The sequence below is a fragment of the Bos javanicus genome, chromosome X (genome assembly GCF_032452875.1).
Source record: "Bos javanicus breed banteng chromosome X, ARS-OSU_banteng_1.0, whole genome shotgun sequence".
In the NCBI taxonomy this organism is placed as follows: Eukaryota; Metazoa; Chordata; class Mammalia; order Artiodactyla; family Bovidae; genus Bos; species Bos javanicus.
This window is the reverse complement of record NC_083897.1, coordinates 36,496,190-36,640,368: the sequence shown is the minus strand read 5'-3', so window position 1 is coordinate 36,640,368 and position 144,179 is coordinate 36,496,190. Positions and strand designations below refer to the sequence as shown.

General features: G+C 45.1%; 2 protein-coding genes and 2 pseudogenes across 3 annotated transcripts; 2 read left to right on the top strand and 2 right to left on the bottom strand.

The window, feature by feature from the left end:
* The first annotated feature begins 29,874 nt into the window (after positions 1-29,874).
* Positions 29,875-44,313, top strand: LOC133242550 (melanoma-associated antigen 9-like; annotated as a pseudogene).
* Positions 44,314-48,725: 4,412 nt separating this feature from the next.
* LOC133242750 (heat shock transcription factor, X-linked member 3-like) lies at positions 48,726-50,403 on the top strand. The gene is made up of 2 exons (XM_061408893.1): positions 48,726-49,298; positions 49,693-50,403. Exons 1-2 carry the CDS (start codon positions 48,816-48,818, stop codon positions 50,287-50,289), a joined length of 1,080 nt encoding a protein of 359 aa, XP_061264877.1. The 5' UTR covers positions 48,726-48,815; the 3' UTR covers positions 50,290-50,403.
* A 90-nt stretch (positions 50,404-50,493) lies between these two features.
* Positions 50,494-101,165, bottom strand: LOC133242751 (uncharacterized). Of its 2 annotated transcripts, none has more exons than XM_061408894.1 (3): positions 100,240-101,165; positions 54,896-55,019; positions 50,494-51,670 (listed from the first exon to the last, which is right to left on the bottom strand). In XM_061408894.1, exons 1-3 carry the CDS (start codon positions 100,594-100,596, stop codon positions 51,231-51,233), a joined length of 921 nt encoding a protein of 306 aa, XP_061264878.1. In that variant the 5' UTR covers positions 100,597-101,165; the 3' UTR covers positions 50,494-51,230. The 2 variants fall into 2 exon arrangements, with proteins under 2 accessions (XP_061264878.1, XP_061264879.1); XM_061408895.1 differs by having other exon boundaries at positions 51,582-52,675; positions 100,240-101,119.
* A 15,708-nt stretch (positions 101,166-116,873) lies between these two features.
* Positions 116,874-118,130, bottom strand: LOC133242752 (14-3-3 protein theta-like; annotated as a pseudogene).
* Between the last annotated feature and the right edge of the window lie 26,049 nt (positions 118,131-144,179).

The following is a 144,179-nucleotide window of genomic DNA, read 5'->3' as shown; positions in this document are numbered from 1 at the left end:
GTTTGCTGGGAAGGAGGCTTGAGCTGGAATGCCCAGCACCAGGGCACGTGGTGGCTTAGTAGTATTTGTTCCCAAGTCCCTGGAGGCGTGGATCCCACTGGGGAGTCTGGTCCAAGCCAGAACAAAGCAGACAGTAAACGTTTAAAAGGGTTCAATGCTGGGCACCATGCTAGGCTCTCTCAAGCCCACCCCAAGCCTGGTTAGGCTCCAGGGATGGGGTAGCAGCCCCAGTCAGGGAGGTTGTGGGGAATAAAGTAGGCACTGGTTTTCTTTCCTTCTCTGTGCTATATCATGCCTGTGCTATGTTGTAGTGTAGTCTATTTGCAATGCTGTGACTGTTGTCAGCATACAGCTGCCTGATTCAGGTATGATGATCTATGGGAGATATATACCTTTTGTTAGATTTTTGACCCTAGAAGTCAAACAGATAGCTGAGTATGAGGTCCTTGTGGATTGTGCACGTGAGGTTCAGGTTTTGCGTGTATAGTGAAAACGTTCCTAGAGTTATACGTTTCTGGGTTAGAGATACAGATTTCTGTATTTATGTGGAAGGAAGGAAGAAAGGGTCCTTGGAAGTTCACTGTGGGCATCCTGGAGGTACAGCAGAAGGCAGGCCTCAGGAACCTCATCCTGGAGCTCAAGGTGTAGGCACTGGCCACTGCCGTTTAGAAGGAGGAGGTACAGTTTAGCGAGGTGCTGGTGGCCTCGTCTGGGCCCCCTGGCCCTGACCCTCGTGGCCTGAAAGCTGGAGGTAGGTCTTGAGGGCTGTGGTTGGGGCTCCATCCCTCCAGTGCAGACCCTCATTCAGCCTTGGGGAGGGGAAGTCGTGGTTTCCTGGCCGTGGTCTCTTGGCTCCGGTGTGTTCAAGGTCTCCCCAGCCCCTCCCTGGCCTTCCAGCCGTCCTAGCCCGAGTCCACTGCCTGCTGCAGCTTGGCCTCTTAGCTGAGGCCACGGCTGCCATCTGCCTGGACACTAAGATGAGCTGGAAGAGGCCACTTATAGGAGAGGCAGGGCCACGGTGGCCTGTTGCAGGTACTAGGAAGGCTTCCCTGAGTGGCACTTCTTGGCTCAGACTTAGCATCTGTTCCCTGGAGCATCTGTGGTGGTCTGCGGTATTCCCCTGGGCTGGACTGTCCTGGTCACTGGGCGCTGCTGGGAAGGGACAGACAAGGCCTCGGTGCCCAGGAGCTGGAAGGCCAGACCTCACCTGGCAGAGACCCTGCCCAGAGCTGGGCCTTGTTCCTCTGCCCCCTGACCTGGGAGATGTCACAGAAATAGTGGGTGATGTGGACAGGGGTCCTTGGTGTGGCCAGGCCTGGCTCTGGGGTCCTGGCCAGTGGGGTGACCTGAGGAAGCCAGCCCCAAGGCTAGGTCCCCTCAGGGTCTGAGGGTGGACACACACCGGGGTCCCGCACTGAGGCTTTCTCATGGCAGTCCCTCCTGTGTGGATGTCCTCACAGTGGAGCCAGGCCACACTTCCCTGACACCTTCCTCTCCTCGGACATTCTGGAATCAAGAACAGTACCATCAAGGATGTGCAGTATGAGCTGGCCTGGGTCTGCAAAATGTCGGGACCCCCCACCCTGACCTCACCCAGGAGCCCCCTGATCTTGACATCTGGGTACTGATGCAATTTGAGGCTGTCTGTGCCCACCTGGGGTCACTGGGCCTGCGTGTGGCCTGGACTCCCTGCTTCAGCCTTCTGGGGCATGTCCTGCCTGGTGTCATGGGTGAGCCCTTGTTCTGGCAGCATGCTACTAGCCTGGCCTCTGGGGTGGTTGTTGGGGGTGTGGGGTCCTCTCTGCTCCCTCAGGTGAATGTCCATGTCCTCCAAGTAGGGGCAGTTGGCTCTGGCCTTTCTCAACCACTCACAGAGACTTCCTGTGCAGTGCTCTGACCCTGGTACCGTCTGTGTCCTGCACCGAGCACCCCCAGCTCCCCGGCCGAGCCCAAAGCTCTGTCAGAGCTTGGCCTGTGGGAACACAGCTGCAGTGCTTCCTGCAGAGAGCAGACACCCCACAAGTGTGACTCAGACACGAGCCCTGGGTCTTGGAGCCCCAGGTTAAGGCCATGCTGTCATGGGCTCTCGCTCTCTGGTGTCCAAATCCCCCAGCCTTCTCTGCCCATCGGGCACTCCCTGGTGCTCTGAGAACCCCCATATGTCCTCACACAAAATTAGGGCCATGCATTAGGTGTGTGTGGCTCTCGGGAGAACTTCCATAACCCACATCTGATGGTCAGGAGGGCTGAACCCCAGAGAAGGAGGAGGGCCGGGGCCCAGCCCCTGAATTCTCCTGGAGCCCAGCCCTCACTCACTCTTCCCTCTCTTTGGGAAGCTCCCAGCACTTTGTCTTGACTGTGTTGCAGACAAGGGGTCCCTCTGAGCTTTCTTCCTGAGTCAGGCCAAGCTCTCAGCATGGAACATGCTCTGCGTTTGAAAGCTTTACTACCACCTTGTGAAATGTGCCCTTTGAAAAAGAGTAGGGGGACAGAGATCCTGCCTGCACAGGTCCTGCCAGCACTGTTGCCCAGGTCTCACCTTTTCTCAGAAGGGGGAATGGAATAGATGGCGACAGACATGGTGGAGAGGGTGGTCCCCAGGAAGGCAGGGACGGTAAGCCTGAGTGACAAATGCCTGAGGGGACCAGGAACTCTGAGTGCACCCCTCTTCAGCTTCTGCAGCCATGAATCAGGGATGCTACCTGAGGTCCCACACATGAAGTGGTTGGGTAGCCCCCTGTGAAGTCCTTAGACTCAGGCCAAGGTTATTCTGGACAGTAGGGAAGCCCCTGGCTACCATCCAGCTGAGTTGGGGGGTGTCTGTCACCCGCTCACCTGGAACTGCACTCCTGGGGGTGGACACTCATTGATTTCGATCCACTTGGCTTCAAAGGGTGGCTCCTTCCACGGGGTCTTTCTTTGATGGATTTGGTCTTTCGGACACCAATCACTGGGGTGTGTCCCGCTTACTTTAATTATCCCCTGGTGTGTCATGTGCTCTGAAAAGATCTACATGCCTGTTCGCACCACTAAACGCTGGGCAAACGCTCTCCTTAAGGCTGGGACATTAAGAAGATGACTGGATGAGGTTTGTGGTCACTTTGACCTTTAACAGACCTCTCAGAGGCCATCAACTGGGTGAGTGCAGAGTCATGGTCACTTTGGTCTGTCATAGACCTCTCAGAGGCTGTCTGCTGGGTGAATGCAAGCTTGTGGCCACTCTGGCCTGTCACAGACCTCTCAGAGGACATGCACTGGGTGAGGGCAGGCTTGTGGTCACTCTGGTCTGTCATAGACCTCTCAGAGGCTGTCTGCTGGCTGAATGCATGCTTGTGGTCACTCTGGTCTGTCACAGACCTCTCAGAGGCCATCTGCTGGGTGAATGTGGGCTCGTGGTCACTATGCTGCACAGTCTCCCCAGGGCTGTTGAGAGGCACTGTGTGACTGCCCCAGCTTGGGACCACTTATTGCACTCTTGCTGCCCTTAAGCTAGGTCTGGAGAAGGCTAATCCCAATGAGAAGCTACTTTCAGACTTTAGATCACATCCCAGGAACTAGTCTTCCAGCCTAAGCAGGTCACAGCTCCCAGCCTTAGAGAGTTTGCCTGATCTGGGGACACATGTTCTCTGCTACTAAAAGTGACATTAGACTGTGCTCCCAGGGATGGACCACAAGAGATCATGGGAAAACTTCTGCCCTACTTGCTTGGAGGCACTCTGCCCCCAGCCCCTGACTTCTCCCCACTCAGGTATGGAATGTGGAAGAGCAAGAGGGGGAACTTGGGTGCCCAGTGAGACCCTCTCAGCAAAGCTGGGCCTTGGTTTGGCTTGGAGGATGTGGCTGGACATCCTCCAAGTTTCCTGGACAGGATGCCACATTTAGAGGGCCTCCTGCAGTGTAGGTTTCAGGGCTGCATAGCAACTAAGTGCAGAGCATGGTGGCTGAGCTGATGGCTGTGGATCTTGCATGTTGAACACTGAACTTGAACGTTGGGATAGTGTCTGGAGTCACAGGAGGTGCTTGCTGTCTCTGCTGAGATGATCTCAGTGGGGACCCAGGTTCCCCCTCCTACTCTCTAGAAGCCATTAGACTGAAGCCACTCCCCACAGTAAACCCTGAGGAAACTCAGGAAGGAAAAGAATGCCTGCTTTCTAGCAGCCATCAAAGGGCAGCCACTCCCCACTGTAAGCCCTAAGGAAACTCCGGAAGTAGAAGAATACCTGCTCTCTAGCAGCCATCAGATTGTAGCCACTCCCCATGGTGATCCCTGAGAAAACTCAGGAAGGAGAAGACAGTATACTGGTCCCAGGTGGTAAGATGTGTATCAAAGGGAATGATTTTGGTGAGATGGCAGGTGCATCTTCCCATATATAGAAAAGTGATAAATTTCTTAACTTTTGATGCTGCCTCCTGGTTTTGAAATCCTAACAGATTCTTACTGAATAAAACATAAAGTGTCAACACCTCAGTCAGTTCAGTTCAGTCACTCAGTCGTGTCCGACTCTTTGCGACCCCATGAATCGCAGCACGCCAGGCCTCCCTGTCCATCATCAACTCCCGGAGTTCACTCAAATTCACGTCCATCGAGTCCGTGATGCCATCCAGTCATCTCATCCTCTGTTGTCCCCTTCTCCTCCTGCCCCCAATCCCTCCCAGCATCAGAGACTTTTCCAATGAGTCAACTCTTCGCATGAGGTGGCCAAAGTACTGGAGTTTCGGCTTTAGCATCATTCCTTCCAAAGAACACCCAGGGCTGATCTTCTTCAGAATGGACTGGTTGGATCTCCTTGCAGTCCAAGGGACTCTCAAGAGTCTTCTCCAACACCACAGTTCAAAAGCATCAATTCTTTGGCACTCAGCTTTCTTCACAGTCCGACTCTCACATCCATACATGACCACTGGAAAAACCATAGCCTTGACTAGACAGACCTTTGTTGGCAAACTAATGTCTATGCTTTTCAATATGCTATCTAGGTTGGTCATAACTTTCCTTGCAAGGAGTAAGCGTCTTTTAATTTCATGGCTGCAATCACCATCTGCAGTGATTTTGGAGCCCCCCCCCCAAAAAAAATACAGTCTGACACTGTTTCCCCATCTATTTCCCATGAAGTGATGGGACCAGATGCCATGATCTTAGTTTTCTGAATGTTGAACTTTAAGCCAACTTTTCCACTCTCCTCTTTGACTTTTATCAAGAGGCTTTTTAGTTCCTCTTCACTTTCTGCCATAAGGGTGGTGTCATCTGCATATCTGAGGTTATTGATATTTCTCCTGACAATCTTGATTCCAGCTTGTGCTTCTTACAGCCCAGTGTTTCTCATGATGTACTCTGCATATAAGTTAAATAAGCAGGGTGACAATATACAGCCTTGACGTACTCCTTTTCCTATTGGAACCAGTCTGTTGTTCCATGTCCAGTTCTAACTGTTGCTTCCTGACCTGCATAGAGGTTTCTCAAGAGGCAGATCAGGTGGTCTGCCTGTATTCCCATCTCTTGAAGAATTTTCCACAGTTTATTGTGATCCACACAGTCAAAGGCTTTGGCATAGTCAATAAAGCTGAGATAGATGTTTTTTTGGAACTCTCTTGCTTTTTCAATGATCCAGCGGATGTTGGCAACTTGATCTCTGGTTCTTCTGCCTTTTCTAAAACCAGCTTGAACATCTGGAAGTTCACGGTTCATGTATCGCTGAAGCCTGGCTTGGAGAATTTTGAGCATTACTTTAATAGCGTGTGAGATGAGTGCAATTGTCTGGTAGTTTGATCATTCTTTGGCATTGCCTTTCTTTGGGATTGGAATGAAAACTGACCTTTTCCAGAACTTTATAGCAGTACAAACCTACCTCAAGAAATTACCTAATTATCTAATCTTATACCTAAAGCAACTAGAAGAAGCTGCAGTACATATGCACAATGGAATATTACTCAGCCATAAAAAGAAACACATTCAAGTCACTGCTAATGAGGTAGATGAACATAGAGGCTACTACACAAAGTGAAGCAAATCATAAAGAGAAAGACAAATATTGTATATTAGCATATATATAGGGAATCTAGAAAGATGGTATTGATGAACCTACTAGCAGGGCAGCAATGGAGATGCAGACATAGAGATACAGAGATGCAGACACAGTGCAGAAAGGACAGGGTGGGATGAACTGAGACATTAGCATGGAAACATATACACTATGACATGTAAAGCAGATAGCCAGTGGGAATTTCTGTATGACACAGGAACCCCAATCTGTGATACTGGAGGGGTGGGATGTGGAGGTAGATGGGAGGGAGGTTTTTAAGAGGGAGGGGACATGTGTATACCTATGGCTGATTCATGTTGATGTACAGAAAACCATCAAAATATTGTGAAGTAATTATCCTCCAAGTAAAAATGAAATAAAACTCTGTTAAACAAAAAAGGGACAGGTATAGAGTACGTTCCACTTACTGATTTCTGGATCTGTTCCAAGCTACACTGTATCAACTGCTAGGAGAATAAGAAATCTCAAGAGAACATCTCATAATGGTTTTGCAAAGTGCACATTAGAGTAAATGAACAGACCAGTACATGGCACTAATGCAGTGTCAGCACTGAACTCCACAGGCTTTCCCAAGGACTTGCCAGGCAGACCCACTAAACCTCCCTGAAAGAGGAGCAAGGTGTGGAGCTCCCTGGGGCTAATGCAAGTCACTGCAAAAATAATTTTGATGCTATCAGTTTAAGAAAATGAGAGTCAGAGCGACCCCCTGCTAATTAATACTCACTTCACACACACATAAAGCTGGTCTCTCATTTACAAAGGGCAAGAGGTCAACCAAAAAAATCAAACCCACCCCTGATAGCTTTTGGTGAATGATGTCGGATTCATGATCTCTGAAGAAGAAGATTTAGCTTCAGGACCAGGGACCAGTCTTGATCACTCAAGAGTTTTGTGTAGCAGAGTTTTATTAAAGTAAGAAAAGGGAGAGAGAAAGCTTCTGACATAGACATCAGAAGGGGGAAGGAGAATGCCCCCCTTTCTAGTGTTAGCAAGGGAGTTATATACTTTTTAAATTAGTTTTACAATAAATCAAAAGAATGTCTCATGGCTGTAAAGATTTTACTAGATCCACTCCCATAATTTACATTTTAAGATAACAGGATTAGCCAGAAAGTTTTCAGGAAGAAGAAACTGTCCGCAAGTAGGACACATTGTTGTTAAATAATCCCTAGTACAGAGTTTCGGAGAAGGCAATGGCACCCCACTCCAGTACTCTTGCCTGGAAAATCCCATGGACAGAGGAGCCTGGTAGGCTGTAGTCCATGGGGTCGCTAAGAGTCAGACGCGACTGAGCGACTTCACTTTCACTTTTCACTTTCATGCATTGGAGAAGGAAATGGCAACCCACTCCAGTGTTCTTGCCTAGAGAATCCCAGGGACAGGGGAGCCTGGTGGGCTGCCATCTATGGGGTTGCACAGAGTCAGACACGACTGAAGCGACCTAGCAGCAGCAGCAGCAGCATTACAGAGTTTAAACTAAATTGTTTGTTGTGTATCATCAGTACCAGGCTTAAAGAAAAAAAAAAGTTTTATGTGTCAAAGACTAAGGAATGTAGAGGGAAAAAAAAAGTTTGTCCTTTCCTCCTCCTTGAGAACTCCAGTCCCATATCTGTGCCTTGAAAGCCCCAGACCACTTTCTCCTCTTCAGGGTACCCGGACTTCTTATCAAGAGAGAATTGACTCTCTACCACCAAGTATATTCCTCCTTCCTGAATGATCATCAATCTGCTCACCCACCTACCAGCCAAGCACAGCTCAACTCTGTCACTTAGGAACACACACATTGATCCCGCCCTAGCTCCTAACATGCCAGGTGAGCACACAGAATACTCAGTTCCATCCTTGTCAGGTCACCACTGAGACCACCCCACATGAATCCATGCCAAGTCAGCACACCAAACACTCCACATGAATCCATGCCAGGTCAGCACACAGACCACCCACCTTCATCCATGCCATGTCATCACAAAGACCACCCCACCTCCATCCATGCCAGGTCACCACACAGACAACACCAACTCCATCCATACCAGGTCAGCACACAGACCAACACACCTCCATCCATGTAGGGCAGCAGATAGACCACCACAGGGCCCTCCATGCCAATAAAGCACACAGACCACCCTAACTCCATCCATTCCATTTCAGTACACAGACCAACCCACCTCCATTCTTGTCAGGTCACACACAGACCACCGCACCTCCATTCATGCCATATGAGCACACAAACCACACAACCTCCACAGATGCCAGGTCAGTACACAGAACACCCAGCTCCACCCATGCAAGGTCAGCACACATCCACCCCACCTCCATCCCGCCAGGGCAGCACACAGACCACCCCACCTCCATCCAGCAAGATCAGCTCACAGACCACCTCACCTCTATCCCTCTGACTGATAAAGATAAGAGGCTTATGGAAGCTTCCTCATGGGAGAGACTGATTGTGGGGAAAACAGGGTCTTGTTCTGATGGGGGGGGGGCATGCTTAGTAAATCTTTAATGCAAAGTGACAAAATGGTGGAGTAGAAGGACATGTGCTCAACTTCTCCTGTGAGAACTCCAAAATATAACTCACTGCTGAACAACCATGGACAGGAGAATGTTGGATCCCACCAAAAAAAGATACCCCACATCCATAGATAAAGGAGAAGCCCCAGCAAGACGGTAGGAGGGGCAAAATCATGTTAGAATCAAGCCCCATACCTGCCAGAGACATTCAGAGGGCTCGAATAAAACCGTGTGCGACCAGGAGACCCCACAGAAACTGACCAGACATGCCTTTGAGTGTTTGAGCATCTCCTGTGGAGGTACAGGTCAGCAGTGGCCTGCTGCAGGGGCAGGGGCTCTGGGTGTAGCAGTCCTGGGTGTGGCATAAGCCCTCTTGGAGGAAGTCACCATTAACCCCACCATAGAGACACTGAGCAGATGACCCACAAACTGCAGAACAATTATACCAAAGAAATTCTAGCACTGTGAAGAAAGTTCTAGGACCCACAACAGATTTCCCAACCTGGGGATCTGGCAAAGGGACTGAGAAACCCCAGGGAATTTGACTTTGGAGGCCAGTGGGATTTGATTACAGAACTGCCACAGAACTGGGGAAACAGACTCTTGGAGGGCACAAACAGAACCTTGTGTGCACCAGGAGATAGGAGAAAGGAGCAATGTTCCCAAAAGAGACTGACCCAGGCTTGCCTGTGAGTGTCCAGGAGTCTCTGACAGAGGTGTGAGTTGGGGGTGGCCTGCTGAAGGGTTGGGTGCACTGAGTGCAGCAGTGCGGGAACAGGATCTTTTGAAGGAGGTTGCCATTGTCTTCATTACCTCCACCATAGTTTGGTCTCAGGTGAAACAACAGGGAGAGCCATAGCCCTGCCCATCAACAGAAAGCCATGTTGAGGGGCATTCAACATTCACAAGGTCCAAGGGTTTCTAAGTAAACAACTGATCTCCTGGAGTCTCCTGGGGGGTGTCATCAAAAAGAATTCATAACTGGGTAGACTGCCACAAAGCTAATTTTAACAGGTACCTTTAACTCACACATTAAAAAAAAAAAAAGTCACATGAAAAGATATCAACTTTGCTAAATATTAAGGAAGGGCATTCAGTCTCACCTCACACCACCAATCAGAATGGTGACTGTCAAGCAGTCAACGAAGGTTAAATCTGCCAGATGCCATGAAGAAAAGGGAACCCTCCACCTCCATTGCTGAAAATGAAAATAGTGAAAGCCACTATGGAGGAGAGTGTGGACATACATCAACAATGAAAATGAGAGTGAAATCAGAATATCCCTCAAACTATACACAAAAATTAACTTTAAAGAAGATAAAGATCTAAATATAGGATGGATACTATGCAAATTTGAGGACAATATGGGGGGGCATGCTGTAATATCAATTCCACCAAGTGTGCCTAGAATAATGAGAAACAAACCAAAACTAAGAAGACAGGACTGAATTAACCTTAAAAGCATTTGCACAGCAAACGAAACCCTAAATGAAAGAGAAAGACAGCCCTCAGAATGGGAAAAAACACCTGCAAACAAAGATGTCCTTAAGAAATAAAGAAGATGGGGTACAAAGACATGATGAATTATCACTCGGCCACAATAAGCAAGAAAGAATGCCATGGGCGGCCTCAGGGAATAAAGTAGACATGATCATATCAAGTGAGGTGAGAGGGACAAGGAGGGATATTAGCTTAAGATATCACTTGTAGCTGGGATCCAAATATGTATACAGAGGATCTTCTTAACCAAAGAGAAAACACTCTCACAGACTCAGAAAAGAATCAGTGGTCCCCAGAAAGAATAAAAACAAAACAAAACAAAACAAAAAACTGGAACAGGGAGTAATGAACTGATTCAGTCCAACATAGGGAGTCTAATATTATTAAAAAAAGACTCCACCAGGAACCACTGTGTAACACAGGAATCCTATCCAACACTCTGTAATATCCTATACTGGAAAAGAACTTGGAAGAGAAGATATATACATCTACGTACAAGTGAATCAAGTTGGTATCAGTACAAAAGGAAAAACACAGACACACACACACACGCACACACACAACCTTGTCATTTAACTACATATGCCAATTCAAATTAGGGAATAAAAGTACAAAAAAGGAATCAGAAAGGCTGACTCTACTGACCTCAGGCCATGGTGACTCAGATGGTGTCACACCCCTGGAGAATAAGCTGGTTTCCAAGACTGGAGAGTCTCACTGCAGACAAATCTTGTGGCAGGAAATGTGACCTCACGATGGACCTTGGATGCCTCCTGCCCTCCACATGAGCACCCAATCTCCAGAGGCAGGTGAGCCCTCCTGCTGAGAAACCAAGCCTACCTCATCCAATAATTGGTGGAGCCTCTGAGCTGCAACAGGTTTGCAAGGTCCCCTGGCCACTGTATGTCCTCTAGGCTGGGCTTCCTACCTCCAGCCTCCATCCTTAGGGTCACCCCACCTACAGATGACAGCACCCTCTGCAGAATGGTGTTCCAAAAAACTGGGATATGTTCTGGGGACACTGGGTAAGGGGGAAGGAGAAGAGACACAAGCCTTGGGTGTTTCTTCTGGCACATTCCACTCTAGCTGACAATCCATGAACAGTTTTCCTTGGGACTCAATGCCTGAGGACCAGAGTGGGGCAGGAAACAATGATATTTCCTTAGGGCCGTCTTCCAGAACAACGACTTTAAACATAGTGCTGTTGGGCTCTTCATATTCACAAGGCCTGCAGGACTGTAAATGACACCTCCCATCCAGTCATGTCCCAGGTAAATTATCAGACAGGAATTCAAACAAGGCCACCTTTCAAGAAGACAATTTGAAGAGGTAAACTGTAGTCACACTGTACAATATCGAAAAGCACCTGGAAAGTTCCTCCAGCTCAATATGTATTCAGTTCAGTCGCTCAGTTGTATCCTACTATTTGCAATAGCATGGACATCAGCACACCACTGTATATTAAATCCACACAAATCAAAACTCCCATGAAAAATCCCCTCCCACAGGTCAGAATGGCCTCTGTCTAAAACATCTACAGAGAATATGGACTGCAGAGGATGGAGGCAAATGGGAATTCTCCTACACTCTTGGTGGGGTTGTAAATGGGTGCAGGAACTATCAAAAACAGCAAGGAGGTTCCTTATCAGATAAACATCCAGAAACCACATGGCTCGACAATCCCAGGTCTGGACTCAGAGCCAGAAAAATATCAGAATTCACAGTGACCCATGCACCCTTGTTTTCAGGGCAGCTCTACTGACAATGGCCAAACTAGAATTCTTGCAGGCCAAAAACTTTGCTTTCTTGGCTGAGTGAAGCCAATAAAAAATACAGAGACAGAGTTTGAAGGAAATAGGAAGGTGGCTTTTATTCTCAAGCCAGCAGAGATGGGAACACAGTAGGGTCATGCCTCAAACACTGTGCCCTCCACCCTGCCTATGAAGAGTCTAGGGGCTTATATAAGGCAAGGGCTCACAGTCAGGAGTCAGTGATGAGGAACAAAGGGTATACGATCTTGATTTCTTCCTCGTGCATTTTTTCAAAGATGGTCATAGGCTTAAGTCAGTAACCCAGTAACTGACCCTGGCAGTTAGGGTGGCTCTGCGGCCTTCTTTCTGATATGTAAGTACAAGGGGAAGAGTGTTGTAAGGGTAAACACCAGGTAGGGGATATATTTAGCATAGAGTCCAAAGAAAAATTGTTAACCATAGTTCCTGCAGAGTTAAGGGGCAGAGAAGCAAACTTAGTTATAGACATTCAGATTTAGGAGCAGTTAAAGTGGAAAAAAAATATATATATATATATAGGAATGTTCAGACCTGCTCCCTGTTCTCTTTATCCCCTTTGTTCTCAAAAAAAGGAAAGAATAAAAAACTCATTCCTCTTTTTTTTTTCCTTTGCATGCATTCTCAGTTGCTTCAATCATGTCCAACACTTTGTGACCCCATGGACTGTACCCCACCAGGCTCCTCTGTCCCTGGGATTCCCCAGGCAAGAAGACTGGAGTGGGTTGCCTTTCTCTTCTCCAGGGTATCTTCCCCACTCAGGTATTGAATCCATGTCTCCTGCATTGGCAGGCAGATTCTTTATTGGCTGAGCCACCAGAGAAGCCCTTTTTATTCCTTCTCCTTGCAACAAATTCAACCAAGTTATCCATAGACAGGAAAAAAAAACAGAATGGTGCACCTCTACACTGCAAAGCTACCCAGCCCTGAATCAAAACAGAATAATGCCAGTGACAACAGCATGGATGGATAGAGTGATTACAATATTAAGTAGAGGAAGGCTGAGAGATAAAGACACATGTCACAAGGTATCACTGACAGGTATCTTCTTAAAACTAATGTAAATGTAGGATATTACACAGTAGAAACAAATTCACAAACTTAGAAAACCAACTTCTGATTATTAAAAAAAGGGATGTGGGATAAATGAAGAGTTTGCAAGGAACAAACAGACATTAATATACATCAAACAGGGCATCAGGAAAAAAAAAAAAAACTGTTGAATAGCAAAGGGCAACGTACTGGAGACACTGAAACCCACTATCTAGGGAAAAAGAACCCCAAAATAATTGATAAACGTCTGTGTATCACTGAATCAAGCTCCCATACCCCTGAAACAAACACAGCATCTGAAATCAACCCTACTCCAAAATAAAACAACAAAGAATGCGCAGAAAAAAGAAATAAAAAGTGGAACATGAAGAAATGCTGACGCCTTGTGGCCATATTTTGTAGCAGTAACTCTACAGCTGTGTTCAGAAGAGAAAGTGAGGAGATGAGAATTCTTGATGGAGAAGCAGGGGCTTTTCAATCTCAACCTAAGAGTCTGAGTTAGGATCCAGTGAAAGGAAGGACCACCAGGACTTGGCCTCACTGGCCTTGTCACTTGGTGTGGGGACTGGAGACACCCAAACTTCCCTGGCCACTTTCAGAAAAATAAAGAGGGTGGGAGAACACCATGGGAGCCACATTGGAAAAGGTCACTGCTTTGAAATAAGATGCACTTTTCAAGAAAGTGAAGGATGGTCTCTTGGTTCTCAAAGCCTTGCAAAGACTCTGTGTTTTTCTGGAGGCATATTGAAGCCTCCAGTCTTTGAGGGCAGTGATGAGAAGGAACCGGGCTCAAAACCATCCAGCACTCTCTCCTTGAGGGTGCTGAGGATGATCAGTGTCCAGCTCAAAGGTCTTGTGGGGCCTGAAACCCCCTTATCACCTGGAACAGGAGAGGCCTCACGGGCACCCCACTGGACCAGTGGAGTCTTGGCTTGTAGGCTATAGACCTTTATCAGGTACATGATCTGCAAACGTCTTGTGCCATTTTGTATGGCAAATCTTTTTCCTTACTCCTTTTGTGCACAACAATTTTTGTTTTGGAAAGTCTAATTTGTCTCTTTTGTCTTTTGTTGTTTGTGCTTTTGGTAACAGATCTAAGAAATCATAGCCAAATTCAAGGTCATGAGGCTTTTCTCTCATGTTTTCTTCTATGGGGTGTGTAATTTTGGTTCTTACATTTAGGCCTTTGATCCATTTTGAGTTGATTTTGTATAACAAGGGAAGTATGGGTCCAACTTTGTTCTTTTGCATGTGGGATCTGGTTATCCCAGCACCTGTGTAGTTTTTTGGGGAAAATATTTGCAAATGATGCCACCAAAAAGGCCTTATTTCCAAAATACACAAAGAACTCGTGCATCTCAAAAAATAATAATAATAATAATCAAATAATGGGCAGGTCTAAATAGACATTTCTCCAAAGAAGACATACAGATGATCAACAGGCACAGGAAAAGACACTCCACACTGATAATTATTAGAGCAATGCAAATCAAAACCACAGTGAGCTGTCATCTCATAGTCATCAGAATGGCACCAATAAAATATCTACAAATAACAAATGCTGGTGAGGCAGTGGAGAAAATGAAATCTCCTACACTGTTGGTGGGAATTGGTGCAGCCACTGTGGTAAACAGTATGGAGGAGCCTCAAAAGACTAAAAAGTTGCCATATGAATGAGCAATCCCACTCCTGGGCATATATCCAGACAAAGCTATATTTCAAAAAGATACATTCACCACTATATTCATAGCAGCACTATTCACATCAGCAAATATGTGAAAGCAATCTACCTGTCCACCAACTGGTAAATGGATGAAGATGTGTATGTGTGTGTGACTGTGGTGTGTTTATAGATAGATAGATATAGATAAATGTGAGTATCAACCATGTACACATGAGGTACACACATTATTTAACTCATTTGTACAACTATGTGAAAGTAATTAATATCACAAAACTGCATACTTAAAATGAAGTAAATGGTTAATGCTGTGTTTTGTATTTTGAATGGAAATGGGAAAAAAGTGTAGTGGTCATAATTGTTACAACATAGATGAATATTAAAAATGTCCTTAGTGAGAAAAGCCATACCATAAAAGGCGACCTAGATCCCATACTCAACTTGTCTGGTTTAAATCCATCAAGGCTGTCCAAATGATGGGAAAACTCAGCAGTGGTTCCAGGAAAAGAAAACTGGATCAGGATGGAAAAAGATATGTTCATGCAGTTGGGACAGTAGGTGAAAGTGCAAGTGGGCCTGTGTATTAAATTATAACACAGAATTCATGATTTCCTCATGGGGGTGGGGGCTAGGTGTTGATTACTTAAGACAGTGTCACTGTTTTGGGTAAAACACACTGAACATTTTGTGTGAATTGGCAAATATGAGTACTTTTTGCCATTATTAAAAGCTTTCTGTACATTTTAAACTAGTGGAAAGTCAGTTACTTTTCAAAACAATCATGACAATACCATTCAAGAAATCAGGTAAGACAAGCATCAAACTTTGTTATAGATGCCAAGATTTACCACAGCAAGTGAAGTTGTGACACTTATTTCCCTTGTAGGAGTCCATATGGTATTAGTATTAAGAGGCATTGTGGGAAGAGGGCGTTAGTAGCCACTAAGTCTTGGGTCCTGTGGATGATCTGGATTGCAGGAGAAACCGTGAGGTTTTAGCTTCACAATCTTTTACATTACTTCAAAAAATATGTGAAAAGGTAAGTTCAGCAAAGTTGCAAAATGGAATACACACAAATCAATTTTGTTTCTATACCTGAATAACAAACCATCAAAAAGAATAAGAAAACAACCCCCCTAACAATTCAAGAAAAAAAAAAAACTATCTGGAATAAATTTAACCAAAGACATAAAATACTTATAATCAGAAAACTATAGGGCATTGATAAAGAAATTGAAAACAGAAAAGAAAAATATCCTATACGCATGCATCAGGAAAACTCTTTTTAAAATATTTTCTACTGGGCCTGAGAGCCTAGAAACCCATGTTTCACAGCAAGAGAGGCCAATTCCAAGAGAAGCCAACATACTGTAACAAGGAGTAGCCCCACAACCTCAAGTAGACAAAGCCTGTACACAACAAAGACCCACTGCAGCCAAAAATAAAAATATAACAAAAAATAACTTTTAACAAAAGAGTCTATCAACAAAATAAAAAATAATGTGGACTTTATAAAAATAAAAGTTTCTACTCAATGGAAGACTTTATTCAGAAAACCAAAAGACAAAGCACATACTGCATGCATGCTCAGTTGCTTCAGTCAGGCCATACTCTTTGTGACCCTATGGACTGTAGCCCGCCAGGCTCCTCTGTCCATGGCATTCTCCAGGCAAGAATACTGGAGTGGGTTGCCACACCCTCCTCCAGGACATCCTCCCAGGCCAGGGGTCAAACCCACAACTCCTATGTCTCCTGCATTTGCAAGCGGGTTCTTCACTACTGTGCCATTTCCAAAACGTGTATCTGAAAAAGGATCTGACTCAAATTACACCAAACGACCTTTTTAAAATTTGGTAAAGATTGAAATACACTCCTGGCCAAAGAAGTTAAAGAGATAGTAAAGAAGCATACAGGAGAACACTCAAGATGTTGGTGGAATGCACTGACAGTCAACGTTGGAAGACAGTTTGGCACTTTTTTACAAATCTAAACAGTCTTACCTTAGGATCCAAGAAGTGTACCTCTTGTATTTAGACAACTGCTTTGCAAAACTGTGAAATAAAAACTAGCATAAAGTAATGTAAGACAGCTCTATTCATAATACTTAAAAACTTAAAGATATCAGGATGTCCTTCCATAGATGCATTCATAAGTAAATAAGGACACAGACATGTCAAGAGGAGCACAATATAGCACACCCAAAATATGCCCATTTGACAAAAGGATTATTTTGGACTGATTAATTTTAAAAAAACAGCAGCACCAGGAGAATCTTGGAAAAGCAAGTAGAAATGCCATTTTATGAAGCAGATTAACATTTATTAAGGATATCTCCATCTGTAAGTGTATGTCCCTCTCTGGTTCAGGAATTGGATGATGACTAAGTATCAAGAAAAGCTTGTCTAAGGAATGGACCTGGATGTTAATCTGCAAAACCACCACACCCTTATTTACTGCATCACCTAATAATCTCCCTTAAATGGCTTCTTCCATTCCCTAACCTCCTCCTTTTATTGTTAGTTGATGATAGCATTTAAAGTAAAGTCTTGGACCATTTCTTGAACCAGTCTTGGAATGCAAAAGTCAAGAGATACCTGGAGTAACAGGCAAACTTGGCCTTGGAGTACAAAATGAATCAGGGGAAAGGCTAACAGAGTTTTGCCAAGAGAACACACTGGACATAGCGAACACCCACTTCCAACAACACAAGAGAAGACTCTACACAGGGACATCATTAGATAGTCAATAACAAAATGAGATTGATTATATTCTTTGCAGCCAAAGATGGAGAAGCTCTATACAGTCAGCAAAAACAAAAATGGGAGCTGACTGGAGCCCAAATCATGAACTCTTTACTGCAAAATTCAGACTTAAATTGAAAAAGTAGGGAAAATCACTAGACCATTCAGGTATGACCTACATCAAATCCCTTATGATTATTCAGTGTAAGTGAGAAATAGATTCAACGGATCAGATCTGATAGACAGAGTGCCCGCAGATCTAAGAATGGAGGTTCTTGACATTTTACAGGAGGCAATGATCAAGACAACCCCCAAGAAGAAGAAATGCAGAAAATGCAAAATGGTTGTCTGAGGAGGTCTTACAAATAGCTGAGGAAAGCAGAGAAGCTAAAGGCAAAAGAGAAAGGAAAGATATACCCATTTGAATGCAGAGTTCCAAGCAATAGAAGGAGAGATAAGAAAGTCAACCTCAGTAATCAATGCAAAGAAATAGAGGAAAATAACAGAGTGGGAAAGGCTAGAGATCTATTCAAGAAAATAAGAGATACCAAGGGAACATTTCATGCAAAGATGGGCACAATAAAGGACAGAAATGGTATAGACCTAAGAGAAGCAGAAAATATTAAGAAGAGGTGGCTAGAATACACAGAAAAACTATACCAAAAAAATCTTCATGACCCAGATAACCACGATGGTGAGCTCACTCACCTAGAGCCAGACATCCTGTAATGCAAAGTAAAGTGGGCCTTAGGAAGCATCATTACAAACAAAGCTAGTGGAGGTGATGCAATTCCAGGTGAGTTATTTCAAATCCTTAAAGATGATGCTGTGAAAGTGCTGCATTCAATAGGCCAGCAAATTTGGAAAACTCAACAGTGGCCACAGGACTGGAAAAGGTCAGTTTTCAATCCATTCCCAAAGAAAGGAAATGCCAAAAAATCTTCAAACTACAACACAACTGCACTCATATCACAACCTAGCAAAGTAATATTCAAAATTCTCCAAGCAAGGCTTAAACAGTATGTGAACCATGAATGTCCAGATGTTCAATCTGGATTTAGAAAAGGCAGAGGAACCAGAGATCAAATTGCCAACATCTGTTGGATCATCAAAAAAGCAAGAAAGTTACAGAAAATCATCTACTTCTGCTTTATTGACTACGCCAAAACCTTACGCCAATTGATGCTTTTGAACTGTGGTGTTGGAGAAGACACTTGAGAGTCCCTTGGACTGCTAGGAGATCAAACCAGTCCATCTTAAAGGAAATCAGTCTTGAAGATTCTTTGGAAGGACTAATGCTGAAGCTGAAACTTTCCAAGACTTTGGCCACCTGATGCAAAGAACTGACTCATTGGAACTCAGAAAATGGGTGTAAAATTCAGTTTGTTGCAGTCAATCCTGAGATTCCTTCTTTTCTTTTGGAAACTATGTTTTTTAAATGGCATTTTTATATAAATTTTACTTGAGCAGGTATTTTCTGCATAAGAACTGAACTCAGGATTGGGGAAGGGGGGCTCTGAATAAAATATATTTCCTGTCACTGAAAAAAAAAAATCTCAGCTGTACAACTGTAAAGATGAATTCTGCTCTGTGAGAGACAGGTCAGGACTTGTCATTATTCTAGTTCCTTGTTCCACCCAGAGAGCGACACTTCATCCTTTATCAGCAGTTCTGTTCTCAGCCCAGTGCTATCCTGTCTCATCTTCCCCTTTCTGTCCTGGAGCCCCGCTGAGGTGGCCGCTGTCCGTGCTGCTGGAGTGGCATGTGGTCTGCTGCGTGGAGGCATCTGGGTCTCTGACATGTATGACTCGTGTTCCAGTGCTGTTTTAACACTTTGTTTCTGTAACTGTTTGCACTTCTACCTGCTTTAGTTTAGTTCTGTTCAGTCGCTTAGTCATGTCCAACTCTTTGCAACCCCATTAAGTAGGCCAGGCCTCCCTGTCCATCACCAACTCCCGGAGTTCACCCAAACTCATGTCCATTGTGTCAGTGATGCCATCCAACCATCTCATCCTCTGTCGTCCCCTTCTCCTCCTGCCCTCAATCTTTCCCATCATCAGGGTCTTTTCAAATGAATCAACTCTCCACATCAAGTGGCCAAAGTATTGGAGTTTCAGCTTCAACATCAGTCCCTCCAATGAACACTCAGGACTGATCTCCTTTAGGATGGACAGGTTGGATCTCCTTGCAGCCCAAGGGACTCTCAAGAGTTTTCTCTAACACCACAGTTCAAAAGCATCAATTCTTCAGCACTCAGCTTTTTTTATAGTCCAACTCTCACATCCACACATGACTACTGGAAAAACCATAGCCTTGACTAGATGGCTACACAGAAGCAATCATTCTGTTCTCAAGGCAGCCCACCCTTCATGATTTAGATGGACCAGTAACTGCCTAAAACGAGTGAGCTTGCTTGGCCTGGGTTCCGTAAAATGCTCAGCTTGGATATGTCCTCCTTGTCAGCCGAGAGCACCAGCTTAGCCTCTAGGTGCTCACCCGTGCATGCTTTGTCCATGACCGTGTCAACCCCTTCCCATGTCATTGCCCAGATGAGTTTTTATAACCTGTGTGTTTTCGTTCACTTTTGTCTTAAGAAGGTATGTGACTAATGAAAGCATAACAAGCATCCTTTGTAGGACACAACTGATCATTCCCAGGACAGCATTCTATCCAACTAACTACTTTTTGCTTTTTGTCTGTTAGGAGTTTCTTAAAAATCCTACTATAAACATCGTCCTCCATTTAGAAAGTATTTCCAAAGGAGCAAACATGTTTCCTCCTTGGTTGAGGGTGCCAGTAGGCAGTCCTCATGGGGAGAAATGGATCAGGAAGAATAGGAAACTTTCTCACAATTGTTCAGAGATCCACACAGTGGGAGATAATGCCAATTCCTGTATGTAGTCACATTTGGTCAAACAGAATGAATCTGTCCACATGCTACATGCCCAATTGACATGAAAGTTAGCATATAGTCAACCATTGTTTATAAAATAATATTATGCAGTAGATTACATTACCTTGGGAGACCTTAACTTGTTTGGCTTGAGAAAGATTACTCTGGGTTTATGCTTTCTCATTAAATCCCACAACAAAAAGTATAATCATGCATAGAAACCACTTGCTTAAAATTCAAAACTCTTCTTTGAAAAGTCAATAGGAGCACAGAATTACAATCTGTATTGTGCTTATCTTGACACCAAACAACCACCAAAATAACCCAATCTGAAACTAAGGGCAGTGTTGGCAAGTCAGCAGTGTTAGGTCCTTGTCACCAGCAGATATGTACATATATACATTCAGAGCTGCAGGAGGCTGGAGCCAGGTGTTTCGGGGAATGCCATGGCCATTTCAGATGTCCTCTGGTGGGCACATGCTATGCCATTCCAATCTGCTGATTCCTGAACATACCAGGATTCACCTGAATCCCTTTGGGGCCAGACCTCATCACAAACCATAGAGAGCATGCCTGTGGTAGGTTATGGTCCCTCTGGAAGTTAGAACCAGGTGTGGGGCTGGCTCCAGTGATTTGAAAACTGTGTAACCAGTCAGTTTCATGGCCATGTCTAATCAAGGTAAGTCTCAGCCAAAAAACATCGTCTTGGCATTCCGAGAGCTTAATGTGCTGTGCACATGTAGGGCCAAAGCCTTGGGGCCACTGAACACCCCCAAATTAGGATCAAGAGTTCATGCAAGTCTGGCTCTTCAGTCTCAGGGCTCAGCCAGATGCTTTCATTCATTCACATGTGTGCACCAGTGTCCATGACAAGAGGAATGGGTACAGACTGCACCTTTGAGCATCTCAGTGATATGACCCCAACTACTCCCACATGCCATTCAGGGAGCAGCACCTTCTCAGATGATCACTTCTCAGCCTAACAGATGACCACTGCACACACTGTACACTTGTCATCTCCAAGTGACTTTCCCCCCTCTTTTTGGCCCCAGGTGTGTTGAGGTACACAGCACAGCAGATGGGCCTTGATCTGATGACTGTGGCTGCTGTACTTTCGTTTCCAGTGTTTCTTGCATGAACCTGTCAGGGAGAGTTAGAAGGAGAGGAGAGATGCATAAGGGAAGACAGAACACAGAAGTAGAGTGAAGACCAGGGCAGAAGGGCTCCTGGAAAATGAAGCTGGAAGAGGAGCTGGTAGTGCAACACCACTGGGAGGAGAGAGTGGGAGGGCAGTCAGAGGGGAGAGTGGGGGCAGCCCCAGGAGAGACCCTGGGGCAGAGAGTGGTGGGTGGGGCTTCCATGTGCCAGGTGGTGGGGAGCCAGGAAAAGGATGAGGGTGAGCGTCCACAGGTGTCAGAGGCACCAGTGAGAAAAGGCACAGGATGGAAGTGCAGGGAGGAGACAGCATGAAGAACAAAGCAGGCTTTATCTTGCCAACAGTCAACCATTCTGGGCCTCCTCTTAAGGGCTGGGGTCTGTTGACAGTAGAGTGAATCTCAGCCAAGACCTGTGGACCCAGCCAGTTGTGATATCTCCTTTTCCTCAGCATCTTTCCTTATAATCTGTGCTCTGGGAGGTGAGCTGTGCTCACTCTGTCTTGACCAGAAATAAACAGTGGGCCCCGTGCCTAAGAACACTGATGGGACTGAAAAGCTATGCATGGGAGGGTTTGGTGCTCTGGGACCTGCCACCCACACCCTTCCCCTGTCTCTGCACCCAGACATGATTATCCAGAAGGAGCAAAGCAGATGGAACGTGGGGAGTGAAGGGACTTTCCCCCAACATGCCTGGGTGTTTGGTGGGTGCCATGGGAGGCTCGGGGGTTGCTGAGGCCAGGCGGCACCCTCCATGTCTCCCAACAGCGAGCCCAAACTGTCCACGATGCTGTAGTTGTGCCAGGGGACCATAGAGACCATCGAGGAGGTGGAGGCTGAGCAGGACGAGGAGGCACCCAAGCAGGCCCAGGAAGCTGAGTCCCCACAGGATCCAAAGAGGATGGCGACATGGAGGCCCTGCTGTCCTACAGCAAGGCCATCAGCTTTAAACGCCTGTCCTTCCACCTATCCAGGATGACACAGCAGGCCAGACCCACATGGAGGGCAGCTCAGATGACAGCCACTCAGACTGGCTGGAGGCCAGCATCTTGCCACCCCTGACTCAAGAGTGGACAACCAGCAAGCTGCTGATGATCAAATAAGAACTGTGGCCACAGCAATGGAGCTGAGAGTGACCCTTAGTGTCCACTGGGCTGCTGGGTGCAAAGACCACATGGAAAAGGTCTCCTCCACATTTAGAACCACATGCGTGCTCATGTCTGTCTGTAACATGATAGGAGGTTGACAGCACAGGACACCTGGGGACTCAGGCAGCAAGGAGGGGCGGGCAGGGTCTTGCCACGTGGAACCAGTGCCCAGGAGGAACTGAGGCCAGTATTCTGGCAGGATGTTCCATGATGACGAGCTGGAGGAGTCGGAGAAGTTCTATGTGGGGCAGTCATGCTTCCTGCTGCTCTTCTATGCGCTGTACAACATGCTGGTGGCCCGTTCCAAGATGGTGTGCTACTTTCTCATCATCCTCAACCACATGGTCTCCGTCTCCATGATCACCCTCGTGCTGCCCATCCTCATCTTCCTCTGATCCATGCTGTCCATCCCCTGGCCCAGCAGGCACTTCTGGATGATGGCCATCATCTACACGGAGGTAGGCTTCCCTTTAGTGCACCTGCCTGACCCCTGCTTCATGTAAATAGTCAATTAGAGGGATTGTCTTAGGTCAGCACGTGATTATAGCCAGCAGTTGTTGGTGCTGAGAACTCTAGCTATCTTTTCACATCTCACACCTCACACAACATAGGAGGTAATATCATTGTGTATAACAGGAACAAGGAACAACCTTTATGAGATTAAATAATTGGCTCAAAGTGGGCTTCCATGGTGTCTCAGATGTTAAAGAATCTGCCTGCAATACACGAGACCCAGGTTTGATCCCTGGTTCAGGAAGATTGCCTGGAGAAGGAAATGGCTACCCCCTCCAATATTCTTACCTGGAGAATCCCATGGACAGAGGAGACTGGAGGGCCACAGTCCATGGGGCTGCAAAGAGTCAAACACAACTGAGTGACTAACACTTTCACTTTCCCCAGCTGGTGAGTGGTGGGGGAGGCTTTTTGAGGTCTGGTGTCTGCCCTGTGATATTGACCAGCAAGACAGTAAGTGTGAGGCAGACACAAACATGGTGCCAGGGCCAGTGCATGGTCACTGAGTGGACATTGGGTCAAACAATACAGTAAGCACTTGAAACACAGTTGGATGCAATTAACCCTAATGATGAAAACATTGGAGGGGTGTTTCAACATCAATCTCTACAAACATCTCCACGTTTACACCCTGAGCTGGCAAAGTTTTGTTTCATTTGCTTTTATTTCTTCTTGAGGAGAACTTACAGTGAGCAATAAAATGCTGAGAAGAAAGAGGCCAGAATAAAGTGAAAATTGTCTATAGTGCCTGTGCAGTTTGCTCCTAAAGATTATGAACTAAAGTCATATTTGCAGAATGAAGATCCTCCTGTTCACATTGGTCCTAATGACCTCATTTAATAGCTGAATATTTGTATAAGTATCTAATTGAATCAGCCCAAACTAGCCCTTGCATGCATGCTAAGTCACTTCAGTCATGTCTGACTCTTCGCAGCCTCATGGACTGTAACCCTCCAGGCTCCTCTGTCCATGGAATTCTCCAGGCAAGAATACTGAAGTGGCTTGCCAATCCCTTCTCTAGGAGACCTTCCAGACCAAGGGATCAAACCCACATCTCTTATATCTCCTGCATTGACAAGTAGGTTCTTTACCACTGGTGTCACCTAGGAAGCCCAGAAACTAGCCCACTCCCTGACAATAGCAGAAGTCATTTGAGCCGAGTCAGGGGTAACCTCCATGGCCCCAGTGTGTCTGCAGTCACAGACCCTGGAGATGTGGTTGTGGCCTTGTCCTGAAGTTGGTATCTGTGGAAGGATAATTTGTTATTCCACATGCTCTGTGCATTCCCAGCACCAAAACTGAGACTTTCCCCCTTAATATTTGTATCACTGTTCCTCATTTAGAACTATTCTTAAAGGGAGTCATTTCTTCTAATTTCTCACATCTGTGCAGGTGGCCATTGTGGTCAAGTACTTCTTCCAGTTTGGGTTCTTCTCCTGGAACAAGAATGTGGAACTGAACAAGGACAAGCCTTACCACCCACCCAACATCATTGGGGTGGAGAAGAAGGATGCCTACGTGCTCTATGATCTCATCCAGGTGCTGGCACTCTTCTTCCACCACTCCAGCCTGAAGATACTGCCTGCCCATCGCCCCTGGCATGTTCCTGAGAACCGCGCAGTGGGATTGTGAGGGGCTGGGATGCCACAGGCAGGGTCTATCTGTGTGCTCTTGTTTTCTTTGTTAACGGTTTTGTTCATTTCATTCATTTCCTCCACATTGTGTACTCAGTATTGTAGTCTGTGATCAATCAGGGGAAATTTTCTCCTATTTCTACTCTGGGATGAATGCATGCATGCTAAGTCGCTTTGGACATGTCTGACTCTTTTGCGACCCTATGGCCTATAACCCACCAGGCTCCTCTGTCCATGGGATTCTCCAGGCAAGAATACTGGAGTGGGTTGCCATGCCCTCCTCCAGGGGATCTTGCTGACCCAAGGATCGAACGCACACCTCTTATGTCTCCTGTATTGGCAGATAGGTTCTTTACCACTAGCTCCACCTGTGAAGCCCATCCTGGGATGAAGGCACCCTGATTATCCCACATTTGTGGGAATTGCCCAAAGGGCATGTGGTTCTTACTGTTGGATTCACTAAGTCATGCCTGAGTTGAAGGCAGATCACTGGGGAGCTAGAATTTGGGGTCTTCTCTCCAGCCAGACCTTGACCCATCCCCTTCTAGGAGCATTGCTTTTCTCAAGGTTTTCTTGCTCTGAAACCACTGGTTTAGTGAGAGACTGTCCAATCCATGGGCCTGGGGATGCCAGACTGTGCTCCCAGAGAGGCCACTTCTGACAAAGCCATGCCTGTATTGCTCTGGGAAGACAGGTCTGCAGGGTAACCTTCTAAGGATCTGTACCTCCTGTCATCCTGCTGAGCACCTGAGGGGTTTCTCATCTCAGACACTGTGAAACATAAGCTGAACTTATGATATGCCACTTAACAACACATTAGAGATTGTCACACAGCAAGCTTTGGATGTATTGATGTGTTTATGGTCAGAATCTCACTTTCCTTCTCTTGTTTTAACTGTGTCTCCTTGTATTGATATAGCATATCTTACATTAATTTTGTCCAATAGTATCTTTGTTAGCTCCTTTTCAGAACAAGCTTGGCCTAAGTTAAGGCACACACATGCCACATCCAGCACAGCGGGTGAGAAAGACCTGAAATGGAGGCGAGCACATAATGAAAAGACAGACACATATAATTTGGCAAGCGGGGAGTCAGGGAGCCCTCTTGCTCTCCATGACAGGAAGACAAAATGGCTCCTTTCAGCCTGCACTTTTATTGGCAGAAGTCACATGAGATCATTAGGGAATAGCTACCCTGGGGAGCTTGATTAGCGAAGGCTCTGCTGTTGATCAGGAATATCTTGTTTTGTTTCCATGGGGACAGATGCAGGAGTATACAGTGAAGTGGAGCAGAGAGCACGTCCCTCCCCAAGAATGTCCATTCAGCATGCTTACTAGGGCAATCACGAGGATGCAGTTTGCCACACCCTCGAGTCATGGGGCAGGTTCTGGTCTCTGCTCCACCAGGCTGCAACACACACATACATGTACACACACATACATGTGAATGTGTGTTTGAACTCTATCTTACTTGGTGAGCTGTTTCACACAGGCTTTTATCTATGTGGACTGTGAACAAGACCTTTACTTTGCCTTCTGTCACCTTGCAAACTACCAGTCCCTAACCCTCCATTTGAGGGGGTCTTTCCTGTGTCATTGGTGTGTGGTGAGTTTGCAAAGCTACATATAGGTAGATAATAAGCTTTCATAGGATCCCTGACCTTGCTTTGGTTTTCTAGACTTTTTGTTTTTTTTAATTTCAGCTTTGTTGATGTATTGTTGTTCAGTTGCTAAGTCATGTCTAACTCTTTGTGACGCTGTGGACTACAGCATACTAAGCTCCCCTGTCTTTCACTATATCCTTGAGTTTGCTCAGATTCATGTCCATTGAGTCAGTGATGTCATTGAAACACCTCATTTGTCAACTTCTTTCCCAGCATCAGGGTCTTTTCTCATGAGTCAGCTCTTCCCATCAGGTGGCCAAAGTATTGGAGTTTCATCTTCAGCATCAATCCTTCCCATGAATATTCAGAGTTGATTTCCTTTAGGATTGACTCGTTTGATCTCCTTGCTGTCCATGGAACCCTCAAGAGTCTTCCAGCAATGCAGTTTGAAAATGTCAACTCTTTGACAGTCTTCTTAATGGTCCAACTGTCACATCCGTACATGACTACTGGAAAAACCATAACTTTAACTAAAGGATCCTTTGTTGATGTATAATTGGCCAGTGAAATTGTAAGGTGTCAGAAGTTTACACGTGGTGATTTGATAAGCATATATATGGTGAAAGGACCCCCGTCTGGTTAGTTAACACATCCACCACTTCCTCACCTGCCTATCGGTTGGTGTTTGGTGGGAACACTTAGGTTGTGCTCTCTGCAGTCTCCACTGTCCAGAAGTGTCATCAGCTGCAGTTGCCCTGTTTGACATGTGGTTTCCTATCCTGAGGGACATATCCTGGTGGCCAGGATGTCACTGGGCCAAGTCTCAGCTTCTGTCTGGACAGCAGGCTGAGCTGTTCCTTCCCTGCCTCCTCAGTGTCATGGCCTCTGGGATGCAGACAACATCATGGACAGTGGCTCAGAAAAAGTGGACTTGGGCAACGAGCTCTCCCTTAGCCATGGCAGGAGGGCCTCCTCCAACTTGCTCAAGTCCCTCAACCTGGCCATGTCCATGGATGCGGTGCACATGGCCTTCCCTGAGCACCCGGCCGCCGTCTGGAGGAAGTGCTCCAGCAGTGGCTCCCAAACATCACAGGGGTCTGGCTTTTCCTCAAATAGGTCTAAGAGAGGTATTGCCTCGTGGTGTCACTGCAAGGATCCCTGAGCAGAGTCACCCCCTGGTGCCAGAGGGTCAAGGGCAAGGGAGTTGGGTGCTGTTGAGGCAGCAGATATTGTGAAGTGAAACGAATGTACTTTGTAACCAGCCCAACTAAGTTCAAATCCTGGTTGAGCCATGGGTGCTCACAACCCTGTCTAGGGTATCTGTATGAATTCTCCAACCCCCACCTAGGACAAGGATTTCAGGTTTTGGTGAAAAGTGGCCAGCACACTGCCTCATACCTAGTGAGTGTCAGACACAGGGTACTTGTCAATCATACCCAGAGATTCTGCCAGGTGTGCCCAGAGTGACGTACATCACGATTTATTTTGAAAGTACACTTAGATTTAATCAATAGGAACTTTAAGCCAAACCACCTAGTGATTTCCTATGCTAGTTACTAATTTCTTACTAAACAGCCAGTAACAGGAAAGTACACGTGTGTTATGGTCACCCCTCTTGGGGTAACTGTGCTTTCGTGTTGACAGCGCTCCTGTCTGAAGCCCTCCTCCTCCTCCTACTACTAATTCATTTCAGTCCTGTCCGACTCTGTGCGACCCCATAGATGGCAGCCCACCAGGCTCCCCCGTCCCTGGGATTCTCCAGGCAAGAACACTGGAGTGGGTTGCCATTTCCTTCTTCAATGCATGAAAGTGAAAAGTGAAAGTGAAGCCGCTCTGCTGTGTCCGACCCTCAGTGACCCCATGGACTGCAGCCTTCCAGGCTCCTCCATCCATGGGATTTTCCAGGCAAGAGTACTGGAGTGGGGTGCCATTGCCTTCTCCGTGACGCCCTCCAGACCCTTTATATTCATCCGAAGAAGACATTTTTCTACCACTGGCAGGCCATCTCATATTGGTTTCACAGTTAGATAAATTTGGTCTTGAAAAAAGGCGTATTCCTGGACCCAGACTAGAAAACACACGACCAAAACCTGGGACCTCATCAAGCAGGAGAAAAACTGCTCCCCAGTCTAATTCTTCCTGGGACAGAGATCCCAAAGCCACCCAGGAAGGGGCCAGCAGTGGGTGTTAAAGCCCACGGATGCCTTTGGCTATAGAAGCAGAGTTGGGGCTGCAGATCCCAAGTTCTCCATCGCTGTTCTTACAGGCATCTGTGCATCTCACCCTCTAACCAGCCTCCAACTGTCCCTCTGTTGTGGGGGTGGTGGGCTTCTATGATAATTATGGCAACAAATTCACAACTCACAGTGCATTTAGGTTCCTTCTTGTCTCCAGGCAGCACAAGCACCCATAACAGCAGCCAGAAAGGAAGCAGTGTTGTGAGCATCAAGCAGAAGAGCAGACTGAAACTTTACATGGAGAAGCTGCAGGAACACTTAATCAAAGCAAAAGCCTTTACCATAAAGAAGTGAGTGAGTGCATGAGGATACCTGGAGGCTGGGAGCACTTCCTTAGCATCAGCCAAAGGTGACATGGGGAGAAGTGACCTCTCCCATCAAAAGTGTCAACAGCTTCGGGCAGAACAAAATGCCTCACCATGATATTGCTTTCAAAAACCGCTTTCCAATAGGATGATTCATTTTTATATCCGTTGCACTTCTAAACAAACTAGTTCATGGTATGTAATTCCAGGCACACGAATGAGTCCAACCATACAGGCAGTGAGGTCAAATTGGAAGGTTCTCAGAGATATGTTCACCCTGTAGAGGGAAGCCAAGGTGCACTCGAGAAGTGGCTTGTCCTTCGTGCAGCCCAAGGTCACCAGCCAAGGTCACAGGCCCCCCCCCCTCCCAGGTATCAGGGAGGCAGACTGGCAGCAGAAGAGAGTGAAAGCAGGCTCGTGCCTCAAGGCTGGCCCTGTGTCTTAGCTCTGAGACCGAGGGCCATGCTCACCTGGACATGGTCTTGATTGTGAACTGTGAAGAGGAGGGGTAGAGGCTGGGCATCCAGCCAGAGTGGAGGCACGAGGATGGAAGAAGCTAAGCTCTAGAGTCCAGGATGATGCCTGACCCCGGGGAGGAGGGTGGAAGGGGGAAGGGTGGGGCTACCTGGCATCTACCAGGGCCCAGCAGCACCAGGGGTTCTGTCACTCTCCCCACAGCCCAGGCCCTTGGGTTTCATTACGTAAACCTTTTACAGAAGTGGAGATGAAAGTACACAGGGCTCAGTAGCAGGATCCAAGTCTCACAGGTGGAGAGCAACTGAATCAGGGGACAAACCAGCCCCTCATTTCCATTATGCTTCAGGAGAGAAGCCATGAACTTGTGCAGAGTCTGTGTCAGAACAGGAGCCCCTGCCCCCAGCGGAGTGTCTTGAGGATGGAGGTGGGAGGCAGAGCTGTGGGGAGGGCAGCAGTGGGTAGAATGATGGGACTCTGGTGGGTCCTGCATTTCCACCCACCCTACACTGAGCATCTGTCCCATAGGACCCTGAAGCTCTATGTGCCCATCAGGCAGTTCTATGACCTCATCCACCCTGACTAGAGCACCGTCACCAACATGTATGTGCTTATGTTTCTGGCAGACACCATGGACTTCATCATCATTGTCTTTGGCTTCTGGGCCTTCGGGGTAGGTGGGGGACCGAGGCCACCACACCCCAGGGATGAGCGATGCTGTCCTTCACAGGCTCTAGGCACTTGGGCTTCAGTAGCTTCAGCTCATGGACTCTAGTGAAAGTTGCTCAGTCTTGTCCAACTCTTTGCGACCCCATGGGCTATACAGTCCATGGAATTCTCCAGGCCAGAATACTGGAGTGGGTAGCCTTTCCCTTTTCCAGGAGATCTTCCCAACCCAGGGATTGAACCCAGGTCTCCTTCATTGCAGACAGATTCTTTATTGGCTGAGCCACAAGGGAAGCCCAAGAATACTGGAGTGGGTAGCCTATCCATTTTCCAAAGGGCTCTAGGGCACAGGCTCAATAGTTGCAGCACATTGATTTAGTGGCTCTGAGGAATGTGAGATCTTCCTGGATCAGGGATCAAACCCATATCTCCTGCTTTAGCAGGTGGATTTTTTACCAGTGAGCCACCTGGGAAGACCAAGACTGTTTTATTTTTTTAAAGCACTTTTCCAAGGACACAAAAATAGAGAGATGGTACAGCGATTTTTCCATTTACTTCCTGGCTCCAAACAAACATAGCCTCACCTGTTATTAAGAACCCCACCAGACCGATACATTCATTATAACTGAGGAACTTACAGTGATATGTCATAATCACCCAGAGATTATAGTTTGTACTAGGATTCCCTCTTGGTGTTGTACATTCTATTTGTTTGGATAATTGTAAATGAAATTCCACTTTCTAGATATGCCAAAGTTTATCCTTACACTGACTCAACGATGTCTTGTTTACATCTATGTTTTGGCAATAATAAGTAAAGCCACTAATAGCATTCATGTGTAATGAGTTCTCAAGTCTTTTTGGTGAAGACCCATAGGGTTGCTGGATCATACAGTAAGAGCATGTTTAGTTTTATAAGAAATTGCCAGGCTGTCTTCCAACATGCTTGTGACGTTTTGTATTCTCACCAATAATGAATGGGAGTTCTCGATGGTCCAAATCCTCAACAGAGTGTGGTGTTGTCCCAGGAGCAGAGTTGAGCCATTCTAATAGATGTGTAGATATTCTTTGTGTGTTCCTGGATGTGTGACGTCATCAAGTGACTTCTTAGGTCGACTGATCACTAGGGATCAAGCTGGGAAAGACACAGCCAGACTAAAGTATTTTAGAGTCTTGCCTGAACCATCAGGAGGCAGCTTTGGGCACTATGTGAGCAGGTTCACTTCCTCTGGACATAATTCCTATTCTGACTGCTTTCCAGAAGGAAAAGCAGAAAACAAAATTGAAGATAGCAGCTAAAACAGCACTTTAAGACCGGGAATGGGTAACTCAAGAGTGTTTCACACCTTGAAAGACTTTATGTGAGGAAGACTGTTTTGAAGTAATGGGGTGGAGAGGAGACCCTCCAGTTCCAGGCTGCGCAGGGGATATTTGGAATAAGGTTCCACACCCAAGGAAACATGCACTTGGGAGAGGAGGCGATAGGTCCAAGGCAGACACATTCCCTAGACATTCAGTAGGTCCCACAGGAGGACCCTCTTTCTCAGAGCCTTGTGGAGGGGGTTTGGATCAGGAGAGTCCACGTGGAGGAGGTCTTTATGCTCCTCCCTCTGGCTGTTTCCCACAGCCCAGAGCATTTGCCCTTCCCTGGTCCAGCACCGTGACCAACACCCATGCTCGGTCTAGACCAGTTATGTCATATGTAACAGTTAAGACCTGTGAAATGTACCATTCTCCATAAAAGATTTTCGGGGAGAAAAGAAAAACTGCACCCATCAATGAACATGAGTTTCAGAAGATATGTACTGGTTAGGAAACTTTCCAATGTTGGGGAAGGTACATCTCAGACCCTCAGAACAATAGCTACATCCACTGACCAGGCTTTTTACAGATAGGTCACATCAAATGGAAACTCACACCAGTGCTTTCACCTTGTACGGTTACAAGGCTCATTTTACAGCTGGAGAAACCCAGACTTTGAGTGTCCATGATTTCACGGTTATCAGTAGCAGGATACGTATTCAAAGTGAGCTTCACCTGGGGGCAAAGCCCCATCCCCCCAGGGGCCTGACCTGTCTCCCTGACAGTCAAGGGAGGTCCAGCTGTCGTCCCACCTGATGCCTCAGGTCACATAATGGAAAAAACATAGGGAAGCCAAGCATCATTGTTCATGAGAGACTGACACAGGATTCCCCCATGTGGCCTCCCCAGGCCCATCGAGTCACCATCCCTCCTGAAAAGGACATGAGGGCCATGGAGGAGGGCAGGGTGTAGGAAGGAGGATGTGAGCATCGAGAAGGCTCCTGGATGTGGGGATCAGAGGCACAGCCTGCTGAAGATGGCTCTTATGTTCAGGCTACAGGCCTGCTCTCTCATTCCACTGTACTCTCTGTTCCCTTCTGTCCCAGCTTCTGGGGATTCCAAGCTCTCCTGCAGACTCACTGCCCCAAGTAGACTGAATGTCACGCAGGGGAAAGCCTGTCATTTAAAGCACATTGATCATGGGGCTGGTGGACTTTTACAGCATCCACAGGGGCGTGATATTCAATGATTTCCCTTGGAAATGAACAGAGATCATCCTGTTGTTTTTGAGATTGCATCCAAGTACTGCATTTCGGACCCTTTTGTTGACTATGAGAGTTACTCCATTTCTTCTAAGGGATTCTTGCCCACAATAGTAAGTATAATGGTCAACTGACTTAAATTCACCCATTCCAGTCCATTTTAGTTCTCTGATTCCTAAAATGTCAACGTTCACTCTTGCCATCTCCTGTTTGACCACTTCCAATTTTCCTTGATTCATGGACCTAACATTCCAGGTTCCTATGTAGTAATGCTCTTTACAGTATCGGACCTTGCTTCCATCACCAGTCACATCCACAGCTGGGTGTTGTTTTGCTTTGGCTCTGTCTCTTCATTCTTTCTGGAGTTGTTTCTCCACTGACCTCCAGTAGCATATTGGGCACCTACCAATCTGGGAAGTTCATCTTTCAGTATCTTAACTTTTTGCTTTTTCATACTGTTTCTGGGGTTGTCAAGGCAAGAATATTGAAGTGGTTTGCCATTCCCTTCTCCAGTGGACCACATTTTATCAGAATGTGGTCCACTGTTTGCATGCAGTCTCAAAAATGACAGAATGATCTCTGTTGATTTCCAAGGCAAACCATTCAATATCACGGAAATCCAAGTCTATGCCCCAACCAGTAATGCTGAAGAAGCTGAAGTTGAACGGTTCTATGAAGACCCACAAGACCTTCTAGAACTAACACCCAAAAAAGATGTCCTTTTCATTATAGGGGACTGGAATGTGAAAGTAGGACGTCAAGAAACACCTGGAGTTACAGGCAAATTTGCCCTTGGAGTACAGAATGAATCAGGGCAAAGGCTAATAGAGTTTTTCCAAGATAAGGCACTGGTCATAGCAAACACTGTCTTCCAACATCACAAGAGAAGACTCTGCACATGCACATCACCAGATGGTCATCGAAATCAGACTGATTATATTCTTTGCAGCCAAAGATGGAGAAGCTCTATACAGTCAGCAAAACCAAGATTGGGAGCTGACTGTGGATCAGATCATGAACTCCTTATTGCCAAATTTAGACTTAAATTGAAGAAAGTATGCAAAACCACTAGACCATCCAGGTATGACCTAAGTCAAATCCCTAATGATTATACAGTGGAAGTGAGAAATAGATTTAAGGGACTAGATCCGACAGACAGAGGGCCTGATGATCTATGGATGGAGGTTCGTGACACTGTACAGGAGACAGGGATCAAGACCTTCCCCAAGAAACAAAAATGCAGAAGAGCAAAATGGCTTTCCGAGGAGGTCTTACAAATAGCCAGGAAAAGAAGAGAAGTGAAAAGCAAAGGAGAAAAGGAAAGATAAACCCATTTTTATACAGAGTTCCAAAGAATAGCAAGGAGATATAAGAAAGCCTTCCTAAGTGATCAATGCAAAGAAACAGAGGAAAACAATAGAATGGGAAAGTCGAAAGATCTCTTCAAGAAATTTAGAGACACAAAGGGAACATTTCATGCAAAGATGGGCTCAATAAAGGAAAGAGATGATATGGACTTAACAGAAGCAGAAGATATTAAGAAGGGGTGACAAGTATACACAGAAGGACTGTACAAAAAAGATCTTCACGACCCAGAAAATCAAGATGGTGTGATCACTCACCTAGAGCCAGACATCCTGGAATGGGAATTCAATAGGCTCTTAGGAAGCATCACTATGAACAAAGCTAGTGGAGGTGATGGAATTCCAGTTGAACTATTTCAAATCCTAAAAGATGATGCTGTGAAAGGGCTGCACTCAATATGCCAGGAAATTTGGAAAACTCAGCAGTGGCCACAGGACTGGAAAAGGTCAGTTTTCATCCCAATCCTTAAGAAAGGCAATGCCAAAAATCCTCAAACTACTACACAGTTGCACTCATCTCACATGCTAGTAAAGTAATGTTCAAAATTCTCCAAGCCAGTCTTGAACATGATGTGAACCATGAACTTGCAGATGTTCAAGCTGGTTTTAGAAAAGGCAGAGGAACCAGAGATCAAATTGCCAACATCCGCTGGATCATAAAAAAAACAAAAAAAAAAAAAAAAAACAAGAAAGTTCCAGAGAAACACCTATTTCTGGTTTATTGACCATGCCGAAGCCTCTGATTGTGTGGATGACAATAAACTGTGGAAAATTCTGAAAGAGATGGGAATACCAGACCACCTGAACTGCCTCTTGAGAAATCTGTATGCAGGTCAGGAAGCAACAGTTAGAACTGTACATGGAACAACAAACTCCTTTTCTAAATAGGAAAAGGAGTATGTCAAGGCTTTATATTGCCACCATGCTTATTGCCACCATACTCTATGCAGAGTACATCATGAGAAACGTTGGGCTGGATGAAGCACAAGCTGGTATCAAGATTGCCGTGAGACATATCAATAACCTCAGACATGCACATGACACTATGCTTATGGTAGAAAGCATAGAAGAACTAAAGAGCCTCTTGATGAAAGTGAAAGAGGAGAGTGAAAAAGTTGGCTTAAAGCTCAACATTCAGAAAACAAAGATCATGGCATCTGGTCCCATCACTTCATGGCAAATAGACGGAGAAACAGTGGCAGTGGCAGGATTTACTTTTGGGGGCTCCAATATCACTGCAGATGGTGACTGCAGCCATGAAACAAAAAGACGCTTACTCCTTGGAAGGAAAGTTATGACCAACCTGGACAGCATATTTAAAAGCAGAGACATTTCTTTGCCAACAATGATCTGTCTAGTTAAGGGTATGATTTTTCTAGTAGTCATGTATGGATGTGAGAGTTAGACTATAAAGAAAGCTGAGTGCCGAAGAATTGATGCTTTTTATTTTATTTTATTTTTAAAATTTACATAATTGTATTAGTTTTGCCAAATATCGAAATGAATCCGCCACAGGTATACATGTGTTCCCCATCCTGAACCCTCCTCCCTCCTCCCTCCCCATACTATCCCTCTGGGTCGTCCCAGTGCACTAGCCCCAAGCATCCAGAATCGTGCATTGAACCTGGACTGGCAACTTGTTTCTTACATGATATTTTACATGTTTCAATGTCATTCTCCCAAATCTTCCCACCCTCTCCCTCTCCCACAGAGTCCATAAGACTGTTCTATACATCAGTGTCTCTTTTGCTGTCTCATACACCGGGTTATTGTTACCATCTTTCTAAATTCCATATATATGCGTTAGTATACTGTATTTATGTTTTTCCTTCTGGCTTACTTCACTCTGTATAATAGGCTCCAGTTTCATCCACCTCATTAGAACTGATTCAAATGTATTCTTTTTAATGGCTGAGTAATACTCCATTGTGTATATGTACCACAGCTTTCTTATCCATTCATCTGCTGATGGACATCTAGGTTGCTTCCATGTCCTGGCTATTATAAACAGTGCTGCGATGAACATTGGGGTACATGTGTCTCTTTCCCTTCTGGTTTCCTCAGTGTGTATGCCCAGCAGTGGGATTGCTGGATCATAAGGCAGTTCTATTTCCAGTTTTTTAAGGAATCTCCACACTGTTCTCCATAGTGGCTGTAATAGTTTGCATTCCCACCAACAGTGTAAGAGGGTTCCCTTTTCTCCACACCCTCTCCAGCATTTATTATTTGTAGACTTTTGGATCACAGCCATTCTGACTGGTGTGAAGTGGTACCTCATGGTGGTCTTGATTTGCATTTCTCTGATAATGAGTGATGTTGAGCATCTTTTCATGTGTTTGTTAGCCATCTGTATGTCTTCTTTGGAGAAATGTCTATTTAGTTCTTTGGCCCATTTTTTGATTGGGTCGTTTATTTTTCTGGAGTTGAGCTGTAGGAGTTGCTTGTACATTTTTGAGATTAGTTGTTTGTCAGTTGCTTCATTTGCTATTATTTTCTCCCATTCTGAAGGCTGTCTTTTCACCTTGCTAATAGTTTCCTTTGATGTGCAGAAGCTTTTAAGGTTAATTAGGTCCCATTTGTTTATTTTTGATTTTATTTCCAATATTCTGGGAGGTGGGTCATAGAGGATCCTGCTGTGATGTATGTCAGAGAGTGTTTTGCCTATGTTCTCCTCTAGGAGTTTTATAGTTTCTGGTCGTACGTTGAGATCTTTAATCCATTTTGAGTTTATTTTTGTGTATGGTGTTAAAAAGTGGTCTAGTTTCATTCTTTTACAAGTGGTTGACCAGATTTCCCAGGACCACTTGTTAAAGAGATTGTCTTTAATCCATTGTATATTCTTGCCTCCTTTGTCAAAGATAAGGTGTCCATATGTGTGTGGATTTATCTCTGGGCTTTCTATTTTATTCCATTGATCTATATTTCTGTCTTTGTGCCAGTACCATACTGTCTTGATAACTGTGGCTTTGTAGTAGAGCCTGAAGTCAGGTAGGTTGATTCCTCCTGTTGCATTCTTCTTTCTCAAGATCACTTTGGCTATTCGAGGTTTTTTGTATTTCCGTACAAATTGTGAAATTATTTGTTCTAGCTCTGTGAAGAATACTATTGGTAGCTTGATAGGGATTGCGTTGAATCTATAAATTGCTTTGGGTAGTATACTCATTTTCACTATATTGATTCTTCCAATCCATGAACATGGTATATTTCTCCATCTATTAGTGTCCTCTTTGATTTCTTTCACCAGTGTTTTATAGTTTTCTATATATATAGGTCTTTAGTTTCTTTAGGTAGATATATTCCTAAGTATTTTAATCTTTCCGTTGCAATGGTGAATGGAATTGTTTCCTTAATTTCTCTTTCTGTTTTCTCATTATTAGTGTATAGGAATGCAAGGGATTTCTGTGTGTTGATTTTATATCCTGCAACTTTACTATAGTCATTGATTATTTCTAGTAATTTTCTGGTGGAATCTTTAGGGTTTTCTATGTAGAGGATCATGTCATCTGCAAACAGTGAGAGTTTTACTTCTTCTTTTCCAATTTGGATTCCTTTTATTTCTTTTTCTGCTCTGAAAGTGAAGGGCTGGAAAAAGATTTTCCATGCAAATAGGGACCAAAAGAAAGCAGGAGTAGCAATACTCATATCAGATAAAATAGACTTTAAAACAAAGGCTGTGAAAAGAGACAAAGAAGGTCACTACATAATGATCAAAGGATCAATCCAAGAAGAGGATATAACAATTATAAATATATATGCACCCAACACGGGAGCACCACAGTACGTAAGACAAATGCTAACAAGTATGGAAGGAGAAATTAACAATAACACAGTAATAGTGGGACACTTTAATACCCCACTTACACCTATGGATAGATCAACTAAACAGAAAATTAACAAGGAAACACAAACTTTAAACGATACAATAGACCAGTTAGACCTAATTGATATCTATAGAACATTTCATCCTAAAACAATGAATTTCACCTTTTTCTCAAGCGCACATGGAACCTTCTCCAGGATAGATCACATCCTGGGCCATAAAGCTAGCCTTGGTAAATTCAAAAAAAATAGAAATCATTCCAAGCATTTTTTCTGACCACAATGCAGTAAGATTAGATCTCAATTACAGGAGAAAAACTATTAAAAACTCCAACATATGGAGGCTGAACAACACGCTGCTGAATAACCAACAAATCACAGAAGAAATCAAAAAAGAAATCAAAATTTGCATAGAAACGAATGAAAATGAAAACACAACAACCCAAAACCTGTGGGACACGGTAAAAGCAGTCCTAAGGGGAAAGTTCATAGCAATACAGGCACACCTCAAGAAACAAGAAAAAAAGTCAAATAAATAACCTAACTCTACACCTAAAGCAACTAGAAAAGGAAGAAATGAAGAACCCCAGGGTTAGTAGAAGGAAAGAAATCTTAAAAATTAGAGCAGAAATAAATGCAAAAGAAACAAAAGAGACCATAGCAAAAATCAACAAAACCAAAAGCTGGTTCTTTGAAAGCATAAATAAAATTGACAAACCATTAGCCAGACTCATCAAGAAACAAAGGGAGAAAAATCAAATCAACAAAATTAGAAACGAAAATGGAGAGATCACAACAGACAACACAGAAATACAAAGGATCATAAGAGACTACTATCAACAATTATATGCCAATAAAATGGACAACGTGGAAGAAATGGAGAAATTCTTAGAAAAGTACAACTTTCCAAAACTCGACCAGGAAGAAATAGAAAATCTTAACAGACCCATCACAAGCACGGAAATGGAAACTGTAATCAAAAATCTTCTAGCAAACAAAAGCCCCGGTCCAGACGGCTTCACAGCTGAATTCTACCAAAAATTTAGAGAAGAGCTAACACCTATCCTGCTCAAACTCTTCCAAAAAATTGCAGAGAAAGGTAAACTTCCAAACTCATTCTATGAGGCCACCATCACCCTAATACCAAAACCTGACAAAGATGCCACAAAAAAAGAAAACTACAGGCCAATATCACTGATGAACATAAATGCAAAAATCCTTAACAAAATTCTAGCAATCAGAATCCAACAACACATTAAAAAGATCATACATCATGACCAAGTGGGCTTTATCCCAGGGATGCAAGGATTCTTCAATATCCGCAAATCAATCAATGTAATACACCACATTAACAAATTGAAAAATAAAAACCATATGATTATCTCAATAGATGCAGAGAAAGCCTTTGACAAAATTCAACATCCATTTATGATAAAAACTCTCCAGAAAGCAGGAATAGAAGGAACATACCTCAACATAATAAAAGCTATATATGACAAGCCCACAGCAAACATTATCCTCAATGGTGAAAAATTGAAAGCATTTCCTCTAAAGTCAGGAACAAGACAAGGGTGCCCACTTTCACCATTACTATTCAACATAGTTTTGGAAGTTTTGGCCACAGAATTGATGCTTTTGAACTGTGGTGTTGAAGAAGACTCTTGAGAGTCCCTTGGAGTGCAAGGAAATTCAACCAGTCCATCCTAAAGGAAATCAGTCCTGAATATTCATTGGAAGAACTGGTGTTGAAGCTGAAACTACAAAACTTTGGCCACCTGATGAGAAGAGCTGACTCATTTGGAAAGACCCTGATGCTAGGAAAGATTGAAGGTGGAAGGAAAAGGGGACAACAGAGGATGAGATGGTTGGATGGCATCACCGACTCAATGGACGAGTTTGAATAAACTCTGGCCGTTGCTGCGGTTAACCCTCTTCAGCTAAAACATCTTTTCCACAAAAAGTTTCTGAAATCTGGTGCTTGTTGAGGGGCCCCCACGAGAAGATGTGTTGTTCCCTGTGTCCCCCACTGTCATGGATGCTGTAGCCCCCCCAACAAGCATCTGTGCCATCAGGCTGTTTTGGGACTGCAGCCTTCTCTAAAGGGTCATGGAGGCCCCCTCCAGTGGGAACAAGAGGATCCAGTCACCCCAGACAGAGGGTCCCATAGAATACAACTTCATGCCTACTGGGACTCCTGAGGACCCTGGGCCAGCCTGTCAAATTAACCCCCTCGCCTGGCGTCCTCAGTGAACACAGGGAGTCAGAGTCTTGGTCTATGGACAAGTCTCCTGTGGACAGAAGAAGGGGCCCACATCCTGCATTGACCCCAGGTGAGGCACAGAAGACTGAGGGTTCCTAGGGGATGCATGTGTGGCTCACCTGACAGCCCTGGGTGACCATGGGGTGTGACATCCAGCTGTGACATCGCTGATCTTGCTGGGAGGGGAGAAGTGAGAGTCACAGAGCTCGAGTTCAGGTCAGAAGTGTGAAGGAGCCCAGGTGTGCTAGGAGTCAAGGTAGACTGCTGAGGGGGACTCTGGGACCCTAGGACATACAGGCGGTCACTGCTTTTAGCCCTGGGAGACACCGGCAGGGTTGTGGGAACCAGCCCTGAACCCTGGTTTTCCTCTTGGGTGTCCTGGCTCGAGAGGGTCTGGGTCTCTAAGGGAAGCAAAATCAGGTGGGCAGAGGGCAATGCCCAGACTAGCTGAGAGTCAAGGTGAAGAACACAAGGAAGGCTGAGTGACTCCTGGGACATCATCTCAGCCCATGGCATCCTCAGTCACTAAGAAGCTTTGGGCTTGGAGCCATATTAGAATGTCCACAGCCTCCTCCAGGGGCCTCAGGGCAGTGAGGCCCTTGGTGTGAGGGTCTGGTCTCTGCCGAGGACTTCGGCATCCCAGGACCTGCCAGAGCTCAGGATGAGGACCCAGAGGGAAAACACAGGTGACCCCACAGTTCCACGCCTCTGCTGCCACCCTGGGCATCCCTGGCGGTGGGATGAGCACTTCACAGGGTGTCCTGACTTCTGCATCAGGGTCTCAGAGCGAGTGGGGACCTGGGATAAGGGGTGGAGTCTCATGTGGACAGAGGGGAGGGTGCAGGTCCTCCAAGAAGTCAAAGGGAATACACTGACAGAGGACTCAGGGGATCCTGGACCCCAATCTGAGGGGACCCCACAGGTCACTGCCCCTACCTTCAGCCCTGGGAGGTCTCGATGTGGAATTAGCACTCCAGGCTGGTCCTCACTTCCTGACATTCGGGTCTCAGAGAGACTGCCTACCTGGTAAGAGGGACGGGGCCAGATATTGGGAGAGGAGAGAATCCCAGGTCCTGCCTGGGGACAAGGTAATGTCCTGAGGGAGGACTGAGGGGACCCCAAGGGAGGACTGACGGGACTCAGAGATCCCCGCCCCTGTCGTCCACCGTGGGAGACCCTCGGGTGAGAAGAGCACACTGGGCCTTTCCTGACTTCCTGACATCCGGGTCTCAGAGAGACTGTGGCCCTGGCGGGATTAGCCAGGCCTCAGGTGTGGAGAGGACAGAGCCCAGGTCCTAGCGGGAGTCAAGGTGAGGACCCTGAGGGAGGACTATGGCCAGACCCCAGAACTCAGAGGACCCTGGTATTCCCCGGGCAGGACGACCTCGTGCAGCATTTCCTGACATCCGGGTCTCAGAGAGACTGCCTACCCAGTAAGAGGGACGGGGCCAGATATTGGGAGAGGAGAGAATCCCAGATCCTGCCTGGGGACAAGGTAATGTCCTGAGGGAGGACTGAACCCAAGGGAAGACCGACGAAACTCAGAGATCCCCAACCCTGTCGTCCACCCTGGGAGACCCTGGGGTGAGAAGAGCACACTGGGCCTTTCCTTACTTCCTGACATCCGGGCCTCAGAGAGACTGGGGACCTGGGATAAGGGGTGGAGTCTCATGTGGGCAGAGGGGAGGGTGCAGTTCCTCCAAGAAGTCAAAGGAGTACACTGTTGGAGCACTCAGGGGATCCTGGACCCCAATCTGAGGGGACCCCACAGGTCACTGCCCCTACCTTCAGCCCTGGGAGGCCTCGATGTGGAATTAGCTCTCTAGGCTGGTCCTCATTTCCTGACATCCGGGTCTCAGAGAGACTGCCTACCTGGTAAGAGGGACGGGGCCAGATATTGGGAGAGGAGAGAATCCCGGGTCCTGCCTGGGGACAAGGTAATGTCCTGAGGGAGGACTGAGAGGACCCCAAGGGAGGACTGACGGGACTCAGAGATCCCCGCTCCTCTCGTCCACCATGGGAGACCCTCGGGTGAGAAGAGCACATTGGGCTTTTCCTGACTTCCTGACATCCCGGTCTCAGAGAGACTGGGGGTCTGGCGTGATTAGCTGGGCCTCAGGTGTAGAGAGGACAGAGCCCAGGTCGTAGCGGGAGTCAAGGGAAGGACCCTGAGGGAGGACTGTGGGAACCAGACCCCAGAACACAGGGGACCCTGGTATTCCCCGGGCAGGACGACCTCGTGCAGCATTTCCTGACATCCGGGTCTGAGAGACTGGGGACCTCGTGAGAGTGGTAGGGCCTCAAAATGGTGAATGGGAGAATCCTGTGTCCTGCCTGGAGACCAGGCTCCATGTGAGGAAGGACTGAGGCTGTTAGACCCCAAGGCAGGGAGGCATCCTGGCCCTTGTGGTGGGTCTTGGAGGCCCCAGAGTGGGGTGAGCAGTTTATCAGCTCTGGCTTAGGAGCCTCGGGAGGTGAGGTGTTAGGGCGGAGGGTGGAGGCATCAGAGCCACAGAGGTTGGACTCCCGAGGCCCCGAGGCAGGACTGAGCAGACCCCCACCTCTGAGGGAAGTGTTAGGAGGCCAGGCCAGACATGAGGAGGAGGTGATGACCAAGCATTTCCCCAGCCTACGACCTGTGGGAGGCCCTGGGCAGGTGTGGCCACATTGGTGCCCCTCAGTGCTTTCTGTAAAGATGCAGGTTTTGTTCTGAGTTACCCTGCAAGTCCCCATAGGGGAGGGTCCAGGCCGTGCCAGGGGAAAGGGGGCACTACAAGAGAGCCCCAAGAGGACCACCTACCCTGTGGGTGGTGGCCTGTGGGGGCCTCACAGTGTCCACCCCTCCTACCAGCACAGAAGGCCCAAGTCTGTGCCACAATCTACTCCCGAGGTGTCCCTCCATTTCTCTCACAGGGGCTCCAGGAACCAGGAGGCAAAGGCAGATGTCTGAGGCCCGAGTCCATAGGTCAGAGAGCTGAGGAGGTCCAGGCAGTGCCAAGAGTCAAGGTGAGTTGGCTACCCTGAGTGTGCACCAGGGACTCCACATCCCAGAACAGTGGGGACCCCAAAAGGCCCTAATCCTCCCCACCATGTCAGCCCCACAACCTCAAGCTGTGCTGACTGCACACTGGTGAGCCACCTCACGTCCTCCTTCAGGTAGCCAGGGGTTAGGCCGCTTAGGAGGAGCTCCTCTATGAGGCCTGAGAGCACCCCTCAAGGGGAGACTTGTAAGTGGCCTGAGTCAGACCGCCCAGGGTGGGTTTCTCAGCCGAGGACGCTCACAACCACCCTCTCCCGCAGGCCCAGGATCCCCATCTGTCCCCCTGCCTCACTCCTGTCTGCACGTCAACCCTGGTCATCATGCAAGGGATGCATGAGCTCTACCAGCCTGAGAGAGTCTTTCAGGATCCAAGAAAGGAAGAGGGCCTGATGGAGGCACAGTTCATTTGGGGTGAGGAGAAGGAGGTGGAGGAGGAGGTGGAGGGGGAGGAGAATGAAGAGGAGCAGGAGGTAGAGAAGGAGGAGGAGGACCAGCAGCAGCAGCAGGTGGAGGGAGGAGGAGCAAGTAGAGGAAGGAGATGCAGCTACCTTCTCCTTCTCCCGGTCCGGGGTACCCTGGAGGAAGTGGCTGCTGCTGCAACACCCAGTCTCCCCCAGAGCCCTCTGGGTGTCTGGCCCTCTCCCAATGCCATGGCTGCCACTCTGGGGAGCCAATATGAAGAGAATGGCCTCAGCAGGCAAGATGAAGTGCTAAGCACCTCACGTGACCAGGAAGATGCCAGATCCTGGCTCTGAGATGCACTGCGGGTGAAGAAGAATGAGCTGGTGCAATTCCTCCTCAGCAGGTGTCTTGCCAAGGAGCCGATCACAAAGGCAGAAGTGCTGAACAGTGTGCTCAAAGATTACCAGGACCAGGTGGTCTTCGGTCAAGCCTCAGAGTATTTGCAGCTGGTCTTTAGCTTGGAGGTGAAGGAGGTGGACCCCAGTGAGCACACCTATATCCTGGTCCCCTCCCTGGGCCTCACCCTCAGTGAGATGCTGAGCGATGGGCAGAGGTTGCCCAAGGCCGGCCTCCTGGTGGTGATCCTGTGCCTGATCGCTGTGGAGGACGGCCACGCCCCTGAGGAGGAGATCTGGGGAGCACTCAGCAGGATGGGGGTGTGTCTCGGTAAGAACACTTCATCTATGGGGAGCCCAGGGAGCTGCTCACCCAAGTGTGGGTGCAGGAGGGGTACCTGGTGTACCGGCAGGTGCCTGATGATGACCCTGCTTGCTACGAGTTCCTGTGGGGTCCCCAGGGCTATGTGGAGACCAGCAAGTTTAAAGACCTGGAATATCTGGACAGAGTTGGTTGAAGGGGTCCCAGCTCCTTCCAACCCCTCTGCAAAGGCTGCGAGGGAGGAGGAAAGAGGACTCTGAGCCAGAGCAGCAGCCAGGCTCCTTCCGGGCCCATGTCCCACAGCTTGTCCTAGGGGGCAGGAAAGGAGGCTGATTCTTCCCTTTGTTATTGAAGAGGAAACAGTCAGCCTTCTCAGCAGTGAAGGTCCGGGCCCGTTGGGGGAACCCGGTGTGTGGCATCTTTGTGTTCCTGTTCTCTACAATGACATGGAGGCTCATCTCTGTTTTCTTTAGGAATTTTTCAAATGTTATTCCTTTTTATAGAAGACAATGCATTCCAGTATCTAACTATGTCAATGACGTTGATCATCACACTGTGTTTGTACTTAACCAGTTCAAGATGAAGAGTTTTCCTGTTCTATGAAAGAGAGTAGGAACACGTCCATTTTATTCTGTGGTCCTGCACAAGATAACATGGAATTAGAATTAGAATGATTTTGGAAATGTGAATTTATTTAGCAGTGATATAGTTGGTGGAAAAATTAGAAAATAAAAAATGATATTAGTGAATTCTTGCTTCTTATACCTTGTGTGTGTTCATTTTGTACAGCTAAGGGATCTCAGTTTATGTGGATTTTCCTGGGTTATCAAAAGAAGTAGCAATTTATCTGAGTCAAGCAGCCCCCTCCTCACTGGCACATTTATTGAAAAGACATTTATGGAGCCTCTGCTCCATGAAAGGCCCTGTGTTAGCAGTGGGGACACTGGGAGAAGCAGGACACTCCCATACCTAGAGCGATGGTCTGGGAGCCACAGTCATATGAGGTGCATCATGGGAGGGAGGGGAAATGGGACATTGCTGTAAGGTGTCCTTTTGGCTCTTGAATAAACCCCAGAGAGATCTCTTTTGGGGGCAGCATGGAAGGGGTCCTAGCTCTTGTCACTTTGCTGCTGACCACAAGGATGGCGCAGGTGTTTTCTACCCATTATCTGCTAGGAATCCTGAAGAACTCCCATCTCACTCCCTTGAAGTGATGCCCAGAAATCCATGGACTGACCCTCTCTTTCCTGGTCCTGGGGGCCCAGAACTCAAGGTGTTAACTAGCTTTCAATTATCTTCATTGTAATTGGGCATTGTAATCAAAGACTCAACATTTATTGGTGCTGCAATGACGGAAGGTAAGTATTTGGATGCAAGACCACCTGGGACACATGCAAAGAGTGGTTCCTGCTTCTGTTTCCTGGAGCTGCTTGGGTCCTGCTGGAACACTCCTCCACACCCAAATTTTACAGGTCCTCTAACTGGAAATAGGCCTTTCTGGGTAGCCCATACAATGAAGAATCTGCTTGCATTGTGGGAGTCCTGGGTTCAATCCCTGGGTCAGGAAGATCCCCCTGGAGAAGGGCATGGCAACTCACTCCACTATTCTTGTCTGGAGAATTCCATGGACAGAGGATCCTGGCAATCTATAGTCAATGGAGTTGTAGAATCAGATATGACTGAGCGACTAACACTATGGTCCACTACAGTCTAAGTAGAAAAGTTTCTTAGTTTTATTTATGAAACATCCTGTTTGGCTAATTAGGAATTCCACATCCTATTGAGGTGCATATTCTCTAACCTTCCCTGGACCACAAAGTAGCCAACCCCATCCAGTGGACAGTGGAGGATTTTCTGGGGGCAACAGTGTAAAAGATTCCTGCCCTGTTATCACAGGGTCAACTGTTGCCAGGCCCTGCGAGCTCTGTCTCATCCCTTATGTCCATCCTGCAACCCAACACACGGGGCTCCTCACACCCGCTCGCCTCCCAGATGAAGAACTGAGGCCACGGGGCTTGGCCATCTTCCCAGGATCACGTGCTAGTGAGGGCCGCGGTGGGCTCAGAGCCCTGTTCTCTATTCCTCTGGAGCCGCCACCCTTCCCGCCCACCCCAGGCCACGGCCTGACCTTGCGACTTCTCATACCTTCCTCTTCTCAGTGCTACACGATGCCTCTGAGGTGACAAAAATCAGGCCTGTGGAAGGAAGGGGACAAGGAGAATCAGAAGCCCTGTGGGGCTGCTCTGTGCTTTGCTGAGAACTGACTCTGCTCGGGGCCGGCATCTTTGTCCAGTCCCAGCGCCTCCAGCCTGAGGGTGGTGCCCTGTCCCTGCTGCTGCCATGGGGCCTCCTGCCCAACTGAACCTGCCAGGCTGACTAGCTCATCACTGAGCAGGAGGGAGGGAAAGCCTGACTGTATGGTCCCAGTTCCCACTGGGATAAGACCCTACAGGAGGCTCCTCCGATATGGGAGGGAAGGGAACACAGATGGATCCCTGAGGCTCCAGGTCTCCCAAGCTGCAGTGAGGGAGGGCAGCAGTTGGAGGGCCTTTGGGCTGGGGAAACCAGGGGGTGGACACTAAGCACAGGGGCAGAAGAGTGAGGCAGAGAAAGGCAGGCCTTGGACGTCATGAGAGCTTGTGTGTGCACAACACAAGTGTCCCGAGCCACGGCTGACAAAGACCCCCTTGGCGACACACAAACACACTGCCAGGGCCTGGGTGCTTCCTGGAGGAGGGGGACCAGAAAAGGCAGCTCCCTCAGGACCCAGGGGGTGAGGAGGGGCCCAAAGCGTGGAAGGGAGCAAGAAAGACCAGCTAGCCAGGCTGCCCACAGATACCAGGACCTTCTGTCGCCTTCAGAGGAGCCACCAGGGGCCCCCACCAACGTTTATAGCCTCCAGAGTCATGTCCCAGTCAGATGAACTGGCTGGAAGCAAAGCTTTGTCAACCTGCTTTTAAGCAGAAAGGCCATGAAGAAGCCCAAGTCGAAGCCTGAATCTCATCCATGCTGCCAGTCATTAGGCAGAAAGGCCTCTGGGAGAGCTTCTTCCACACCCTCTTAGCTCTCCCCTTTCAGATACCAGGCTGTGGTCTTCATACAGGGAAAATGACCCTGCTACTGGCAGAACTGGGAGACAATGCCCTAGGGTCCTCAAATACGGGCCTTTCCAAGGTGCCAGTCTGTTTCCTACACAGTGATTTTCAAGAACAGTGGCCCACAAATACCAGAGAACACGCATCTCCAAACCCACTGCTCTACTGCCCACATGCGGTAAAGACCGGTGACTCACTCAGGTTTCATCCAGTCTCACACCCGGATTCTCATACTTTTTCAAATACAGGTTGACGGGGGTTTCCTTTGGTCACATCTAGCTCAACAAGTTAGACATGTCCCTTGGAGTGAGTGTGTAAAGGAGGGCCCTTGAAAAGCACCTAACCCATAAAATCATTTGATGGGCCTGCCATCTGGGTAACAGAGAACAGGTCCACAGTGGTGGTGGGGACAGGGGCAGGGGTGGGGAAGATCAGAGCTGGCCTTGGAGAGGACCAGTGAAGTGGCTGTTTTCAACAGAACTGGCTGTACCTTGAGCCCCCAATCAAGTCCTTCAAAGGGAAGGTACCCAAAGTGACCCAAATTGGACATGGATTGCCAGGACCAGGGGTAGCAGAAGCCCAACCACCCCACTGAGGAAAGGAAACAGGGCTTTTGAAACAGCCTGCAGGGAGGCTGAATCTGAGGCTCTGGGAAGGGGATGGGAAAAGCACACGCAGGTGTTCCCAAAGTGAATACTCTAGGGCCACCAGAGTGGTGTTTATGGGAAAAATTGGAAACTGAAGACAACAGTCTATCATCTGCAGTGGGATGATACCTGTGGGTGGGCAGAGCTCGGGAGGCTGTGAGCTCAGCGGAGCACCTAGCTTTGCCCTCCCATACGACATCCTGGGGAATCTGTGTCTCAGGTGCTTGGGAACAGTCAAGTGGAATATGAGGTCGCTCCACTGTGCTCGAGCACAGCCCTACTATGGGGAGAGCTCGACCTGGGGGGCGGTGGGGGCAAGACAACAGGACTCTGACTTTGGGGCCAACTGAGCGGGACCAACCAACCAGCAGCACCAGCCAGAAGATAACAAAGCTAGAAGAGGGGGAAGGATGGGGGAGCCACCAACTCAGGTAAGGCAAATCAGCCTGCTACGGACCCCATCTTCTGGGAGGGACAGTCACTAGGGGCCCATCTGACTCCTGGGATCTCTCTTGGTGGTAGCAGACCTAGGACTCTCTAGGGCCTGGCTCTTCAGCAGAAGCCAGCCACAGGCCTGTGTGTTGTTAGTGAGGGGAGTGAAGTTAGGGACACATTTATCAACCCAGCCAGGGCCTGGCCCCTGAAACAATGTGCCTGGCAGCAGAAGGGAGCCCTTGTAGGCAACCTGAAAAATACTTTTCTGTACTTTCAGACAAGAGACAAGCTGGGGATCCCATCTCCATCCCCAGACTCCCTCCCCCACACAGGTCCAGGGCTGCCTCTCCACATCACCTCTGTGACATCATGAAAGTTAAGGAAGCTGACCACTTAATTGGCTGCCTGTCCCAAGACCCAGATTCTAGAATCTCCAGAGAGTATTTATGGGGCACCCCGACCATGGTCTGAGGCCCGTTTTCCCTGAGCACTCACTGCTTGGATAGATAATGCTCCTTAGCTAGACTGGCTCCATGGCTAGTCAGAGTTCCCATGAGGCACGGGCAGCCCTGCTGATCCTATCAACTGATGGGGAGCCTGCAGCAGGGGACACCCGTGATTCCTCCCCAGATCCAAACCTGGATTTAGGGGAGGCTTTGGAGAAGCAGGGTGACCAGCCCAAGAGCCCAGATCCAGGCCTCCATGACAATCCACTCCAACAGGGCCCAAACCCAGAAATGGCCAAAGAGGAAGAGAACAACGCCATCCTTGGGCTGTCCTTCCCCAGGAAGCTCTGGAGGATTGTGGAGGATGCAGCCTTCACCTCTGTGCACTGGAACGATGAGGGAGATACAGTGGTCATCGAGGCAGATCTCTTCCAGATAGAGGTACTCCAGCGCAGAGGCATGGACCAGATCTTCGAGACAGACAGCATCAAGAGCTTCATCCGTGAACTGAACCTGTACGGGTTCAGGAAAGTCCGCCCTTCGAGTCACTCTACAGGGAAGAAGCTCATGGTAACGTAAAAAGCCCTTTTGGGGAGACTAGACTAGATGAGCTGAGTGCTGGACGGGTTTCATTTCCCAGGAGAATGTTGCTCTCATGAGAGGGTGGTTAAGGAAAGAAGAGAAAGCAGGATCTGTTGTGTTCCACCACCCCTATTAGACAGGATCCATGGGGGTGACTCCAGACACTGAGGGGCCACTTGATGTCAGGGAGGGCCAGTAACACCTCAAGTGAAGACGGCCCTGGGGGAGCTCTAGGGAGTGACATGCTAGGGCCTCATAACCTGCCAGGAATGAAGAGACCTTGTCTTTATACTTAGGCACGGCCCGGACTGTTGTGGGGAGGAGGGTGGTGAGGAAGGGCTCTTCTCCCCTCTCATGCCTAAAGTGATTCATTTGCTTTCAGATCTATCGAAACTCCAATTTTCAGAGAGACAAGCCTCTCCTTCTGCAGAACATCCAGAGGAAAGGCAACCCCAGAACAACTTCTCAGCCTGCCACTGGCACAACAACTCCAAAGAGAAAGAAGCGAGTGGTGGCAACCAGACACTCTCCTCAATTCCACCACAACGAGTTCACCCAAAAGGCTGGCAACAAAGTCCAGAAGGGGATGCCAACTGCTCGCAGAACCCCCAGCCAGTGCTCATTTGTGTTCTCTGACCTGTCTGTGGGCAGTGTAGCCAGGCGGGCTGGGGAAAACCATCTCCCCAGTGAGCAGGGCAGCCCCAGCAGGGCGGCTGGAGAGGGCACATCCAGCAATGCCATATCTGTGCCCTCGGCTACTGCTGAAAGGGACAGCCCAGGGAAACTGCCCGAGAGCCCCCCGGTGTACCCAGATTACGAATCGGTGATGGCTTTGTACAACACCTGTTACTCCATCCTGATGGCGGGCCTTTTAGTCATGGCACCAGATGAGGCCCCTGAGGCGGAGGATGAGCAGGGAGAGTCCTCACATTATAAGTGTGCCCTCTGTGAGCAGCTCAAGAACAAGCCCAATCCCTGAGCTGCCAGATACCTAGGGACACTCAAAAGCACTCTCTTATAATTAAAAATAGATTTCTGGCTCTAATAAAGTCAAGCAAAACTCCATTGGAGTAAATAAACAATCAAACGAGAACTACGAGTCTGTGTTCTTTCTATCTGTCCATTGTATTCACACATGGCACAGGGTGAGCTAGAAGAGGCTGGAAGCCCATGCCCCAGGCAATCTTCAGTCTTGTCCCCATGGTCCATTTTCATCTGAAACAGCAGCATTTCACAGGCTCATCCAATGGTCTGATCCATGAGCCGAGTGCTGAGGCAAACCCAGGATGGACTGGTCCCTGGGCCTTGCCTGCTGCTCAGCAGATGGCTCAGCTGGGCTCCTGACCTTGGGTGTTTCACCTCCCATGAGTCATACACCCTGCAGCAGAAGGGGCTCCTCAAGGATCCCCCAGTGATGCCACAAGTTTCTGATCAGCAGCTGAGCATCCCAGCTCCCTATCCAGGGGCTTCCTCAAGAGGCTCCCTGGAAAGCAGGGTCACCCCAGCCACTAAGTGCCTTGCAAACACATTACCCCAAAGCCAAAGACAAGTACAAGGTTTCCACAAGGTGAACACCAGCCCTTGTCACTCTGCCCTCACGGCTGTATTTAGAAGCCTATCTTTGGATGTGAGGCGGCCAGGCACTGAGTCCAACACACATAATTTGAGAGCCAAGGAACACTTTACAGTAGGACAAGTGTCACGTGCAAGGACAAACCACGGCCTGTTTCTGGGCCTGCAGGCCTCTCTGCCTGCTTATGCTCAGCCCCACCCCCGGCCTTCCCCTATCACCCCGTGGACACTGTTCCAACATTAGGAATTTGGACCAGAACAGAGAGGGAAAAACACTAACTAGTTTCCTAACAACACATTTCTCTCAACCACCCAGACTCAGCAGGGCCAAAATGAGTGGCAACACCATCAATTCGTAGAGCTCAGAGTCCCGGAGTCTCTCGCTGAGTCCAGAGCAGCATCATGCAAGGGGAGTCCCTGTCCCCAGCCCCGCACCAACTGGGCACTGCAGTGCAGGGCCGATTCAGACACAACCAGATGGGCAAGTCCAGAGCATGGTGGTGACTGCATGGTATCACCATGTGCTGGTATCTTGGTCACTTTCCTCTCGAAAGCCCAGTCTGGACAGGCCTCCTGCCCAAAGAGGATCAGGTGCTGGGGGATGTCCACCTGGAAGATGTCCTTCCTGCCTCTTCCAGGGATGGGCTGCAGCAGCCAGCGGGGGTTGGCCAGCGCAGTCATGTACTTCTGTTGCAGGTCGGGTAGCAGGGGTTGATTCTCCAGCTCCTGCACCTGGTTGGGACCTAGGTTTTCTAGGCACAGCAAAGTGCCCCCAATGACCACAAGACCTGTGTGCAAAGACAGGACACAGAATGAGAACAAGGTCATTCAAAGTTGCACCTTCTTGAGACTAAGACTGTATCATGGAGGGAACCTGAGGTGAACTGGGTCCTCTGGCTGAGGGCTCACCTCGGCAAAGGGAACTTGGGGCGAGACCAAGCGAGGGAGGGAGTGAAATGAAAGGGAGAGGCCTGGTGCTCCAGGAACCCACCAGGACATGGGCAGCTTTCAGTCTGCCCACTGCAGGCCACAGGGACAGAGCATGAGGGCCCCAGCGGGGGCCAGCAGACATCAGGTCCCCAAGGGATTTACCAGCAGACAGGTGTTGCTGTGGGGCCTCACCCCTGGGGAGTCAGGGGACTTGCTCAGGCCCAGCTTCAGGCAATGTGGGTATGGAACCCAGGCTGGGTGCTTTACTGCTTCTCATGGTCTCTTCCAGGCACACAGACACACATGTGGGGACACACACATACACACAGACAAGTGCCATGTGCAGTCCTAGACACACCTCTGCCTCAAGCACAAAAGGGGACTGAGGCCCAGAGTGGTGATCAGGCACCTTGTGCCACCAGTTCCCAGCCCATGGACCCTTGCTGTCCCTCTGAAGAAACCTCAGCCCCCACGCCCAACCCCACCAACTAGTTCAACAGAAAACAAACAAGTACAACCCAGCTGAGATTCAGGGCAATGCCAGGGCCCATGTGGGCATCAGGGGGCAGGGTGTCACTTAACCCACGATCACTCCATGGCCGAACTTTTCCCCGGCAAGGCCTGGATCTGGGTGGGCTCATTCTGAGCCTCCGCTCCAGCAGCTCCCACTAGACCGAGTCTTTCCAGTCCTGGTACACCATGTGGATGGCCAGGGTACAGTGCCGGTGACCGTGTAGCATGGGCCACCATGGCATCTCCAGGTTCTTGACACTGTTTAAAACGAAACCCGCATAAGGTTTCGGAAGAACAGATAGCCGAACTTCATCTCCCAGGGCTCCTAGGGCTCCCAGGGCCTCATGTGGCTGCAGAAACACAAAACCACAAAGGTCAGGAGTGTGATTCAGTGGCCTGCAAGCTCACAGCCCTGGGCTGGACCTCAGCCCCACGAGCCCGAGCATCCTCCAAATCTGCTGACACAGAACGCAGGGGTCAGAGAGAGCTGGCTCATTCCATTCGTCTTCACACAGTCCACCGATGGGGGGGGGGGTGACCCAGAGGACCCATCCATTACATGCAGTCTGTGGGGAGGTCAGCAAGGAGGGTGGGACAGTGGGAGAGAGGCACAAGGTGAGTTCCAAGACAGAAAGCCCTGAAATCCTGCGAGCACTGAAGAGGGAGGGCAAGCCCCTTGGTTTCAAAGCCCAGAGGCTGGGCTCTGATCCTCTCCCAGCACAGACAGGCATTGTCCTGGGCTTGGCTTCCCCCACTCCCTGCCACCACCCCACCCTTCAGTTCCACAACCCCATCACTGCCCATGCTCTGCAGATCCCCCATCTTAGCCCAGGGATGCTAAGGGCATATCCATGCTAACCAATCTGGACTCGGCCCTGGGGCACCCTGGACCTCAGATGGCCCTGCCAGGTGTCTTCCCCATGCCTTTGGGAGCCACCTTCCTCCTAGCCCTTCCCATACCACTGCCTCCACTGTCAGCAGATGCCCCGGCCCCTGCCCAGAGCCTCGAGAAAGAACAAAGGAGAACAGGAACTAATGGGATGGGTGCACTCCATGTCATTACCAGGGCCTGGGACAGCACCATTCAGGTATCACAGAATTCAGACCTCAAATAATACATTAGGTTACCATCACCTCATTCAATGGCTGAGGTGGCACTGAGGCATAGACTGCAGGGAACCTTAACACACACATCTCCATTCGCACTTCTTTCCCTGTACCTGGAGGGGGGTCCCCGTTCACTGGAGGGAGCTGGAGGCAGAGGAGCAGAGCCATGAGCCTGAACGTCAGCAGGGTCTCAGCACCTCGCAAGGGGCCTCCATTTCCACATGGCTATGAGGACAGGAACAAGGTCCCAGGGGCACCCAACCCAGGGCCTTTTGGGCCTTTCCTTCATTTGGCACAGCAGAGACACAGTTCTCACAGGCCCACAAGACCCCACATGATCTGGCTCCTACCCTACTGGCCTTCTCTCCTCGTCCCTGGATTCACCTCTGGTAGCCATGAAGGCCATCCTTCCATCCTTGGAACATTCCAGTGTGTTCCTACCTCAGACCCTTTGCTGGGTGTGAGGACTCACATCGCACCTCAGTGTGACCTTACAGACAAAGGAAAGGTCTTCACAGAGCTGATGGGGGTCAAGTGAGCTCATTAGGATGGACCCTCCTCTAACAGGATGGCTGTCCCCATACAAAGGACACATTTAGAGACAGACAGGAACATGGGGAAACTGGGGTGAAGAGGAAGGCGGAGCTCTCCAAGCCCAGACACACCCACCAAGGCCAGCAATGCCCTGGAAGTGAGGGGGGAGAGATAGGACAGACTCCACAGCCCTCATGAGAGCCAACGTCAGCTGACATCTCTATCTCGGCTGCTGGGCCTCCTGAACCAACACGGTTCCTAGTATGAGCCACCCGGTGCAATCCTGAAGTGACTGCTGGCAAATGAAGCCAAAGGGTCAGCTCTGTTGGGACATCTCTCCACAGGGGTAAGGGGGGAGTGGGGGATGGCTTCTCCACTCCCAGCACCTCGAGCACACTCCTCCACGTCTGCAAAATTCATGTGTCTGTTTTCACCCTTACACGGTGTCTGTTTACACCTCCCATTGTCGGGGGTCCCACAATTTACTGATGCTTCCCTCCTGATGGAAGGGAAGGGAAAACTCATTCTGCCAATATAGCCACTCGATGTGACCACACACTCACTGAAGAGCCATGCAGGAGGCGGCCCAGTGCACATGGCACACACCCGAGGTGCTGACACATGCCAACAAACGGCCTTCCACAAAGGCTTCCCGTTTCCACTCCACTAACCACAGGCAAGGGTGTCATGTCCTCATGCACTGCCTGGTCCCGGGCATCATCATTCGGTTCAACGTTTGCCCATGTGCTGGGTGACAAAGGGTTACACTGTTCATTGGGTCTGGCTTGGTTACAAGGCTGGCCCTTGGGACTTTGCCACTGCTATGTCTTCTACTAGGGTATGTGACTGGATTCCATGCTTGCCCAGTTTGTGCCATTCAGTATCTCAGCCAACCCAACCCCTTCCTCCTGAGAGCCTCTGAATCTCACCTGTGTGGGTGGAATCCCTGAGCAAGAAGTGGCTGCAAGCACTCCTATGGCCTGAAGCAGAAGGTGCCTGCTTGGTGGCCAGAGGAGAAAACACTCTTCTGCTTGCTTGACTGGGCATCTTCACCTGCACGAGGACCAGAGGAACAGGGAGAAAGTCACCAGTGACAATACAGCAATCTTGGACAACAAGCCACCACCATCTTCTCCTCATCAGGGGCCTCAGACAACGGGGTCCCAGGAGGGCCCAACTGATGAGAAACACACGTGCAGGTTCCCTCAGGGTGGGTTCTGCTCATCACAGCAGCTGGCCTGTCCTCACCGGGCTGGGACAGGGACCCCACGATGCCTCAGTTTGCAGCACATAAACCCATACCCCAGGAGTGATTGTGACTTACAGCCCAGGAGACCCCGCAAAGAACAAGAGAAAATGACTCCTCCCCTCACACTGCCACTCTGGAAGGATCCGGGAGCCGCAACAGTCAGTGGGCCGCCCTCCATGGACTCCTGGTTGGGCCCCACCAGGAGGGGAACTGGGGACAAGCAGCTGAGCCCTGCAGGGTCGGGTGGGGGCGACTCCCAGCAGGAGGGTGGGGCTAGCGTTAGGTCATAGTCCAGGGGCGGGGTAAGAGGTTGGATGGCAGGTCTGGGGCATCTTCCCATGTGTCCCAGGGCATTGCTTGGATGCACATGTGGAAAGAAAGCAGTGGTGGTGGTGGGGTTACTGTGGCTGTGGAGGGGGCCAGAAGGTCCAGCTTGGCCTCCTGGCAGGCGCTCCTAGTCCCAGAGCCTGGAAACCCCTGCCTGGAGGTACCATCTACGCATGAGGCAGGTCCTGCCTTCCTGCAAGCAGAGCGAGTCGTGGGCACTTTGGGATGGTTGGGCTGCGGCCACCAGGCAGGACAGTGGTCCGCCACTAGGACCAAGACAGCTGACAGCACTGGCTGGCTTCAGTCGCATCGTGCCCACAAACACTGACACCTGTCATTTCCGGTGTGTATGGCTTCCCTTACTCACGTAGGCACGCAGTTACATAGACACACAAGTACGAACAAAGGTGCATTCCCTCACCGGCCCTGTCTGCTAGGAGACAAACTAAGATCCGTCACGCTCTGAGGCACCTGGAAGGTCAGGCCGGGAGGAGCCTCGAGACCAGCAGCCTGAAGCAGGACCCAGAGGAGGACCAGGAGGTGAGCGGCCTGGTGGAAGAGAGGGGGAGGAGGTGGGAGAAGCAGTGTGGGAGGAAGAGTGTGGGAAAGACGGAGCTGAGGTGGAGATTCTGGAGAAGGACTCAACTCAGGGCAGGGGCAGGGCGGGACTGGGACAGAAAGGGGCTTGGGTGGGGCTGGGACGGGGTTTGGGCGTGGCTCTGGGTGGGGTGGAGCCACCAGAGGCAGGGCGTGACTGACAAGGATGGAGCTGTGGGCCCAGGAAACCCACGGAGAGTGGGCCTGTCCAGCTTCATGGCAGAGGCCAGACTGTGCCCTTTTGAGTCCTTGCCATAGGCGTCCAGTCCGTGAGAAACGGCGAGAGTCAAAGTGACCGTGACCCAGTGTCTTCAGTGACTGCATCTGAGCTTCAGAGTGGACCTCAGGGGCCAGGGAAGCAGAGAGAGGCACGACCTCTGGGCAGAGTTCCCCATCTCTGGGCTGAAAACCCAGGCTGTCTCCCCTCCAAGCCACCCTGGGACTGCTGGCCCAGTGCTGAGCAACAGTCTATCTGTTCTTTTGCAGATGTGGAAGAAAATCCTCCCTGTGTTACCTGCTGCCCCTGGGACCTGAGATGTCTCAGAGAAAGGCAGCTTTGCCTTCAAAACTGTTTCCTGAACTCTTCCTCTTGTCTGGGGGCTCAGCCCACCCAGGGCAACCACCTGACTCTGCTCCTGACCGCTGCCCTGGCTGCTGTGTCCCTGCCTCCCAAGTGCCTGATCACAGTAAATGCTCCTCTTCCTGTCCCCACTGCTACTAGTTGAGCTCAGGCCTCATGGCCTGGGGCCAGGGCTGTCAGCCTAGGCTCCCCCACCAGCTTGGACCCCTCTTGTCTCTCCTCTTCCACCCAGTGTTGCGCACACTATCGATTCTGTCGATGTGTGTCACACCGCACACACATCTGTCCTCAACCCTGGATGGGAAGTACAGCTGAGCCCAAGCCCCAACCCATCCATGGTGCCCTGGGGGGCTTCCTGTGGTCCCAGGTCTCCTTCCTCATTTCCCAGCACTCTGGAGGGCTGTGCTGGCCCTGGGCTCTGTGCAGAGTACATCTGGGACCCCACACTTCAGATCGTGCAGTTCCTGCCCCTGGACTGCTGGCTCCTCTTGTCCTGACAACCTACTGTCCTTCCAAGCACAGCTGTAACATCCCTTTTCTGTCTGCCTGAGTGTCACGTGCTTTCATCTGGCAGTTCTGGGGCACCCTGCATCTTCCTGTTGAAGCCTTTGCCCTGTTCTTCCATCCAGGCTGTGGCTGCTGTGCACAAGTCTGGACTGCCAAGGGTCACCAAGTCCCAGGAAGGCAGGGTCGATGTCTCACTGGTTCCCATTAGCCAGGCACCCATGCAACTGCTGCCGTGGGAATGTTATTCTGAGCAGTACTTTCCCTTCTAGCATGCTCTCTCCTTGCAGAACTCTCCCGGCTGTGAATTGAGGGGCAGAGGCTGCCTCCTGGATTTGAGGCCTCAGTGCTGCAGGGACCCGAGCGAATACCACACCCAACTCCCTCATGCTGGTGCCCGGATCCTTGCCCCAAGAGTGGTTATCAGCTACCTCCATATACCCCAGAACCTCCTGGTAGTGGTCTCAGATCATGAGAGAGGGTCCTGTGAATGGTAGGTAGGCTGCTGCTGTTCTTTCTGCATCCTGGTTATGAACTAGACCTTGCCCAGTGAACTGGACACCTATGATGTGTGGCTGCTGATGGGGGCAGCTGTGAGGCCCTGCTCCATGGCATTTCTCCACACCTGTCCCATCCCTGCTGCTGGCACCAGTTCTCCTCACATGCCCAGATGTGTAGACCGATCCACAGGGGGTGCTGCCTCCCACCCCACCTGGGTCTCTGAGGCTTGGTGAGGGTTCTACTTTGCTCCTGTTGTGTGTTTGCAGACAGCACTGACCTGGGAGGGCTTGACACAGATTCTTGGTTTCCCTCATGTCCTCTTTGGCCAATGTGGTTTCCTCTCTGAAATGCCTGTTGCCCATATATCCACTTAGCTGTGTGTCCTTTCTGTGCTGAGTTGTGGGCACTTCTTTTGGGGTCTGGGCACTCATCCCACCCTGGTGTTTGTATTGCAGATTCGTTCTCTTCTGTTTTCAGGCTAGCAATGGACTCAGTATTCGCCTTGTGTCTCGGAGCTGTAAGTGCCCCACAGGTCAGCATGTGTCTGTCAGGTCCTTCCACTGGGGATTGCCATCCACCCCCAGGCTTGGCACCTGGGGCAAGCAGTCCTCAAGGAGATGCTGCCCTGGTGTCCAGCACTCTGCCCATGAGAGAGGGCTCTTTCACCTCCATGTCAGTTCCTCGGTCCCTGCCTAGCTTTGGTTCTGGGCCTCGGACTCCCACACGCAGGACAAACCCAGGGGCAGCCGTGTAGCTCCAGGAGGTCAACCAGACCTACTTCCCCTCTGTCCCCAGGGCAGCTCCCATTGACCACACCCCTTTGCATACAGCCCAGATGGAGGGGCCAGCCTGAGAACCGGACAAGTTTCTGATTTCATCTCAGTTCTGCTGCAGTTCTTTGATAGGACATGGCACACATATGACCTGTGGACACGGATGGCCACTCTGCTGCGGCTGCTCAGGGTACTGATTGCCTAGGGGATGGGGCACCACCCAGGGGGACCGGGGAAGCTTCTGTGAGCCTCTGTTGCTGCCCTGCTCTCATTCACATCACAGGCCTTTACATCACATTTGACACGGAAGTGGGAGATGCTGGTTTGTATGTGTCCATCACTCCCAAGCTCTGGGGTCTATGTGCTCTTCACTGTCCTCCATCTGGGCAGGATGGCCACGACCCAGGTGCCATGCCCACCAGCACAGGAGGGGACTTCCAGACACTAGGCTGCGGCTCACAGAATGGATCCAGCTGTTTAGTTTGCAAGGACAAGGAGCAGGGAGGGCGGAGTGGAATGTGCATTGTCATCCCATACCCATGGTGAGAGGACTTCAGTGAGGGGACTCTGGCGCTCTGGGTGGGAGACCTGTCCAGCTATCCTTTGAGTACTAGTGTGCCCACCATGGTGACTTGGCCAAGCACAGAGTGGGTGTGAGGGGTCAGGAGCAGAGGATGCCCATGAGTTGCCCCCAGAGGTGAGCAGGTTCTTCAGTTCATGAGCGGGGCGTGTATCCCCTCTCTTTTTCTGTGCATTTCTCTTTTACTCACTGGAGTTCATGCAGGGTTTCCGTTCAGCCTTACCATCTTTTCCTTACATCTCATGTTCCCCCAGGTTCTGAAGGAGTCCTCAACAGACGTCTCACTAAGCCCTGGACCTGGCTTTGGGGGATATTGCATTCCAGGCCTCCAGGCCCTCGCAGCTCAAGACCGACTGATGAATCCTGGGGACTGGCCCTGTGTCCCTTGACCATTGAGCCCCTGTGCCCAGAAATCCCAGCCCAGGGGGTCATCCCGAAGGGGCCACAGAGTCAGAGTTAACTGTGTCTCTCAATTTGGTGTCAAGTTGACCCTGTGTCTGGCAACCTCCACTCCTCTGGTGGTCCCACCTGCCTGTGTGGGTTCACCATATCAGTGCCCGAGGTCCCTTTGGGAGGGGCTAGGGTTGTTCCCATGTCTGTTTGCTGTGGTGCTGCAGCGTCCTTCTCCCAGGGACCCTCCCCATCCCTGTTCCTCAGTTGCAGACCTGAGAACTGGCTCAGGGCCCAACCTGGGCGAGGGATCTTGACCTGTTTACTGGGGTGGCTGCCTTTGGCCTCAGTGTCATTTTGGACTGTACCTTGGTTGGTTGCCCACCTATCAAAGCTCTGGGAGGCTGCATCGTATGGACCACCTTCCCTCCTCTGTGGGTCCCGCCTCCTGGGAGGTGGCAGCCCTCATCATGGTCCCTGGCTCCTGGCAGCTCAGTGCAACCCCACGACCTCTGCTGCAGTCCCTGGGCAGCAGGGATGGATGGAGGGGTGTGTCGTCCATCTCCTCCATCACCAGGCCTGGTAAGCCTGACCTGTGTTGTACAGTGACTTCACTCTGCTTGGCGGCCGGGCAGTAGGTGACCAGCTCTTCCCATGCTTCCTTGGTTCTCATCATGGTAGTGCTGTGTGTCCTGCCACAGATCAGGGCAGCCAGCTCCCCTGCTTCCTGGGATGGAGGGCACCTGTGAGGGAGGCCTCCGGTCCAGTTTGCTCCCTTGAGGGTGGGGGCACCAGCTCTTTATGGGGTGGGAGAAGTGGGCTGCTGTTGCAGGCTCAGAAGTTCAGAGACATCTTGGATGTCCCAGTCTTCTGGGGCCTGCCTCCCGGTCTCTCTGGCCTTCATGTCAGTGATGCATGTTTTCCCAAGAGGACATCCAATGCCAGTGGGTCAATCCTGCCTTGGTGGAACATTCAGTGTCTTTGAGGTTCAGCCACACCTGTTGAATCCTGGGCTGATGTTTTTCCACTGCCTAAAGCTTTGTCAGCTACTGGGAAGACTCTGCTCCCCCCCAACATTGGTCCTCACTGTTTTTCATCCTAGGTTGGTCATCACCCTACAGACAGCAAAGCAAAGAAGTCACTCCCCTCTATTCTGCCCCCACCATGTTCCACACACCTGGATCTTCTCACTTGCCAGGGAATTCCTCTCCCCCTGCCAGCCCAGCACAAGTTCTAGCAGCTGGGCTGTGGCCTTGAGCCCAGGGCTGAGTGCACACAGACTACTCCCAGGATGGGTCCTCATAACCCATGGGGCAGGGGATGTCAACCCTGTACCAAGGCCCCATCTTGCCACCTCTCCTCAGACCACTCCAGGGCCAGCCTTCTCAGGATAGGTCCTTTGTGGGGCTGTTCCCCGGGGGTGGGGAGGGCAGGGAGTTGGTGCTGGAGGCTGGCTGGGGACTTACCACCAAGGGGACAGGGAGCAGACATGGTTGGGCAGGGCATCCCATCACCTGCGATGTTGACCTGACAGTTCCTGCCAGCCTATCGGGAGGTGCAGAGCACAGACAGACATTGGAGATGTCCACAGTGGGACTTGGTGGTCGGGCCCTCACAGTGCCTGAGACCTCATGATTGCTATTGACCAAGCAGGAAAACTGAAATCAGGAATTGTTGCCCAAGCAGTGGCTGTGTGTACACACAGGACACCAACTGCCTTTGCCTGTGTGGCACCATGCTCTGCCCTGCACGCAGTCCAGTGGGAGGAGCTCTTGGCGTCTTTTGCATCAGACAGCTGCTGGGTTGGGCAGAACTGCTTCCAGTGCACTGGCCACCCGGCCACCTGCTAGCCCTCATGTAAGCACAGCCTAATGGGAGAGGGCAGATCTGGGTGCCAGACCTCACAAGACAAAGCGCATTCAAGTCCAAGGACACCCATCCTGCAAGAGGCTCCTCCACCGTGCAAAGCGTCACATGTCCACTCACACCTGCATCACTCAGGGCTGAGGGCTGGAAAGGCTGGAGCACATCTTCCAGACAGACCTGTAAAGCACAGAGCCTGAAACGAGGCAGAGTTTGGGGAACATGAAGCGTGGGGAACCAAGCCTTGACTCACATCGAGGGACCATGGAAGGCTTTTCAGACGGGAGGGCTGTCTGCCCTGGGGCTTATAGTGAAGAGGGTCTCCTTGGCTGGGAAATGGGGGAAGGGCCCCCAGAAGTGTCAGACCCATGGAGGGAACTGAGCCCAGGTGTGTAGCTGGAGCAGGTGAGCTTGTAGAGGGCCCCCAGCCTGACACTATATGTATAGGTTCCCTGAGGGGTTTTTGGCAAAGGATTTCTAGAGACTTTGATGTGCTGTGAAGTTTCATCCATTGCCTGCAGAGGCAAGGCTGCGTGCCTGATAGGCTGGGCAGGCTCTGGTCCTCCACAGAGGCAGTGTAGGAGGAAGCAGACACTCTGCCCTGCCATCTCAAACCTGGATTGGTCCCTAGCACCACCATTGCTGGAGCGTGAGTCTCAGCAAATCACTCCCTCTCTGAGTCTCCATTTCTTTATCTGAAGGATGAGCACAGTGTGAAATGTCCCCATTAGGAGTAATCCTATTTGTGGATGTATCTGATGGGAGTGAGGCAGTCATGGGATGATTCACACAAAAGCAATCTGTAAACCAGAAAGCAGCTACTCTGAGTAGTGGTTGAAGAGGCATCTCTTGCAAAGAGAGCTTTCCCCAGAATGAGTGGGAATGCAGGTGTGTACCTTGAAGTCTGCAGCTGGGAGACAGGGAGAAAGTGAAGAGCCTCCAATTAGGAAAGGAGGATAACATGGACACCATCGGCCCCCAGTGCCAAAGGTTCTATAGGATGTGGCCTGGGTTGGGACTTAAGGGCCATCGGTGGATTTTGAGCAAAGATGTATACAGTGGCCCCTGAGACAGAAGGCACTGTGAGCTGAGTCAAACTGCCAGGCTTTGTGAACTGGGGGCTGTAGCAGGACCAGGAATCCATGAAGATGGGAGCCTCTTCCCTGAACTGTGCAGGAGACAACATCTGCCTGCTACCTCAGGTCCATGACCTGCTTTCCACCATTCCATCACCCAGAACACTTCAGCACCCAAGTGTTTTCACCATCTTGACATAAACACTTTTGGTAGTAAAACCAAAAATGGATGATACCAAGAAGCTATTGATTATAGTATCCCTTATTTTCCCTATGTAGCCCACTTGGTTCTTCTGTGTATTCTTTCCACCTCTTCTTAGTACCTTCTGCTTCTCTTAGGTCCATACCATGTATGTCCTTTATTGAGCCCATCTTTTCATGAAATGTTCCCTTTGTATCTCTCATTTTCTTGAAGAGATCTCTAGTCTTTCCCATTCTGTTGTTTTCCTCTATTTCTTTGCATTGATCACCGAGGAAGGCTTTCTTATCTCTCCTTGCTATTCTTTGGAACCCTGCATTCAGATGCTTATATCTTTCCTTTTCTCCTTTGCTTTTCACTTCTCTTCTTTTCATGGCTATTTGTAAGGCCTCCTCAGACAGCCATTTTGCTTTCTTGCACATCTTTTTCTTGGGGATGTTCTTGATCCCTGTCTCCTGTACAATGTCACGAGCCTCTGTCCATAGTTCATCAGGCACTCTGTCTATCAGATCTAGTCCCTTAAATCTATTTCTCACTTCCACTGTATAATCATAAGGGATGTGATTTAGGTCATAACTGAATGGTCTAGTGGTCTTCCCTACTTTCTTCAATTTAAATCTGGATTTGGCAATAAGGAGTTCATGATCTGAGCCACAGTCAGCTCCCAGTCTTGTTTTTGCTGACTGTATAGAGCTTCTCTGCCGGTAGCCAGCGTGAGGAACTCCGCCTGTGGCAAAGGTCATGAGGAAGGAGGATCGACATATGCAAAGGTGGGATCAAGCCTCAGGAGTCCCCCCTGGAAATTCTCGAGCATCTACCCCCAAAACTAGAGTCTGCCTATTTTACTACCTTGTGCTCTCACCTACACCTCTGACTTTATGGGGGGCTGTCCCCCACCACCTCTTTGGAGAAGGAGTTAACTTAAGAGCTCCAGTTAATAATAATTCCCGGACGTGATAGGAGTGTTTCAACCTACAAACTCCTCTGAAGGTTCTCTAGCCTGCCTGACAGGCTTGTCCGGCCACATGTGATTGTTCACAGCCTCTCAACCATGAGAGGCACGAGATGCTTTAAACCTTCTAAAAACAGGTTCTTTAGAGAAGTTAGAAAACTACTAGTATAGTATAGTGGGCTGATTAGAAATTGTATCGGTGAAGGGTTTTTCATTTGTTGAGCCAATGTTTGCTGCTAAGTCTCCACATCCCCTGCCCTTATACACATTAATGAATATATAGAAGAAATAAGTATTAACCTTTGATATTAATCACGTTAGACCTTAGGCTAAGCAAATTCTTTTCTTTCCTTAATTAAAACCCACTACACCCTCACCCTATAGGAATGTAACTTTATCTGGTACCTTCAGAAGGTGGCGTCTGTTTTAAGAATAATCACCCCTGGAGAAATAAGTGTTCTGGTTGACTGACTGCTGTCACAAGGAGAGGGTCATAAATTGTCAGCAGGCTCCCTGGCCAGAAGATGATGTAACACCCCTAAGACCTCTGTATATATCTGTATGAAGAACCTGACTTTAATAAAAGTCAGGACTGCTGACCCCGCATGACTTTTGTATAACATCTCGGTGTATAAAAACAGACCCTGGAAAAATAAAAAATGGGATCAGTTCCTCGAAAGACTTGTCTCCCCATGTCGTTCTTTCTCTCACCTTCTGGCTGAATCCCCATCTGGAACGTGGAGGCTTGTCAAGCCTACTAATTATGCCTGGGCTTCCAAGATCTGACTGGGGAGGCCTTAGTGTCTCCTCTCCTTTGGGAGAATGGGAGGACGCCTGTGGCCTATGTAGGTGACGTAAATTCCTTATTTTGGGATTTTATTAGCTTTCCACATAAACCAAGTTATTCAGCCTCTTTTCTCCGCTGAATTTTCCTACTGAGCTATCCTTATTCTATTACTCTTTATACCTCTAATTAATATTTAATTAAAGCGATTGTATCCAGTTCGCCAAAGCCGTCTCCCCTTCAAATTTCCCTGGATCCACCGGGGCTGGACCCTGGCACTTCTCCGTCTTTGGCTGCAAAGAATATAATCAATCTGATTTCGGTGTTGACCATCTGGTGATGTTCATGTGTAGAGTCTTCTCTTGTCTTGTTGGAAGAGGGTGTTTGCTATGACCAGTGAGTTCTCTTGGCAAAACTCTATTAGCCTTTGCCCTGCTTCATTCTGTACTCCATGGCCAAATTTATTGACTATGCCAAAGCCTTTGACTGTGTGGATCACAATAAATTGTGGAAAATTCTGAAAGAGATGGGCATACCAGACCACCTGACCTGCCTCTTGAGAAATCTGTATGCAAGTCAGGGAGCAACAGTTAGAACTGGACATGGAACGACAGACTGGTTCCAAATATGAAAAGGAGTGAGTACATCAAGGCTGTATATTGTCACCCTGCTTATTTAACTTATATGCAGAGTATATCATGAGAAACACTGGGCTGGAATAAGCACAAGCTGGAATCAAGATTGCCGGGGGAAATATCAATAACCTCAGATATGCAGATGACACCACCCTGATGGCAGAAAGTGAAGAGGAACTAAAAAGCTTCTTAATGAAAGTGAAAGAGGAGAGTGAAAAAGTTGGCTTAAAGCTCAACATTGAGAAAACTAAGATCATGGCATCTGGTCCCATCACTTCATGGGAAATAGATGGGGAAACAGTGGAAACAGTGTCAGATGTTATTTGGGGGGGCTCCAAAATCACAGCAGATGGTGATTACAGCCATAAAATTAAAAGACACTTACTCCTTGGAAGGAAATTTATGGCCAACCTAGATAGCATATTAAAAAGCAGAGACATTACTTTGCCAACAAAGGTCGGTCTAGTCAAGGCTATGGTTTTTCCAGTGGTCATGTATGGATGTGAGAGGTGGACTGTGAAGAAAGCTGAGCACCGAAGAATTGATGCTTTTTTTTTTAATTATAAATTTATTTGTTTTAATTGGAGGCTAATTACTTTACAGTATTGTATTGGTTTTGCCATACATCAACATGAATCCGCCACAGGTATACACGTGTTCTGAACTGTGGTGTTGGAGAAGACTCTTGAGAGTCCCTTGGACTGAAAGGAGATCCAACCAGTCCATCCTAAAGGAGATCAGTCCTGGGTGTTCATTGGAAGGATTGATGCTTAAACTAAAACTTCAATACTTTGGTCACCTCATGTGAAGAGTTGACTCATTGGAAAAGACCCTGATGCTAGGAGGGATTGGGGGAAGGAGGAGAAAGGGACAACAGAGGATGAGATGGTTGGATGGCATCACTGACTCGATGGACATGAGTTTGGGTAAACTCCAGGAGTTGGTAATGGACAGGGAGGCCTGGTGTGCTGTGATTCATGGGGTCGCAGAGTCGGACATGACTGAGTGACTGAACTGAACTGAGCCCACTTGGTATTAACAGTCACATGGTTCACTGCTGCCATGTCAGTGTTTGTCAGCCCCTGCCGGGGTGTTGATGATCATTGTGTCCCTGTCAATGATTTCTAAATCTGTAAACTCTTGTGGCCCCCAAGGCTTTTGGACAAAACATTAGGAACAAGTGATCCTAGTCCCTTAAGAGCGAACACTTTCAGAGGACGGCCAGAGGCCCGGGGGTAGAGGATGTGTTACCTTCCTCCAGCCTTCAGCCTAGAGGGATGCCCTTCCTGGGACAGGCAGGACCGAGGGCCAGCCCCAGGTCAACCTGGATAACTACACACCCCACCGTCTGCCAAACAGCCTCAGGATGTGGTGTCTTTTGGTACCAACCATGGTCTTCTGTGGTAGAAATGGGTGGAACCTAGAGCTAAAAAGAAGGACCCTTGGCAAGCACGTGTATTCACCAGTTTGTAATTCTGGAAACCTGTCTGCCATCTTGTTTCAGGACATCTGGAGCCCTGTGCAGTCTCCCAGTACAGCCCCAGAAAACCTTGGTCGACCCGCATAATTCTGGGGTATTAACGTGATTCAGGAGTCTCTGGTTTTGAGATACAGGCGATGACACCAGAAGCTCAGCAGCATTAGGCTCACCTGGTTGACTTGCTTTCATAGCACACTTCTCAAGGACCAATAGGAAATGCAGGTAGAGGAGATGAGTGGAAAGGGCTTTGTGCTGCTGCTGGTGCTGCTTGCCCTGCTGGGCAGCCTCCTCTGTCTCTGAGAAACCTGTGCATTAACTTTGGACAGGACGGAAAGCTGCCTTTAGGAAGTGGCAGTGGGGGCTCACTTGCTCCATGCTTGGTAGCTAATCATTTTCTTAGGATTAACCTGGACCCTAAATTACAAAGGCCAGGTTTTCCTTGAGCAAAATTGTGGTTTCTGGTCAGCCCATGATCTGGAAGCTGTCTCTTGCTTGCCCACCCCAGCCGGCTTCTGTGCTCCAGTGACCCTTGAGGTACCCCGGTTATCCATGAGGATATATGGCCATAAGCCTCACAGTGCAGGTCTGAGCAGTCCAGATAAGTGTCCTTGCCTGAGTTTGTCTTTAGCATTGTGGCATCGTGACTCAGAAGCCAGGGTTTTAGATCTTAAACCAGTGATGACCCTTTTCATCAGGCTGACCCTTTTCAGCCTCAGGTTTCACATCTGTATGTTGAGTGTAGTAACAGTGCACAGTCACTAGGACAGCAGGGAGGGTTCCATGAGTTGAAAGGCTGGGATAAACTTGGTGCACAAAAATGTTATGGGGAAGGCGACCAGGAAAATTATGCTGGGGTCTTTCATCTACTTTTGGGACCTACCCTTGGCTGACAAGGGCAGAAGAAAGTGCTTCATTGTCACCAGCCTGCTACCATGTCCCTCTGGGGTTCTGGGGACTGTTTTTAAGCAGTTTGCTATTGGCATAGCAACATTGCTGGGAGAAATATCAATTACCTCAGATAGGCAAATGACACAAACCTTATGACAGAAAACAAAGAGGAGCTGAGGAGCATCTTGGTGAAAGTAAAAGAGAAGGGTAAAAAAGCTGGCTAAATCTCAACATTCAAAAAAGTAAGATCATGGCATCCGGTCCCATCACTTCATGGCAAATAGATGGGGAAACAATGGAACCAGTGAGAGATTTTATTTTCTTGGACTCCAAAAATCACTGCAGATGGTGACTGCAGCCATGAAATTAAAAGACACTTGCTCCTCAGAAGAAAAGCTATGACCAATCTAAACCACATAGTAAAAAGCAGAGACATTTTTTGCTGACATAGGTCTGTCTAGTCAAAGTTATGATTTTGCCAGTAGTCATGTATGGATGTAAGAATTGGATCATAAAGAAGGCTGAAGGCTGAAGAACTGATACTTTTGAACTGTGGTGTTGGAGAAGACTCTTGAGAGTCCCTTAGACTGCAAGGAGATCCAACCAATCAATCCTAAAGGAAATCAGTCCTAAATTCATTGTAAGGACTGATGTTGAAGCTGAAACTCCAATACTTTGGCACCTGATACAAAGAACTGATTCTTTGGAAAACAAAAACAAAACCCTGATGATAGGAAACACTGAAGGCAGGAGAAGGGGGTGACAGAGGATGAGATGCTTGAATGGCATCACTGACTCGATGGACATGAGTTTGACCAAGCCCTGGGAGTTGGTGATGGACAGGGAAGCCTGGTGTTCTGCAGTCTATGGGGTCGCAAAGAGTTGGACAGGACTGAGCAACTTAACTCAACTGATGGGTCCAGATGCTATGCTAAGCAAATTACACATAGAGTGGTTGCTATATATTTGAGTATACTATTACACCCACTTAACAGATGAGGAAGCTAAGGTAACAGGTAGTAAAATCGTAGTGAGAAGACTTATGCACAGAACCTGTTGACCTTTTTAGTCCTCTGACTGACCATGAGACTCAGCCAAGTGACAGTGTCCCTGCTGCTCCAGGGCCCTGGCAGGCAACTTGAAGAAGTGAGGTCAGCGGGTGCAAACCACGGGGAGTGAGGGGGCTAGAACACACGGAGAGGGCATGATCTAGCCCAGGAGGAGCTGCCACTCACAATAGGAGGGTGTGCAGGCCAGGTGCCAGGCCTTTTGATTTGTCCAGAATGGCCAAAAAAGCTGAAGTTCAGTAAGAGATCTCCTGGTTTTTGAATGTTAGCTCCTTATTTTATAAAGGCACTCTCTATGCCAACCGACTACCCTTGCCACTCACTCAGAGCCTACAGGTGGCCCTCTCCTTTACTCCACAGCACTGGCTGCACACAGTGTGCCCCTTGCCAGGGGTTTGCTCTCAGACGTTGATCTTCTGTCTGCCAGTGCTCCCGCCTGGGCTCAATGTGTCTGCTCAGCTTCATGAACTCATGCTGTTAAAGAATGGAGACAGACTCAGGGAACACGCCTGCTTCCACGTCTCCTCTTGTGGTTTACTCAGCTCAGTTTGGACTGCATCTCCGAGCTTTCCCACATCCTCTCTGTAGCAATCAGTGTCCTCTTGGCCAAAGTTCTCCTGAGGCATTGCACTGTGTCTGGCTGTATCCTTTCTTCCTTTCACCTGGTCCATTTTTCCTCTCTCCCAGTTACACAGTCAGCCTCTTGGGACAAATCCAGTTCAGTTCAGTTCAGTCACAAATCCAGTTCAGTTCAGTTGTGCCCGAATTTTTGTGACCCCATGGACTGCAGAATGCCAGGCTTCCCTGTCCACCACCAACTCCCACAGTTTACCCAAAATCATGTCCACTGAGTCGGTGATGCCATCCAACCATCTCATTCTCTGTCTTCCCTTTCTCCTTCTGCCTTCAATCTTTCCAATCATCAGGGTCTTTTCAAATGAATCAACCCTTTGCATCACGTGGCCAAAGGATTGGAGTTTCAGCTTCAACATCAGTCCTTTCAATGAACATTCAGGACTGATCTCCTTTAGGATGGACTGGTTGGACCTCCTTGCAGTTCAAGGGACTCTCAAGAATCTTATCCAACACCACAGTTCAAAAACATCAATTCTTTGGTGCTCCACTTTCTTTATAGTCCAACTCTCACATCCATACATGACTACTGGGAAAACCATAGCATTAAATAGACGGACCTTTGTTGGTGAAGTAATGTCTCTGCTTTTTAATATGCTGTCTAGGTTTGTCATAACTTTTCTTCCAGCGAGTAAGTGTTTTTTAATTTCATGGCTGGAGTCACCATCTGCAGTGATTATGGAGTCCCAAAAAATAAAGTCAGCCACTGTTTCCACTGTTTACCCATCTATTTGCCATGAAGTGATAGGACCGGATGCCATGATCTTAGTTTTCTGAATGTTGAGCTTTAAGCCAACTTTTCCACTCTCCTCTTTCACTTTCATCAAGAGGCTCTTTAGTACTTCTTCACTTTCTGCCATAAGGTTGGTGTCATCTGCATATCTGAGGTTATTGATATTTCTCCTGGCAATCTTGATTCCAGCTTGTGCTTCTTCCAGCCCAGCGTTTCTCATGATGCACTCTGTATATAAGTTAAATAAGCAGGGTGACAATATGCAGCCTTGACATACGCTTTTCCTATTTGGAACCAGTCTGTTGTTCCATGTCCAGTTCTAACTGTTGCTTCCTGACTTGCATACAGGTTTCTCAAGAGGCAGGTCAGGTGGCCTGTTATTCCCATCTCTTTCAGAATTTTCCACAGTTTATTGTGATCCACACAGTCAAAGGCTTTGGCATAGTCAATAAAGCAGAAGTAGATGTTTTTCTGGAACTCTCTTGCTTTTTTGATGATCCAGCGGATGTTGGCAATTTGGTCTCTGGTTCCTCTCTCTTTTCTGAAACCAGCTTGAACATCTGGAAGTTCACAGTTCACGTACAGCTGAAGCCTGCCTCAGAGGCTTTGGGGCATTACTTTAATAGCGTGTGAAATGAGTGCAATTGAGCGGGAGTTTGAGCATTCTTTGGCATTTGCATTTTGGGACAAGTCCAACGTCTTGCTAATTACCTCACACTTCCCATCTTCTCCCAAGTCTGATCTCAGTGCTTAATAGGTTTACCTTTCTAATATTTGCTGAATTAAACATAAAAATTGCAGTACAGATGAGGCTTGTATTCATATTCTTATTAACGACAAGGCAGGTTCAGTTGTTTTAATAAAGAATTAAAAATACAGTTGTGTTGCCTCTTTATTTTTATTTTTTTAATACAAATTTATTTATTTTAATTGGAGGCTAATAACTTTACAATATTGTTTTGGTTTTGCCATACATCAATATGAATCTGCCATGGGTGTACACGTGTTCCCCATCCTGAACACCCCTCCCACCTCCCTCCCCATACCATCCCTCTGTGTCATCTCAGTGCATCAGCCCGGAGCATCCTGTATCATGCATCGAGCCTGGCCTGGCGATTCATTTGACATATGATATTATACATGTTTCAATGCCATTCTCCCAAATCATCCCACCCTCGCCCTCTCCCACAGAGTCCAAAAGACTGTTCTATACATCTGTGTCTCTTTTGCTTTCTCGCATACAGGGTTATTATTACCATCTCTCTAAATTCCATATATATATGCATTAGTACACTGTATTAGTGTTTTTCTTTCTGGCTTACTTCAGTCTGTATAATAGGCTCCAGTTTCATCCACCTTATTAGAACTGATTCAAATGTATTCTTTTTAATGCCTGAGTAATATTCCATTGTGTATATGTACCACAGCTTTCTTATCCATTCATCTGCTGATGGACATCTAGGTTGCTGCCATGTCCTGGCTGCTATAAACAGTGCTGTGATGAACATTGGGGTACATGTGTCTCTTTCAGTTCTGGCTTCCTCTGTGTGTATGCCCAGCAGTGGGATTGCTGGGTCATATGGCAATTCTATTTCCAGTTTTTTAATGAATCTCCACACTGTTCTCCATAGTGGTTGTACTAGTTTGCATTTCCACCAACAGTGTAAGAGGATTCCCTTTTCTCCACACCCTCTCCAGCATTTATTGCTTGTAGACTTTTGGAGAGCAGCCATTCTGACTGGCGTGAAATGGTACCTCATAGTGGTTTTGATTTGCATTTCTCTGATAATGAGTGATGTTGAGCATCTTTTCATGTGTTTGTTAGCCATCTGTATGTCTTCTTTGGAGAAATGTCTGTTTAGTTCTTTGGCCCATTTTTTTGTTTGGGTCGTTTATTTTTCTGGAATTGAGCTGCAGGAGTTGCTTGTATATTTTTGAGATTAACTCTTTGTCAGTGGTTCCATTTGCTATTATTTTCTCCCATTCTTAAGGCTGTATTTTCAGCTTGCTTATAGTTTCTTTTGTTGTGCAGAAGCTTTTAATTTTAATAAGGTCTTATTTGTTTATTTTTGATTTTATTTCCAATATTCTTGGAGGTGGGTCATAGAGGATCCTGCTATTATTTATATCAGAGAATGTTTTGCCTATGTTTTCCTCTAGGAGTTTCATAGTTTCTGGTCTTACATTTAGATCTTTAATCCATTTTGAGTTTATTTTTGTGTATGGTGTTAGAAAGTGTTCTAGTTTCATTCTTTTACGAGTGGTTGACCAGTTTTCGCAGCACCACTTGTTAGAGAGATTGTCTTTTCTCCATTGTATATTCTTGCCTCCTTTGTCAAAGATAAGGTGTCCATAGGTGCATGGGTTTATCTCTGGGTTTTCTATTTTGTTCCACTGATCTATATTTCTGTTTTTGTGCCAGTACCATACTGTCTTGGTGACTGCAGCTTTGTAGTAGAGCCTAAAGTCAGGCTGGTTGATTCCTCCAGTTGCATTCTTCTTACTCAATATTGTTTTGGCTATTCTAGGTTTTTTGTATTTCCATACAAATTGTGAAATTATTTGTTCTAGCTCTGTGAAAAATACCGTTGGTAGTTTGATAGGGATTGCAATGAATCTATAGATTGCTTTGGGTAGTATACTCATTTTCACTATATTGATTCTTCCAATCCATGAACATGGTATATTTCTCCATCTATTAGTGTCCTCTTTGATTTCTTTCACCAGTGTTTATTCTTTTCATTGCAATGGTAAATGGAATTGTTTCCTTAATGTCTCTTTCTATTTTCTTATTATTAGTGTATAGGAATGCAAAGGAATTCTGTGTGTTGATTTTATTTCCTGCAACTTTATTATATTCATTAATTAGCTCTAGTAATTTTCTGGTGGAGTCTTTAGGGTTTTCTATGTAGAGGATCATGTCATCTGCAAACAGTGAGAGCTTTACGTCTTCTTTTCCAATTCGGATTCTTTTTATTTCTTTTTCTGCTTTGATTCCTGTGGCTAAAACTATGTTGAATAATAGTGGTGAGAGTGGGCACCCTTGTCTTGTTCCTGACTTTAGGGGAAATGCTTTGAATTTTTCACCACTGAGGATAATGTTTGCTGTGGGTTTGTCATATATAGCTTTTATTATGTTGAGGCATGTTCCTTCTATTCCTGCCTTCTGGAGAGTTTTTATCATAAATGGATGTTGAATTTTGTCAAAGGCTTTCTCTGCATCTACTGAGATCATCATATGGCTTTTATTTTTTCCAATTTGCAGCAAGGGAAAAACAACAAATAACACACAACATGACCCCAATAGGGATAACAGCTGATCTTTCAATAGAAACTCTTCAGGCCAGAAGGGAATGGCAGGACATACTCAAAGTAATGAAAGAAAATGAACTACATCCAAGATTACTGTACCCAGCAAAGATCTCATTCAAATATGTAGGAGCAATCAAAAGCTTTACAGACAAGCAAAAGCTGAGAGAATTCAGCACCACCAAACCAGCTCTCCAACAAATGCTAAAGGATCTTCTCTAGACAGGAAACACAAAAAGGGTGTATAAACTTGAACCCAAAACAATAAAGTAAATGGCAATGGGATCATACTTATCAATAATTACCTTAAACATAAATGGATTGAATGCCCCAACCAAAAGACGAAGACTGGCTGAATAGATACAAAAACAAGACCCCTATATATGTTGTCTACAAGAGACCCACCTCAAAACAAGGGACACATACAGACTGAAAGTGAAAAGCTGGAAAAAGGTATTCCACGCAAATAGAGACCAAAGGAAAGCAGGAGTAGCAATACTCATATCAGATAAAGTAGACTTTAAAACAAAGGCTGTGAAAAGAGACAAAGAAGGACACTACATAATGATCAAAGGATCAATCCAAGAAGAAGATATAATAATTATAAATATATATGCACTCAACATAGGAACATGGCAGTACGTAAGACAAAAGCTAAGAAGTATGAAAGGAGAAATTAACAATAACACAATAATAGTTGTGGGAGACTTTAGTACCCCATTCAAACCTATGGATAGATCAGCTAAACAGAAAACTAACAAGAAAACACAAACTTTAAATGACACAATAGACCAGTTAGACCTAATTGATATCTATAGGACATTTCACCCCCAAACAATGAATTTCACCTCTTTCTCAAGTGCACACAGAACCTTCTCCAGGTTAGAGCTCATCCTGGGCCATAAATCTAGCCTTGGTAAATTCAAAAAAATTGAAATCATTCCAAGCATCTTTTCTGACCACAATGAAGTAACATTAGATCTCAATTACAGGAGAAAAACTATTAAAAATTTCAACATATGGAGGCTGAACAACACGCTACTGAATAACCAACAAATCACAGAAGAAATCAAAAAAGAAATAAAAATATGCATAGAAATGAATGAAAATGAAAACACAACAACCCAAAACCTGTGGGACACTGTAAAAGCAGTGCTAAGGGGAAGGTTCATAGCAATACAGACATACCTCAAGAAACAAGAAAAAACTCAAATAAATAACCTAACTCTACACCTAAAGCAACTAGAAAAGGAAGAAATGAAGAACCCCAGGGTTAGTAAAAGGAAAGAAATCTTAAAAATTAGGGCAGAAATAAATGCAAAAGAAACAAAAGAGACTTTAGCAAAAATCAACAAAGCCAAAAGCTGGTTCTTTGAGAGGATAAATAAAATTGACAAACCATTAGCCAGACTCATCAAGAAACAAAGGGAGAAAAACCAAATCAACAAAATTAGAAATGAAAATGGAGAGATCACAACAGACAACACAGAAATACAAAGGATCCTGAGACTACTATCAGCAATTATATGCCAATAAAACGGACAACTTGAAAGAAATGGACAAATTCTTAGAAAAGTATAACTTTCCAAAACTGAACCAGGAAGAAATAGAAAATCTTAACAGACCCATCACAAGCATGGAAATTGAAACTGTAATCAGAAATCTTCCAGCAAACAGAAGTTGAGGTCCAGACGGCTTCACAGCTGAATTCTACCAAAAATTTAGAGAAGAGCTAACACCTATCCTACTCAAACTCCTCCAGAAAATTGCAGAGAAAGGTAAACTTCCAAACTCATTCTATGAGGCCACCATCACCCTAATACCAAAACCTGACAAAGATGCCACAAAAAAAGAAAACTACAGGCCAATATCACTGATGAACATAGATGCAAAAATCCTTAACAAAATTCTAGCAATCAGAATCCAACAACACATTAAAAAGATCATACATCATGGCCAAGTGGGCTTTATCCCAGGGATGCTAGGATGCTTCAATATCCGCAAATCAATCAATGTAATACACCACATTAACAAATTGAAAAATGTTGCCTCTTTAAACCTGCTTTCTAATCCATTAAGTGTTATCAAACCTATAGAAATCACTTAATAGGTGTAGATTGCATAGCACAGCACCTGATGCATAGAAAGCACTCAAGAGAGGTCAGGTCATCTTGTTGCCACAGCTTTTATGACTTAATACAATCGTTGTTTAGACTCTTTTCGATCCCATGAACTGTAGCACTCCAGGATTCCCTGTCCTTCACCATCTACCAGAGCTTGCTCAAACTCATGTCCATTGAGTTGATGTTGCCATCCAACTGTCTCATCCTCTGTTTCCCTTTCCTCTTACCCTCAGTCTTTCCCAGCATCAGGGTCTTTTCCAATGAGTCAACTCTTGGCATCAGGTGGCCAGAGTATTAGAACTTCAGCTTCAGCATTAGTCCTTCCTATGAATATTCAAGGTTGATTTCCTTTAGGATTGAGCGGATTGATCTCCTTGCAGTCCAAGGGTCTCTCAAGAGAGTCTTCTCCAACATCACAGTTCAAAAGCACCAATTCTTTGGTACCTAGCCTTTATTCTGGTCGAACTGTCACATCTATACATCACTACTGGAAAAACCACAGCTTTGACTAGATGGACCTTTGTCAGTCAAATAATGTCTCTGCTTTTTACTGTGCTGTCTAGGTTGATCATAGCTTTTATTCCAAGGAGGAAGTGTCTTTTAGTTTCATGGCTGCACTCACCATCTGTAGTGATTTTGGAGCCCAAGAAAATAAAGTCTGTCACTGTTTCCACTGTTTCCCCATCTATTTGCCATGAAATTATTAGACTGGATGCCATGATCTTCATTTTTTAAATGTTGAGTTTCAAGCCTGCTTTTTCACTCTCCTCTTTCACTTTTATCAAGAGGCTCTTTAGTTTCTCTTTCCTCTACCATAAGTGTGGTGTCATCTGCATATTTGAGGTTATTGATATTTCTCCTGGCAATCTTGATTACAGCTCAGGCTTCATTTCAGTACACGCATTTCACACGATGTACTCTGCATAGAAGTTAAATGAGCAGTGTGACAATATACAGACTTGATATACTCCTTTCCCAATTTTGAACTAGTCTGTTGTTCCATGTTGAGTTCTAACTCTTCCTTCCTGGCCTGACTGCAGGTTTCTCAGGAGACAAACAAGGTGGTCTCGTTTTCCCATCTCTTTAAGCATTTTCCACAGTTTGTTGTGATCCAGACAGTCAAAGGCTTTATAACGTGGTCAGTGAAGCAGAAGTAAATGTTTTTTTTCTGGAATTCTCTTGCTTTTTCTATGATCCAACAGATGATGTCCATTTGATATCTTGTTCTTCCTTTTCTGAATCCAGCTTGTATAACTGGAAGTTCTTGGTTCACATACTGTTGAAGCCTAGCTTGAAGGATTTTGAGCATTTTGAAGACTACCTTGCTAGCATGTGAAATGAGCACAATTATGCAGTAGTTTGAACATTCATTGGCATTGCCCTCCTTTGGGATTGGAAAGAAAACTGTCCTTTTCCAATCCTGTAGCCACTGCTGAGTTTTCCAAATTGGCTATCATATTGAGTGCAACACTTTAACAGAATCATCTTTTAAGACTGAAGTAACTCAGCTGGAATTCCATCACCTCCACTAGCTTTGTTTGTAGTGATACTTCCTAAGGCCCACTTGACTTTGAATTCCAGGATGTCTGGCTCCAGGTGAGTGATCACACCACTGTGGTTATCTGGGTCATTAAGACCTTTTTTGTATAGTTCTTCTGTATATTCTTGCAACCTTTTCTTATTCTCTTCTGCTCTGTTGGGTCCTTACCATTTCTACATTTCAGGATTTAATACAATAGAGCTAAAATTTACTGAAAGGCAAGGCTGACCTTATTGCAGGTGATACACACATCCTGAACTGAGATCCCAAGGAACTCATGAAAGCCCTCTTCCAAATTAAGACAACAGTTAAAGTTCCACATATTCGGGTTTTTTTTTTTTTTTTTTGGCCTGTAATTGTTTGCTTGCTGCTGCTGCTGCTGCTAAGTCACTTCAGTCGTGTCTGACTCTGTGTGACCCCATAGACGGCAGCCCACCAGGTTTCCCTGCCCCTGGGATTCTCCAGGGAAGAACACTGGAGTAGGTTGCCATTTCCTTCTCCAATGCATGAAAGTGAAAAGTGAAAGTGAAGTCGCTCAGTTGTGTCCGACTCTTAGCGAACCCATGGACCGCAGCCTACCAGACTCCTCCATCCATGGGATTTTCCAGGCAAGAGTACTGGAGTGGGGGTGCCATTGCCTTCTCCATTGTTTGCTTGAGACTGGTATAAACACTGCTTTCTTTCTTAACAGAAATTTTACAAATCTAAGTGTTGAATATGCTCATTATTCTCTGTCATAGGCTGAATTGTGTGCTCCCCTACAAATTCACATGTTGAGGCCCTAACCCCAGCAGTTCAGAATGTGCTTCTGCTTGAAGATAGGGACTTTAAAAGGGTAATTAAGGTTAAATGAGGTCATATGAGTCGGCCCTAATTCATTCTGACTGTGGTTTTTATAAGAAGAGGAGGCTTGGAGACATAAAGGGACACAAGGTTGGACATGCACAGGGAAGGTGCCAACTGAAGATTCAGGATGGAGACCACCATCTACAAGCCAAGGAGAGAGGCTTCAGGAGATACCTGAGCTGCTAACACCATAATCATGGACTTCCAGCCTTCAGAACTGTTAGAAAATTAATTTCTGGGGATTTCCTGGTAGCTCAGCAGTACAGAACCTGCCCGCCAATGCAGAAGACACAGGTTCAACCCCTGATCTGAGAAGATCCCACATGCCACAAAGCAACTACCCCATGCACCACAACTGTTGAGCCTGTGCTCTAGAACCCATGGACCAAAACTGTTGTAGGCTATGTGCCCTAGAACCCATGCTCTGCAACAAGAGAAGCCATCACAATGAGAAGCTTGCACACCACAACTAGAGAGTAACCACCACTTGCTGCATCTAGAGAAAAGCCTGTGCAGCAACAAAGACCCAGTACAGCCAAAATATAAATAAATAAATAACATTATTTTTTAAGGAAAGACGATGAATTTCTGTTGTGCATGCTACCCTGTCTGTGACACTTTTTTCTGACAGCCCTAGCAAACTAATATCTGCTTCTTCTTTTGGACCTTTGCCTCTTCCTAGTTATGTAACTCCAGAAAATGGGGATCTGCTTGAAGGAAATGGGAGAAAAATATACTTTGGGAGAAACAACATGTTTGTCTAAAAACTTTGTCTCCTGGCCTAATGTTTGGGAGATTTTCTGAGGAAGACCTGTGTGGCAGATCCTGCCCATGTCCCCTCTGCCTCATGGCTATGGCACATACCAGCCAGACTCTAAACTGCCAGCATCTCATCAGTGGCTTGGAGGTTTATTCCTCATGCCTGAAACCTACTTTGTCAGTGCTCAAGTCAGACTGAAAATGTCAGAGAATTGACGCTTCACGACTCATAAGAACTGGAGTATAAATACCCCAGCTCCCTCATCCTCGAATATGATAACTCAGATAACTCTCCATAGGCTTGTGGACTTCTTCAGCAGGATTAAACTCCCTTAACTTTTTTTGAAATGCACCTTTTCTTGGCTCCCTTCCTATCTGTATGGAAACTCTCCATCCTTCCTCTGCAAAGCACATCTCCAAAGGAAACTACTTGCTCTAGAATCTTATTTCAGGCTGTGATTCCGGGGGACACAAAACTAGGGCCACTTGCTTTCTAGCTACCTGTGTGTGCATATGAAACATCCATACTTAAAAATGTTGCTGTGGTTTCTAATTTAACAAGATGAGATACTGCATTAGGGCTTTTCTGGTGGCACAATGGTAAAGAATCTGACTGCCATTGCAGGAGACTTGGGTTCAGTCCCTAGGTCAGGAAGATCCCCTGGAAAAGCAAACAGCAACCCATTCCAGTATTCTTGCCTGGAGAATTCTATGGACAGAGGAGCCTAGTGGGCTACAGTCCATGGGGTCGTGAAAGAGTTAGACATGACTTAGTGACTAAACAACAACATTGCATCCAATTCTTTCTGTGGTAAGGTAGTGGTTCATCGACTGGTGAACCCTGGGGTCTCTTCTTGCAGGAAAGGGTGTTCTAGAGTCCTGCCTTGTGGAAATGTCTTTGTATCAAATCAACTATGCTGCACATTTTTCTCCTATAAACACTAAAGTTCAATCTTTTCAGTACTTGTGGGCTTTAAATTTTTTTTTTAATTGAAGGATAATTTATTTGCAGAATTTTGTGGTTTTTCTGTCATACATCAACAAGAATCAGCCATAGGTACACACATGTCCCCTCCCTCCCGACCTCCCTCCCATCTCCCTCATCATCCCACCCTTCAGTCTGTTGCAGAGACGCTGTTTGAGTTTTCTGAGTCATAGAGCAAATTCCCATTGGCTATATATTTTACATATGGTCCTGTAAATTTCTCTGTTATTCTCTCCATGCATCTCACCCTCTCCCTCCTCTTCTCCCACCGTGTCCTTATTGGCTTTGCTTAGCCTGTGCTCTTGCATCACATCTCCATAATGGGTAACTGTGTTTGTATCAGGGTGGTGTGGTTTTAATAAATTGGTCCTGAGCTGCATGTTTCCTTATGGGGCTGTTCTAATACCTACTGTGAAGTTTTCATGATCCATGGGGTGCAGTTGGGGGGGTTGCTTCTGAATAGGAGTCCAAGTGACTATGAGTGAAACAGACTTCTGAGGAACAATGCAAGCTGCCCTGGGTGTGCAGTAAAGCTTCTGCTAAGCCCGCTGAGTCTAAGCCCGTTCTCATTACTCTTGAGCATGTCAGAGCCTGAGGTCTTCTCAGTGACTACTCAGAACAATGCTAAGGACGTTCCACATTGACTAACTTTCAACCTTCTAGGCTCCCTTACCCCCCTGAAAATTGTTTACATCCAGGACCACAGTTCTGGAATGAGGAGCCCTGGGACAAGGCTGTGGATGAATATGTTAGCCAGGCCTCACCTGACCGTGCATGTAACCTCTGCAGCTTGTTTGCTGAGATGATCACTTGTCTTTGCCCCAACAGGAAAGGTTTTGTCACAGAAGCTATTTCTCTGTCGTATCTTTTCTGAATCTTTTTCTAGTAGTGCATGAATTCTAAGAGAATTTATGTGAGTCAGCCAGGGGTTTACCACAACATTGTTTAACCACCTTCATTGCCACATGATCTTCAGCTTGTAGCTGAAGTCCAAAACCACAGGTTTAAAGGGCAATGGGTCTCACTCCATGCATCCTTGCCAAATTATTTACCTTCTGCTCATTGGTAAAAAGGAAATAGTAAAGGTGCATGTGAACATCAACATTTTAGGAACCAGTGAATGCAAACGGACTGGAATGAGTAAATTTAACACAGATTACCATCATATCTACTATGGTGGACAAGATTCCTTTAGAAGAAATGGAGTAGCCACCATAGTCAACAAAAGAGTCCAAAATACAGTACTTGCATGCAATTTCAAAAACAATAGAATGATATCTGTTCATTTCCAAGGCAAACCATTTAATATCACTGTAATCCAAGTCTATGCCCCAACCAGTAATGCTGTAAAAGCTGAAGTTGAATGGTTCTATGAAGACCTACAAGACCTTCTAGAACTAACACCCAAAAGAGATGTCTTTTTCATTAAAAGGAGACTGGAATGCAAAAGTAGGAAGTCAAGAAACACCTGGAGTAACAGGCAAATTTGGCCTTAGAGTACAGAATGAAGCTGGGAAAAGGCTAATCGTGTTTTGCCAAGAGAACACACTGGTCATAGCAAACACCCTCTTCCAACAAAACAAGAGAAGACTCTATGCATGGACATCACCAGATGGTCAACACTGAAATAAGATTTATTTTATTCTTTTCAGCCAAAGATGGAGAAGCTCTATACAGTCAACAAAAACAAGACCAGGAGCTGGCTGTGGCTCAGATCGTGAACTCCTTATTGCCAAATTCAGATTTAAATTGAAGAAACTAGGGAAAACTACTAGGCCATTCAGGTATGACCTAAATTAAATCCCTTACAATTATACATTGGAAGTGGGGAGTAGATTCAAGGGATTGGATCTCATAGACAGAGTGCCTGATGAACTATGGACAGAGGTTTATGACAGTGTACAGGAGACAGGGATCAATACCATTCCCAAGAAAAAGAAATGCAAAAAAGCAAAAAGGCTGTCTGAGGTGGCTTTACAAATAGCTGTAAAAAGAATAGAAGCAAAAATTAAAGGAGAAAAGGAAGATATACCCATTTGAATGCAGAGTTCCGAAGAATAGCAAGGAGAGATAAAAAAGCATTCCTCAGTGATCAGTGCAAAGAAATAGAGGAAAACAAGAGAATGGGAAAGACTAGAGATCTCTTCAAGAAAATTAGAGATATCAAGGGAAAATTTCATGCAAAGATGGGCTCGATAAAGGACATACATGGTATGGACCTAACAGAAGCAGAAGATAATAAGAAAAGGTGGCAAGAATACACAGAAGAACTATACAAAAATATCTTCAGGACCCAGATAATCAAGATGGTATGATCACTCACCTAGAGCCAGACATCCTGGAATGTGAAATCAAGTGGACCTTAGGAAGCTTCACTATGAACAAAGCTAGTGGAGGTGATGGTATTCCAGTTGAGCTATTTCAAATCCTAAAAGATGATGTTGTGATAGTGCTACATTCAATATGCCAGCAAATTTGGAAAACTAAGCAGTGGCCACTGGACTGGAAAAGGTCAGTTTTCATTCCAATCCCAAAGAAAGTCAGTGCAAAGAATGCTCAAACTAACGCACAATTGCACCCATCTCACATGCTAGTAAATCAATGTTCAAAATTTTCCAAGCCAGACTTCGATAGTACATGAACCATGAAATTCCAGTTGTTCAAGCTGATTTTTAAAAAGGCAAAGGAACCAGAGATCAAGTTGACAACATTCGTTGGATTATTGAAAAAGCAAGAGAGTTCCATTAAAAAAAAAAAATCTATTTCTGCTTTACTGACTATGTCAAAACCTTTGACTATCACCACAAACTGTGGAAAATTCTGAAAGAGGTGGGAATCCCAGACCACCTGACCTGCCTCTTCAGAAATCTGTATGCAGGTCAGGAAGCATATAGTTAGAACTGGACATGGGACAACAGAGTGGTTCCAAATGGGGGAAGGGCTGTATATTGTCACACTATTAATTAACTTATATGCAGAGCACATCATAAGAAATGCTGGGCTGGATGAAGCACAATGTGGAATCAAGATTGCCAGAAGAAATATCAGTTACCCCACACATGGATATGATACCACTCTTCTGGCAGAAGGTGAAGAAGAACTAAAGAGCGTCTTGATGAAATTGAAAGAGGAGAGTGAAAACGTTGGCTAAAGCTCAAGATTCAGAAAACTAAGGTCATGGCATCTGGTCCCATCACTTCATGGCAAATAGAGAGCACACAGTGGGAAAAGAGTGAGAGACTTTATTTTCTTGGGCTTTAGAGTCACTGCAGATGGTGAATGCAGCCATGAAATTAAAAGACGCTTACTCCATGGAAGAAAAGTTACGACCAACCTAGACAGTATATTAAAAAGCAGAGACTTTCCTTTGTCAAAAAAGTCCATTTTGTCAAAGCTATGGCTTTTTCCAGTAGTCATGTATGGATGTGAGAGTTGGACTATAAAGAAAGTGGAGCGCTGAAGAATTGATGCTTTTGAACTGTGGTGTTGGAGAAGACTCCTCAGAGTCCCTTGGACTGCAAGGAAATCCAAGCAGTCCATCCTAAAGGAAACGAGTCCTGAATAATTCATTGGATGGAATGATGCTGAAGGTGAAACTCCAATACTTTTGCCCTCTGATGTGAAGAACCTACTCATTTGAAAATCCCTGATGCTGGGAAAGATTGAAGGTGGGAGGAGAAGGGGAAGACAGAAGATGAGATGGTTTGATGGCATCACTGACTCAATGGACATGCGTTTGAGTAAACTCCACGTGTTGGTGATGGACAGGGAGTCCTGGCCTGCTGCAGTCCATGAGGTCATAAAGAGTCAGACACGACTGAGCGACTGAACTTAACTGAACTGAAAGGTGCTTGTTACTCTATTATTTTTCATCTAATTATTTAGAAAAGCCTTCTCTGTGAATTGATTAAGGTATTACACTGAGCGAATATTTCAGATCGATTCTGGATAAATCTACGAGCTCGTGTAGATCCACCCATTATATCTAAATGGACTTCCTTTGAACCAAGTCACTCTGAAAATGATGAGGGCCTTAATCCTGTGTTTCATTTAAACATATTTTTCAAGATAATTTCTCCTAACAACCTGTTGGGGTATTAGTTCAGCCCTGATGCAAACCGAGTTAGCATTGAACTGTAAAGCACAAAACCCCTTGTTTGGTTCCCAGAATTTGTTTCATAAAATTTAATAATATTTCCCAGTTTTTCTTTTGTTTGGATAACAGCAAGAGAGTTTACTGGACTGAAGATTCGACATTATCTTACCATAGTCAAAGGCACTGAGCACCAAAAGTGTGTGGGCCTGTGTGTTAAAGGGACTGTCCCTGCCTGAATCCTCTCTCATTTTCCATTCCTATCTGGTCAGGTTTTCCTTCCAGATGCTCATTTTGTCTTTGCTTCTCCACTCCCACTTACGCTGTTTAATAGCCTCAGGTATCATCACCTCAATTTGGGGTCCCTGTGGTTACCTCCAAGTCTGCCTTGTTGATCTTAATTCTAGATATTCCTGGCAACTTTGCTTCCTGTTTCTCTGCTAATTATCCCCAAACATGCTTCCACTGCATCCATCCCCAACTAAGAAACATACCATGCTCCCTATGGATTACCATGCACCTTCTAATGTTCTCTGCTGGACTTTTGAGGCCCTCCACAATCTAGCCTGTCCCACACAGCCCAGCATGCTCTCATTCTCCATTACTCAATGTGCTTTGCTTTTTCCTCTTATCATGAGCAAGTCAGGGCCATTTCCGGGGCCAGTGGATATAGTTGTCCAGCTTGTGTACTGCCCCTGGCCCTGGACATCATGCAAATCTGGTCATTTTTACTTCCATGATCTTCTTTTTTCCCCATTGCTTGTCTGAATTCTTCTCATCCTTCAAAACATCCCTTAGCCACAATGTCTTCCTAACTGTGCCAAGCTTCAATAGTCTCCTCTTCCTTTGAAGTTCTACAAGTCTTAGAACCTCTTCTCCCTAAAACAGTTCCTAATAAGAAAACCCTCCTGCTATGGAAGGAACGTTGTTGTTGTTATTTAGTTTCTAATTTGTGTCCAGCTTTTTTGCGACCTCATGGACTGTAGCCCATCAGGATCCTCTGTCCATGGAATTTCCCAGGCAAAAATACTGGAGTGGGTTGCCATCTCCTTCTCTAGGAGATCTTCCTGACCCAGGGATGAAACTCATGGCTGCCGCATCTCCTGCACTGCAGGCTGATTCCCGGAGGGCATGTACTCCCACTTATCTTCCCACCCCAACAACAGAACACAGTAGGGCTTAGTGACTATTGAATAGTTTCCTCTCTTTTCAAATGTGATTATTTTTACTCTTCCAACTACTTTCTGAGTTCCTGGAGGTAATGAAGGCTACCATCCACATCTGTAGCTCACACAGTGCTGAGCACAGGAATAGTGTTTTATAACTATTGGCTCCGTGATTCCTGAGAATGATCTATAAATAAGGCAGAAAGATGGAAGAACATCAAATGTTGATATGCTTGTTAAGGAAAAATCAGCATCATTCTTAGTTTGAGCCCAGAGATATGTAATGTGAGCCAAAGGAGTGTGATTTTCAAGTAATAAGGCCTGTTCCAGGAAGTTGTTCACATTGCCCAGATAGAAAAAAGAATTAATTATTTTTCAGCACAAACAATAGTTGATTTCAAGCAAAGTATCTTCAATTACTTAGGATACTGAGTAGCTATTCAGGGTTATTTTAAAAACTAATTTATTTTTTATTGAAGGATAATTGCTTTACAGAATTTTGCTGTTTTCTCTCAAACCTCAACTTGAATCAGCCATAGGTATACATATATCCCCTCCCTTTTGAAACTCATTCCCATCTCCCTTCCCATCCCACCCCTCTAGGTTGATACAGAGCCCCAGTTTGAGTTTCATGAGACAGACAGCAAATTCCTGTTGGCTATCTATTTTAAATATGGTAATGTAAGATTGGAGAAGGCAATGGCAACCCACTTCAGTGTTCTTGCCTGGAGAATCCCAGGGATGGCAGAGCCTGGTGGGCTGCCATCTATGGGGTCGCACAGAGTCAGACACGACTGAAGCGACTTAGCAGCAGCAGCAATGTAAGTTTCCGTGTTACTCTTTCCATAGATCTCACCCTCTCCTCCCCTCTCCCCACGTCTATAAGTCTATTCTCTATGTCTCTTTCTCCATTGTTACCCTGTAAATAAATTATTTGGTACCTTTTTTCTAGATCCTATATAGAATATGGCCTTTATCTTTCTCTTTCTGACTCACTTCACTCTGTATAATAGCTTCTAGGTTCACTCACCTCATTAGAACTGACTCAAATGTGTTCTTTTTTATGGCTGAGTAATATTCCATTGTGTATATATACAACAACTTCTTTATCCATTCGTCAGTCAAAGGACATCTAGGTTGCTTCCATATTCTAAGTATTGTAAATAGTGCTGCAATGAACAATGGGATACATGTGTCTCTTTCAATTTTGGTTTCCTCAGGGTATGTGCCTAGGAGTGGGATTGCTGGATCATATGGTGGTTTTATTCCTAGTTTTTAAAGGAATCTCCATACCATCTTCCATAGTGGCTATATCAACTTACATTCTCACAAATAGTGCAAGAGTGTTCCCTTTTCTCCACACCTTTTCCAGCATTTATTGTTTGTAGACTTTTTGATGAGGGCCATTCTGACTGGTGTAAGGTGATATCTCATTGTGGTTTTGATTTGCATTTCTCTAATAATGAGGGATGTTGAGCATCTTTTCATGTGTTTGTTAGCCATCTGTATGTCTTCTTTGGAGAAATGTCTGTATAGGTGTTTTTCCAACTTTTTGATTGGGTTGTTTGTTTTTCTGGTATTGAGTTGTATGAGCTGCTTGTATATTTTGGAAATTAATCCTTGGTCAGTTGTTTCATTTGCTATTATTTTCTCCCATTCTGAGGGTTGTCTTTTCATCTTGCTTATACTTTCCTTTGTTGTGCAAAAGCTTTTAAGTTTAATAAGGTTTAAAAAACTTGCTTACTTTTGTTTTTATTTCCACTTCTCTAGAAGGTGGGTCATAGAGGATCTTGCTTTGATTTATGTCATTGAGTGTGCTGCCCATGTTTTCCTCAAAGAGTTTTATAGTTTTTGGTCTTACATTTGGCCTTTAATCCATTTTGAGTTTATCTTTGTGTATGGTGTTAGGAAGTGTTTTAATTTCATTCTTTTACATGTCCAGTTTTCCCAGCACCATTTATTGAAGAGGCTGTCTTTGCCCCATTGTGTATTTTTGCCTCCTTTGTCAAAAATAAGGTACCCATAGGTGCATGGGTTTATTTCTGGGCTTTCTGTCTTGTTCCATTGGTCTATATTTCTGTTTTTGTGCCAGTATCACACTGTCTCGATGACTGTAGCTTTGTAGTATAACCTGAAGTCAGGGAGGTTGATTCCTCTAGCTTCATTCTTCTTTCTCAAGATTCCTTTGGCTATTCAGAGTCTTTTGTGTTTCCATATGAATTGTGAATTTTTTTTTAATTCTGTGAAAAATGCCATTGGTAATTTGATAGGGCTTGCATTAAACCTGTAGATTGCATTTGGTAGGATAGTCATTTTCACAGTATTGATTCTTTCTACACAGGAACATGGCATATCTCTCCATCTGTTTGTGTTATTTTTGACTTCTTTCATTAGTGTCTTATAATTTTCTGTGTACAGTTGTTTTGTCTCCTTAGGTAAGTTTATTTCTAGGTATTTAATTATTTTTGTTGCAATGGTGAATGGGATTGATTCCTTAATTGCTCTTTCTGATTTTTCATTGTTAGTATATAGAAATGCAAATGATTTCTGTGTATTGATTCCGTATCTTGCAACTTTGCTAAATTCACTGATTAGCTCTAGTAATGTTCTGATACTATCTTCAGGGTTTTCTATGGACAGTATTATGTCATCTGCAAACAATGAGAACTTTACTTCTTTTTCTCTGATCTGGATTCCTTTATTACTTTTTCTTCTCTGATTGCTGTAGCTAGGACTTCCTGAACTATGTTGAATAATAGTGGTGAAAGTGGACACCCTTGTTTTGTTTCTGATCTTAGGGGGAATGCTTTCACTTTTTCACCATTGAGAATAATGTTTGCTGTTGGCTTATCATACATGGCCTTTATTATGTTGAGGTAGGTTATCCAGGGTTATTAATAAACAAACTAACAGACAGAAACACTAGAAAAGCAATATCTCTGTCCTCTTGTTAGAGACTGAAAGTTTATGAGGACTACCTATTGTCATGGCAGAAAATTATTCTAAATACATATCCAATAGTAACTACAAAGAGTCATAAATTCTGTAGTAAATGCTCCAGAAAACAGGCACAAAATTCCGTCATACCATTTGTCTTTTTCTTCTTACAGAGGATCTGTGCTGCCTTTGAAAGAAAAATGCAAAATTGAAGCAGAAAGTAAAGCATTATGCCTGCAAATGTCTTCTTTGCTGTCTCCTCTTCTAGCATTTTCCCTCTCATACCTGGCCCTGTGATGGTTGTCGCTTCTTTGTGGTATTTTTAGGATGTAAGCATCAACAGAAATGTTGGGTTTCCACTTGTTTTGCCCCTTCCCAGACTGCCTTTGACCCTTCCCAAAACCTCTTGGCTAGCAGATACTGGGCTACCTGATGACCACCAGTGTGGATTGTGAACTTGTGTTCATTTTCAGGTTTATATCTTGTGGTAGTGGTGCTGGGTGTTGGAGGGAGATCCATTTGTACCAGATATGGGTCCACTAATGAAGGAGAAACGCTTTATATTCTGGTGGGCATCGTAATTAATGCCACAGGTGTAAATGGGGCAGCTTGCATCTGTCTTCATCTGTGGTCTGTATATACACACTCACATTTAGAAATTTAGGCTCAACCCAAGTACCACGGGTCTTAGAAATTTTGTGATTAGGTTACCTATTTTGAAGAGGGGTCACAGCAACCCACTCCAGTATTGTTTCCTGGAAACTCCTGTGGACAGAGGAGCCTGGCGGGCTACAGTCCAAAGGGTCGCACAGAGTCAGACACGACAAAAACAACTTGGCAGGCACACATGCACCTATTTTGAAGATCTGATGACACCTATGTCTCTTTCATCAGAGAAGTACACAGGCATTTTTCATATGACTTCAAGAAGTTCCCAGCCCTTTTTAAATCTCTGTAGCTCAGATTGAAGAGTAATAAAGATATCCTCTCACAAGCCTATGCTCCTGACTGTGCCTTCATTATTCTATGTACTTTACCCTTACTCTCTCATGTTTTCTCCACAGGGATCTAATGAGGCAGGTTGTTCCTCATTTTGCAAATGAAGGAACTGAGACCAAAGATGTAGCTTGTTCAGCTTCTGCCAGTGCTTCCAAGTCTTTCCAATGATTTCATGGACTCTTGAGTTCATCTTCTCTTCTGATGTCTATACCATAAACAGAGGTCTAAAACTATCTTGTCCATACAGCTTGAGAAGAGCTATTAAGACTTTATAAACATTAAGGCCTGTTGATCCTCTGAGTCTCCCTTGAAAATAAATACGACATTCCATTGTTACCATTGTGAATGGTATCTGCAAACATATTTCAAATCAACATATTCGAAAAGTGAAACGGTATCAGTTTTGATCTGAAATCATAAGGCTACAGTTGCCTGTAATGCCCACCACACAGAGAACAACACTGTAAGTGAGGGGGAATTTACATGGTATTTAGAAAGAATGACATCAGCCAAAGAGGAGCCAAGGATAACAAATATGCATGTAACTCAGTGGACCGTAACCAAAACTGGCTCATCCTGAATTGAGTGGAGAATGGAGTCATGTTCTTTCAGCCTTGACAGTGGAGGTTTTGATATTTCATCAGGAATAAACAAGAACTTTATGACTAACAGCTTTTCCTACTTCTAAATCAATAGACATAAAACAGCACCTGCAGATAAAAGATTTTGTTAGCAGCTCTGCTTATAAATTCTTACCCCTGCAAGCATCTCCTCCTCAAGCTCTCTTTTTCCCTCCTAAGAGACCAAGTCATAGGGAGAGAACCAGATGAGTGTCACATTTTCATTTTCTAAGAAAGTTCTTCATTGCTGTTCTTATCAAGATTACTACCACTTTTAAGTAAATGTATTTAGAAATAAAGATTGATATGTCATAGTGTTCCTCTTTATTAGGGCTTGACTTCAGACTTTAGAAAAATTAACTGGGGGGATTGGCCAGAAGACATTCACAAAGTTTGTGGCCTTGTAAAAATGTGTGCAAATTTCATATTACAGTCAATCACACACACTTGCATGTATTTATGTGTGGAGATTGTTTTTTCTTTCTTTTTTTTTTTTTTTTTGACTGCATGGCTTGCAGTCAGTCTAAGTTTTAACAGTGTAAGTTCCCTGACCAGGGATCAAACCTGGGCACTTGGCAGGGAAAGCATGGTGTCCTGGTTAGGACTTCAGGGAGTTACCTGGAGATAATTTTGATTGAGTGGTCTTTGTGGAATTTTTTAAGTTAGATCAGTTTTAAATATAAAATAGATGAAATTTATTAATGACAAAAACATATATAACTGTTTGCTCAGTGTTTTCATAGGCATTATTTACTTTAGCCTTCATAACCACCCCACAGGCCAGGTTTTATTATTCCCTCTTTTATGGATAAGGAAACAGGCTCAAAGAGGTGAAGTGCTTGTTGAATGTCACAGAGCTAATAAATCAATAAATGTGGGACATGGCCTGGGTTTTTGATTCCACGTTCAATGTTTGTTCTCCTCCCCCACAGCTGTATTCAGAATAGAGAAGTTATGAGGAAGTTATGTTTCAGTGGTTGGCAGTAAAGTAGGTGCTTCAGGAATAACATGTCTAAAGATTTGGGGTTTGTCTAGAAAGGGGATTATGTGGGGAGAGTTGGTGAAAATCACATGTAGACCACCATCTGTTTACCAGGTCATGAGGCTTCCCATATTATTATATGTTAATATCTCACCTGGGATTGATCAACAGTCACGTGGAGAGCTGTACTTTAAGAGGTATCTCACTGGGTTAGATTTTACATGAAGATCTTGTCTAATATTCTCAACAACCTGGTAGTCTTAAAAATTCACAGAACAGATCATGGAGGCTCAGAGAGGCCAAGTAATTTAAGGCCTCTAGAAGGTGGAAAAATCTGAGTTCAAACTCAGGCTCATCTGATTCCAAAGTATAGATCCTCTGTTCCACCATCCAGATACCTCTAGTAGCCACCTTTGTGGAAAACCCCAGTTCTGTGTCAGGCTGAAAGTGGTGTTAATTTAGCAAAGGTAGCTGGAAAGTGGGAGGGCAGAACACTTTCTTTACCCTGTTCCCATCTCCCTACTTTCTTTCTTTTTTCCTTTCTTTCTCCTTCCTTCCTTCTTTCCTTTCTCTCTCTCTCTTTTTTCTTTTCTTTTTCTCCAGTCATGCTGCACAGCTTCTGAGATCTTGGTTCGTTGAGTAGGAATGGAACCTTTGCCCCCTTTGCTGGGAGCTCGGATCCCTAACTCCAGGACCACCAGTGAAGTCCCTCCCTCCTTTCTTATTATCAGAGACTTATTTTTTTCTGACTGAGTTTTGGTCTTGGGACCCCTTTACACCTTTAAATTATTGAAGGTCTTGAAGAGATTTTCTTTTCCTGTGGGTCATGCCTGTAGATACTTACAATTTTATTTATTTTTTAATTTATTTATTTTAATTGGAGTCTAATTACTATACAATACTGTAGTGGTATTTGCCATACATTGACATGAATCAGCCATGGGTTTACATGTGTTCCCCATCCTGAACCTCCCCTCCCTCCTCCCTCCCCATCCCATCCCTCTGGGTCGTCCCAGTGCACAAGCCCTGAGCACCCTGTCTCTTGCATTGAACCTGGGCTGGCTATCTGATTCAAAATTGAAAAGAGCAAATTTTTAATATATATATATATATATATATATATATATATATATATATTTAATAAGCTGATTATATGTTAATGGGCTTCCCTGGTGGCTCAGGTAAAGTGTCTGCCTGCAATGCTGGAAACCCAGGTTTGATCCCTGGGTCGGGAAGATCCCCTGGAGAAGGAAATGACAACCTACTCCAGTACTCTTGCCTGGAAAATTAAATGGACAGAGGTGCCTGGTAGGCTACAGTCCTTGGGGTCACAAAGAGTCAGACACGACTGAGCAACTTCACTTTTTTCATATTTGTTAATAGAAATATGCTTTCTGAAAAATAATGGTTTTCCAAAACAAAGCAATGTATAGTGAAAAGAATGGCCTTATTTATATTTTTGTCAGTTTCCTTGATGTAGCTTAGTAGAAGCTGCTGGAATCTCTTCTCTGTTCTTGCATTCTGTCTGTTGCAGTATCGTGGCTGTAGCCTCTGGAAAACACCAGTGTATCCTCTTGAGAAAATGACAACACAAGAGACAAATAACATTTTGGAATTATTAAGAGAATAGTTTTGACCTTATGACAGTCCTGAAGGGTATTGAGGATTCCCAGAGTTCCCCAGGCCACACTTTGAGAACTGCTGCTCTATATAACCACCTCACTATTCACTAGGGCCGGTGAAAAATCCCAGTGTTTGGTCAGATGAAGCATTCCAGGTCACTGAATCCAACCATGCATCTGATAAAATAAAGTTCCATGAAGTCTACTCATTTTGCAAGGGTAAGAATGCTAGAGAAGGAAATGGCGCTCCACTCCAGTATTCTTGCATGGAGAATCCCTATAGAGAAAGGAGCCTGGTGGGCTGCAGTTCATGAGGTCACAAAGTGTCAGACATGACTGAGTGACTCTCACACACACACACACACACACACACACACACGGACTATTGAAGTTCAACATGGATTTAAATGGATAGAAAAGTCTTTATTATGTTGAGAAGAAATTTTACTCTGCAGTTTCTATGTTCAGGTTTATCTCTGTTTAGAATGAATTCAATTTCTCCTCTGTATATTCCAGGTACATACATGAAAACAACAGCCTGGTCCCTTGCTGTCATTTTCTTCAGAAGACCTACTTTATGTTTAAGGACTTAAGAGACCTTCCTGCTCTGAGTGTTCTCTAGCCCCACATCTCTGTATTCTCATCCAGATCTTCAAATGCCAATATGAACTCATATGATGTTGCCAAAATACACTCAGGCAGATTTTCTCATGGTTTACTCTGTGTTTGGCTTAGATCAGGGCTACAAATGCTTCACATCCAGTGACGGGAAGAAACATATTGTCAAAGGTCTCTGTCTTCTGGTTGGGCATGATCTCTGACACCCTATTTACTTTCCCACTCCTTCTGCCATTCTGGTCCAGGCTCTGCTTTCTCCAAGGCATCATCTCATCTGTCCCTTCTCTTTCACCCCTACAGAAAGGCAGTGCTCTAGGTATAGTGCTTTGAAGTTTGCAAACAGCTTTATAAATATCATCTCATTTAATTAGCATGGAAACTCTGCACAGAATGTTGTTGTTGTTCAGTCACTAAGTTGTGTCTGACTCTTTGCAAACCCATGGCCTGCAGCATGCCAGGCTTCCCTGTCCTTCACCATCTCCCAGAGTTTGCTCAAACTCATGTCCATTGAGTCAGTGATACTATCTAACCATCTTATCCTCTGCTGCCTGCTTCTTCTTTTACCTCCAGTCTTTCCCAGCATCAGGGTCTTCTCTAATGAATAGGCTCTTCACATCAGGTGGCCAAAGTGTTTGAATTCAACTTCAGCATCAGTCCTTCTAATGAATATTCAAGGTTGATTTTCTTTAGGATTGACTGGTTTGATCTTCTTGCAGTCCAAAGGGACTCTCAAGAGTCTTCCCCAACATCACAGTTGAAAAGCATCAGTTCTTTGGAACTCAGCCTTCTTTATGGTCCAACTCTCACATTCGTATATGACTAATGGAAAAACCACAACTTTGACTAGATGGACCTTTGTCAGCAAAGTGATGTCTCTGCTTTTTAATACACCATCTATGCACAGAATGCACAGATGTGAATAGTATAAGGAAAACACAGAAGTTTCTGTTAACGTGATTTTATGGATTACCATGCTAATACTTCATGCCTGGGATTCTGTAACCTGTTTTGCTGGCTGCCCAGCTTTCAGGGTCTCCTTATTATAAAGCACTCACATACTGATGCTAAAATCATCTTTCTTCCCTGCTTATCTGAACATGCCACAAGCTGGAGTCCATTTATAGCCTCCAACACTCTTGGGGTAATATATTTCCCTGAAACCTTTGAGACTGCATCTGCTAAGACCTCTGACTGACTTTCCTCAACCTAGGATGACTGTGTTTGGCTAGGCAGAGTTTTGTTTATCCATTTGTTCATCCATCCAGCATTCATTCATGTATGCATTTTGTAACATAGCATCTATGATGTGCTAGGCACTGCAATGGACAGTATAGGGGAATACAAATATAAGTTATCTCTGCCCTACAAGATTTTACAACCTCATCTAGGTCTTATATGCACAAGTGGTTCTAGTGGTAAAGTACCTGCATGACATTGCAGGAGATGTGAGAGACATGGGTTCAATCCCTGGGCTGGGACGGTCCCCTGGAGAAGGGCATGGCAACACACTCCAGTATCCTTGCCTAGAGAATCACATGGACAGAGAAGCCTGGTGGCTACAGTCCATGGGGTCCCAAAGAGTTGGATATGACTGTAGCAATTTAGCACGCACACACACAGGCATTTCAAATACAAGACTAACTGTGATAAGAAAGGTGGTGAAAATAGACTCATAGTGGTAGGTAAACTCTGAGGTTTACCTGAGGAAGAATTAATCCCAATGGGCAAAGCATGCAAGACCTGCAGGAGGGGTACTGTTGAATCTGTGCCAGGACAAGTAGATTCCATAAGCAGAATGGGGAGATGGGACAAGACTGATTCATGGAACTAAAGAGCCTCTTGATGAAAGTGAAAGAGGAGAGTTGACTTAAAGCTCAACATTCAGAAAACTAAGATCATGGCATCTGGTCCCATCACTTCATGGCAAATAGATGGGGAAACAGTGGAAACAGTGGCTGACTTTATTTTTGGGGGCTCTAAAATTGCTGCAGATGGTGACTGCTGCCATGAAATTAAAAGACACTGGCTCCATGGAAGAAAAGTTATGACCAAGCTAGACAGCATATTAAAAAGCAGAGCCATTACTTTGCCAACAAAGGTCCATCTAGTCAAGGCTATGGTTTTTCCAGTAGTCATGTATGGATGTGAGAGTTGGACTATAAAGAAAGTTGAGTGCCGAAGAATTGATGCTTTTGAACTGTGGTGTTGGAGAAGATTCTTGAGAGTCCCTTGGACTGCAAGGAGATCGAACCAGTCCATCCTAAAAGAGATCAGTCCTGGGTGTTCACTGGAATTGCTGATGTTGAAGCTGAAACTCCAATACTTTGGCCACCTGATTGAGGGCAGGAGGAGAAGGAGATGACAGAGGATGAGGTGATGAGGTGGTTGGATGGCATCACCAACTCAATGGACATGAGTTTGAGTAAATTGCAGGAGTTGGTGATGGACAGGGAGACCTGGGGTGCTGCAGTTCATGGGGTTGCAAAGAGTCAGAGACAACTGAGCAACTGAACTGAACTGAACTGAAATGTCAGAGTTACCTTTCTGGTATCCCACTTTCCCTCACTGCAAATAGGCAATGAAGCTTTCTTAACATTTGTGTTTACATAAACTTTAGCTTTAATGATTTAATTCTCCTAAGTAAAAATCAGATCTGATTTCCTCAGCGGTTTTGTTTGACCTGTGCAGTTAGCATACACAGAATTTCCTTTTCAGGGGCGGCGGCCGAGAGTCCCAGGTTGTGATGGTGCAGGAGCAGCCGAGAGGAGCTACCCCACGTCCGAGGTCAGGAATGGCGGCCGAGAGGAGCAACCCCATGTCCAAGGAGCGGTGGTTGCATGGGTGCAGGAATGCCGAGAGGAGCTACTCCACGTTCAATGTCAAGAGGGGCGGCCGTGAGGAGATACCCCTCGTCCAAGGTAAGAGAAACCCAAGTAAGATGGTAGGTGTTGCGAGAGGCATCAGAGGGCAGACACACTGAAACCATAATCACAGAAAACTAGTCAATCTAATCACATGGACCACAGCCTTGTCTAACTCAACGAAACTAAGCCATGCTGTGTGGGGCCACCCAAGACAGGTGGGTCATGGTGGAGAGGTCTGACAGAATGTGGTCCACTGGAGAAGGGAATGGCAAGCCACTTCAGTATTCTTGCCTTGAGAACCCCATGAAAAGTATGAAAAGGCAAAATGACAAAGAGGAACTCCCCAGGTTGGTAGGTGCCCAATATGCTACTGGAGATTAGTGGAGAAATAACGCCAGAAAGAATGAAGGGATGGAGCCAAAGCAAAAACAATACCCAGTTGTGGGTGTGACTGGTGATAGAAGCAAGGTCCGATGCTGTAAAGATCAATATTGCATAGGAACCTGGAATGTCAGGTTCATGAATCAAGGCAAATTGGAAGTGGTCAAACAGGAGATGGCAAGAGTGAACATTGACATTCTAGGAATCAGCGAACTAAAATGGACTGGACTGGGTGAATTTAACTCAGATGACCATTATATCTACTACTGTGGGCAAGAATCCCTTAAAGAAATGGAGTAGCCATCATGGTCAACAAGAGTCTGAAATGCAGTAATTGGATGCAATCTCAAAAACGACAGAATGATCTCTGTTCATTTCCAAGGCAAACCATTCAATGTCACAGTAATCCAAGTCTATGCCCCAACCAGTAATGCTGAAGAAGCTGAAGTTGAACGGTTCTATGAAGAACTACAAGAACTTTTAGAACTAACACCCCAAAAATATGTCCTTTTCATTATAGGGGACAGGAATGCAAAAGTAGGAAGTCAAGAAACACCTGGGGTAATGGGAAAATTTGCCCTTGGAATACGGAATGAAGCAGGGCAAAGGCTAATAGAGTTTGCCAAGAGAACGCACTGGTCATAGCAAACACCCTCTTCCAATAAAACAAGAGAAGACTCTACACATGGACATCACCAGATGGTCAACACCGAAATCAGATTGATATTCTTTGCAGCCAAAGATGGAGAAGCTCTACACAGTAAGCAAAAACAAGACTGGGAGCTGACTGTAGCTCTGATCATGAACTCCTTATTGCCAAATTCAGACTTAAATTGAAGAAAATAGGGAAAACCACTAGACCATTCAGGTATGACCTAGATCAAATCCCTAATGCTTATACAGTGGAAGTGAGAAATAGATTTAAGGGACTAGATCTGATAGATAGAGTGCCTGATGAACTATGGATGGAGGTTCGTGACATTGTACAGGAGACAGGGATCAAGAACATCCCCATGGAAAAGAAATGCAAAAAATCAAAATTGCTGTCTGGGGAGGCCTTACAAATAGCTGTGAAAAGAAGAGAAGTGAAAAGCAAAGGAAAAAAAGGAAAGATATACCCATTTGAATGCAGAGTTCCAAGGAATAGCAAGGAGAGATAAGAAAGCCTTCCTCAGCAATCAATGCAAAGAAATAGAGGAAAACAACAGAATGGGAAAGACTAGAGATCTCTTCAAGAATATTAGAGATCAAAAACAAAAATAACCCCATTAAAAAAAAAAAAAAAGAGCAGAGGACCTGAAGGGACATTTTTCCAAAGAAGACATGCAGATGGCCAACAGGCATATGAAAAGATGCTCAACATCACTAATCATCAGGGAAATGCAATTCAAAAACACAATGAGATATCACCTCACATCTGTCAGAGTAACTATCATCAAAAGGACAACAAACAACAAGTGCTGGTGAGGATTCAGAGAAAAGGGAATCCTCCAGTACCCTTGGTTAAAGTTATAATAACCACAGCCACTATGGAAAAGAGTATGGAGGTCCTCAAAAAATTAAAAATAGAACTACCATATTATCCAGGAATTTCACATGTGGTTATTTACCCAAAGTAAACAAAAGCCCTAACTGGAAAAGATAGGCACCCCTATGTTCACTGCCACACTATTTATAATAGCCAAGATATGGAAGTATGTGAAATGTTCACTGAAGGATGACTGGATCAAGAAGATGGGGTATATACATTTAATGAAAGATTACTCAGCCATCCAAAAAAATGAATTCTTACCATTGGCGACAACATGGATGGATCTAGAGGGTATTATGCTAAGTGAAATAAGTTAGAGAAAGACATACTGAATGATCTAACTTACATGTGGAATCTAAAAACCAAGACAAAATGAAAGTAGACAAAGATACAGAGAATAAACAAGGGATGGGGGGTGGCACAAAACATGTGAACAAGCTTAAGAGGTATAGTCTCCAGTTATAAAATAAATAAGCCACGAGGATGTCATATACAGCATAAGGCATGTGGTCAATAACACTGTAATAACTTCATATGGGAACAGATGGTAACTAGACTTACAGTCCGGAGAAGGCAATAGCAACCCACTCCAGTACTCTTGCCTGGAAAATCCCATGGACGGAGGAGCCTGGAAGGCTGCAGTCCATAGGGTTGCTAAGAGTCGGACATGACTGAGCGACTTCACTTTCACTTTTCACTTTCACGCATTGGAGAAGGAAATGGCAACCCACTCCAGTGTTCTTGCCTGGAGAATCCCAGGGATGGGGAAGCCTGGTTGGCTGCTGTCTATGGGGTTGCACAGAGTCAGACACGACTGAAGTAACTTAGCAGTAGCAGCAGACTTACAGTCATCATTTTCCAATGTATGCAAATACCAATCAGTAGGTGGTACACCTGAAACTAATATCCTGTTTATGTCAACTATATTTCAGTTTAAAAAAAGAGATAGAGGGGATATCTTTTCCTCCACAGGCACCAAGGAATGGTCATGTCAGGACATAGAGGGAAGGTGGCTGTCTACCGGCCAGGAGTAGAGCTCTCCCCAGAAACTAAATATGCTGGCACCTTGATCTTGCACTTCTCAGCCTCCAAAACCGTGAGATGATACATTTCTATTATGTAAGCCACCAGGTCTATGGTATTTTTTTTTTTTTATGGTAGCCTGAACAAACTAATACATTTTTCACCTGTTTTTCTCATACTTTCAAACCCTTTCCAACCCCTTTGATGGGAAGGTTCAACAACCACAAAGGTGCTTCCAGAGCCAAAGGAGGGAAAACAGTTGAAAATTATGGGTTTTCAATGTTGGAAAATTTGACAATCTTACCCCAATTAAAAAAACAAAAAACTGGCCACGCACTTATGAAATGTGTTTGGAATGTCACAAGGAGAGCTAATGCAGTATTAGAACCAAAGAAGGGCTAATAAAGTATACCTTATTTGAAGTAACCACATTCAGAATAATTAGAGTAAATATGTATTTTGGCAAGGTACACCACAACATCATCCCAGGCATGGGGAAACACAAGCCTCTACGCAGATGAACACTCCAGATCTATTTACACAGAAACCCTGGGTAATCCTCCTCACAGACTGCCTGGCTGCCCTCATGGTGTCAGTATCCTGTGCAGTGAAAAAGTAACTGTCCAAGGATAACAGGAATACAATTTGACCTACCTTCCCCTAGACTCCTGCAAAGTCTCTAATTCTGATTTTTGTGTTTATTTGGCTATCACATTTTTGGGACACATTTCCTCGCTTTCTTTGCAGGTAACCCTGTATTCCACACATTAAGGTCATTTTTGGGTAATTCCTAAACTTCCCTGGTCATTTGACCTAAAGATGTCCTATTACTGCTCAGCTAATCCTCAAAACATCCTTCTTAGGTCGATCATGTACAGTCATCTCTATGTGGGAAGAATTCTCAGGGGTGGAGGAACACAGCCTAGAAAGGCAAAGACTCCATGTCAGTTCAGATGCTTTCTTGCCCAAAGGAAGCCATACCAAACCCAGTGTTTCTCCCTAACTCTCAAGTTTCACAAACCAATCTTTCAAGAGCTGAAAGTCCCCCAGTGAGATCTTTTAAGGCATACGACTAAGACTTCTTTCTTACATTACAGACCAAAATATCTACCTTGTGATACCTTCTCCTTAAAGTCTCCTTAAGATTTTTAAAAGCTAAGTAAAACACCCCCAAAGGTGCCCAAGGCCCCAGTGAGCAGGGACACCCGACAAGTCAGCAAGGCCTGCTGAGTGACTTATGAGAGATCCCAGGCTGTCCTGCTTTTCTTCATCACAAAGCATGCCTGACCTGCTTGGGCCATTAGATAAACTTAGAACCCAACTAGGGACACTCGTCCACCAGGAAATCCTGCGGAACACACCAGCAGGAAGTCAATACGTAAGACTCTGGTGGCGTCGCCAAGAACTAAGTGCTGGTGACTGGGGAGCCCAGGAGCTAGAGCTCGCCCCAGACCTTCAACTCGCGTCTGTCCTTAGGCCGTGGCAGTCGCCAGAGCCAGTGTTGGTGACAAAGCTTAGTGCTCGGCGATGCCCCCAGAATCTTAAATACTGACTTCCTGCTGATGTGTTCCCTAGGATTTCCTGGTGGAGGAGTGTCCCTAGTTGGGTTCTAAGCCAGTGTCGATGCCCAAAGTTGCAACGAGGCGTCCGACAGCAGTGCACACGTCTCCTGCCTCCTGCAAACTAAGGTCTCACGCGTGGAGCATTGGGCTCCCTGTCCCAACAGGGCCGGTCTTTAGGCACCGGACACCTGCAGCTCCTCCTCTGGGGACAGGCAAACTGCCCTTCTTTGGGCGATGCTCACTGTCCTGCAGCGAGAGTCCAGGTGCGCTAAGTCAGATGCATCTAGGGGAGAGGAAAAAAAAAAAAAAAACGCTGCTCCACGGGGGGTCACCCCAGGACCCCGCCTTCCCGGGTCCCTCTTCTGCCTAGGCCTGCACAAGGGCTTGGCCCCCGACACCTTCCCAACTTCCAGATGACCACCTCGGCCTCCCCGGAGGGTGAGCGCGGGCTCCACGCGCGCCTCCCACGGCCACTCGGGCCGCGCAGTACCCGGCCACTCACCCGGCCACTCCCCCGGCCCCCAGCGGCGCGGCGCTTCCTCCGCAGGGTGAACAGCGCCTGCAGGTCCCACATCCATGGCCGCGGAGGCACCATCTGCTCGCGCCCCAGCTCACACGGGCTGGGGCTGCGGCGCAGGGCGCCGTCCGCCGCAGCCACGGCCGCCACGCCGGCCAGGGCATGGCTCTCGCACGGCGGCTGCATCTTGACAAAGCCCACTGCCGTCCTCATGCCCTGAAAGCGTCTGTGGCGCTGGCGACTCTTCCCCAGGCTCGCCTGGGCGCTGTCGGCGCCTTCACCAGGTAGCAAGAGTACGCGATCCCGGATCTGGCGCGGGGCGCGAAGCCAGCCACTGCCCATTGGCGCGCGCCTCTGCCCCGCCCCGCCCCGCGAAAGTGCGCCTGGCCCCGCCTCCGCCACACCACGCCCTGCTCAGCCCCGGCCCCGCCCCGCCCCGCCCTCGCTGCAGCACTCCTCTGCTTGTTGACTGGGCCCATTCCCTACTCCCTTGTAGGCAAAAACGTTTTGCTTCACCCTCCTTTTCCTGTATGCCAGGCTTGACCTGAACTTCGACAGAGTGAGATAGGAAGTGGGGAACACCACCCTGCCTGGGAGCACAAGGCGTTTTTTTTTGTTTTTTTTTCTTCCCTTCACAGCCTCGTCCCAAATCACTATTCCCAGAAATGGGTTTCCCGGAAAAACTTCAAAATAGGCTCTATATTCTGCTACAAGTCAAACATCACTAAACTAGAATTGACCCCACTCTGTCCTCTCTTCAGCACATGCATAATTTTTTTGATATTTAAATTTATTTACTTTAATTAGAGGCTAATTACTTTACAATGTTGTATTGGTTTTGCCATACATACATGAATCTGCCACGGGTGTACACGTGTTCCCCATCCTGAACCCCCCTCCCACCTCCCTCCCCATACCATCCCTCTGGGTCATCCCAGTGCACCAGCCCCAAGCTTCCCGTATCCTGCATCGAACCTGGACTGGCGATTCATTTCTTATATGATATTATACATGTTTCAATGCCATTCTCCCAAATCATCCCCCCTCCCTCTCCTACAGAGTCCAAAAGACTGTTATATACACCTGTGTCTCTTTTGCTGTCTCGCATACAGGGTTTTCATTACCATCTTTCTAAATTCCATATATATGCGTTAGTATACTGTATTGGTGTTTTTCTTTCTGGCTTACTTCACACTGTATAATTGGCTCCAGTTTCATCCATCTCATTAGAACTGATTCAAATGTATTCTTTTTAATGGCTGAGTAATACTCCATTGTGTATATGTACCACTGATGAACTATGGAATGAGGTTTGTGACATTGTACAGGAGACAGGGATCAAGACCATCCCCATGGAAAAGAAATGCAAAAAAGCAAAATGGCTGTCTGGGGAGGCGTTACAAATAGCTGTGAAAAGAAGAGAAGCCAAAAGCAAAAGAGAAAAGGAAAGATATAAGCATCTGAATGCAGAGTTCCAAAGAATAGCAAGAAGAGATAAGAAAGCCTTCCTCAGTGATCAATGCAAAAAAATAGAGGAAAACAACAGAATGGGAAAGACTAGAGATCTCTTCAAGAAAATTAGAGATACAAAGGGAACATTTCATTCAAAGATGGGCTCGATAAAAGACAGGAATGGTATGGGCCTAACAGAAGCAGAAGATATCAAGAAGAGGTGGCAAGAATACACAGAAGAACTGTACAAAAAAGATCTTCACGACCCAGATAATCACGATGGTGTGATCACTCACCTAGAACCAGACATCCTGGGATGTGAAGTCAAGTGGGCCTTAGAAAGCATCACTACAAACAAAGCTTGTGGAGGTGATGGAATTCCAGTTGACCTATTTCAAATCCTGAAACATGATGCTGTGAAAGTGCTGCACTCAATATGCCAGCAAATTTGGAAAACTCAGCAGTGGCCACAGGACTGGAAAAGGTCAGTTTTCATTCCAATCCCAAAGAAAGGCAATGACAAAGAATGTTCAAACTACCGCACAATTGCACTCATCTCACATGCTTGTAAAGTAATGCTCAAAATTCTCTAAGCCAGGCTTCAGCAATACGTGAACCGTGAACTTCCATATGTTCAAGCTGGTTTTAGAAAAGGCAGAAGAACCAGAGATCAAATTGCCAACATCTGCTGGATCATCGAAAAAGCAAGAGAGTTCCAGAAAAACATCTATTTTTGCTTTATTGACTATGCCAAAGCCTTTGACTGTGTGGATCACAATAGACTGCGGGAAATTCTGAAAGAGATGGGAATACCAGACCACCTGATCTGCCTCTTGAGAAATTTGTATGCAGGTCAGGAAGCAACAGTTCGAACTGCACATGGAACAACAGACTGGTTCCAAATAGGAAAAGGAGTACATCAAGGCTGTATATTGTCACCCTGCTTCTTTAACTTGTATGCAGAGTACATCATGAGAAATGCAGGACTGGAAGAAACACAAGCTGGAATCAAGTTTGCCGGGAGAAATATCAATAACCTCAGATATGCAAATGACACCACCCTTATGGCAGAAAGTGAAGAGGAACTAAAAAGCCTCTTGAAAGTGCAAGTGGAGAGTGAAAAAGTTGGCTTAAAGCTCAACATTCAGAAAACGAAGATCATGGCATCTGGCCCCATCACTTCATGGGAAATAGATGGGGAAACAGTGGAAACAGTGTCAGACTTTATTATTTTGGGCTCCAAAATCACTGCAGATGGTGACTGCAGCCATGAAATTAAAAGATGCTTACTCCTTGGAAGCAAAGTTATGTCCACCCTAGAGAGCATATTAAAAAGCAGAGACATTACTTTGCCAACAAAGGTCCGCCTAGTCAAGGGTATGGTTTTTCCTGTGGTCATGTATGGATGTGAGAGTTGGACTGTGAAGAAGGCTGAGCACCGAAGAATTGATGCTTTTGAACTGTGGTGTTGGAGAAGACTCTTGAGAGTCCCTTGGACTGCAAGGAGATCCAACCAGTCCATTCTGAAGGAGATCAGCCCTGGGATTTCTTTGGAAGGAATGATGCTAAAGCTGAAACTCCAGTACTTTGGCCACCTCATGCAAAGAGTTGACTCATTGGAAAATTCTGATGCTGGGAGGAGTTGGGGGCAGGAGGAGAAGGGGACAACAGAGGATGAGATGGCTGGATGGCATCATGGACTCGATGGACGTGAGTCTCAGTGAACTCCGGGAGTTGTTGATGGACAGGGAGGCCTGGCGTGCTGTGATTCATGGGGTCCCAAAGAGTTGGACACGACTGAACGACTGAACTGAACTGAACCACAGCTTTCTTATCCATTCATCTGCTGATGGACATCTAGGTTATTTCCATGTCCTGGCTATTATAAACAGTGCTGTGATGAACATTAGGGTACATGTGTCTCTTTCAATTCTCATTTCCTCGGTGTGTATGCCCAGCAGTGTGATTGCTGGGGCATATGGCAGTTCTATTTCCAGTTTTTTAAGGAATCTCCACACTGTTCTCCATAGTGGCTGTACTAGTTTGCATTCCCATCAACAGTACCACATTCATAATTAAAGTCTAAAACTTTTGTTCATTATGATAGGTGCTGGGCAAAGTAGATGCAAATCTGGTGACCTGGAGGTGATTCTCTGTAAACAAGTTGAAATCTGACTTTACCTGAAAGCCTGATGCATGTGATGAATGTGCTTTTCTGGAACTCTCTTCCTTTTTCCATGATCCAGCGGATGTTGGCAATTTGATCTCTGGTTCATCTACCTTTTCTAAAACCAGCTTGAACATATGGAAGTTCATGGTTCAGGTATTGCTGAAGCCTGGCTTGGAGAATTTTGAGCATTACTTTACAAGCATGTGAGATGAGTGCAATTGTGCGGTAGTTTGAGTATTCTTTGTCATTGCCTTTCTTTGGGATTGGAATGAAAACTGACCTTTTCCAGTCCTGTGGCCACTGCTGAGTTTTCCAAATTTGCTGGCATATTGAGTGCAGCACTTTCACAGCATCATGTTTCAGGATTTGAAATAGGTCAACTGGAATTCCATCACCTCCATGAGCTTTGTTTGTAGTGATGCTTTCTAAGGCCCACTTGACTTCACATCCCAGGATGTCTGGTTCTAGGTGAGTGATCACACCATCGTGATTATCTGGGTCGTGAAGATCTTTTTTGTACAGTTCTTCTGTGTATTCTTGCCACCTCTTTTGTTATCTTCTGCTTCTGTTAGGTCCATACCATTCCCGTCCTTTATTGAACCCATCTTTGCATGAAATGTTCCCTTAGTATCAATAAAGATTTTAAGCCTCACTTGGAGAATTTTGACCATTAATTTTCTTGGTGTGAATTTAGTGCAGTTGTACAGTAGTTTGAGCATTCTTTGGAATTCCCCTTCTTTAGGATTGGGAGGTAAACTGACCACAGGACTGGGAAATGTCAGTTTTCAATGGATTATTACTCAGTCATAAAAGGAACACATTGAGTCAGTTCTAATGGGGTGGATGAATTTAGAGCCTATTATACAGAGTGTAGTAAGTCACAAGGCATAAGATAAATGTTGTATACTAACGTATATATACGGAATCTAGAAGGATGGTACTGAAGATTTTACTTGCCGAGCTGCAAATGAGAAAAAGACATAGAGCACAGAAAAATGGACATGGGGAGAAGGAAGGAGAGGGTGAGATGTATGGAGAGAGTAACATGGAAACTTACATTACCATATGTAAAACAGAGAGCCAACAGGAATTTGCTGAAAGTCTGAGAAAACTCAAACAGGGGCTCTGAATCAACCTACAGGGGTGGAATGGGGAGGGAGATGTGAGGGAGGTTCAAGAGGGAAGGATATATATATATATATATATATATATATATATATGTATATATATACACCTATTGCTGATTCAAGTTGAGGTTTGAGAGTAAACAACAAAATTCTTTAAAGCCATTATATTAAAAATGTAATTACATTTTAGTTAAAAGCCATTAAATTAAAAAAATTAAAATTATCAAATTAAAAATTAAGTTTTAAAAGAAATAAATTAAAAAAATTAAAAAAAAACAGCCAAAATGACTCAGATGTCCATCAACTGTTGATCAAATAATTAAAACATGATGCAATATTACTCAGCCATCAAATGAATGGAGTTCTGATACATGCTATAACATGCTATAGCTCTGAAGTGATTATGTTAATTAAAACAAGCCAGGCACAAAAGCCTGCTTGTTGCATTATTCTGTTCATGTGAATGAATATGTCCCAGATTATGTAATTCTCTAGACAGAACAGAGAGGAGTGGATGTCAGGGTCCAGATGAAAAAGGAAATGGAAAATGTCTGACAACTGGGCAGTATTTCCCTTTGGAGTGATGAAAATATTCTCGAATGAGGGAATGGCTATGGTTATGCAACCTATGAAGAAATTACAAATCAATGAATCATACAATTTAACTGGTAAATTCATGGTACATGAACAACATGCCAATAAATATTTTTCTTAAAAAAAAAAAAAAAAAAAAACTACTGAACTTAGCTTCTATGTCCAGGAAAATCATCCTTCAAAAATAAAGGAGAAGTAGATATTCTCATAGGAACAAAAAATTGGGGATTTCATTCTCAGCAGATATCTGGTATGTAAGATATGTGAAAAGCAGTTATTTACACAGAATAAGATGATATTAAGGAGAAACTATGAGTTAAGAAAGAAAGAGTGTTATAAAAAATAAATGAAGGCAAAATAAAATGAAGGATTTTTCTTATTATTAATTGTTAAAAGATAAATGCTTGTTTGGGCTTTTCCATCTTTACACTGATTATAAATCTTCATAATTAAAGTGGGTTTCTTGTAGACAACATATATTTTGGCTCAGTGGTAAAGAATCCACCTGCAATGCAGGAGTCTTGGCAGATGTGAATTCCCTCTCTGGGTCAGGAAGATCCCCTGGAGAAGAGCTTAGCAACCCACTCCAGTATTCTTGCCTGGAGAATCCCTGTGGAGAAAGGAGCCTGGTGCGCTTACCTGGTGCGCTTACAGTCCATGGGTTGAACACGACTGAGCAACTAAATAACAACACATTTCCTAACAGAAACTCTGAAGCTACTAGAAATATATGAGAAAACCCTCAGCCTAAACAAAGTGACACAAAAAGCTTAGACAGTAGACCTAAATTATAATAAAAACCTAGAGAGTAGAGCTGAATTGTAAGAGGTTTATGGCAGTAAAAGTCTCTCAACAGTACTGTAAACCATCTGTTTCACACTCGAGAGAGGAGTAATTTTTAACACCCACTCAATAGAACAAATTTCTAGTTACATTCATAAATGAAAGAGAATAATAATGGTTGTAAAAGCATAAGAAGAAATATCTGTGAAAGATACAGTTTAAGTAGCCCAAAATAATGTTATTTTATTTTCTTTGGTTGATAGTATCAAAATAACTGACAATTAAGATGTTTTATGTTCCAATATAAGAAGACTTTGTACTTTTCAAGCTAAGAAAGTTTGTACTTTGCAGCGCATATTTTGTTTCACTAATTTAGACATAAATAAAAGTACATTGTGTGCCTTTGCCTTGACAATGACCTGTACTCAGAAGTCTATAATGAAAAAAACGAAAGATCACACAAACAGATGGAGAGACAAACCATGTTCTCGGATGGGAAGAATCAATATTGTGAAAATTACTATACTACCCAAAGCAATCCGCAGATTCAGTACAATTCTTATGGAAATACAATACCATTTTTCACAGAATTAGAACTTTTTTTTTTTTTTTTACAATTTGTATAGAAACACAAAAAATCCCAATTAGTCAAAGCAATCTTGAGAAATAGAAACAAGGCTGGAGGAATCAGGCTCCCTGATGTCGGACTATAATCTATAACTACTGTAATCAATAGAGTATGATATGGCACAAAAACACCAATATAGATCAATGGTGTGAGAAGGAAAGCTCAGAGATAAATCTATATGCCTATGGTCACCTAATCTATAACAAAGAAGGCTAGAACATACACAATGGAGTAAAGACAGTGTCTTCAATAAGTTGTTCCAGGAAAACTGGACACCTACATGCAAAAAGAATACTACCTGACATTATGTACAAAAATAAACTCAAAATGAATCAAAGATTTAATGTAAGACCAGGCACTATAAAACTCTTAGAGGAAAACAGGAAAAACACTCTTTGACATAAATCACAGATCTTTTTTGAGCCATCTCATAGACTAATGGAAATAAAAACAAACAAATGGGACATAATTAAACTTCAAGACTTTTGCAAAAACAACAAAAAAAAGAAACTGTAAACAAAATTAAAATACACCTCTCAGAATGAGAGAAATTATTTGCAAATAAAGTAACAAAGGATTCATCTTCAAAGTACAAAAAAGCTCATGGAGCCCAATATCAAAAAAGCAATCAACTGAATGAAAAAATGGCCAAAGACATGCCCGGTGGTCCACTGGTTAAGAATCCCACTGCCAATGCAGGGGACATGAGTTTGATCCCTCCTCTGCGAAGATTCCACATGGCAAGGGGCAACTAAGCCCATGTACCACAACTACTGAGCCCACACACTACAACAACTCAAACCTGCATGCCCTAGAGCCCCTGCTCTGCAACAAGAGAAGCCATCACAATGAGAACTCCTCATACTGCAACTAGAGAGTAGCCCCCACTCACCACAACTAGAGAAAAGTGCAAGCACAGAAAGGAAGACACAGTCCAGCCAAAAATAAATAAATATTTTTAAAATGAGCAGAAGATCTAAATAGACATTTATCCAAAGAAGACATACAGATGGCCAAGAGGTACATGAAAAGATGCTTGATATCCCTAATAGAGAAATGCAAATCAAAACTACAATTAGGTATCATGTCATACCAGTCATAATGGTCACCATCAAAAAGTTTACAAATAACAAAGCTGGAGAGGATGTGTAGAAAAGGGAACACTCCTACACTGTAAGTGGGGATGTAAGTTGGTGAAGCCACTATAGACAACTATGGAAGTTCCTCAGAAGAGTAAAACTAGAATTATCATCTGATTTAGAAATTCCGTTCCTGGGCACGCTGCTGCTGCTGTTGCTAAGTCGCTTCAGTCGTGTCTGACTCTGTGCGACCCCATAGATGGCAGCCAACCAGGATCCTCCAACCCTGGGATTCTCCAAGCAAGAATACTGGAGTGGGTTGCCATTTCCTTCTCCATACCTGGACATAAACCCAGACGAAACTGTAATCTCATAAGATACAGGCACTCCAATGTTCATAGCAGCACTATTCACAATAGCCAAAATATAAAAACATCCTAAATGTTAATTGACAGATGAATGGATAAAGAAGCGGTACATATATAAAACGGAATAGTACTCAGCCATAAAAATTGAAATGATGCCATTTGTAGCAACATGGAGGGACTGAGAGATTATCATACAAAGTGAAATAAGTCAGAGTGAGAAAGACAAATAGCAAATGATACCACTTATATGTGGAATCTAATTATGACACAAACGAACATGTCTGTGCAACAGAAACAGACTCATGGAAATAGAGAACAGACCTATGGTTTCCAAGAAGGAGGGGGTTCAGGGAGGGAAGAATAGGAAGTTGGGGTTAGCAAATGTAAACTATTACATAAGGAAGGTATAAACAACCATTTCCTACTGTAGAGCACAGAGGACTACATTCAGTATCCTATGATAAACCATACTGGAAAATAATATAAAAAAGAATATCTATGGGACTTGCTGCTGCTGCTGCTAAGTCACTTCAGTCGTGTCCGACTCTGTGCGACCCCATAGATGGCAGTCTACCAGGCTTCCCTGTCCCTGGGATTCTCCAAGCAAGAATACTGGAGCGGGTTGCCATTTCCTTCTTCAATGCATGAAAGTGAAAATTGAAGGTGAAGCCGCTCAGTTGTGTCCAACTCCTGGCAACCCCATAGACTGCAGCCTACTAGGCTCCTTCGTCCATGGGATTTTCCAGGCAAGAGTACTGGAGTGGGCTGCCATTGCCTTATCCCATCTATGGGACTTACCTGGTGCTATATATATATATATATATATATATATATATATATATATAATCACACACACAGAAACAATGTATATACACACATATATGTGTAAAACGAAATCTTTTTGCAGAAATTAACACAACACTGTAGATCAACTATACTTCAAGTGAAAAATAACATGACTGGAAAAAAAAGTTTGGTATGTTTCATTGTATGTAAAGCTTATATCTCAAAGAAAATTCCTCTAAACAAACATAGCTCACTAGATAATGGCACACTTGCTGAAATACTTATGGAGTTGCATACTGATGTCTGCAATTTACCACAAAATGCACCAAGGAATGAGAGCATGTATTAATTTTTAATAATTATACCTTATCTTTTTCAACATGTAAAGAATAAATTTGCATTTTATAAACCACATTCATAAGCCTTCTTCTATTTCTCCATGAGAGGGCAGCATAAAAACAATAAATATTTATTCATATTCATATAAACTCTTGAGAGTCCTTGGACTGCAAGGAGAGCAAACCAGTCAATCCTAAAGGAAATCAGCCTGAATATTCATAAGGACTGATGTTGAAGCTGAAACTCCAATACTTTGGCCACCTGATGTGAAGAACTGACTCATTGGAAAAGTTCCTGATGCTGAAAAAGATTGAAGGTGGGAGAAGAAGGGGATAACAGAGGATGAGATTGTTGGACTGCATCTCCCACTTGATGTACCTGAGGTTGAGTAGACTCTGGGAGTTGGTGATGGACAGGGAAGCCTGGCATCAGGAACTGCAGTCCATGGGGCCTCAAAGAGTCAGACACGACTGAATGACTGAACTGAACTGAACTGACTGACATATACATAGAAAAATCCTAATATAGCCTCAAAATGGACATACTATCCCAAGAGTGATGTATTACACACGTTTTAATAGTATATCAGGGAAACAAATCACAGATGGATACCTCTAAGTGTGGTTAAAAGGATCCAAGAATCTGTACAGCAAAAACAATAAGGCCATTTCAGTCAACATGTATGGACTGAGAGATGATCATACTAAGTGAAATGAAGCACACAGAGAAAGACAAATACCAAACAATATTACTTAAATGTGGACTCTAAGATATGACACACACACACAAACATATGTATGTAACAGAAACACATTCATGGACATAGAGAATAGACTTTTGGCTTCCAAGGAAGAGAGAATTGGGGGAGGGATGGAAGAAGAGATTGCGGTTAAGAGATATAAATTTGAGTACATGGAATGGATAGACAAGTTCCTACTATAGAGCACAGGGAATGGTATTCAATATCCTATGACAAATCATAATGGAAAAACATATATATGGGACTTCCGTAGCAGTTCAGTGGTTAAGACTCCACACTTCCACTGCAGGGGATGCAGTTTCAATCCCTGGTCAGGGAACTAATCCCACATGCTGCACAGTGTAGCAAAAAAAAAAAAAAATATTAAATAAAAGAATGTGCACACACACACAATGTATATATACACATATATGTGTATAGCTGAAACACTTTGCTTTAAAACAGACATTAACACAACACTGTAAATCAACTATACTTCAATTAAAAAGTAACATGATTGGGGAAAAAAAAGATTGGTATATTTCATTGTATGTAAAGTTTATATCCAAAGAAAATTGCTGTAAACAAATACGGCTCACTACTTAATGGCATGCTTGCTGAAATACTTAAGGAGACACATACTGATGTCCATAATTTACCACAATGCACCAAGGAAAATGATCGATTGATGATTGGATAGAGGGATGGATAAATGGAGTCATAGGTGACAAAAGATGTATCATAAAATGGTTACAAATATAAACCCCTATATATGCTGTCTACAAGAGACCCACCTCAAATAAAGGGACACATACAGAGTGAAAGTGAAGTGTTGGAAAAGGTATTTTATGTAAATGGATACCAAAAGAAAGCAGGAATAACAGTACTCATAGCAGATAAAATAGACATTGAAATAAAGAACATGAAATGAGACAAAGAAGGACATTGCATAATGATCAAAGGATCAATCCAAGAAGATATAACAATAATAAACATATATGCACCCAACATAGGAGCACCTCAATATGTAAGGCAAATGTTAACAAGTAGGAAAGGGGAAATTGACAGTAACACATAATACTGGGAGACCTTAATACCCTACTCACACCTATGGATAGATCAACCAAAAAGAAAATTAGCAAGGAAACACAATCTTTAAATGATACAATGGACCAGTTAGACCTAATCGATATCTATAGGACATTTCACGCCAAAACAATGGCCTTGATCTTTTTCTCAATGGCACACCGAACATTCTCCAGGATAGATCACATCTTGGACCATAAATCATGCCTTCAGATCAGATCAGATCAGATCAGTTGCTCAGCTGTGTCCGACTCTTTGCGACCCCATGAATCATAGCACGCCAGGCCTCCCTGTCCATCACCAACTCCCGGAGTTCACTGAGACTCACGTCCATCGAGTCAGTGATGCCATCCAACCATCTCATCCTCTGTCATCCCTTTCCCCTCCTGCCCCCAACCCCTTCCAGCATCAGAGTCTTTTCCAATGAGTCAACTCTTTGCATGAGGTGGCCAAAGTACTGGAGTTTCAGCTTTAGCATCATTCCTTCCAAAGAAATCCCAGGGCTGATCTCCTTCAGAATGGACTGGTTGGATCTCCTTGCAGTCCAAGGGACTCCCAAGAGTCTTCTCCAACACCACAGTTCAAAAGCATCAATTCTTCGGTGCTCAGCCTTCTTCACAGTCCAACTCTCACATCCATACATGACCACAGGAAAAACCATAGCCTTGACTAGACGAAGTTTTGTTGGCAAAAGTAATGTCTCTGCTTTTGAATATGCTATCTAGGTTGGTCATAACTTTGCTTCCAAGGAGTAAGCATCTTTTAATTTCATGGCTGCAGTCACCATCTGCAGTGATTTTGGAGCCCAGAAAAATAAAGTCTGACACTGTTTCCACTGTTTCCCCATCTATTTCCCATGAAGTGATGGGACCAGACCAATCATAATTCTAGTTATCTTTTTAAATTTTGCATGCCACACAAACAACCAAATTTCCTTGTCAGTTGCAGTATTTTTGTGTTGAACTCTCACCAGATCTTTAACTATGGGCATGTTAAATCTTTTCTCTTGCACTTATGCTTCCCTGAAAGTGCTTGCTATAGTCCTGTATCTTCAAGAAAAAGGAACTGTCTCAGACCCTCAGGAAAAGGACTTTGCCAAATGTTCTGAGGCACAAGTTTCTGATGCCATTACTTAAATAACTTTGAAATCCTATCACTGCAGTGAGCCAGAGTTTCCAGAACTCTAGGGAATGAGCTGATAGATTCATGAGGCTGCTAACTCAAGACTGAGAAGGACGAGAATTTCTTACATAGGACTTAACAAACTGATGAAGGACGATTATAGGTTTTGTTTGGAACATTGCTGATGCTTTCATGCTCTATATGCTGGACATAAGAAACCCTTTCTCATTTATGTTAAGCTATCCACAGCTCATAACAATATGATAGGCACCCAGAGGAGGAGGTCAGCAGACAGGAGTTCCTGAGCAGAGGGGGATGGGATGAGGAGGGAACACAGGGAGCATTCATGAGTGGGGCTGTGTTCAGAGGATGTTCAGAGGAAAGAGAATCCTGCAGATGTCATTAGATATTGAGTCTGGCACACAAGGTGCTTCTTGGGCTACAGCACTGTGCAGAAGTTGTTCAGTGTGTACAGTGAGGAAGGCCTCACATGGGGATTTTTCATGGGACAGATGGCATGGTGCAGAAGCCACTCACAGGCAGGGTATATGGTGCAGAAGAAGGCTGGGTGGAGACAGCATTAACAGTGTAGCCTGTCAGAATAGTGCCACTCTTTTCTAAGCAGGAAGGGTTGAGACCAGGAAATCAGTGGCTTTCACAACCAGTGAAAGGTTGGAGTAGTGAAGGTCAGGGAGGCTGCTGCTGATACACTAGGAAAAAGCCCCCAGTGATTCCAGCTGCAGGCAGGACTGTCATGGATGATTTTCAGGAGGTTCCCCAGAAGTCATTGGGAAAGAAACCAGGTATAACTTAGGTATAACCTCTTTTTGACACTCCTTATTGCCCAGTGCTACTGCCAGGGAATAAGGGCTTCTTCATTCCTCAAAGTACTATAGTAGCTTGATAATCAAACCTGGAGGTGCTCTGATGAGGGATTCTGGGACATGTAGTTCCAAGGACTATCCAATATATTGAGTAGAAAATGTACAAAGGGTCAGAGATGCAGCCTAGCTGCTAACAGCCAATCCAGCACAGTCCACCTCTTCTCTCCATGGTTTTTTTCCAAATGATAACAGTAGCAACATCATGCTTCTGCTTAGCATGATGCAGCTATTCCTCATATCGGTGAATGCACCTCTGCCTTCTTCAGCAAGGTGGGATGGCAAAAGTCCAATTAGATACACTCCATTCTCTGGGGGATGTCTTACTCCTTCTCTAGTTCTGTCATAATTACACTTTGATATACGGTACTCTATAGGTTAAATTATATTATTAAGTAACACCCACACAATTCAAACACAGCATTTGGGAATGGGAGAAATAAAAAATAATGGGCATTTGAGTCAACCATATAATAACAAAGCAAGACCAAGTATGCGTAGCTTCTATAGTTGTTATTTTGGCAACTGGCCATGAGGTCATACTCAGTATTTATAACTTCCTTCTTCCACTAGCATTTCAGTTCCCTATAACCTCATCTAGTTGTATCTGGTTGTTTATGTGGCCATAAGATACAAATCTTTATTCTGAACCAATCTGATCCCTTACTGGTCCTGCCTGCATGAATCATTATAGCATTCCATTACCTTGTATTATTGGATATGGGAACACTAGGAGACACTTTCATATTTTTCTCCTAGGTTACAGATATGATCCTTCTTGCTTCCACGGTATAGTAGTAACTCCATTCCACCTCAATAATCAGGAGCAGTCAGCCAGCAGGTAAAATAGTACCTGTCTTGTTGATTCAGTGCCAAGAGGGGCCCCAAATGACCAGGTAGCAATCTCAACTTCAAATTCAATATAACCACTCTTGGGTCCCTTGGTGGAAGATTTCTTCCACTGGGAAATTCATGGGGAAAAGATACTGTGCAGACAAACAGGACAAGAGAAATGTGTTGTGTGGAAATTCACAGGTGGAATGCATTAATAAGCAGAGTCCCCCAGAGGACCCCACATGGGGTGTATGGGTTGGGGGCCCTCATAGGTATGGATCTGTAAAGAGGAAGGAGGAATAGCAAAGGCTGAGTATGGGGATCAAGTGGCTCACTGGGAAACTGCTCTGCTAAGTCATTTTTCAAAATAGTACTAATCTATTTGGGCGGGTGGTGGGGTGTTTGTGTCACATACTATTACCAACAGAGAGTCCTAGAAATATCTGGTTAGGAGCTATTGTTATAGTTCTTGTCCTTTGAATTGATAAAGCATCTTCTTCATTTCCTAATGGTACTCATGTAGCCAAGATGGTGGCTGAGGTTGCGGTGAGAATGTAGCCACAGGGATACTAGTTCAATATCTACTGATTACTGGGTCCCAACGTCCCTGCTCAGTAGTGGAAGGATTTCTCTGTCATGTCTTCTATCTTTGGAATGATTTCCTGATCAATTCTTTTTGGCCCCAGGTGGGATCAAGACATGGATTCCACGTCTTGGAATTCCATAGATTCCATAGATTTTTTCGGGTAAAAATCTTGGAAGCATGGATCAACTGATATGCAGAATGACTATTCAACAGGATTCTAACAGCCTGGGCCACTGGCCCTAATAAATAAGATGAGAAGTCTTTCCTGTTGGTACACATCTGGAGGGATGGGTTGCGATGTGTGGTTTAGGGTGCATCTTTGAGAAGGGTGTTTGAGAGATGTCTATTCAGAATTACTGCCAGAGTTGATGGGAACAGGGGTGTTTAAATGGGAAGAGTTGACAGAGGAAGAATCCAATAAGCACATTTACATATTTTAGGGGTTAGCATATAAGAGAGGGATTATAGATTATCAGTGGATGATAGTTAAAGGGAACAAGTTGTAACTCAACTGAGGAATGCATTTCCAGAGACAGAATGGGCTTGTAAGGGACTGTGCTCCTGGTCATTGCAAGTGTTCAGTAAGGACGAAGGAGCCACCTATCAGCAATGAAAGGATGGGCCCAAAAGAATAAAACATTACTCATTAAGATCTGATAGGTCTAAAAAAAAAGAAAATCTGATTGGTCTACTGAATAGGAAGGAACTCCAAAAGGGAGGGGAAATATTTGTATATGTATAGCTGATTCACTTTGCTGTACAGCACAAACTAACACAACACTGAAAAGCAACTACACTCCAATAAAAATAATTTTTTTAAAAAAGATTTGACAGGCCTAGAATTGCACACCTCCTGTGCATGTATAGTTTCTAGATACTTCTGTCTTTTCTCTTTATATTTGATACTTCTTAAAAGTATTTATTTGCCTTTGTAAGGAGAATGGCTTCAAATAATAGGAGAAAATTAATGACACAGCCAAATGCACCAAGTTATTACACTTAAAAAAGGAAACCTTAACATTTACACATGAAGTATCTTACCATTTATTATGTTTGTGTACATTACCGTGAGTCAAGCAAGTATGATTAAAAATTCTAGGCAACTAAAAACAAGGCAAGTGTAATGCAACCACTTTTTTCCTTAAGTCTGCAGAATTTTGAGCCATTTCAACCATGAAAGAGATTTTTTCAGATTGAAATCAGTATCTTGCACATTGGTTCTAAAACTCCCTTAAAGGCATAGTGTATCTTGAAGGTGGGGAAGCCAGCCTATCTTGGACCCCTTTCCCTTTCACTAATTCATTCAGCACCTATGTGTCAGTCCCTACCATGTGCCAAGTCCCTGGCTGAGAGCTAGTCTTGAGGAAAACCAGCTCATATTTTGTGTCAGTACATGGCATGCTGTGCCAATTTTCCCCTCCAGAGCAAATCTTATGCACATCAAGGCAAATAAATTGAATGTTATTCTCTGATCATTTGGACAAGTCCACCATCCAATGTGCACAGGGCTCAGAAACTGGACAGAGATGGAGAGACATTTTCTAATTAAATCAAGAGAAGGGGCGGTCCCAAAATGGTGGAAGAATAGGATGGGGAGACCACTTTCTTCCTCACAGACTCATCGGAAAAAAAAAAAAGATTATTTGAATGTGGAGCAACTTCCACAAAACAACTTCTGAATGCTGGCGGAGGACACCAGACACTCAGAAAGGCAGCCCAATCTCTTCAAAATTAGGAGAAAAGGCCCTCATTTTATTTTTTTGGAGGTGTGAGTTTTTATTGGGAAGGGAAGTTGTCAACTTAAACAGCAGCAAATGAAGAGTGAATAAGGAAACTCCCTGTTGTCACAGATACACAAGACCTCCATCACATATGATACAGGAGGCATTTAATCTGTGATTCCCCCAGCCCCAAAATGTCAAATGCTTTTCCATTCAATCTAATACTTCTGGATTCCTACTAAAAAGGAATACTTTAAGAGGATGGAAAATCCTGAAAGGAAATCTCTGACTAAGAGTAAGGGAGGGAATGTAGAAATTAAGAAGTTATGTAGAACACTCTTTAAATTGTAATTAGCTACATTTTCATATCTTCACAGTAATACAAAACACAGTCACTTGCAGAACTGGTTCATATTACTTAAATACCAGATACATTTTTAGTCTTCTACATAAGTGTTTGGAAGTTACTTATGTTTGTATGAAACGAAGCTATTAATAATTTTCTACAGCAGTAACTGCCCACCAGCAAGGCTAAGACAAACACAAATCAAGGAATGGAGTTTTCCCAAAGCTTCAGTGTGAAAAGACTATAAACAGTTGATTCCATACACAGGAATGGGTTTCTTTGCTATAGGAAATCCAAATGGAATAAGGAATGGAGATGAGTAAAAAGGTTTCAAGGGGAAGAAAGATGACACCCTGTATGCACTTAGTTTTCTGCCCCTTCTGCCACATCACATTCTTCTCCTGCACTGTCTGATGTCCATAATGTGAGGTTGTCTCTCAGCAGCTGCATGATGAGGGTGCTGTCTTTGTACGAGTCTTCATTCAGTGTGTCGAGTTCTGCAATAGCCTCATCAAAAGCCGTTTTAGCCAGTGTGCAGGCCAGTTCTGCGTTATTGAGGATCTCATAGTAGAATACAGAAAAGTTAAGAGCCAGCCCCAGCTGGATGGGGTGTGTGGGTTGCATCTCTTTCTTGCTTACATCGAAAGCCTCTTGGTAAGCTCCTTGGGAATTATCTATCGTTTGCTTCCGATCATCACCACAAGCAACTTCAGCAAGGTACCGGAAGTAATCTCCCTTCATTTTCAGATAGAAGACCTTACTCTCTGGATTAGTTGCATTGGCTATTAAATACTTATCCAACAATTCCAGGACCGTGGTGCAGATAGACCTCAGCTCGGACTCTACTTTTGCCCGGGAGTCCTTGATCAGCTGCAACTTCTTGTCCAGGTGTCGGTTTTTTGCTCGATGCTGGAGATGACCCTCCAGGCGGACCAGCGGCCCCAGACCACGTTCTTGTAGGCCACTGACAGCAGGTTGTGCTCCTCGTTAGACAGCTCCGCACCCTGCTCCATCATGGCCTTCAGGCAGGTGGCCATGTCATCGTAGCGCTTGGCCTGCTTAGCCAGATTGGCCTTCTGGATCAGCTCCGAAGCCAGAAGAGGGATCCAAGTAGAGGCACTCGCGCCGTGGCCGCAAAGATGTGAAGGCCTCCTCGCCGCGCCCTCCACCCCTCGCCAGCCCCCCGGGTCCACCTCCCTGTCTGCTCCCAAGACCCTCATTTTTAATCAGAAAAACTGTCAGTTTGTCCTTTCGCTTTGCAAAACTTACACAGTGAAAGTGAAAGTTGCTTAGTCCCGTCTGACTCTTTGTGACCCCATGAACTACATAGTCCATGAAATTCTCTAGGCCAGAATACTGGAGTGGGTAGCCTTTGCCTCGTCCAGGAGATCTTTCCAACCCAGGGATCAAACCCAGGTCTTCTACATTGCAGGCAGATTCTTTACCAGCTGAGCCACAGGGGAAGCCCAAGAATACTGGAGTGTGTAGCCTATCCCTTCTCCAGTGGATCTTCCTGACCCAGGAATCGGAGTCTCCTGCATTGCAGGCAGACTCTTTACCAATGGAGCTATCAGGGAAGCCCAATTTACACAGTAACGCTGGCCCCAAAGGTCGAGGAACCCAGTTGCATGGGTCTATATCTGTCCAGCTGGCCAAAGGGAGTCCCTGTTCTAAGTACCTGGGATTTTGGTAGTTGCTGCTAGCTTGGGACAGAGTCTGAACTGGAAAATGGGATGTCACTGAGGTCCCTGTACTCAGATCAGCTAAACAACTGGATCTTCTCCTGGGTGGATGAGCTCTTCTTTGGGAAGATCTGTGAGTCATATCTCTTCCCAGCTAAGAGTATTTCAGTTTAGAGGTGTTTTCATGGAAAAGAGGAGGTGAGGGGGCCAGTTTGGCTCTTCTTATATTTTACCAAGGATGCCCAGAGGAGGAGTGCAATTTCCCACCTGCCTCTCTTTGTGAAAGTGTGCCTTAGGGAAGGTCTGAGGGGGGCAGTTTCCCTGGGAGGACCAGGTAACCTCCACAAAGGCTCAGGACTATGGTTACAGTTACTGGAGAGATACAGCAATGGTTCTGACCTCTTGTCTGAGCCCAAATGTCCTCATTTGCACACTGGGGAGAAGAATATGCTCTGCACAAGATTAGCACGGGGATTAATGCCATCACTCTGTTATAATGCCTGCTATGTAGTAAGGCCTTAAGAATGTTAACTGATTTTATCCCTTCATAATCTTTCTGGAGTCTATGTACTCTAAGACCTACTTTAGGGGATCCTTGTGAAGTTTAGGGGTTGGAAATTGAGGTCAAAGTTATCAATCAGCTATCAAAATTCAGACATGATGTTCATTTGGTCAGTATCCTCTTAAGAATTACATCACAGATAATTTAGACCTAATGTGTAAACTTTCTAATACATGTCCACATGCCTGCGGGGAAGAACTCAGCTGTACTGAAAGCTAGGTAGGAGGAGGTAACTAAAATCTGCTATGTAACTCAATTGAAAGCAACAAACTAGTTGTAAAAGGATATGGAAAGTTCAAAAAATATATATGGCAAATAGACAAGCTAAACGTTAGCCTATGTCGATCCCCAGCATTCAGTGTCCACAATTTACCTACTAGGGATAGTCAACAGTCTTTAACCTGGCCCCTAAGAAGCTTCAGGGGGGTCTCCTTCTGCTTTCAAGTCCCAAAGTCACACTCAGGCCACCTAAACTCATCAGGAAGCTGACCAGTCTTGGGGAAGTCAAACGGAACTATTGTTCAACACTTTTTGCTTGAGCCTGAAGTAAGATCATGGATGGGAAGTGCTTTTTCAGCTATAAAAAGGTACACACACAAGGGATTATCATAAGATCATCAAGATACACTACTGGATGTAAGCAAGTTCAACTTAAGAAGGGCAAACATGAACAAATCAAAAGCATGAGGGAGGAAGTGCGGGAAGAAGAGCCAGCAACTTGGGGTAACTGGGGATAGTCAAACTTGTCCTGGAGTCATCATTTTCTTCTCAGCCTGAAGGAAGTAAAAGAAAGTACCCATGAGATTGGAAACACACACTCAATCCAGTTAGCAGTCAGAGGCTCTTGGGGAGGACGAATGCTCCAGGCATGGGAAGTAATAGTCCAGATCAATGTGTCTTCTGGGGAAAAGGCAGAACAGGCTCATCGGTGGTGGAGGGCCTGGTTGCTACCCATTCCCATTGCCTTCAAGGGAGATACTCTGTTCTGCGCTTCTAGTTGAACAGGTGCTAAGGCTAAGGGGCTGCCAGGATCACCAGGCCCCATGAAGCTCAGACACTGGGGTCAATTCCACTGGTTTTTAGCATGCAAACCTGTGTTCAAGCAGAGTTGACCATGTGGCCCAGAGGCTTCCCAAGCACCAGGATAGCACCATCACTTCCCACACATGCCCACTTATCCTGGCCTTTACCTGCTGCTGGTCCCGAGCTATATATCTTGTTTTACTGAATATCTGGCTGTTGAGTCCTGATCTGATGCTATCTGAGCAATGGTGGAGGCAGCTTGGGGGACTATGGCAGAGAACCTGAATCTGAAGTCCTGGGTTGAGGTCCTGGTTGTGCCATCTACAAGCTAGGTGCTTCCCCATGTCTTTTTCCTTTTTAGGTCTTTACTTCCTTGTCCCCAAATGGGCCAATGACCTAGCAGGGAAGCTAGGGGGGCTTAGGTGAGGTGCTACATGGAAGGTGCTTCTTGAGAGGAAGAGACAGTGGCTTCTGCAGCTTGCAAATGTCCATGGGGAAGTTCGTCATCTGTACCACCTAAGACTTCAAAGTGTTACAGGGAATAGGGATTCAAGGACTCAGGTCCCCTGAATATAAAGGCTATCCTTTGACCATCACCTCCCCATTTCACCTCCTCCCCAAGCTCCTGGCAACCACCGTTCTACTCTCTTCTAAGGATTTTGCTATTTTAGATTCCTTGTGTAAGTGGTACTAAGAAGTGTTTGCCTTTCTCTGCCTGGCTTACCTCACTTAGCATAATGTCCTACAGTTTCATCCATGTTGCTGCAAATGACAGGATTTCCTTCTGTCTTTAAAGGCTGGATAATACCCAATTTTAATGTATGTACTACATTTTCTTATCCATCAATCACTGCACATTTAGATTGTTTCCATGTTTTGACTATTGTCGACAATGCTGCAGTGAACAGGCAATGCAGAGACTGCTTTGAGAGCCTGATTTCAATTCCTTTGTGTATATACATAGAAGTTGGATTGATGGATCATAGCATAGCCCTATTTCTAATATTATGCTTGACTTTGTTGTCAGGGTAATTAATGCTGGCTTCATAAAATAAGTTTGGCAGTGTTCTTTCTTCTATTTTTGGAAGAGTTTAAGGAGGATTGTTATTAATTTTTCTTTAAATATTTGTTAGAATTGCCTGTGAAGACCTGGCCCTGAGGTTTTCTTTATTAAGTGGTGTTTGGTTACTGATTTAATCTATTTATTATTGGTCTTTCCAAGCTTTCAATTTCTTCTTGGTTCTGTATTAGTATGTTGTATGTTTCTAGGAATGCATCCATTTCTTCCCACTTATCCAATTTAATGGTATTTAATTGTTGATAGTGGTTTCTAATAACTTTTCACGTAAGCCCAGGAATCAGGAAAATAGACTGTTCTTTGCCAAACCGCATGTCACAGTCTCTGCACCTCTACTCCTGAGTCAATTCTGCATCTGTGCAGATGGAAGGGCTTCCAACTACCTAGCATTTTGTTCCTTTCCTCAATGTTCTGGGCCCTCTCTACCTCAGCCACTGCTCTGGCCAGACTCTCTGTGGACCAGCAGCCTCAGCATTGTCTGGACTTCTTAGACAAGCCAATTCTCAGGTCCCACCCAGATGTACCAAGTTAGAAACCTTGCTGGGGCCCAGCACTCTGTCTTAAGGAGCCCTTCAGGGGATAGTGAAGTGTGAGTCACATGCTCCAGTATGAGAACTGCTGCTCTAGAACTCATCACAACCAATTTGCCCCTCTCCTTGACTTCCATGACCTCCAACTCAGTTGGATAGTCTCTGCCATCACCTCTCTATTACTGTTCCCTTGAGCACAGTATAAACTGTGCCGACTCACCTGGCACAGCCTCTGCCCCAGTAAATGTCAGTGTCCCCATTTCACGTCTGTGGCTGAACCTGGTTAGGGAACAACACACTACGTGCTAACTGGTCTTAAAGGATTGCACAAGTCCTCCCCTCAAGCAGGCTCTGCAGAGCCCATCCACCCTCCTTGTCTCCGAGACAATTTTCAAATCCTCCCCTTTCTTCTCAAGTGTCCAGCACTCCTCCCCACCCCTCAAAGGTGATCCTTTCATCATTCACTGAGAAAAACAGAGGCAACTAGTGAAGAAGTTCCTCATTCTCCCACCCACCAACCTGGGAACCTCTCCATAATAATGACCCACAGATTCAGCCTTTTCTGTCCCTGCCATGTGTTAACTGGGACCCATTTTTCTCTCCTCCAGATGTACATCAGGATCACCATCAGCATCCATGTCTCCTGCATCATCAGTTTCTGCTTGTGACTCTTACCACTCCCATCAGCATAAACCCATGCCTGGCACCTCTGCCCCACTATCCACTTGCACTGCTGTCTTATAATGCCAACCCATCAGGAGAGTGTTTCAGAGTGACTCTGTCCATTCCCACATGAACCCACTCCAGTCAGGCTTCTATCCCCATAACTCCACCAAAACTGTTTCAACTGAGGTCATCAATGATCACCATGCTGCAAAATTCAAGGGCAGTCCTCAGGCTTCATCCCATTCAATCTTTCAGTGCCACTGACACTGTGACCACTGGACTCTCTGGAGAAACTGTGTCACTTGGGGCATTATATTCTGTGTGACTTCTCATCCTTCTCTGTAGACTCCCTGCTCTTCCCAATCTGTAAATGCTAGAAAGACACAAGGGCTCAGTGTCAGCCCCCATCCCCACCTACTCACACCCTACATGATTTCACCAGCCCTGGCCTTTCCCGGGAACACAAATGCACATATCCATACGATCACAGAAGCTCCCCATGTAGCTCTCCTTGGAATTTCAGTCATCTACAAACCTATATGCAGGTCAGGAAGCAACAGTTAGAACTGGACATGGAACAACAGACTGGTTCCAAATAGGAAAAGGAGTACATCAAGGCTGTATATTGTCACCCTGCTTATTTAGTTATATGCAGAGTACATCATGAGAAACGCTGGGCTGGAAGAAGCACAAGCTGGAATCAAGATTGCAAAGAGAAATATCAATAACCTCAGATATGCAGATGACACCATCCTTGGTGGCAGAAAGTGAAGAGGAACTAAAAAGCCTCTTGATGAAAATGAAAGAGGAGAGTGAAAAAGTTGGCTTAAAGCTCAACATTCAGAAAACTAAGATCATGGCATCTGGTCCCATCACTTCATGGGAAATAGACGGGGAAACAGTGGAAACAGTTTCAGACTTTATTTTTTTGGGCTCCACAATCACTGCCAATAGTGATTGCAGCCATGAAATTAAAAGATGCTTACTCCTTGGAAAGAAAGTTATGACCAACGTAGACAGCATATTAAAAACCAGAGACATTACTTTGCCAACAAAGGTCCATCTAGTCAAGGCTATGGTTTTTCCAGTGGTCATGTATGGATGTGAGAGTTTGACTGTGAAGAAAGCTGAGCACTGAAGAACTGATGCTTTTGAACTGTGGTGTTGGAGAAGACTCTTGAGAGTCCCTTGGACTGCAAGGAGATCCAACAAGTCCATTATAAAGGAGATTGGTCCTAGGTGTTCTTTGGAAGGAATGATGCTAAATCTGAAACTCCAGTACTTTGGCCACCTCATGTGAAGAGTTGACTCATTGGAAAAGACTCTGATGCTGGGAGGGATTGGGGGCAGGAGGAGAAGGGGACAACAGAGGATGAGATGGCTGGATGGCATCAGCGACTCGATGGACGTGAATTTGAGTGAACTCCAGGAGTTGGTGATGGACAGGGAGGCCTGGCATGCTGAGATTCATGGGGTCACAGACTCGGACACGACTGAGGGACTGAACTGAACTGAGCTGAACACCTTCCCTTCACTCAAACCTGCTCCCCTCCAGTATTTCCTTTCTCAGTAAACGGCACCATCATCCCTTCAGGTAATGGTTGGGCCCCAAACTTTGAAGTGTCCTTTGACTCCTCTCATTTTTCCACAACCCACAGACTACTAGTACTATTTTCAAACAATATCCCCAATCCAGCCACCATCTTGACATCTGCCATGCCAATTCCTGAATCAAGTGACTGTTTTCTTTAGCTTGAGTCAGCCCTTGTCTTTCTCCAGTCAAACCATCTAGTAGGTTCCAGCTTCATTTATAATGAAATCTAAAATCTCTCTGGGTCCTCCAACATCTACATGATCCAGGTCTTAGGCATCCTTGTGACTTTATCTCCTACCACTAATCTTTCACTCACGCTATTCCAGCCACATGAGCTAAAATATTCCATGCTCCTGCCTGAAGGCTTTTGCACTTGTTGGCCTTCTGTTGGGAATAGTCTTTCCCCATAAGACTGCTTTTGTTTCCCTCACAGTATTAAGCACATAGACTTGTCATTACTCATTAACTCCCTTAGACTTGAGAGCTCACTCAGCTCCCACTTCTGCAAAGCCCCTGAGATGGAGCATGAGCATACAGAAATCAAGCCTTCTCCATGCTCTCTGAATCCAAAAGGAATCCCCAGCTCTGGATGGTGTTCTCAGCAACACCACCCCTCTTCCTTACCTTAAAGCAATAGTCATGGCAGCAAATGCCGAAATGTTTTTGGGTAATGTTTGGACAGTCTTGGATCTCCAGGTTGCAGTAAGACAAGAATCCATGGTCAGCCAGACTCTGTGCTTTGATGCAGGCAGCCTGACATCTTTACCTGTGGTATGCAACTGGCCATATATAGCCTTGGGCCACGCTGGACCTCAGCCCATTGTAGACCCTCACACTGTTTCCAGAAACCAGTCACATATCTTCACCCTACTCTATCATACGTGTGGACACTGCAATGTGATTCTTATTCCAGGCAGCTTGCTTCTCCCTGTCCCCCTGCCAAACATATCTGCATGGTGGGCTGTTCCGCTCTAGAACGGGAACACCCATGTCTTCTCCTACAGGAGACATGTCCTTGTATGCCCTATCTGGCTCCGGCTCCCTGTCTTGATGGCCCTTCTCTTCATGCCTGGGACCACTGGGTCCTGCCTGGAATATCACAGGGACAGCAAGGACTATCACAATGTCAGTGTGGCTGTGGAGCCTGCTGGGACCTCCTACTGAAGTCCTAGATACCAACTTGTAGATTGAATATCTTCCCAATTTCAGGATCTCTGCTTTTGTTCCTGGAGTCACCCCTGCTTTTCCCCCTCAGATAGAACTTGCTGAACATCCCTGCCTGCCCTGCTTCTCGCTCAGGGCTCAGTTTCTTGACACTGTTGCTAAAGACTCCTGCCCTCGTCACAGCTCTGCTCTTCCCTCGCATTTTACCACCACCAGTTCCATCTCACAGTTAGTTAGATGGCAGAACAGTCAAGGCCCTGCAGAGCAACAAAGACCCAGCAGAGGCAAGAATAAATAAATAAATATTAAAAAAATATTTTGGAAACCAAAAAACAGTAGAAAAATTGGGAAGCTAAGAAATGTTGGTGGAGAAAATGAGTGTGCTTCTGCTAGTTACAGTCAACTCCTAGGGCCTGTAACTTTCTCTGTGTCCTTGGGGAAGTCCTTGCCCCATTTCCCACTGAGATGGAAGGAGAAACTGGGGTCTTTGCAGAGGATGTGTACAGGAGAGTTGGAGTGCTGGGAGCAGTGTTGTTAGTTTGTTCCCTGCCTCCTGTGCCCTCACCAACCTCGTGGGCTCTGGGACATTGCTCCCTTTGCCCCTGAGGGCAGTGTGGGTTTTGTACCTCACCAGAGATGACCAGCTCTCTGGTCCTGAGTCAGCCTTCTTTCCTAGGTCCTCCCTTTTTCCTTTGCCACCCAGGCTAGACGGTGTACCAGAGCAATGCTGCCTGGGCTGGAAATAGAGTTTGGTACTTTGGACTCCACTCTCATCAGAGGGATCATCTGCCTGCAGATGGCTCCAAAGTTTCTGTATCTGGGAAGGCCTTCTTCCTTGAACTCTGCATTTGTTCATCAAAGTAACTGCCTACTTGGATGCCCAAAGGGCACGTCCGAATGAAGATGTCCAGACTGCAGTGCTTCATCCCCCTCAACACACTCGTTTCTCCACCCCCTCACCACCACTTACCCCAAGGGCTCTGCCTTCTATCCAGTTGCTTAAGTAAAGATGCCAGAATTCTCCTTGCCCTCCCCTCTCCTTTGTTCTTCCTCTCCAACCTAACCTCTCATCAGATTTTGGTGATTCTAGTTGGTGACTGCTCCCTCTGCCCACATCTCCACGGTCCCTGGCCCTGTCTACTCATCTCCCTGCTTCTGCTCTGGCCCCTTTGTTTACTTCACTCCTATCCACACAGCAGCTGGGACAGAGTCTTTGCAATACCACAAGACCCCACTTCTCTCTGGTGACAGGTTCTCCCAGTGTCGCCCCATCTCTTTGGAATAAACTCCAAAGTCCCCTCTCTGGTCAGCAGTTCCTCTGCACCTCTGCTGGCCTCCTCTTAGGCTCTTCTTCCCACACCACTTTCACCCCCAGTCTCCTCACCAGCCTCTGGCTGCAATGGCCTTCTTGGCTGGCTCCAGAGCACATCCAGCTTGTTCCCAACTGTGGCCTTTGCTTTCCTTCCTCCTCTGTGTGGGACAAGCTGCGCCACATAGAGGAGAACTTTCCATGGTGGCCCCCTCCTCCTCATTCAAGTCTCAGATGAACTGCCTCCTCCAACTCTTGGAGTACCACTGCTACTCACATTAGCAGCATCGCCTTATGTGTCACATGTAATTGATGTTGGTTGGGGTCTTTGCTATGGGCATCACCATGAAAGGGTTGGGGATGAGGTTTTGTGGCCACACTCGCATCTGAGAGTCCCCTGTGACATCCAGGTGAATACACACTCTACCCTCTTCCTTCCTCTTCTTCCCTCCACCACCTCACCCCCCGACTCAGGACTCTGAGGGCAGGTGACTGGGATCCCTGGTGCAGGTAAAGAAATTGTCATTGTGCTGCTGGCTTAGTTCATCCTCTAAGGTCTTCTGTCTTTTGGCTTGGTTCCCCTGAGTGTTAGCACTGGTCCCTGCCCAGAGCCAGCAGCCAGCAGATGTTGACCAGGGGAGGAATAGACACAAAATCACTTTGTTTGATGTGCTGTGGAGAGACCTCAGTCCAGATTCAGAGACTCTTGGCCTCTAAGTGACAGGAGGCTTCCATAATATACCCCTCTACAGCACACTTCGCTGTTGGGAATAAAGTCCAGAGGACGGCCAGCCTAGTTAAATGCCTAGAAGCCCAGCAAGACTGCCAGCAGAGGGCGTCTCAGCATTTCTCTCCACTTAGCTGACTCCCAGGCTTCCCTCATAGCTCAATAGGTAAAGAATCTGCCTGCAATGTAGGAGATTCGATTCCTGGATCAGGAAGATCTTCTGAAGAAGGAAATGGCAACCTACTCCAGTATTCTTGCCTGGAAAATCCCATGGACAGAGGAGTCTGGCAGGCTACAGTCCATGGGGTCACAAGAGTCAGACATGACTTAGCAACTAAACCACCACCACCAACCAGCTGACTCTCAGCTGTGTGACCTGAGAGGTGGCCCTCAGGCTCTAAGGGTTGAGTGGGAGAGTCATTGGCTCACAACCCGGGAAGGGATTCTCTGTACCACAATTGCTGAGGGCCCAAGCTCCGTGCAGCCCAACGAGCCCCTCCTGCCTCCTCTAGGGAGAGCCTGGAGCTCTCTCTTACTTCTTACCAGGCAGTGCTCACCAGCTCCCTGCCAGCTGCAGCCTGCTTTGATTGCTCAACAGACCTCTTCCTCTACCACCCGCTCTGCTCCAGCTCCCAGCCCCTGGGCGCTCCCAGCCCTGCCTCAAACTCTCCACAGATTCTTGGGCAGCCAAGCAGGCTCCTTTCTCCCCTTTGTGAACTTGCCATTCCCTCACTGGCCACTACTACCTGGGGGATAACTTCTTCCTGGCTTCCAGCAGCCTCTGCATCCACCTGCCCATGGAAACCTCACAAGTGCCAGTGGCTCCTTTCAGGCTGGCATGGTCCTTCTGAACATCACCCCAACATGGCACTCATGCTTCCCTGACTCGAGGGTCCTGCTGCTCTGGGTAAGTGTCAGCACGTCTCTGAGTTGTCCTTCACAGACATGATTGCCTATATAGCATGTTCCATAATGTGGTCATGGCCATCTCTCTGGAGGAGGTGGGTGGCAGTGGGCTCAGTACAGATGTGGGACTCAGGCCATGGCCTGATAGGTGGTTGACCTCTCTTTGCCTTGTGTCTGGCTTGCGATGGTCCCCATGCTGAGAACTGGTGATTAGAGTGAGTTGCCACAAATGAAGCCCCGAGAGAACAAGTAATTTGTCCAAGTTGACACAACAAGTATGTGGACAAGCCGGAAATCAAACCCATACAGTCTGGCTTCAGAGGCTCACAGGTACATCCAGGCCAATGTATCTTCCTTTGCCAGTTCACACAGGTGATAGACACAGATGCTTCATGTTCTAGTTAGCTTCTGTGAGCAGCCCTACTCCCTTACCTCTCAGCTGAATTAAGATGTGGGAGTTACTTATATTCATTTGGTAGGATATATTCCTCTAGTGCCTGAATGAACCATCCCAAGGCTGTAACAGGATTCCTGTTTCCACATTTCTTTCTTCTCCTCACTGTTCTAGGTTGAGTTAACCTCACTCTTTCTAGAAACAAAGGTCTCCTCTGATTTCTTATTCAAAGAGTGGGAATTTTTGCATAGGAACTGGATTCTTTCATGTAGTCCTAAGCTTCAGGACTGGAGAAAACTGGGATTTCCCCCTCCTGTAGTCTGAGAGCAAACACCTGGCAGGTAATAATAAGGGAGGTCCCTTTCACAGTTCACTGACCAGCTCCAGGCTAATTTGCTTGAGTCGTGTCTGACTCTTTGCGACCCCATGGACTATACAGTCCATGGAAATCTCCAAACAAGATTACTAGAGTGGGTTGCCATTTCCTTCTCCAGGGTATCTTCCCAATTCAGGGATCAAACCCAGGTCTCCTGTATTGCAGACAGATTCTTTACCATCTGTGCCACCAGGGAAGCCCCTCCTAATTTGTAAATAATGCCTCTTGTTGGAGGGGTTTGTTTTAATCATAAAAGTATCACAGGTTGGTTGTAGGAAAAATGTAAAAGGCAGAAAAGTGTAAACAGGAAATAAAATCACTTGTTAGAGAAAAGTACTATTAACATTTTGGTGTATTTTCTTCCACTACTTTTTCTTGCACACCTATATATGTCTATATAGTTATATAACTATAAACAGATTATGGTCATGTACTTGGATATCACTTTGTATACTGATTTTTATTAAATTTTGTATCATAACTATTACACAAATCATTGAAAACACTTCAAAATCATGATCTTCAGTGTCCCTTTTCACAGTGTTTACTCATAATACTGTGATCCTTCATTTAAATCTCTCTGTACAGGTGTTTTTTTGGTTTTTGTTTTTTGGGTGTTTTTTTTTTTTTTTTGCCTCTAGAGTAACTTGAACAGGAATTCTCAAGGCGCTTGATCCATGGTATGAATTTCTTACCAAAAATCTATCAAGTTTACATTCTAGCAGCAATGTATGAGAAAACATTTCACCATACCCTAACAGCATGTACTATTATTTTTTAAAATACTTGCCAGTTAGAAAAAGGGAAAATAGTTGTAATTTTGAAATTTTGCCAAGTGTTTTTTTGCCATTCCTTGTTTTATTCCCTCCACATGGGGGTCCCCTTTTAATGACAGAGGCCCTGGAGGACCATAGATCCTTAACGTGAACATTAAGACTTTCCCACTCCTTCTGGTTTCCTCTTTGAAGCACACCCTTCCACTTGAACTCTGGAGCCCATCCTTAATTCTTCCTCACATTCTTGCTCCCATAATTATTGTCTTCTCTCCTTCTGTCAACTTCATCTCTTTCTCCTGAAGTCATGTATACTATGCCTCACTTCTGTTTCTTCTTCTAACATAAAGTATGTCTCCTGGATTTGAGAAATTCCTTCAATGTGTACTCAGCAAGTGACCTCTGTTTCTGAAGTAGGTCCTTGTTGGCTGGCTCCTGTCTTTGTTCTCCTGTGCCTCTTTGCGACGTTGGACAGTGCAGATTAAAACACACACACACACACACACACGCACACGCACACACACACACACCCTGTCACATCATACTATATTCCCTGCAACTGTAGCTACTTCTGGGCCTCTTCCAAATGCTCGTTGGTCCCATCCCCATCACTGGATGCACCTGTTATCACAGCTGCTACTCATTTGATTTACTTCACACATAGGCCTTTTAGTGATTGCCTTGTCATAATTGAATGTTGTCACAGTGGAGCAGCATAGACAGTAAATACTGGGAGCTGTGGCCCTCAGACTTTTATGTAGGAAGAGGGAGTTCCTACCTCCTTGGCAAAATGTGGTGCAAAACTGAACTTTTCATTAGGGCACATTAGAACTTAGGTAGTAACGTGATGCAAACTTATCTTCACAACAAACTGCATATTTAAAAGTTTTTCATATACTTCTGCTCGTGTTTCACTTGATGTCAGAATTCCACATTTCTAGCCATGTTACATGGCTTCCCTGGTGGCTCAGATAGTAAAGAATCTGCCTGCAGTGTGGGAGACCCAGGTTTGATCCCTGAGTTAGGAAGATCCCCTGGAGAAGAAAATGGCTACCCACTCCAGTATTCTTGCCTGGAGAAATGCCTAGACAGAGGAGCCTGGAGGGCTATAGTTCATGGGATTGCAAAGAGTCAGACATGACTGAAACAAAAGGAAACCAAAAGCAGTCATTACCCATTAAGCAGTCATTCCTACCTCCGTACTCCCCAGGTCCTGGCAAACACTAATCTGTTTTGTGTCTTTTTGAAGTTGCCTGTTCTGGATATTTCATATTCATGGAATCAAACATGTGGATCTTCTGTCTGTGACATTTGTCTGTGACTCAGCATAATGTTTTTAAGGTTTGTGAATGTTGTGGCATCTAGCAGGACATCATTGATTTTAACTGATTGAATAATATTCAATTGTATGGATATACCATATTTGCTTATCCATTCTTCATTTGATGGAAATTTGGCTTGTTGTTGTTTAGTTGCTAAGTCATGTCCGACTCTTTTGCAACCCCATGGATTGTAGCCCGCCAGGGTAGGGGTTTGTTAATGCCCAGGAGAGGGCCCAGGGGATCCTGAGTATCCAAGATTGTCCTGTTTGACACCTTACCATGTTTCAGGGTTCCACTTTACCTTTGTCAGATCCATACAGGATATGGAGAACTGTAAGTGCTGTGCAAGCCATCTCCATAGCATCAGGGACTCTCTCTTCAGCCCAAAACAACAGGCATCCCCGAACTCATCAGCTGTGGGGAACCCTGGGTTTCCAGTGTCAAACACAAGACATCAGTCCATGATGCCAATAAAAATGTCTCACTGAGAAGGTGAAGTAGAGCATCCCAGACACCTTGGAAATTAGACTGTCACCTAGGTCACACAATGGTGATCTCCTTCCTGTGGCACCTGGAACTTATCCTCAGAGCAGAGTCTTAAACACCTGACAAGTTCCACCAACTCACAACACTATGAATGAAAGAGTGAATGAATGAGGTCATAAGGAAAATATTAGAACATAGAGATAGAGCTGTCTCCCTGACAAAGCCAAAGTTGGGAGATATATTTGACTCAGAGAGACACAGTGTTAAAGAAGTGATGGGTATAGTTTCAGTGTGTAAAGTCCACATAGAGCATGAACTTGGTGTGTTTCCAAGCACTTTCCAGAACCATTAGTATGTTATGTGCATTGGTCCAGGCAGAAATGCCCCAATCAGTTTAGTTCAGTAGCTCAGTCATATCCGACTATTTGTGACCCCATGGATTGTAGCACACCAGGCCTCCCTGTCCATCACCAACTCCCAGAGTTTACTCAAACTCATGTCCATTGAGTCGGTGATGCCATCCAACCATCTCATCCTGTCGTCTCCTTCTTCTCCTGCCTTCAATCTTTCCCAGCATCAGAGTCTTTTCCAGTGAGTCAGTTCTTCCCATCAGGTGGCCAAAGTATTGGAGTTTCTGCTTCAACATCAGTCCTTCCAATGAATATTCAGGACTGATTTCCTTTAGGATGGACTGGTTGGATCTCCTTGCAGTCCAAGGGACTCCCAAGTGTCTTCTCCAACACCACAGTTCAAAAGCATCAATTCTTTGGCACTCAGCTTTCTTTATAGCCCAACACTCACATCCATACATGACTACTGGAAAAACCGTAGTTTTGACTAGACGGACCTTTGTTGGCAAAGTAATGTCTCTGCTTTTTAAAGAAATGCCCCAGGAAGCAGAAATGCCCCAGGAGTCTTGGTCTCTGTCAGGAAAAGTCCAAACAGGTTCAGCTGGGCCTGATGTGTAAACGATTTGGAAGGCCCTCTTCTAAAGTTATGGAATCGAGTTAGTATTTATTTAGGATGAGAAGAAAATTCATGGTGAAATTTAAAAGATGACAATTGATCCATCAAAATCCTAAAATGATATGTACATAGACGTATATACATACATATGTGTGTAAGTGTATTATTAGACACTCCAACTATGTCATTGTAGAATCTGAAATGTTTGAGGTGAAAGATATAATGATTTTATTGTGAATCAAAACAGCTCACTTTTGCAAATTAAAAAAAAAAAAATCACGTAGCCATGTGATTTTAGCTACATAAACTGGGGTTGTAACAGTTGATTCTTCCTACAAAGAAAAACACACTCAGGTTCATGCTAAATATTTAATGTTTATTTTTACATTGAGTTTTAAAAAATAAACTGGCTTTTCTAACACTTTTCTTCCTTTCCAAAAAAATAATATTTATAAGGAAATGTTGTTTTGAGTTATCATAACAATGCATGAGCTTCAGAATTTACCTGTTACACTACCTTTCACTGTATTCTGAGAGCAGCCATGTTTAGCTGAATGGAGACTTTTCTGTTACCCATTTCCCAGACCCCCCTGGTCCACCTACTGCTCAGGCAGCCTGGAATGACTTACTCATCTGCACTTACACTCCTGGAACCTGTCGGAGCTTGTCGATGTAGAAGTCAAAGGATCATGCTTGCTTTGTTTGGGACAAATCACTGCCTTTTTGGGGAGGACATGGGTCGATGAGGGTAACGCACCTGCTTTGCTACAATCTATGCCAACTGGATGGGCGCCTAACAGTCAGCCTGTAATCCCAGGTCTAGAGAAGCCGGCCTGAGTCTATGATGGCTCTAGTCGTGTTCCACAAGGAGACAGACGATAACATGTAGGGGATCCAGTCACTGTCATATAGGAAGACAGCTAGAAGTCTGTCTATTTGGGGAAACCATTCAGTCATTGAAGAAGAGCTACTCCCACAAATGAAATCTCAGGGAAGCAAAGGGTGAACAGTCTTGCAGGGGTTGACAAAACATTTACTGCACGCCAAGGTTTCGTTCAGCCTCACATTACCACATGCAGATGACCCATTAACTTTGGATTTCAGACTGCTTTTCCAAGAACGATTGGGAGGTAGTGGTAGTATACAAGAAACATCTCCATAACTGGCTTCATCTCTCAGGGCTTTTTTTTCCAAATGGATAAGCATGGCAGGGAAAAGTCAGGGATTATCTTAAGAAGGAATACAACCCATCATGTGTATGCTTAAGGACATAAAGCATAGTCATAATTATATTTTACAGTGATATATGTGCTTCTTAATTAACACATAAAATGCAATGTCTAAAGCATGTCTACCAGCTCTCTAATTTTTATATAATGCTTTTTTTAGTAAATATGTATAGATATCTATAATAACTATGAGCTATAGAAATACTAATTTCTGTTGCTGATGAAGAAACATGTACTGCTAATAGCATTGTGGTTTACTGTCTATATTTGTAATTGAAGGAAATGCTAAATTTTAGTTAGTTAAGTAAAAATAAATATGAATTTCCCCCATTCAAGTTTACAGATTCTTTGAGTTCTTCATGTCAAGTTTAGGTCTTAAAGCTGAAAACAGATACTGTTTTTCTCCAGTAAAACAAAAAAATCGTATCTAGCATATAGTAGGTGCTCCAAAATATTTCTTAAGTAAATGAATACACCTGTGCTCCAATCTACTGGTTAAGGGATTAAAATTTCTTCCCCAGTCTCTCACACCAATCTTAATAATGAATTGATAACAAAAGTTACTATTTGATGATAGTTTGATATGTGCCAGGTACTACTGTGTAAATAATGTTCTCTGTTTTTGTTGTTTATTCACTATCTCAGACTCTTGTGAGCCCATGGACTCTAGCCTGCCAGGCTCCTCTGTCCATGCGATTTCCCAGGCAAGAATACTGGAGTGGCTTGCCATTCCCTCTCCAGGGGATCTTCCTGACCCAGAGATGGAACCTGCTTCTCCTGCTTGGTAGGCGATTTCTTTATCACTGACCCACCAGGGAAGTATAAATAGTGTCTCATCTTATTCTTATAATGACCTGAGGCAGGTACTATTATTACTCCCATTCTGTTGTTACAGAAAATGAGCCAAATAGATTTTTAGCAATCTCTTTAAGGCTACACAGCTGACATTATAAAGCAGATTTTTTTTGATCTAGAGTCTGTGTTGTTAAAGTATTAAGAACTTATTCTGGGTGTCTCAGGCTTGGAGATTGGCCCTCAGTTCTAACACATCCTGCACAGGTCGCCTTTGGTGACTAAGGCTCAGATCAGTTCTCTTTCACCCTCATCTTCTTAGGCTACCTGCAATACCATCTGGGGGATGAACTTGAGCCATTCCCTCAAGTTCACAAACCAACTCAGATCTAAAGACAACTTGGATATCCAGGATCGAATTCTCTTCTGTTCTCCAAATCCCAAAGCCCATTTACTGACTGGACAACTTCCTCTGATATTCTTCAACCTCCCCTACACCAATTCAGTGGTCATCTTCTCTGTGAGGATTTTTCTGACCCTTCCTAAGAGATCTGCTCACCTGGTGTTCCTGCTATACTCTGCATACACTCTATCACCACCTCAGTCATATCACAGCATTCCATTAATTACATACTTGCTCATCCTTATCACTTTGGAGACCATTTCTAGTTTGTTTCTGAGTTCTTAGGAAATAGGACAATGTCTGATACAGTACATACATAGTAGATGCTTGTAGAATGGATGAATACATGAATGAATGTTATGCAGCAACACTATGGCTGTTATAATAAACATTTGTGAGTGTTATAATAAACACTTTGGTTGCTGTGTTTATTATGACCTAAATACACAATCAATGGTCTAATGTAAAGGTATAAATGTAAAGTGTTAAGATGTAAACATGTAAAATGTAAAAATAGAAAAACATGATCCAAGGGAACAATACATTTATAAAATAATAAATCTTAGCAAAGAAAAAGAATTCAGTCAGGGTTACACACAGGAGTACTTTAACAAGAATTTTCATTGAATTCTCTTTAGAAACAGTGGAATCCATGAGACAGCATCTTTAAAATGCTGAAAGGGAAAAAAAAAAATTCAACCCAGAATTCTATACACAGGGAACATGTCCTTCAAGAATGAAGGTGAAATAAGTATATTTTGAGATAGATGAAAGCTCAGAGAATTCATCAACAGATCTGCACTAAAAGAATGCTAAAAGAGGCCTTTCAATCTGAAAAAAAATATGGTAGTAGAAAGAAACCTTGATTTGAAGAATACTAGAAATGGTAAATATATGGATAAATATTAATATTTTCTCTTAATTTTTAATAACCTGTGACTTTTTAAAGTAAAAATTTGATAATATTATAGGGTTTATAAAATATGCAGTAGAAATATATATGGTAACTACAACATAAAGGATGAGGTTGAGGAGGAATGAGTTGATGTAGTAGAAGAGTTCTTACATTTATGTACAGTATTAATTCCAAGTAGACAGTGAAAAGTTAAGGATATGTATCATAATCTCTAGAGCAACCACTAAAAAACAATGCAAAGAGGTATAGCCAAAAATAAAACAGATAAATGAAAAAAAATTTGATTTCCCAAGATAAGAAAGAGAATACAGCATCAAAAATACATGGGATAGGTGGTAGAAGGATAGTTCTAGGTCCTAACCATTTGAAAAACTGCATTCAATGTAAATGGATTAAACACTCTAAATGAAAGGCAGAGATTATAACAATATAATAAAATAAGCAAGACTTTTTCTGTAAACAAGAAAATAAAATACATTAAAAAATAAAATAAATAAATAAAATAAAAACATAGAAGATGGTGGAGTGGAAGGACATGTGCTCATCTCCTCCTGCAAGAGCACCAAGATCACTACTAGCTGTTGAACAACCATCGACAGGAGAGTGCTAGAACCCACCAAAAAAGGATACTCCACATCCAAAGACAAAGAAGAAGCTGAAGTGAGAGGGTAGGAGGTGTGTAATCACAATAAAATCAAATCCCATACCTGTCAGGTTGGTGACCCGGAAACTGGAGAACAATGATACTGAAGAAGTTCTCCCACTGTTGTGAAAGTTCTGAACCCCACATCAGGCTTCCCAGCATGGGGATCTGACAAAAGGGCCTGAGAATCCCCAGGGAATCTGACCTTGAAGGCCTTACACAAGACTGGGGGGAACAGAGACTCCAGGCTTGGAAGGCACAAACAAAATCTTGTGCACACCAAGACCCAGAGGAAAGGAGCAGTGACCCCACAGGAGACTGAACCAAAACTACCTGCTAGGGTTAGAGGGCCTCCTCTGGAGGCGTGGGCTCAGCAGGGGCTCAGTATAAGGATGGGACAACTGGCAGCAGCAGTCTTGGAAGGTCCCCCTTGGAATAAGCCCTCTTAAACCCTCCCATAGAGCCTATAGACCCCAAGGCTGAGTCATACCAGGCCAAAAAACTAACAAGGAGGGAGCACAACCCCACCTATCACCAGATACCTGAATTAAAGCTTTATTAAGCAAGGCCCTGCCCACCAGAGAAAGACCCAGATTTTCCCACTGCCAGTCCCTCCCATCAGGAATCTTACACAAGCCTTTTAGCCTCCTCCATCAGAGGGAAGACAGAAGAAACAACAGTAACCATGATCCCACAGTAGCTAGAACAAAAACCATATTACAGAAAGTTAATCAGGATGAAAAAGCAGAAAATTATCTCCCAGACAAAGGGACAAGATAAAATCCCAGAAAAACAACTAAATGAAGTGGGGATAGGCAACCTTCCAGAAAAAGAATTCAGAATAACGATAGTGAAGATGATCCAGGATCTCAGGAAATCAATGGAGAAGATGCAAGATGCTTACCAAAGACCTAGAAGAACTAAAGAGAAAACAGAGATGAATAATACACTAGAAAGAATCAATAGCAGAATAACTGAGGCAGAAGAACGGATAAATGACCTGGAGGACAGAATGGTGGAAATCACTGCCACAGAACAGAATATAGGGAAAAAAGCATGAAAAAGAAAGAAGACAACATAAGAGACCTCTGGAACAACATTAAATGTGCCAACATTTGCATTTTGGGGGTTCCAGAAGGAGAAGAAGTTCCAGAGAGTCCCAGGCAGGATAAAACCAAGGAGGAACACACCAAGACACATAGTAATCAGACTGACAAAAATTAAAGAGAGAGATAAACTATTAAAAACAACAGGGAAAAATGACAATATACAAGGGAACTCCCACCAGGTTATCAGCTGATTTCTCAATAGGAACTCTACAAGCCAGAAGGGAATGGAACAATATGTTAAAAATGATGAAAGGGAAGAACCTACAACCAAGAATATTCTACCCAGGAAGATTCTTATTCAGATTTGATGGAGAAATCAAAATTCTGAAAGAACAATTCTGTCATATTGCTTCCAGACAAGCAAAATTTAAGAAAATTTAACACCACCAAACCAGGTCTCCAAAAAATGCTAAAGGAACTTCTTTAGGCAGGAAATACAAGAGAAGGAAGAGATCTAGGGAAAATAAACCAAAAACAATTAAGAAAATAATAATAGGATCATGAGTGATAGTTGAGTGATAGTTGCTCAGTTATGCCTGACTCTTTGCAACCCCAGGGACTGTAGGTTGCCAGGCCCCTCTGTTCACGGAATTCTCCAGGCAAGATTACTGGAGTGGGTTGCCATTTCCTTCTCCAGGGGATCTTCCCAACCCAGGGATCCTGCATTGCAGGAGAGTCTTTAACATCTGAGCCACCAGGGAAGCCTACTATTAAAAGACGTTTCTAAGTATAAAGATAGGTCAACTTAAAAAGTATCAGCAGATACATGCTTGACTTTAGCTTATAATCTATAAACAATACATTAGAATATGTAATGAATCCATACACCTTTTCCAAAGGAATACCCAAGACAGAAGTAGCAATAAAGTTATAAATGACAGTCATTAATCAGATGAAATAATTTAGATGAAGCTTTTCTCTCTCGAAGAGATGGGGACTCGGCAAGTGGTCAGGAAGGAAATATAATGTGCTTATAACTTTGTATGAAAAATGATGTTCAGTTCCACATTGCTGAACATAGTTCTGTTTTTGCCAAATAAATCCTCTACTTCAAGTTATTGTCCAAATGCTTTATTAAATCTCCACTTCTGGCCTTTGTTTGGGAATCTGTTACTTTTGTTGCCACCTCCTAATCACTGTTCTCTGAAGCTTCTACTTCTTTCCTGCTGTCCCCTGACACCTCAGTTGCCCTCACGCTGTCCCCTGAAGCCTTCCCGCTGTCCTCAGAAGTTGTAATATCCTTCCCATGGACCTTCTAGCTCTGGTTGCTCCGTGGCCACATAAAGCTGCGAGTGCCATAAATCATGCCACTTTTCCTGAACTTCTGTTACTGATGCATTAGGGATATCAAAACAAATACCCTGCTTTCCTTTGAGAAAGACAATTCCCTTCACTTTGGAATCAATATCCTCACCCAGCTGCTCTTTAAGTTCTACCCAAGCATAAATAATATTTGGCATTTTAATTGAGCACTGCAAGATCATGGTCACAAAGCTCACTTCAGAGTTGATCAAGGAGCGCTAGTCTACCGATGTGGCACTGGAAATGTGGGCCAGGGCTGCTGCCAGGGCTTCCAGAGCTCCCTTCTCCACAATCAGCTTCTCAGCTGATTGCTTGAAGTGACCGATCATGGTGGGAGGCACAGAGTCCAAGAGCCTGATGGCATCTTCAATGATTACCTTAAATTTAAATGAACTAAATGCACTAATCAAAAGACATAAACTGGCTGAGCAGATGAAAATATGTGCATATATGCACTTCCACGTACCACATCACTCTGCTTGACCTCCCAAATTGTATGTAATAATTTTATGTTGTTAAGTTAATCATGTTCCCATTTAGTTCAGTTCAGTCGTTGAGTTGTGTCCAACTCTTTGTAACCCCATGGACAACAGCATGCCAGGCCTCACTGTCTATCACCAACTCCCAGAGTTTACCCAAACTCATGTTCATCGAGTTGGTGATGCCATCTAACCATCTCATCCTTTGTCGTCCCCTTCTCTTCCTTCCCTCAATCTTTCCCAGCATCAGTGTCTTTTCAAATGAGTCAGCTTTTCACATCAGGTGGCCAAAGTGTTGGAGTTTCTGCTTCAGCATCAGTCCTTCCAATGGACACTCAGGACTGATCTCCTCTAGGATGGACTGGTTGGACCTCCTTGCAGTCCAAGGAACTCTCAAGTGTCTTCTCCAACATCAAAGTTCAAAAGCATCAATTCTTCGGCACTTAGCTTTCTTTATAGTCCAACTCTCACATCCATACATGACCACTGGAAAAACCATAGCCTTGACTAGATGGACCTTTGTTGGCAAAGTAATGTCTCTGCTTTTTAATATGCTGTCCAGGTTGATGATAACTGTCATTCCAATTGTATGTGTCTTTTCATTTCATGGCTGCAGTCACCATCTGCAGTGATTTTAGACCCCAAAAAATAAAATCAGCCAGTTTCCACTGTTTACCCATCTATTTGCCATGAAGTGATGGGACTGGAAGCCATGGTCTTAGTTTTTTGAATGTTGAGCTTTAAACCAACTTTTCCACTCTCCTCTTTCACTTTCATCAAGAGGCTGTTTAATTATTCTTCACTTTCTGCCATAAGAGTGGTGTAATCTGCATATCTGAGGTTTTTTATATTTCTCTCAGAAATCTCGATTTCAGCTTGTGCTTCATCCAGCCCAGTGTTTCTCATGATGTACTCTGCATATAAGTTAAATAAGCAGGGAGACAATATGCAGCCTTGACATACTCCTTTTCCAACTGGGAACCAGTCTGTTGTTCCATGTTCATTTCTAACTGTTGCTTCCTGACCTGCATACAGATTTCTCAAGAGGCAGGTCAGGTGGTCTGGTATTCCCATCTCTTTCAGAATTTTCCACAGTTTATTGTGATCCACATAGACCAAAGGCTTTGGCATAGTCAATAAAGGAGAAATAGAGCTACTGATAGCTCTGGAGAAATAACTCCAGAAAGAATGAATGGATGGAGCCAAAATAAGAACACCACCAAGTTGTGGATGGGACTGGTGATAGAAGCAAGATTCGATGCTGTAAAGAGCAATATTGCATAAGAACATGGAATGTTAGGTCCATGAGTCAAGGCAAACTAGAAATGGTCAAATAGGAGATGGCAAGAGTGAACATCGACATTCTAGGAATCAGCAAACTAAGATGGACTGGAATGGGTGAATTTAACTCAGATGACCATTACTGTGGGCAGGAATCCCGTAGAAGAAATGGAGTAGCCATCATAGTCAACAAAAGAGTCCAAAATGCAGTACTTGGATGCAATCTTAAAAATGACAGAATGATCTCTGTTCATTTCCAAGGCAAACCATTCAATATCTCGGTCATCCAAGTCTATGCCCCAACCAGTAACGCTGAAGAAGCTGAAGTTGATCAGTTCTATGATCTATAAGACCTTTTTAGAACTAACACCCCCAAAAGATGTTCTTTTCATTATAGGGGGTTGGAATGCAAAAGTAGGAATTCAAGAAACACCTGGAGTAACAGGCAAATTTGGCCTTGGAGTACAGAATGAAGCAGGGCAAAGGCTAATAGAGTTCTGCCAGAAGAATGGACTGGTCATAGCAAACACACTCTTCCAACAACAAAAGAGAAGACTCTACACGTAGATATCACCAGATGGTCGACACCAAAATCAGATTGATTATATTCTTTGAAGCCAAAGATGGAGAAGCTCTATGCAGTCAGCAAAAACAAGACTGGGAGCTGACTGTGGCTCAGATCATGAACTCCTTATTGCCAAAATCAGACTGAAATTGAAGAAAGTGGAGGAAACCACTAGATGATTCAGGTATGACCTATATCAAATCCTTTATGACTATACAGTGGAAGTGAGAAATAGATTTAAGGGACTAGATCTGATAGAGTGCCTGATAAACTATGGATGGAAATTTGTGACATTATACAGGAGACAGGAGTCAACACCATCCCCAAGAAAAAGAAATGCAAAATATCAAAATGGCGTTTTTATTTCTGGCTTACTTCACTCTGTATAATAGGCTCCAGTTTCATCCACCTCATTAGAACTGATTCAAATGTATATAATATCATATAAGAAATGAATCGCTAGTCCAGGTTCAATGCAGGATACAGGAAGCTTGGGGCTGGTGCACTGGGATGACCCAGAGGGATGGTATGGGGAGGGAGGTGGGAGGGGGGTTCAGGATTGGGAACACATGTACACCTGTGGCAGATGCATGTTGATGTATGGCAAAACCAATATAATATTGTAAAGTAAAAAAATAATAATAAAAAAAAAGAAAATGAAAAAAAAATCAAAATGGCTGTCTGAGGAGACTTACAAATAGTTGTGAAAAGAAGGGAGGCAAAAAGCAAAGGAGAAAAGGAAAGATATACCCATTTGAATGCAGAGTTCCAAAGAATAGCAAGGCGAGATAAGAAAGCCTTCCTCAGGATCAATGCAAATACATAGAGGAAAACAACAGAATGGGAAAGACTAGAGATCTCTTCAAGAAAATTAGAGATACCAAGGGAACTTATACAAAGAAGGGCTCAATAAAGGACAGAAATGGTACGGGCCTAACAGAACGAGAATATATTAAGAACAGGTGGCAAAAATACACAGAAGAACTGTACAAAAATATCTTCATGACCCAGATAATCACGAGGGTGTGATCACTCACTTAATGCCAGACATCCTGGAATGTGAAGTCAAGTGAGCCTTAGGCAGCATCACTATGAACAAAGCTAGTGGAGGTGATGGAATTCCAGTTGAGCTATTTCAAATCCTGAAAGATGATGCTTTGAAAATGTTGCACTAAATATGCCAGCAGATTTGGAAAACTCAGCAGTGGCCACAGGACTTGAAAAGGTCAGTTTTCATTCCAATCCCAAGAAAGGTAATGCCAAAGAATGCTCAAAGTGCTGCACAATTGCACTCATCTCACACACTAGTAAGTAATGCTTAAAATTCTCCAAACTAGGCTTTAGCAATACGTGATCTGTGAACTTCCTGATGTTCCAGCTGGTTTTAGAAAAGGCCAAGGAACCACAGATCAAATTGCCAACCTCGGCTGGATCATTGAAAAAGCAAGAGAGTTCCAGAAAAACATCTATTTCTGCTTTATTTTCTATGCCAAAGCCTTTGACTGTGTGGATCACAATAAACTGTGGGAAATTCTGAAAGAGATGGGAATACCAGACCACCTGACCTGACTCTTGAGAAATCTGTATGCAGGTCAGGAGGCAACAATTAGAACTGGACATGGAACAACAGACTGGTTCCAAATAGGAAAAGGAGTACATCAAGGCTGTATATGGTCACCCTACTTATTTAACTTATATGAAGAGTACATCATGAGAAATGCTGGGCTGGAGGAAGCACAAGGTGGAATCAAGTTTGCCAGGAGAAATATCAGTAACCTCAGATATGCAGATGACTCCATCCTTATGGCAGAAAGTGAAGAAGAGCTAAAGAGCCTCTTGATGAAAGTAAAAGAAGAGGGTGAAAAAGTTGGTTTAAAGCTCAACATTCAGAAAACGAAGATCATGGCACCCGGTCCCATCACTTCATGGGAAATAGATGGGTAAACAGTGGAAACAGTGTCAGACTTTATTTTCAGGGCTCCAGAATCACTGCAGATGGTGATTGCAGCCATGAAATTAAAAAAGTTACCCCTTGGAAGGAAAGTTATGACCAACCTAGATAGCATATTAAAAAGCAGAGATATTACTTTGCCAACAAAGGTCCATCTAGTCAAGGCTATGGTTTTTCCAGAGGTCATGTGTGGATGTGAGAATTGGACTATAAAGAAAGCTGAGCACTGAAGAGTTGATGCTTTTGAACTGTTGGGTTGGAGAAGACTCTTGAGAGTCCCTTGGACTGCAAGGAGATCCAACCAATCCATCCTAAGGCAGATCAGTCATGGGTGTTCATTGGAAGGACTGATGTTGAAGCTGAAACTCCAATACTTTGGCCACCTGATGTGATGAGCTAACTCATTGGAAAAGACCCTGATGGTGGGAAAGATTGAGGGCAGTAGGAGAAGGGGACGGCAGAGGATGAGATGGTTGGATGGCATCACTGACTCGATGAACATGGGTTTGGGTGGACTCCAGGTATTGGTGATGGACAGGGAGGCCTGGTGTGCTGCAGTTCATGGGGTTGCAAAGAGTCGGACACGACTGAGTGACTAAGCTGAACTGAACTCTTCTGCCTTTTCTAAAACCAGCTTGAACATCAGGAAGTTCACGGTTCACATATTTCTGAAGCCTGGCTTGGAGAATTTTGAGCATTACTTTAGTAGCATGTGAGATGAGTGCAATTGTGCAGCACTTTGAGCATTCTTTGGCATTACCTTTCTTGGGATTGGAATGAAAACTGACCTTTTCCAGTCCTGTGGCCACTGCTGAGTTTTCCAAATTTGCTGGCATATTGAGTGCAGCACTTTCACAGCATCATCTTTCAGATTTAAAATATCTCAACTGGAATTCCATCACCTCCACTAGCTTTGTTCATAGTGATGCTGCCTAAGGCTCACTCAACTTCACATTCCAGGATGCTTTTTCTAGGTGAGTGATCACACCATCGTGGTTATCTGGGTCATGTAGATCTTTTCTGTACAGTTCTTCTGTATATTTTTGCCACCTCTTC

Coding starts and splice junctions, on each gene's coding strand:
- LOC133242750 (XM_061408893.1), top strand. CDS start 48,816: ATGGCTAGTCAGAGTTCCCATGAGGCACGGGCAGCCCTGCTGATCCTA. Junction 49,299..49,692: donor CTACAGGGAAGAAGCTCATG/GTAACGTAAAAA, acceptor ATTTGCTTTCAG/ATCTATCGAAACTCCAATTT.
- LOC133242751 (XM_061408894.1), bottom strand. CDS start 100,596: ATGGGCAGTGGCTGGCTTCGCGCCCCGCGCCAGATCCGGGATCGCGTA. Junction 55,020..100,239: donor GGGGCCGGGGGAGTGGCCGG/GTGAGTGGCCGG, acceptor GTCCTCGTGCAG/GTGAAGATGCCCAGTCAAGC. Junction 51,671..54,895: donor CAGGGATTCCACCCACACAG/GTGAGATTCAGA, acceptor CTTTGCACACAG/GTCTTGTGGTCATTGGGGGC.